This window comes from Erinaceus europaeus, chromosome X (assembly GCF_950295315.1).
Source record: "Erinaceus europaeus chromosome X, mEriEur2.1, whole genome shotgun sequence".
Classification (NCBI taxonomy): domain Eukaryota; kingdom Metazoa; phylum Chordata; class Mammalia; order Eulipotyphla; family Erinaceidae; genus Erinaceus; species Erinaceus europaeus.
This window is the reverse complement of record NC_080185.1, coordinates 63,607,654-63,751,832: the sequence shown is the minus strand read 5'-3', so window position 1 is coordinate 63,751,832 and position 144,179 is coordinate 63,607,654. Positions and strand designations below refer to the sequence as shown.

General features: G+C 41.3%; 2 protein-coding genes across 4 annotated transcripts; one reads left to right on the top strand and one right to left on the bottom strand.

Moving 5' to 3' along the window:
• The first annotated feature begins 12,616 nt into the window (after nucleotides 1-12,616).
• ARL13A (ADP ribosylation factor like GTPase 13A) lies at nucleotides 12,617-24,493 on the top strand. Of its 3 annotated transcripts, none has more exons than XM_060183313.1 (10): nucleotides 12,617-12,722; nucleotides 14,585-14,849; nucleotides 15,251-15,321; nucleotides 19,105-19,354; nucleotides 20,598-20,703; nucleotides 21,210-21,397; nucleotides 22,227-22,317; nucleotides 22,413-22,593; nucleotides 23,818-23,904; nucleotides 24,299-24,493. In XM_060183313.1, exons 2-10 carry the CDS (start codon nucleotides 14,794-14,796, stop codon nucleotides 24,307-24,309), a joined length of 1,041 nt encoding a protein of 346 aa, XP_060039296.1. In that variant the 5' UTR covers nucleotides 12,617-12,722; nucleotides 14,585-14,793; the 3' UTR covers nucleotides 24,310-24,493. The 3 variants fall into 3 exon arrangements, with proteins under 3 accessions (XP_060039296.1, XP_060039298.1, XP_060039297.1); XM_060183315.1 differs by having other exon boundaries at nucleotides 24,097-24,493; XM_060183314.1 differs by lacking the exon at nucleotides 12,617-12,722 and having other exon boundaries at nucleotides 13,957-14,849.
• Nucleotides 24,494-59,394: 34,901 nt separating this feature from the next.
• TRMT2B (tRNA methyltransferase 2 homolog B) lies at nucleotides 59,395-117,476 on the bottom strand. Its single transcript, XM_060182661.1, is given in 13 exon segments — nucleotides 59,395-59,530; nucleotides 66,787-66,886; nucleotides 66,967-67,022; nucleotides 67,158-67,248; nucleotides 70,968-71,055; nucleotides 72,530-72,553; nucleotides 72,555-72,674; nucleotides 97,499-97,564; nucleotides 101,306-101,313; nucleotides 106,514-106,612; nucleotides 116,335-116,387; nucleotides 117,371-117,392; nucleotides 117,395-117,476. Coding segments are annotated over 13 exon segments (945 nt in total).
• Between the last annotated feature and the right edge of the window lie 26,703 nt (nucleotides 117,477-144,179).

Here is a 144,179-nt window from a genome sequence, read left to right as displayed (position 1 = left end):
TAAATGTCAATGGCCTGAATTCACCTATTAAAAGACACAGAGTAGGAAGATGTATCATAAAACACAACCCAACAATATGTTGTCTACAGGAAACTCACCTAACTCAACAAGACAAACACAGACTTAAAGTGAAAGGATGGAAAACTATCATTCAAGCCAATGGCCCAAAAAAAAGGGCAGGAACAGCTATTCTCATATCTGACATGATAGACTTTAAAATAGATAAGATTTAAAAAGATAGGAATGGACACTACTTAATGCTCAGAGGATCAGTCAATCAAGAGGACTCAACAATTATTAATATCTATGCATCCAATGAGAAGCCATCCAAATACATCAAACTTCTACTGAAAGAGCTACAGCAATTTATTAACAGTAACACAATCATAGTAGGGGACTTCAACACCCCACTATCTCAACTTGACAGATCATCCAGGAAGAAAATCAGTAAAGACATAAGGGAGTTAAATGAAGAGATAGATAAACTAGAACTATTGGACATTTTCAGAGTCATTCATCCCAAGAAACTGGAATACACATTTTACTCAAATCCACATGGATCATTCTCAAGGATAGACCATATGTTAGGCCACAAAGACAGCATCAGCCAATTCAAGAGCACTGAAATCATCCCAAGCATCTTCTCAGACCACAGTGGAATTAAACTAACACTTAACAATCAACAAAAGATTAGTAACAGTGCCAAAATGTGGAAGCTCAACAGTACACTTCTTAACAACTTCTGGGTCAAAGAGGAAATCAAAATGTTTCGAGAGTTCAATGAAAATGAAGACACAAGCTATCAAAATATTTGGGACACAGCTAAAGCAGTCCTAAGAGGGAAGTTCATAGCTATACAAGCACACATTAGGAAACAAGAAAAGGCACAAATAAACAGCCTGATTGCACATCTTTAAGACCTAGAAGAAGAACAACAAAGGAATCCTAAAGCAACCAGAAGGACAGAAATCACTAAAGTTAGGGCAGAAATAAATAACATTGAGAATAGGAAAACCATACAAAAGATCAATGAAAGTAAATGTTGGTTCTTCGAAAGAGTAAACAAAATCGACAAAACTTTAGCCAGACTCACAAAACAAAAAAGGGAGAAGACCCAAATAAAACGGATAGTAAATGAAAGAGGAGATATCACAACAGACACTGCAGAAATTCAACATATCATGCGAGGCTTCTATGAACAACTATATGCCACCAAGCTAGAGAACCTGGAAGAAATGAATGATTTCCTAGATACCTACCAACTTCGAAAACTAAGTAAAGAGGAAGTGGATAACATGAACAGGCCCATCACAGTTAGTGAAATTGAACAGTTATCAAAAATCTTCCCAAAAATAAAAGTACTGGACCAGATGGTTTTACAAATGAATTCTACAAAACTTTCAAAGAAGAACTAATACCTCTACTTTTAAAAGTCTTACAGAAGATTGAAGACACTGGAATACTCCCTGCCAGCTTCTATGAAGCCAACATCACCCTGATACCAAAAGCAGACAGAGACACAACCAAAAAAGAAAACTACAGACCAATATCTCTAATGAACATAGATGTGAAAATATTGAACAAAATTCTAGCCAACCGGATACAACAGTATATCAAAAATATTGTTCATCATGACCAAGTGGGGTTTATCCCAGACATGCAAGGTTGATTTAATATACGTAAATCAATCAATGTGATCCACCACATCAACAAAAGCAAGACCAAAAACCACATGGTCATATCAATAGATGCAGAGAAAGCCTTTGACAAAATACAACATCCCTTTATGATCAAAACACTACAAAAAATGGGAATAGATGGAAAATTCCTGAAGATAGTGGAGTCTATATATAGCAAACCTACAGCCAACATCATACTCAATGGTGAAAAACTGGAAGCATTTCCCCTCAGATCAGGTACTAGACATGGCTGCCCACTATCACCATTACTATTCAACATAGTGTAGTGTTGGAAGTTCTTGCCATAGCAATCAGGCAGGAGCAAGGAATTAAAGGCATACAGATTGGAAGAGAAGAAGTCAAACTCTCCTTATTTGCAGATGACATGATAGTATACATGGAAAAACCTAAGGAATCCAGCAAGAAGCTTTTGGAAATCATCAGGTAATACAGTAATGTGTCAGGCTATAAAATTAACATTCAAAAGTCAGTGGCATTCCTCTATGCAAACACTAAGTTAGAAGAAATTGAAATCCAGAAATCAGTTCCTTTTTCTATAGCAACAAAAACAATAAAATATCTAGGAGTAAACCTAACCAAAGAAGTGAAAGACTTGTATACTGAAAATTATGAGTCACTACTCAAAGAAATTGAAAAAGACACAAAGAAGTGGAAAGATATTCCATGTTCATGGGTTGGAAGAATTAACATCATCAAAATGAATATATTACCCAGAGCCATCTACAAATTTAATGCTATCCCCATCAAGATCCCAAGCACATTTTTTAGGAGAATAGAAAAAATGCTACAAATGTTTATCTGGAACCAGAAAAGACCTAGAATTGCCAAAACAATCTTGAGAAAAAAGAACAGAACCGGAGGCATCACACTCCCAGATCTCAAACTGTATTATAGGGCCTTTGTCATCAAAACTGCTTATTACTGGAACATGAACAGACACACTGAACAGTGGAATAGAACTGAGAGCCCAGAAATGAGGCCCCACAAGTATGGACATCTAATCTTTGACAAAGGGGCCCAGACTATTACATGGGGAAAGCAGAGTCTCTTCAACAAATGGTGTTGGAAACAACGGATTGAAACATGCAGAAGAATGAAACTGAATCACTGTATTTCACCAAATACAAAAGTAAATTCCAAGTGGATCAAGGACTTGGATGTCAGACCACAAACTATCAGATACTTAGAGGAAAATATTGGCAGAACTTTTTTCCGCATTAATTTCAAAGACATTTTCAATGAAACAAATCCAATTACAAAGAAGACTAAGGCAAGTATAAACCTATGGGACTACATCAAATTAAAAAGCTTCTTCACAGCAAAAGAAACCACTACCCAAACCAAGAGACCGCTCACAGAATGGGAGAAGATCTTTACATGCCATACATCAGATAAGAGTTTAATAACCAATATATATAAAGAGCTTGCCAGACTCAACAACAAGACAATAAATAACCCCATCCAAAAATGGGGGGAGAACTTGGACAGAATATTCACCACAGAAGAGATCCAAAAGGCCGAGAAACACATGAAAAAATGCTCCAAGTCTCTGATTGTCAGAGAAATGCAAATCAAGACAACAATGAGATATCACTTCACTCCTGTGAGAATGTCATACATCAGAAAAGGTAACAGCAGCAAATGCTGGAGAGGCTGTGGGGTCAAAGGAACCCTCCTGCACTGCTGGTGGGAATGTCAATTGGTCCAACGTCTGTGGAGAACAGTCTGGAGAACTCTCAGAAGGCTAGAAATGGACCTACCCTATGACCCTGCAATTCCCCTCCTGGGGATATATCCTAAGGAACCCAACATATCCATCCAAAAAGATCTGTGTACACATATGTTCTTGGCAGCACAATTTGTAATAGCCAAAACCTGGAAGCAACCCAGGTGTCCAACAACAGATGAGTGGCTGAGCAAGTTGTGGTATATATACACAATGGAATACTACTCACCTGTAAAAAATGGTGACTTCACCGTTTTCAGCCGATCTTGGATGGACCTTGAAAAAATCATGTTGAGTGAAATAAGTCAGAAACAGAAGGATGAATATGGGATGATCTCACTCTCAGGCCGAAGTTGAAAAACAAGATTAGAAAAGAAAACACAAGTCGAACCTGAAATGGAATTGGAGTATTACACCAAAGTAAAAGACTCTGGGGTGGGTGGGTGGGTGGGGAGAATACAGGTCCATGAAAGATGATGAATGACATAGTGGGGGTTGTATTGTTAAATGGGAATCTGGGGAATGTTATGCATGTACAAACTATTGTATTTACTGTTGAATGTAAAACATTAATTCGCCAATAAAGAAATAAATTATTTTTAAAAAAAAGAAGAAAGAAGCGCGAACCAGCGATGACTAAACCAAATGTCCCAGAGGCAGGGGTGGGTTGGGGGGGAGACCAAACCAATATCCCGGAGGCAGGGGGGTGCCCAGCCAATAGTGGACATGAAAACAGAACACATAGCAAGCAACACAAGCGAACCCAATGTGATGATAAAACAGAAGGTTTCACAAGCAGAATCCAGAAGTATACCAACACCCTCCCCTTCATTGGAAAATTTCCTACTCTTTATCCATCTGGGAGTATGAACCAAAGATCTTTATGGGGCACAGAATGTGGGAGGTCTGGCTTCTGTAATTGCTTCTCTGCTAGACATGAACATTGGCAGTTTTATCCACACTCCCAGCCTGTTTCTATTTTTCCCTAGTGGGGTAAGGCTCTAGAAAGGTGGGATTCCAGCACTTATAGGTGAGTTCAACTGCCAGGGAAGTCAAGTTGGCATCATGGTAGCATCTGCAACTTGGTGGCTGAAAAAGCATTAAGATATAAAGCAGAACAGACTGTTTAGTAATCAGGAAACTAAAGGTAATTATATAGCAGATGATATTTGGGATCTTCATGTTGAAAGAAGCTAGGAAGTCTATTTTAGGTATATTCTAAGGGGCCCTTGACTTTGCTAATTTATGTCTGAGCCCAATAACTAACATACAGGTGGACTGAAAGTATTGTCTGAGGAGATGGTGTCAGAGTTGAGGATAGGACTAGAAAGCTGATGGCTGAAAACATCCCAAAGATTTAAATGCCAATGTTAATAGACTGTGAAATGTTCTGTATGTTCAACCTAATAATCAGGAGACTTCCAGAGGCATTACTATGGAGTAAGAGCAGAGTCGCTATGCTCTTTCCAGTCAGCTAGGAAACGTAATGAAAATCACCTGAGAACTCAACAAACTACTACCAGGATTCCTTCAGAAACTCACCAAGCACAGGTGTGGCTTGTGGAAAGAAAGGGGGGTGAGGGAGCCATTCCCAGGACCAATAGGATTACTCAGAGACTACTGGCAACAAATTGGGATATTGACAGCTGAGGCACACCAATTCCTGGACAGAGTTTAAACAACAACAAAAACTTTTTTAAAAGAACACTTAAAACTCACTAGTTTACAACTGTGACTTCTTGAGTTTCTGATACTAGTGCCCCATATAGCATGGAGCAGCAGCAGGGAGACCCTATGTTAACATCAAAGTCACTGAACCAGCCAGGTGACTCAGGATAAAATCCATCCTCCCCTACCAAGATATATTAAAAAGGAAATTAAACACCTTATCCACAGTGACTCCTGCTGGCAAAATAAAAAAACAAAATGCAGAAACTTAGAAATACACAGACAACAATGACAGAAACCCCAAATGACCAAACAGATTATGATCTAGAAAAAATGACAGAGATATAGTTCAAAAATCTCACTATTAAATAAATTCAAGAAACCAAATTTAAGATTCAAGAACTCAGTGATAATTTCCCCAAAGAATTACAAAGTACAGAAAAAAATTCAAAGAGAACTGCAGGGCTTAAAGGGCACATTAAATGCAGTTCAGGTTGAGGTAAGAGGCCTCAGAAGTAAACTTAATCAGGTGGAAAAGAAAACATCAACACTAGAAGACACATCCACTATACAAATTTAAAACTTTTTTATTGATTTTCTTTTTTTTAAGATTTTATTTACTTATTAGTGAGAAGTATAGGAGGAGAGAGAGAAAGAACCAGACATCACTCTGGTACATGTGCTGCTGGGGATGAACTCAAGACCTCATGCTTGAGAATCCAATGCTTTATCCGCTACACCACCTCCCGAACCACACGAATTTAAAACTTTTGTAGAGGAAAGGTTTAGGAAAAATGAAGCACTTCTCCATGAAATATCAGACTTAATCAGAAAGACAAATATCTAAATTATTGTATCCCTGAGGAAGAAGAGCGAGAGGGGGGAGAGAGAGAGATAGGGAGGGAGGGAGGGAAGGAGGGAGAGGGAGAGGGAGATGGAGAAGGAGAGGAGAGAGGGAAAGGGAGAGGAAGAGGGAAAGGAGAGAGGGAGTGGGAGAGGGAGAGGAGAGAGAGGGAGAGGGGAGAGAGAAAGAGAGAGAGAGAGAGAGAGAACACATTCAAAGAAATTTTAACAGAGAATTTTCCATACCTGAGCAATGTTCAAAATATATAAATCCAAGAAGGAGGGAGTCAGGCGCTGGTGCAGTGGGTTAAGCGCACGTGGCGCAAAGCTCAAGGAATAGCTTAAGGATCCCGGTTCAAGCCCCCTGGCTCCCCACCTGCAGGGGAGTCGCTTCACAAGCGGTGAAGCAGGTCTGCAGGTGTCTATCTTTCTCTTTCCTCTCTGTTTTCCCCTCCTCTCTCCATTTCTCTCTGTCCTATCCAACAACAATGACATCAATAACCACAACAATGTTAAACAACAAGGGCAACAAAAGGGTAAATAAATAAATAAAGTGTAAAAAAAAAGAAATCCAAGAAGGTGAACACATACCTAAATTTTTGAATCTAAAACAACACACACCAAGACACATTATTGTAAAAACTATCCAAAACCAGAGGCAAGGTAAAAATACTGCAGGCTGCCAGGAAAAGGAAGAAAATCACATATAAAGGTAGAATCACAAGGCTTTCATTAGATTTCTCATCACAAACTCTAGAGACAAGGAGGGAGTGGAATGGCACATTAAAAGTATTAAAAGGTAAGAATTGCCATTCACAAATTCTGTATCATGCTAAATTATCCTTCAAATGTGAGTGAGAAATAACACTCTTTTCAAATATTTAGAAATTGAAGGAATTTGCCACTACCAACCTTCCCCTATAAGCATTTCTGAGAGGAGTCCAACATGACAAGAAGGGGCAAATGAAACCCAACTTTATTGAGATGATCAGTATTAGAGTTGAACCAGGAATACAACAACAACAGGGAAAACCAGACACAGGAAAGGGAAGAGCAGAATAGAGCCATATAGTTCAATGTTGACGAACCAAAGCCAACTTCAGACTTCCCTTGGCAGATGATCTAACCACTGTGTCCTAGAACCTCACCTTCCCAGAACTCTATCCTACTAGGGAAAGACAGAGACAGGCTAGGGGTATGGATTGACCCACCAATGTCCATGTTCACCAGAGAAGTAAATACAGAAGTCAGACCTCCCACCTTCTGCACCCCATGAGGAATTTTGGTCCATACTCCCAGAGAGGTAAAAAAAAATTGGGAGCTTCCTACGGAAGGGATGGGATACAGAACTGTTGGTGAGAATTGTGTTGAATCATCACCCTGTTATCCTACAATCATTTTAGTTCACTAATAAAAAATTTTAAACAAAAAAAGAAAAGGAAAAGACTCTTGTAGATAGATCTACAAAAGAAGCAATAGTAACCCAATAAAAAATTGTGTCACTATTCCAGCCTTTAGGTTCATAATTAGTCAACAATTTGTTTGGCTTTATATGTTAACTCTTCTTTCAGCCACCAGGTTCCATATGCTACCGTGATGCCAACCGGACTTCCCTGGGTAGACGACCCCACCAATGTGTCCTGGAGCCCCGCTTCCCCAGAGCCCTGCCCCACCAAAGAAAGAGAGACAGTTTGGGAGTATGGATTGACCCGTCAATGCCCATGTTCAGCAGGGAAACAATTACAGAAGCCAAACCTTCCACCTTCTGCACCCCATAATGTCCCTTGGTCCATGCTCCCAGAGGGATAAAGAATGGGAAAACTATCAGGGGAGGGCATGGGATACAGAGTTCTTGTGGTGGGAATTGTGTGGAGTTGTACCCCTATTATCCTATGGTTTTTGTCAGTGGTTCCTTTTTATCAATTTTTTTTTTTTTAAAGTGGGCCAAAGAACTAAGCAGATAGTTTTCTAAAGAGATACACATGGGCCACAGACACATGAAGAAATGCTCCACTTCACTTATCATCAGAGAAATGCAAATTAGAACTATGCTGAGATATCATCTCATACCTGAGAGAAGGGCTTATATCAACAAACCAGGAAAGGATAGGTGTGGAGAAAAGGCAACTCTGTTTCACTGCTGGTAGAAATACAAATTGGTACAGTCCCTTTGGAAAACTGCATGGATTGTCATTAAACAAATAAAAATGGAATTACCTTATGACCCAGCAATACCACTTAGACATTTATCCGGTGGACACTCAAGCATTAATTCTAAGGGAAATATGCACCTTTATGTTCATAGCTATATTATTCACAATATCCAAAGAGTCAAAGCAGCCTAAATGTCCATCAACAGATGAAGGGCTAAAGAAGTTATGGGATATATATTACGTGGAATACTATTCTGCAATCTAATAAGAATAATGTGTCCTTTGGGACAAAATGGATGGATCTGGAGGTGGTTAAGCTTAGCAAAATAAGTAAAGATATGAAAGACAACTACCAGATGGTGTTACTAATGTGGAATCTAGAGATCAGATTTACATGAACTTGCCAAAAAAAAAAATTCCAAAACAGAAGCAAGCAAACTGTTTGTAAAACAAATGAGAACTATTGTGGTTATCTTTGGGAGGTTGGAGTGTAGGGATATTGAACTTTGGCGGTGGGTGTAGTGTGGAACTATACACTGTAATCTGATAATCTTATAATAAACCATTAATACAAAATAAAAAATGCATTTAAGAAGAGAGACACAGAGGCAGTTCTTTGCCCTGCAACTTTTTCTTTAATTTTAAAATAAACTTTATTTATTTATTTACTTATTTATTTATTTATTTATTTCCAGAGCACTGCTCAGCTCTGGCTTATGATAATGCTAAGAACTAAACCTGGGAGTCTCATGCATCTTTTTGCATAACACTGGGACCAAATACTTTGCTCATTCATTCCATCAAGAACTGTTTTTTTTACCAGAACTTTACTGTTGGTCCTCCACATTACACTTAACTTGCTTTTTATTGCATTTCCTCTCTTGAAAGCTCAGTGGTTCTCACTGTGATAGACTAATAGAGGGTTAACTTTAATTTTTATTTATAAAATGGAAATATTGATAAGACTATAGGATAAGAAGGGTACAATTCCACACAATGCCCACCCCAGAGCTCCATATCCAATATCTTCCCTTGATAGATTTCCTATTCCTTATCCTTCTGGGAGTATGTACCCAGGATCATTGTGGGGTGCAGAAGGTGGAAGGTCTGGCTTCTGTAATTGCTTCTCTGCTGAACATGGACATTGACAGGTCCATCCATACTCCCAGTCTGTCTCTCTCTTTCCCTAGTGGGGCAGAGATTTGGGGAGATGAGGCTCCAATACAGATTGGTGGTGTCTTCTGCCCAGGAAAGTGAGGCTGGCATCATGGTAGCATCTGGAACCTGGTGGCTGAAAAATAGTTAAGATATAAAGTAGAATAAAGTGTTGATTAATAATGAACCTAAAGCCAAGAATATTGCAGATGAAGATTTGGGGTCTCTGTTTTGGAAAAATCTAGTAGGTCTATTTTAGGTATATTCTAAGGGGCCCATGACCCATCCAGTTTTTGCCTGTGCCTGACATCTAATATGCAGGTGACCTAAGTTATTGTCTGGGGGAATAGGGTCATAATTGGAAAAGGGGCTATAAAGGTACATCAGGGAAGAGAGTAGCTCGCAAATATGGGGAAAGTATGTATTGTTAAGTGTAAACCCCACCGGTTTGATCTGGGGCCCATATTCAACACAGGAGCCTATGTAATATCTGCATCCATGTAGGTCTGAGCTCACATTCTGTGGTCATGGCTAGGAACAATCCAGGCTACACTAATGTCAGGACCCATCTTCCTTGGGTAGTAGATAGAGTGTGTTGTCCAACTTTCCTTCAGAGAATGGAACATTCCCTGCCATTGTTGATCCGCATTGAGGGCAAGGTCTATAGGGGCCCACAAAGGGGTCCATTATGTTGTTCCTGATGGAGATGACCAGTGGCAGTAGCGAGAGGGAACTGTTAGAGGTCTAGGCCCATTATGTCTGCGTGGAAATCCCAGGACTCCCTGACTAGGGACCCAGGTGATGGGATGGTCTGGTAGTGTCTAAAGAGTCATCATTAAAGTATGCCAGTCTCTTGCCCTTACTCAGCGTTTGTAGTCCTTACTTTGACAAGGTTAGCGTTGGAATAATTGAAGGACATGTAATAGGAGGTAGGTGAGGAGAGTATCTAGGTCTTAGTAGAAACTATTTCGTTAGGTACTTTATGGTGTCTTTTTAGGTCTTTCTACGTGCTTCATTTATTGACCCAAAGAAAATTACTGTGAAAATTTACTTAAAGTAAATTACTTTTACTTTAAGGTATATATTTTCCCCCTAGCTTATGGATATGTGGACATATGCCCTATCTCATGGGCCCTGGTCTATATCTAGGTTTTGAGGTTTTGTGAAGTGCACCACCTGAAATAGAGTTAAGGAGTTCTATGAGCTAGGAAAGGTCTCACCAGAGTTTTAATTTAAAATTCCACCTAGTGGCTCCACATTGACAACAGAGTTAGCCTGTCCTTTATAAAGTTGTGCCCTGGCAATGCCTTCTCTTGAGTGATGTAGGTTGTCAGGCATTTTATTCTAAAATAAACCAGTCTTGTTGCAAGTGAAGAATAAAACTTTCAGAGTACACATAGTCCTTAAACACAACAAGTGTTGGAGGCTTCATTGTTGCCACAGGCTGCCTCTTCACCCATTATAAATGCCAGTTCTGTCTTTAAGTTTATCAAACCATCCATAACTAGTTTTAAACACTTCATTGCTCTGACTACTTCCAGAACAATCTTTTAAAAATATTTATTTATTTATTTATTTATTATTTATTCCCTTTTGTTGCCCTTGTTTTATTGTAGTTATTATCGATGCCGTTGTTGGATAGGACAGAGAGAAATGGAGAGAAGAGGGGAAGACAGAGAAGGGGAGAGAAAGACACATGCAGACCTGCTTCATCACTTGTGAAAGGACTCCCCTGCCAGTGGGGAGCCAGTGGTTCAAACTGAGATCCTTACCTGGTCCTTGCATTTTGCGCCACCTGTGCTTAACCCACTGGGCTACTGCCCAACTCCCAAGAACAATCTTTTAATAAACTGGCATACAATTGTGTAGCTTTCTCACAACTATTACCTCAGAATTACTATCACATAGTGATGTCTCTTCATTAATACCCATTAATACTTCATTAGTACAATTTCTCCACTTTTTCCAATGTCTATGATCTTCACTTAGTTACAGACTTCACATCTCCAGCAACAGTGGCCCTTTTAATAGCCTCCTTAATTTTCACCAGCATAGAGAAGGTTATTCTGGGCATATTTTACTTAGCAGCTAGACTAGATAGCTACCATGCTCATACTTAGCTATTATCTCTTTTTGTCTAACCCACTGTGGTTTCTGCTGAGTAACACCACTAGACTTCTTCAAACTCAAGATGATTATAAGACATAAAGAAAAAACTTGAAATAAAAAAGAAATAGCATCATATGTGGGGTTCTACTTTGAGTGTGAGCTACTGTGAGACTAATACATTGGTCTTTGTTTCATCTGGAGAGACAGGATGTGAGGCTGCATCTTGACTCAAAGGCTTTAGCAAGTAGAAGAGCCAAGCAAATGTCAAGTACTGAGACATTTTTTTCTCATCAAAATGCCCTGAAACCAAATTCAACGATTTTCAAAGTCAAGGAGTGCCAAGGTGTGACTGTATAAATTGGAGTTAATAGTAATATATTAGTAATAGATCTGTAACTGTAACAAATGTACCATAATAGCATAAGATTCTAGTAACAGTGGGGAAATTGAGTACAATTTGTATGGGAATTCTCTGTTCTATCCTCTCATATATCTATATATGTATAGATAGATACGAAAATAAAATTCAAAAATTCAAAATAAAGTTTATTTTTAAAAGTTCACTACAAAATGATAATTACCATATACATTTTGATGAGAAGAGATGGAAAGACCCAGAGCAGAGACTGTTTCTTTGGTACCTAAGGTCATCTTACATGCACACCCTGTGGGACCCTCAATCTAATAAAGACCCAGAAAGCAGACTATTCAGATTTGAAGTCTGGCTTTACCATTTACTAGCTGGATATTTTTTAGCAGGTTGCATAACCTTTTTTTTTAACCTTATCTCTTAAAAGTCATGATAATCCCTGATATTTGTCATGTTACAAGAATAATTAAATGAATTTATATGTATAATTAAATATGTAGTCCAGAAGATGGTGCAGTGGATAAAGCATTGGACTCTCAAGCATGAAGTCCTGAGTTCAATACCCAGCAGTATATATACCAGAGTGATGTCTGGTTCTTTCTCCCTCTCTTACCATCTTTCTCATTAATAAAATATTTTAAAAATAAATTTAAAAATAATTAAATCAGTACTGGCACAAAGTAAAATTCATATTAATACACTGTAAATTTTTACAAGGTCATTTTAAGTAAAAGTTCATTTGATAAGTAGATATACTGGTACAAGGTAGGGTAGTGTTAAGTAATTATGAACTAAGCATTTGTTGCCATGGATATATGAGAACCTCAGCTACCATTGTTAGGACATTGCCATACCCGCTGATGAGAAGGCAGCTGAGCTGTATTAACCTGGAAAGAAAGCCAGAGAGCTCAGTACAACTTCCTATAACTCTACAGAACACATATCTTTCACTTGAAAAGAATCGTATTCTAATCAGATGAGTAATTAGCCACCTCATGGTAAGTCAAAATATATCATTATCTCTACTCTACAAACAAGAAATCTGAAAATAGTAGGCTTAATTTGGTTTCTTTCATTGAAGTAATCAGTAGAGGCACTGGAAATTAAATAGAAAATAATCTCTAGTTTATTTGCCTCACCAGTTATTTATCCTTTCTTATGAGAAGTTCTTATTTGAGAATGTGATGCCAGTTTGACCGTTTCTATTTATTTATTTATTTATTTATTTTTTAAATACAGAGTCTGAGATCAAGCTAAATAACAACAACAAAAAAAAAACCCTTCTATCTATTAACAAATAGATGACTGCACCAAAGTAAAAGACTCTGGAGTCAGGGAGGGGGGTTCAGGTCCTGGAACATGATGGCAATGGAGGGCCTACTGGGGGTAGTATTGTTATTTGGAAATGTTATACATGTACAAACTATTGTATTTTACTGTTGACTCTAAACTATTAATCCCCCAATGAAGAAATAATAATAAAAAAAGAAATAGACATAAAGCTGCTATAGGTCTTGTCTCAAAAGGAGATAACTATTAAGAAGTCAGGAGAATTAGGCTTTTGTGTTTTATGCTCCAGGTCTTACCAGTTTTGAGCAAAGCTGGAATAAGGCTGTCTATCACAGGCCATAAACAAGGTTTCCCTTTTGTCTGGCATAATCCAGAGTCATTCTTCAGAAGGTCCTTCTGAGAAACTGAATTGTTTCATAGGAAATGAGCTTTGCCCTAAGAAAATCTATGAAATCTGAGGCTCTGTGTGGAAATGGGAATGGCAATGAGTCTGCAGAACCCTGCTAAATTATCCACTGGTATACTGGCTTATGTACTGTGCTAGTCAGATTACTAAGCAAAAGCAAAGCCTAGTGGAGTCTCACTCAAAGACCATTGTAACCTAACCAGACACACACACCCCAGATCTGGGCTTTAGTCATTAGGAAAATAAATTAAAACCATAGTTAGATAACATTTTGTACCGACAAAGAGGACTAAAAACAAAAGGAAAGGTGTTGAAAATGTGGAGAAATTGAAACCCTTCAGCACCATGTAGAAAGTAAAATATTGTAGCCACTTTGGAAGACAGTCTGACATGTCCTCAAAATTGAAATATCTCATGACCCAACAATTACATTTCTTGGTCTTTATATATTCAAGATAATTGAAAACATGTTCCCACAGAAACCTAAAAAATACACACAAATATTTATGGCAGCATTACTAATAACCAAAAGTCTATAATAATCTAAATGTTCATAATCTAATGAGTAGGAACAAAATGTCATATATCCCCACAATAGAATATTATTCAGCCATGAAAAATAAACAATTGATACATATCACAACATGGATCAATCTTTAAGTGTTTGTATACCTTACTATTTTTATTTAGGCAATCACTTTCAAATATGGTTGAACATTTGATATTACCTGAGAAACTTATGCAGTATCCTGGAGATATTTAAGAGTGGAGCATCTATTATAATAAGCTCTAGTTTCCTTCCCAGATCTAGGAATTACATGTAATCTCTATTAGCATCTCACCAACACTCACATTTATGAAGTAGAAGCAGTAAAAAAAATCAATCCTATTTAGTACATATTACTTACAACAAGTGTTACAATCAGTCTTTCTTACAGTCTAAACTGGCTCTTCTCCAATTCAGCACCCTTTCCCCAAAGTTGAATATACACATATGTTGATTTTTAATGATGCACACCTGAAACTTCAATAATGTTATAGTGCAATGTTACATAAATAGAAGCAAATGCCCATGTAGGTATTCTCATGGAGAACTGTGGCTGTAGCAGTAGATCACATCTGATGCTAAGTAGGCTGTTTCTAATAAATCCTACTATTTTTCAGGAATCGGCTTCTGGATTTGAGAATAATCAATCCTTCCTTCTGTGCCTTTCATAGACAAGTTTGAATAGAACGAACTAACGAACTTCTGACAATTCCACAATTTCTCTTTATCTGCACTGTTTTACTCACAAGCTGACTGAGTATCAGTATTAATAATGGGGCTGGTTTCTGATTTACTTGCTTCCCTAAATATTTAAGTATGCTAAATCATGTTCCGACTACTCAGCTCCTGCTGGTCTCGGCTAAAAACAGCAGAGACACGAAGGTAAGATTGCAGTTATTTCTGTAGAATCTAGTCTACATTTTTCTCCAACATATCAGTCTGTAGTTCCATGTGTGTGTGTGTGTGTGTGTGTGTGTGTGTGTGTGTGTGTGTGTGTGTGTGTGTGTGTGTGTAGTTAAATATTACTTGCAACAGTAGGGACAAGATTGGGGAAAGGTAAATGATTCTACAAGGCAAACAAATCTGGGAGGAAAGCATTCCTGGAGGATTTGGGAAAAGGTTACTATACCACCTGCTATCACCTCAGCACTAACTTTTTGGATACATGCATTGAAACTTCTTCAGGTAGAGCCCCAAACATTAATGCAAAATAGAACTCTTTTTTTAGTCTAAGAATTAACAGTACTTACAAGGCTTTGATTCATTTATATTTTCCATTTCAGAAATGTGACCATCATTATTATCGGCTTGGACAACTCTGGCAAAACTGTTCTTGTAGAGGCTTTTCAAAGATGTAAGGAACTGAGCATTAGTCATTGGTTTAGGTTTTCCAGGGGCCCTAGGGACTAATGAACCAACAGTGTTAGAATTTCTACCTAGTTTTACATGGTGACCCTCAGTTTTCCTCTTACGAAGATAAACACTTCTCAACACACACACACACGTACACACACACGCGCGCACACACACACACACCCTCTCCTTAGGTGTTACCAGTCTATTTATATAATATCTGTCACCTCCCTTTATGTGTGCCTAATTGGAGGTTTTCTCACAATGTCAGCATGAATGAACTTAAACTATGCAAAGCACTGCAGTCAATTATGAAGGACAGCATTTTTGGAATACTGTGTAGTTGCAGAACACAATTACAGTGGAATTTGGTCTAGAAAAGAGAAACTAGTGTGTGATTATGATGTTTAATAACATAAAACTCCTTTCAGAAGTTAATATAGAAGCTAAAAGCTTGAGAATTGCTGTCAGTTTAGAGACTCGTCAGTTTAACACCAGATCTCTAGAATAATAATACCATTAACTGCTTGACATTTCAAGAAGCAGTTACACTGCATTTTAGTCAGATATTATTCTTATTGTGAAGACCCAGTTAACTGCTAGCCAAAGATTTCAGCACAGTGACTGGCATAGGATGCCTTCCATCAATGTTTATTAAGTCAAAGAAGGGGTATGATAATGTGACCGAGTTTTATATAATCTGGCACCCCCAGAAAGGTATAGCAAGAAGGTTGTCTGACTGCTCTCCCAATAACCTACATGACACTCAAATATATTATCTTGAATCACACAAACAATCTGATGGCTGTTTTAGTCATCTCTGGATTTCTGCTCCCCACCTATCTAGTCCACACAATTGATGGAAGGACTCCATGGAAAAGTTTTATCGTGCTACTTCCCTGTTCAAACCCATGCCCAAATTCATGCATATTGCCCCAAGGGCCAAACTAGATAATTTGTCAGTCATCTGTCATCATACCTCTCTAGTTCACATGCACACATTTTTTTGGTAGTTGCTATTCTACTACCTAGCACTTCACCCCCTCCATTATCTGCATGCCGAGCCAAATACATTGAGTGGCACCCTAAGCCTGACTTTAGGAAAGCTTTTTCTTTTTTTTTTTTTTTAATTTTTTATTTAAGAAAGGATTAGTGAACAAAAGCATAAGGTAGGAGGGGTACAACTCCACACAATTCCCACCACCCAATCCCCATAACCCACCCCCTCCCCTGATAGCTTTCCCATTCTCTATCCCTCTGGGAGCATGGACCCAGGGTCGTTGAGGGATGCAGAAGGTAGAAGGTCTGGCTTCTGTAATTGCTTCCCCGCTGAACATGGGCGTTGACTGGTCGGTCCATACCCCCAGTCTGCCTCTCTCTTTCCCTAGTAGGGTGTGACTCTGGGGAAACTGAGCTCCAGGACACATTGGTGGGGTCTTCAATCCAGGGAAGCCTAGCCAGCATCCTGGTGGCATCTGGAACCTGGTGATTGAAAAGAGAGTTAACATATGAAGCCAAACAATTTGTTGAGCAATCATGGATCCCAAGCTTGGAATAGTGGAGAGGAAGTGTTAGGGAGGTACTCACTGCAAACTCTAGTGTAGTCCTGCTTTCAGGTATATATTTTGCAGTAGTTTATGGATACGTGTGCACATAAGCTCTCTCTCACAGAAACTGGTGTATATCTAGGTTAGGAAAGCTTTTTCTAATGGTCAGTGTACCTCCTTCCTCAGCTCCCCCCTCTATTCTGTGCCTCCCTCCATCATTCACCTACCACAATATCATTGCAAGTCCATTCCCTAAACTGTAAACCCCTTGAGAATGAATGGATCAATTCATCTTTGTATCTTTAGTATGTGTACTTTGAGTACTTTCAAGGAGGTACTCAAAAATAGTTGTGGAATAAAGTCGCCCTTCTACCATTCTCAGGCTACATATTGCCTCATTACAACATCTCTCTTCTCACCTTCAAGGGTTGCAACTACAAGTACCATATTCTAGCTAGTGATTCAGCCCAATTTCCCACTTTAAATTAATGGCAGCAAACTTGATGCTTTACCTCTTCTATTTTTTAATATTTTAGTGTGAGAGAGAAAGATACAGAAAGACCAGAACACTGCACAGCTCTAACTTATGGTGGTGCTAGGAACTGAACCTGAGACATTGGAGCCTGGGGCATGAAAATCTTTTGCATAAACATGCTATCTCCCCGACCCTTTCCTAACTCTTGCTAGGTGAAGTAGTAGACAAGTAGACATCAGGCAAATCAAGGAACTAGAACAAATCTCAAGATTACTGGTCACAGTGGGAATAGTTTTCAGAGCCCCAACTCAGCCCCACCCTTGGAGTCCCATGGAGTCTGGGTATAGCCTGGGAATCTATATTTGAAGAAACCACTGATATTTCTGATGACCAGCCAACTTTGGGAAGTACTCACCTATAATTAGCCATATGTTATTTTGTCTGTGAGAAAATAGTGTCTGACTTCCATTATAATTTCTAGAGGATAGAGCCTGATTTGTTATTGCATAACTTTCCTTGTGCTTGGCGAATAATATAGGCGTGATTCATAAACTGGTGAGGTTATTATTGTGACTTCATTCAGAGAGACGTTTTAATGTCTAGGAAGCAAAGTGTCACTAATATTTCATTCTGAATAATATTTCAGGCCATCTCTGTTCATGCTGGACCTCCAAATCTAGTAGAGTTCTCTGCACCCAAAATGAAATAGCTCACCTCCTGCTCCTACAAACATGTATAACTGTCAAGAACAGATACTTCTCTAGGAATGAATTCCAATCTACAAATAGTAACTTGTGTGGACATCTGTAAATACTAGTTATAAATATTTTAGGAGAGGTCATTGTTATCGATAACATTGTTCATTATTGTTACTGTTTTGCCTGGATTAGTTACTTAGGGAAGGAAATTCAAGCATGAGCAGAGGCAAATTCCCTAAAGGAGGATCCTCAGAACAGTACCTCTCAAATCCATCTATGCATTACAATTGCCTTGAAAATTTTTGGAAACACATTCCAGATCTATGGGATTAAACCCTCAAAAAATGAGGGCTATTGTAATAGGTTGAAAAACCTCCACAAGTAATCTTGAGTAGAGCGAGGACTAAGAGCCAAAATCAGAATAAACTGGGAATATTTTTCATCTATTTCCACAGGGTTTAAAGCTCATATATTTTGATCTGGAGAGGGCCTGAAAAATAGAGATGTTAAGAAACCCACTAGGTAAATATCCCCAGCTTATTCTGATTTTGGCTCTCAGTCCACACCCATGTAGCTCTGAAACACATGATTTCCAGACAGTTCTGTATGACACATGCCACTGGGAATACAGAAATGAGTTAGACACTGCACCTGTCCTCAGGTAATTTATAGGTTATTAGGGGAAATTATAGAAATGTAAACTGTTAGATAACAACTCCTCATGACTTCTAGGGTTCACCAACAATATACTGCACTATTGAAGGAATTAGTCAGGGTTCAGGTAACAAGAAAAAAGTTAAGCAAGATGTTATGCTCTAACTTTGAAAATAATATAAAGCTTTCACATAGACCAACCCATTTCCTGCAGTCTACTTGAGCAGCAACCCATGGCAGCATAGGCTTTAGTCAATACTGGACGATGAATATGTGAATGTAAGAAGGGCAGAATGTTTTAGGATTCCTCAGAGCTCTAGTTAAGGTTAAGATTACTGCTGAAAAAAATATTAGCTCTAACTATATTCCCCTGCTTTGTGGTTGCTTCTTCTTTCTTCCCATGTGCGTAGTACTACCCAGTAGGCTGAACAATTGCATGAGATCTGGACTGACTACACTCCTGCTAGACAAATATGAAGTTTCTATCTATGACCTGAATGGAGACCAGAAGGGCCGAGAAAGCTGGCCAAATTATTATGCACAGACACATGGGCTTATTTTTGTCCTGGACTCCTGCGACTTAGGACGCATGCGGGAAGCAAAGACTACATTAACACATCTGCTGTCTGATAAAAGAATAACAGGGAAACCCATCTTACTGTAAGACTCTGCCTTTGTGCCAATTTTCCCCTTTCCATTTTGTACTTTCAGAAGTGAAGTAGAGGAAGGACTAGGTGATCCCTTTGTCAAATCCTGCTAGAGAAGTGGGAGTACCCCCAATCCTCTAGGGCCCGTTCTTAAGAGCCATTTTCTACTACATACTGTCATGTTGGCATATGTCTAACTGTAGCAAAGGTAATTTTGAAAGTATGCATCAAAAGGAAATGGAGAATAATATCTGTATCTCCCATTCTCATCCCTCAACTCTTCTTAAAGACTGCCTCAATGAATTTTCTTCTCTAGTCTGGCTTCAGTCTCTGACCCTGAGGCAATGACAGAAAATGATCCTAATTTAATATAATCAATGCCAATGTCTCCTTCCATGGAAGATTCAAGAGCTTTGTAATTAGTATTTATTCCAGGGTGGTTGATTCTGAAGTTCTGGAAATCCTTACCCCTCCCATACTCCCTATCTTGCTCATTAATACCTCCAACTCAAGCATGACTGCAGTTTGGGAGGGAACATCCAAAGCTGTTCATATCACAGTAAGCAATTTAAGTTCGATGGTGTACAGTGGATAAAGTGATAATAGGGCCTGAAAATTATCTAACTCTTAAATTATTTGTGCTTTCCTTTCCTCCATTCAGAGATGAATAGAAGTTTCTCATCTCATTGGGTATATCTGACTATGAAATAGTTGGTCAGAATTTTTAGAAAATATTTATTTATTTATTCCCTTTTGTTGCCCTTGTCGTAGTTATAATTGTTGTTATTGAAGCCATTGTTGTTGGATAGGACAGAAAGAAATGGAGAGAGGAGGGGAGGACAGAGAGAGTAAGCGAAAGATAGACACCTGCAGACCTGCTTCACCACTTGTGAAGCAACTCCCCTGCAGGTGGGGAACCGGGGGCTCGAACTGGGATCCTTACACCAGTCCTTGCGCTTTGTGGCATGTGCGCTTAACCCAGTGCACTACCGCCCAACTCCTGAAAATTGTTTTTTTCTCTTTCTCTCTCTTGCCTTTGGCCTTTTGATGTTTTATTCCTTCTCTTCTCTTCTCTTCCCTCCACTTCTCTTCTCTTCTCTTCTCTTCTCTTCTCTTCTCTTCTCTTCTCTTCTCTTCTCTTCTCTCCTCTTCTTTTCTCTTCTCCTCTCCTCTTCTCTTCTCTCTCTCTATCTCTCTCCCTCTCTCTCCCTCTCTCCCTCTCTCTCATTTTCTTTCTCACTTATTCCCTTCTCTAGCCTGGCAAACAAGCAAGATAAAAAAGGTGCCCTCTTGCCCTGTAATATTATTGAATATCTACACCTGGAAAGGCTAGTGAACGAGAACAAGTTACTATGTCGAGTGGTAAGTATCACTTCTTCTTTCCCCTTTAGGGTCCACAGCCTTTAGTCTGTTCCATAAGTCAGTTCCATAGTTTGGGTCTGGGGGAGAGTTTCTCCCCATCAAACAACATCTACAGCATTGATAGGTGACTCAGTGGTGATATTCAATACATAATCTTCTAGCAATTTCATATCTTTATTAAGTCTTCAAATTCACTATAATATTGTGAGTTTAATATTCTGACTTTGTGAATAAGAAAACTTAAGTTCAGGAATTTACAGTTACACATCTAAGGTATTACACCACCTCCGTTTATTAAAGGACTTTAGCTTTTGCATCATTCACCTACCTTCTCAGGAGTGAAAGCTGAGAATCTCCTAGTATGTCTCAAGGCCCTGTAGGCATAGCAGAGCTTATATGTATCTCTGTTCCTTGGGTGAAAATGAGTAAAACTATAGATCTCAAGGGTCCTAGGTTCCTGGAATGAAGTTACTCTTCTCTATTTTTTTTTTTTTTTTTGGTCTCAGGAACCCTGTTCAGCCATCACAAACCTTCAAAGGAGAAGCCAGCAGACCATAATTGAAGGTCTGCGTTGGCTTTTAATTGCAATTGGGAATAAATATGAAGATCTTTGTACCCGACAACAGTCATTCACCTCGAGCATCTCACTCTCCAAAAGAATCAGACGATATGGGGAAAGATGCTCATCAGACAGGTACTAAGCTGATAAGAACAAATGCAGAAACCCATTGCTAACATAAGCAAGGAATTCTGGGAAATGCTTGAATTCTATGCAGTGTTAAGCAAATTTCTCAAGACTAGTTGGCCCAAACAGAATTTAGGAAATGGCCATGAACATTGTTAAGTACATTCCTTCCCTCAACACAACAAAAGTAGTCATGTTAATAAGATGAGCTGCATAGTTAAATTGACCTATTGACATTAAAGTTTCTCCAAAATAGAAGTTGTACATGCTGGTTTGCCACATGGAGGGGAAAATGAGGGCATGAGGTCCTTAAAGAACTTATTGGCAATATTCTCAGGATAAATATTCTATAAATATTCATATTTTCTGCCTCCAGTTTCTGATGCTTTAAATAGTAAGAAAAGATGGAATAAAACAGGAAATGAAAAGAAGTGAGTAAGACTTGAAGATGTAAAAGACCCAAATCAGGGCCAAGTGGTGGCACACTTGGTTAAGTGCACAAGTTACAATACACAAGGACCCGGGTTCCAGCCCCTGGTCCCCACCTGCTCAGGGAAAATTTCACAAGTGGTGAAGCAGAGCTGCCAGTGTCTCTCTGTCTCTCTTCCTCTCTATCTCCCCTGCCCCTCTTGATTTCTGGCTGTCTCTACCCAACAAATAAATAAAGATAATAAAAACTTAAAAAAAAATCAAATAAAAGACCTAATGTCCTCTCTCTCTGTTATCCTTTTCATTGTCCAAAGATATTTGACAGTGATGGGGGTAATAGCTGCATTCTATTGGAGAATTTAAAGTATGTTTATTTTTACAATTACCTTGTTCCTTTTGTCTTCCCCAGCTTCTGCACCAGATTTGGAATGTCCAAGGATAAAAGACAGCATCTAGGACAATGTCCAGTGGAAGCTAGACCCCTAAAGTCAATCCTACAGGTAAAAAGCTATTGTTGGTAAATCTTATTGTACAGGGACAAGTCCCTGTAATTGGCTACCAACTAACTTTTATTCTCCATCTTCTTTCTATACAGAAAGAAGGTGTACGATTAAGACCTAAAAAGAAAATGTCAGTAACGTTTGCTTTAGATGAGCCCATGGAGGAAGGTGAATGTTCTGGGCGCCGACAAACTCATAATACCAATGAGGTTCACCACGGTCGGAGTAATATCTTGCAGACCCCAGCCCCACATGCCGTTAGTCATCTTTTTGAAGGTAATTCTAGATAAGTTGGTTATTCACAGAAAGAAAGGTAAACAAGCTTTCCCTCTCACAGCCTCACAGCATTCCTATTTGGAGCCTGAAATCTCTCTCAGATGTGACTGATGGTGAAAAATGTAAAGGGAGACAGTGCTTAGTGACCAGTTCCTGGTATCCCAGTATGATGAGTCAGCACTAGCTAACACAAGATCATTGGATGACTATAGGACATGATCTTAAAGGTTATAGTTTCTAATGATGAGTATACAAACTGCTACAGTCTTTACTCTAAGTATATTAGTTGTCTTGAATATATACATGTTCAAAAAATTATAATTATGTAAACCCTTGGAGCCAATGAAGCCATTACTCCAAGTGGATCCAAATATAACTATACAACTACTGAAAAAGGATGTTCATGATTGTTCAATCATAGCACTGTGTGAACACCTGAAATTTAAAAACAACCCAAATACTCAACAGTGAAGGATGACTAAATAAGAATGTATCCACACAGCCACATTGAAGGAAGCTTTGGTGTTGTGGAGTCTCTCTCTCTCGTGCTCTCACTCTCTCTGTCTCTCTCACTCTCTTTCTCTCTATCTCTTTCTCTCTCTCCCACTCCATCTCTATCTAGAGAGAAAGTTTTTCACAACTGTGTGATATATGATTTTTTAGAGAAAATAGCCAATCATAATATAACATGTACAATTTATTGGTATACATAAAACATCCAGAAGAAAATCATCAAAATATTAGTAGTGGCTTCCTCAAGGGGATGAGGAACTAGGTGATTTTAAGAAGGAAACTGTCCTGTGATCTTCCTTGAATTTTTATTTTACTGGAAATTTTCTTTTATATATATAAAACCATCTTTCCAATATAAGTTATTGAAAGGGGGGAAGCTGTGGAAACTTGAAGGTCCCTTGTTGTTAATAGTCCATCTCAGTGTTCCTTAGGGCCTCAACTACCAAGATTCTTGGATGTCAATATTATAATGTCCCCTATTATAATGTCGGCTTTAAGGGGTCTGACTGTTCAAGCCACCCTGGAGAGGTCTGAACTTGACCATGGCCACAGAGGAGGAGACAGTGTTCTGGGGATAAAAGGTTAGGGTGAAAGTTAAGTAGAATGATCTGCCTTGTATGTATGGAGGAGAGGTTTTTTTTCTAGATGGCAGAACTTACCCCTAAGTCTCTTTTGAACGTTGAAATCAACCTTTCATTTCTATAATCTCAGAATCTGAGTTGAGAAGGAGAATGGATACCTGGGAAACTGAAGAGCTGGCACAAGAAAATCCATGTGAAGAAATCTTTGGACCCTGTGGTTAGTAGTCCTTAATTAAAGAGTGAGAGCAAGTATGGGGTCAGGGCAGAGGGTGGGGACCTCTATGGGATGAAGTTTACAACCCACTGGAAAGCAGCCAACACCTTCCTAACCTGAGGTGGCCTGGGAAGGAGAGAAAACCTGGCATTTAGATTTGCTTGCAGTGACTGGCTACTTTCTTTCTCTAATTAGGCCTTTAGCAGGTTGCTAAAGAGACACCTGGAGGAAAATCAAAATAACATCTAATAATCCTCCATAAGTGGGTCCATCTCCACAACTAGCCAGACTACTCGATTTCTTTTTATTTGCTAATATCTATAGTTCCCCACAATGCCACCCACTCTTACATCACACCTCCCAAAACTCCCATTGTTTCTATACATCTACATTCTAGCCATCACATGAATCTTACACCCACCAAGAGGCTCAAGAAAAGTTAGGTTGCATCCATTTGAGAATGAAGACAACCTTGGAAAAGAAGAAAAGACTTTCGTTACCCTTGATACATCTGATGATGCCTGTGAACATACCATGGAGCAACCAACTGAGATTGAGCCTTAAAAATAAAGGTCCAGTTTGGAATAACATTTTTCAAGTCTTCTTTTGTTCCCTATTTTTTAAAGTTTTACTTGACAGGACAGAGAGGAAATTGAGTGGGAGGGGGCGATGGAGAGACAGACACCTGCAAACCTGCTTCACCACTCACAAATCATCCGCCCTGCAGGTAGGGAGTAGGGACTCGAACCTGAAGCATGGTGCATGGTGACATATGCACTTACTTGAGTGCACCACCTCCCATCCACCTAGAATGACAATTTTCCCACAGGGCTCCTGAGTGTGAGGGGATTGATGAAGAAATAACTGGAACTTTTCTACTGAGACTTATGCTTGCCTGAAACTTTTTCAGCCACACCTCCAAAAACAATTCAGGTTTAGATTCCCACTCATTCCCTATGAAGCCTGGCAACAATTGTTTTGCTGTCCCTTCAAGAATGGCAAGTATTCCCACCTGCAGGGAGAAAGCTTCACAAATGGTGAAGTAGAGCTGCAGGTGTCTTTCTGTCTCTCTCCCTACCTCCACCTCCTCTCTCAATTTCTCTCTGTCTCTATCTGATAAAATTTTAAAAAAAGGCAAGTACTTCCTCTCCTAATACTTTGGTTGCACACACAAAGACTGTAGGAGTTTGAATGTACTTAATATTCCCCCACTCCCAAATGGCAGTAGTAGCAGTTATTCACTGTTACTATGACTGTGACTTTCACCATCTGTAAAACAGCCATCTTTTATTGAATATCTCCTGATGTCAAATATAGCACTAAGTTCTTCACACTTATTACCATATTCACAACAGCCCTTGGAGATAGCCACTTTCTGTACTGACTGTAGTACACAGATGAGGAGATCAAGGGTCTGAGAAGTGAAAGAACTTGCCCAAAATCCCACAGCTCATAAGAAGCAGAATGGGAAATTCACCTGACTCTAGAGCTACTTTAGGTCAGAAAAATTTGCTTATATTTTTCTCAAACTCCATCCAAAAACAGAAACCTATATTTAGTGGGGGAAATTCTGGCACTTAGTCGTGCCCATGTCAAAAGAATTATGTTGATAGCAGTAAACACATCAGTAGTAGTTATAGATACAGAAGAATGAGCTTTTTGCCAGTGACTAGGGTAAATACATTACTCTCTTTCATCTTAACAATGGTATAAAGTCGGTTTTATTATCACCATTTTACAGATGCAGAAACTGATATTCAGAGAGGGTAAACCACTTGTTACACTAGGAAGTGGAAAAACTGGTTTTCAAACTAAGCCACAGCTTCATAATTAATGCCCTAAATTCCTACCCAATGTAGTATCATTGGCAGTGTAAAACAACTGGCACATAATTCTGAGTGATGATAATCTTACAGGAAAAGATCAGCCTCACAAACCCCATCTGGAATGTCTGGCACTATCTAAAGTCACATCATTTGCTATTAAATATTGCATATGATCTTATCTCCAGGGAACCACCCCATGCACTGTGTGGAGCTTCGACAGGATTCTGAGGTTCATAGTATTAGTCATTGAGCTGAGAAGAAAATTATAGCCTTAGTTTTAGCACTTGCTGTTAGACAAATGAGAATCTTGGCGTATGGGGAGGTTAAGTAATTTGCTCAAGACTGCGCTGTTGATGACATACAGGATGCTGGTAAAAAACCAAGACCTTCTGCATGTCTCTGGCAGTACTCTTTTCTTTCTTGTCCAAAAATACTAAATTGGGGATAGGTGATGGTGCACCTGGTTAAGTGCACACATTACAATGTGCAAGGACCCAGGTTCAAGCCCCTCGTCGTCCCCTACTGGGGGAAAGCTTCATGAGTGATTAGGCAGGGCTGCAGGTGTCTCTCTGTTTCTCTCCCTCTCTATATCCCCCTCCCCTTTCAGTTTCTCTGAAACAATAATAATAAAACAAAAATTAAAACAAATAATAATAAAATAAAATTTAATAATATAAAAATAATAAATAATAAATAAATAATAACAATAACCGTCTAGGTGAGCTATTTTGCTGGTCCTGAAGAAGTTTTTTATCAAACAAGAGACATAGTTCAAAAAGCGAGGTCCCTTAGTTTAAAAAGGAGTGCAGTGCCTGCCAAAAGGGACTAGGAAGTATATTTAAAATAAGTGGCAGTTTTGTTAACTATGAATGTGGGCAGGGTGGTGAAGTCACGTTAAAACAACCTATAACAAAACTGAGTTTTGGGGCAGGGGTAGATAGCATAATGGTGATGCAAAGAGACTCTCACACCTGATGCTCCAAAGTCCCAGGTTCAATCCCCCGCACCACCATAAGCCAGAGCTGAACAGTGCTCTGGTAAAAAATAAAATTATAGGCAAAACTGAATCTCTATATATTGTCACAACTTTCTCTGTATAATGAGTATGTTCCTGGGCATCAACATATTTTCCTACATAGGATCTATCAATTACAAAAAACTAGAGATTATTCCCCAAACACAACTAGCATACCTTTATTTAAAGAAAATTTCTCTTTAAAAGTGACTCTTAATTTTGTTGTTGTGAGTAGTTACTATGCTTTTCAAAACTCTCAGCAAACTAAGTAAACTGACAATTTCCTCCAGTGAAGATAGAAAACAAAGTATCTACAGGCTTTGGGGAAGGATCAAAGGAGACAATCCACATAAAAATGCTGAGCATAGTAACTAAAGCACAATAAGTAGCTCATTAAATGCTAGCTACTACTACTATTATTATTAGAAGAAGAAGAACTTAGGTCATTAGACAACTACAGTCCCCTTCTGAGAGGTATAACTTTTTTAAAGAATACCTGAAAGAAAGATGTCTTAATTCTAAAGATCAAAAAGTAAAGACAATCTAGGGGAACTGTAATCCTATCAATCACTGCTCTTCAAACCCCTATCTTCTTTCTTTGAGAATCCTAAGTACATCAAGGAGTTCTTACAAATAAATGTCCTACTGAGGCAACCCAGCCACCAAGGAAGATTAAATATAGTTCTGAGTAATATAAGCCACTACTGACCTGTGAGCTGGACCCTGTTCTTAGAATGTGTGTTCTAAGGATCCTGGTTCCAGCCCCTGGCTCCCCACCTGCAGGGGAATCGCTTCATAAGCGGTGAAGCAGGTCTGCAGGTGTCTATCTTTCTCTTCCCCTCTCTGTCCTCCCCTCTCCATTTCTCTCTGTCTGATCCAATAACAACGACATAAAAAATGACTACAGCAATAAAACAGCAAGGGCAACAAATGGGAATAAATATTTTTTAAATAGTTTTTCTTTTTTGTTGTTTTTTTATATTTATTTATTTTCCATTTTTGTTGCCCTTGTTTTTCATTGTTGTTGTAGTCATTATTGTTATTGTTGATGTTGTTGTGGTTAGATAGGACAGAGAGAAATGGAGAGAGAAGGGGAAGACAGAGAGGGGGAGAGAAATATAGACATCTGCAGACCTGCTTCACCGCCTGTAAAGAGACTCCCCTGCAAGTGGAGAGCCAGGGGCTCGAACTGGGATCCTTACACCAGTCCTTTTGCTTTGTGCCATGTGTGCTTAACCCGCTGCACTACCGCTGGACTCCCATAAATAAATATTTTAACAAACAAACAAAAAACAATGTGTGTTCTATTGCCTTCCCTGCTCCCAGAAGCTATACAAGGACATATACCTCAGATAATACATGATTTGCTGAGTTTATCTAGATGCTGTACACACTTAAATATAGTAATGACATTCAAATAAACTTTTAAGATTTGCAAAATAAGGGCAAAAAACCCTTACTCTTGCGGCCAATCAAAATAAAAAACCACAAGTAAGTACCCTTGCTTCCAAAATCTGCCAACTAAGAATATGAATTGGTTTGCCTTTAGCCTTTATCTTCAGTCTGTCCTGGCCCTATGTGTATAGGGGAGAGTTTCAGATTGCACCTGGAACACATTTTTTTCTTTATTGGGGGCACTAATGGTTTTAAGTCAATAGTAAAATACAATACTTTGTACATGTGTAACATTTCCCAGTTTTACACATAACAATTTAACCCCCTCTAGGTCCTCCTCTGCCATCATGTTCCAGGACCTGAAACCTCCCCCCACCCCAGAGTCTTTTACTTTGGTGCAATACACCAAGCTCAGTCCAGGTTCTGCTTTGTGTTTTCTTATTTTTTAGTCTCTCTCTCTCTCTCTCTCTCTCTCTCTCTCTCGTTGTTAAAATTCGGAGGCTCCAGCTGGCCGGGCTAGCTTCACGGGCAGGTAACAGAGATGACCGGAGACATACGGCTGGGTAGGGAAGCTGTATTTCTTTATTCAGGAACAACGATTTATAAACTAAACCAAACTAATCACCAAACAGAACTCTGCTGCCTCTTTCCCCCACAGCAGCACCAAGCACTCTCGAACTCTGCAACTCTAGAACTCTCTCGGGGTTCCTTGGGGTGGGGACAAGTGGGCCCACGAAACTAGCAGGACTGAACCAATTTTCTTGGCAGGGGGAGAGCTAGAACAACCCAATGTAAAGCATATAACAATTCCCCCTTTTCTTTTTAACTAAATGACTACAGTATCAAGGGTGTGGGGTGAACAGAAACCTATATCGTACAGGCATTTTTAAAAAAAGAAACTGGCACAAACATGGAGAAGCATGTAAGCAAGTAACAAGAACCAGTGTGCTGCCAAGGGAAGGCCTGAGGGGGCCATCTTTTTGCCTCTGTGGGCAAAACTTTATCAGCTTAAAAAAAACATTTTTTGCCTTTGGGGGGTGTACTTGCCTCGACAGGCATTTGCATGGGGTTGGGGACCGGCCTAGAGTCCCAAAGGCAGCTGGCTGCAATTTACTTACTATGAAACAAAACTTGTTATTAGCATAACCACAGCACAATCTAAAATTTCTAATAGAGAAGGAATTTGAGACTTTTACATATCAACAACGTCTTTTTAACCTTTTGTTACACTCATTCAAGATGGAGACACACCCTAGGTGTGCGCAGGAAAGGAAACCTCAGGCATGAGAATAATTAGCATAGCCACTGTGCAATCTACCATTTTTAATAGAAAAGGTAATCGAGAGTTTTACATATCAACAAGTCTATTTAACCTTTTGTTATATCCATTCAAGATGGAGACACACCCTAGGTGTGCGCAGGTCTTTAGACCAACTTAGTTAAAATATATTGATTGTTAACTAATTTTTACCTCAGACTTTAAATGTAAGTTAATTTTATCTTTATGAGAATTACGTTGAAAACCTTTTTCATTTAACTTTGTCTAGTAAGAATTTAGCCTTAAAGTTACTGTTTACCAAACTTTAAACATACACATAAACATGGTCATTAATGCACAAGGAGAGAAACCTTTGTTACGAAGACATGTCATTTTAAACACGAATTTAGATGTGTACTGTCTTAGTTGTTGGGGGGGTGCGTTGTCCAGTGGTGGTCTCTTGGGCAGCTTCACTTCTAGGAATTGCAGGTTGCGATCTCTGTACAAATCTCTGTGTACTCCAGCTTGTCTGCCTTCAGACCGGAGCTGAGGATCTCTGCCAGGATGTCCAGTTTCGGCAGGGAGCCCGGGAGGTTCGGGATCTGTCCAGAATTCATAGCACAAGGACGGGCGGGCCAGCCTTGTAGAAGGCGCGGGCCGAGGTGCCCAGGGGTGGCAGCCATGATAGGCTGCCGCGGCCCTGCCCCATGGCCCTGCCATGTCTGCTGCCCTGTTCCATTGCCCTGTCATATCTGCTGCCCTGTTCCATGGCACTGTCATATCTGCTGCCCTGTTCGCAGTGGCCGAGCAGCATGGAGAGATCCCGCGTCCAGTGCCCTGCACCACGCGGTGGAGAGCTGGCTCCTGTGGGCTGGCCTCGGGCTCCTGTGTGTTGGCATCAGGCTCCTGTATGTTGGCATCAGGCTCTAGTGTGTTGGCATCAGGCTCCTGCATGCTGGCGTCAGCCTCCTGCGGGCTGCGGGGCTGCAGGCGCGGTGCGTGGGGTTGTCTGGGTGCAGCCGGCTGGCTGGCTGTTCCACCAGGTGGAAAAGGCAGCTCTGCGCCTTGCCTCTTGCCCGCTGACTCTTCCTGACTCCTCTGGCTGTTCTGAGTGCGCCCAAGCACATGGAAACCACATAGTGGTCCAGAGATAAATGTTCCAGAAACAGCAAAACAGTCTCGTGAAGAAAGAGCAGAGGCCTTTGGAGATCTCTTCACAAGCAGAAGAGAAGGCCATAGTACATAGGTAGCCAAATTGTCTTCACTTATCTGAGAGATGGGCAGGTCAGGTCCACGTGGGCGCCATTTGTTGTTAAAATTCGGTGGCTCTAGCTGGCCGGGCTAGCTTCACGGGCAGGTAACAGAGACTCAAGGACACACGGCTGGGCCGGGAAGCTGTATTTCTTTATTCAGGAACAACGATTCATAAACTAACCCAAACTAATCACCAAACAGAACTCTGTTGCCTCTTTCCCCCGCGGCGGCACCAAGCACTCTCAAACTCTCCAACTCTGGCACTCTGGAACTCTCTTAGGGTTCCTTGGGGCGGGGACAAGCGGGCCCACGATACTAGAAGGACTGAACCAATTTTCTTGGCAGGGGGAGAGCTAGAACAACCCAATGTAAAGCATACAACACACTCTCTGTTTCTCTGATTTAATACTGATAGACAAGATTGTGGGATAAGAGGGACACAATTCAAATTCAAACAGCTCCCACCACCAGTATGCCATATCCCATCCCCTCCACTGGAAGATTCCTGGGATACTCTTGAAGTTGCCATCCAACATCAGGCAAATTTTACTTCAGCTTGGGTTTCTTTCATTGTCAAGGTATTTGCCTTCCTCCTTTAGGACACTTAGAACTCATCTTCTATCAGATACGCTTCAAGCTTATGAACCTGGCCCACCGTTCAACAGATCTTATGTGGTACTGGGCACTTGTCCATTTTGTTTTGCAAATTTGGAGAATTCAATATGCATAGATGAAGGAATTTATCTACTCTAAATGGTTTCCAACTATTGAAATCTGGTCACTACTCTTTCTTGTATGTTGTTTCTGTCTACCAGCAGTACACTACCAGTAGGGTTTAGAAGAAGTAGGGTTTATATCCAGTATGATCTGTAGAATATGGGTCATAGAGTTAGTACACAGTAAATGTTAAAGAAAACCAGTAATCATTTAGTTTTGAAACACATAAACCAGCAGTCACTGACATAGTTATAAATTCCTGGAGGTCTGAGGGTATTATGCCAGTAATGTTTTCTTTTATATCTATATTTTAGAGATTTGCTTATTTGTTTTGAGAGAGACAAGCGCCACACTCTCATATGTTATGCCAGGGACTGAACTCTGAGCTTCATACATGCAGGGTTCACACTCTACCTGCTGAGCCATCCCCATAGACACCCAGTTGTGTTCTGAATATTACCCTTCATTCCTAGTAACCTATTAATATCATTAATTTTTTATCATTTTATTTGGGTGTTAATGGTTTACAGTACATTTATTTTCACATAGGCACAACTGTTCATCTTCCTGTGACAGGTGTCTCCAAAACACTCTCACCCCCAACTTAGGTCTTTTTCTATCATCATTCACCAGGATCCAATACCCTCTCTACTCCTTCCTCTCTTTGCCCAGAGTCTTTGGATTTGGTGCAATGAACCTCACCCAGTCCACATTTCACTTTGTGCTTTCTTTTTCTATCCTTTCTTAAGTTCCACCTATAAGTGAGATCATCCAATATTTGTCCTTCTTTTATTCATCGATCTCACTTAACATGATGCTTTCAAGTTCTGTTCAAGATAAGGAAAAGTAGATGACTTAATTTTTGACAATTGAGTAGCATATCATCATATATATCACAAATTTCTCAGCCACTCTTCTGTTGTTGGGCATCTAGGTTGTGTCCAACTTTGGGTTATTAGAAATTGTGCTGCTGTGAATATAATCTTTTTGGATAGATGTTTTTGTTTCCTTTGGATAAAACCCTCATTTTTAAGGCAGCTGCTACTGTCAAGACTTAATCAAGTACACAGATCAAAATGCCACTCTTCTCAGAAGAATACTATGAACTAGCATTCCTAATTATGAAATGGTATTGGCCATGAGTGGGGTGGGAGTCATGCTTAGACTGCTTTGTCACTCACCCCTGTAAACCCTCAAACCCTCTATTGAATGGACAAAACTTGGATTTCTGACAGAAAAGGGTGGAGAGGAGAACTATTGCTCAGGTTTCCAGAACTGTAAACCATGCCCATACTCCCACTTCATTTTTTAAATTTTTTATTTGTAAAAAGGAAACACTTACAAAACCATAGGATAAGAGGGGTACAACTCCACACAGTTCCCACCACCAGAACTCCATATCCCATCCCCTCCCACAATAGCTTTCCTATTCTTTAACCCTCTGGGAGTATCCCAAGGTCATTGTGGGATGCAAAAGGTGGAAGGTCTGACTTCTGTAATTGCTTCCCTGCTAAACATGGGCATTGACAGGTTGATCCATACTCCCATCCTGTCTCTCTCTTTCCCTAGTGGGGCAGGGCTCTAGGGAAGTGGGGCTCCAGGACACATTAGTGGGTAACTTTGATCTACCTGCATATCAGATTTCAGGCTCGAGGAAAAAAAAACTAGTATTGCCACAGGCTTTTTGGAATATAACTAAAATATTCCTACTAGGTATTTACAAAATGGAGACCTCCCCCCACAAATGCTTCATCTGCACTATTCTAGCCTTTAGGTTCATGGTTAGTCAACAATTTGTTTGGCTTTATATGTTAACTGTCTTTTCAGCCACCAGGTTCCAGATGCTACCATGATGCTAACTAGACTTCCCATTTCATTTTTTACAGATATTCCTGAAAGATCTATAGCCATAGCACCTCTGAATTATGACTTAGACCTTTAGCAGAATCACATACCCTCCCACTCCCTTTGCCTTTTCTTTTAAAAATAATGTTTCTGTTGTTATCCTGCCCCAAAGAGAGAGACAGAGACACACACACACAGAGAGTCAGGATCCTCCTAAAATTGGCAGGGAGACAGTCAAAACTGAGAGTGGTGGCTGTCAGGAGGTTCATACTTCCACCTCTATATGCCCATGAAGTGCCTCTTCCAGGTCCATGAAGCCTGGGTTGCTCTCTCTGGAGTGGTGGGCAGAGTCATGTTAAAAAAACACTCAAACTGTGTGATGATGACTCAGGAATCCCACACAATCCCACGTTCGAGCTAATCACCACTTCCAGAAACTAAAATAGACCTTTGGTGCTAAGAGACAGCAAGCAGGTCTTTTATATCTGCTCAGAAGAATGAGCCCAGTCCTAAGACCTGTCATCTGCTTGATACAATGGAATGTTATACAACTATTAATGATGGCAATTATGTGCATTGTGCAGATGGGACCAGAATGTAAAATAATGTTAAGTGAAAATAAAATATAATCCACGCTCCCATGTAGCATTATAGTAAGTTTAGTTAAGTTTTTTAACCTGTTCCTAAAACAACTTTCCTTGTAAAAGGTCAAAGATGTAGATGTTCTAGGCAGTAGATGTTCTAGGCAGTTTATTACCTTGACCTAATCTACTAAGAAGGGAACTCCATCACTTCTGTATCAAAGCTCTTAATTTATGAAGCCTCAGCATGGTTATTTTTAGAGAACATAACTTAAGAAATTAGCATTTCTTACAGTAGTACAAAGGAATTTGACAAATGGGTAATTTTAGAAATAAAATTTTCAGGGTGTCAGAATGAGAGGGATAGCCTTCCTTATCTGCTTTCTATGCTTCAGTTTTCTATGAGCTGCATTTAAACATTTTGCAAGAAGCTATAATATTTGGATATAACATAAATGCTGACAAACACCCACACCTGTCAGGCTGCGCCGCGGAGAAGAGAGAAAGGAGATCCGGAGTGAAGAGGGAACACAAATCTTTATTTGTGCTGGCACCTCAGAGTTGGGTGAGAGAGGAACAGGTTGGGCCACGTGGAGGTAGCAAAAATGTCCGCCTCACGCAGTAACCTTTCCTGTGTCTAAACACCGAAGTGAAGAAGCCAGCAAGAGAGCGAGGTGCAGAAGAAGAAGGGCTTTTATGGGAATAGCTCTCGTGAGAATGGGAAGGGGGAGGAGTAACCATAGCCCTCCAGGGTAGGATAATAACTCTCGTTAGAATGGGAATGGGGAGGAGTAACCAAAGCACTTCAACTATGGCGGGGAAATAGACAGTGCCCTGAGGACACAACATGGTGGAACAGGTGCTCCGAGACTGTCCCAACTCTCACGGGAACTAGCAATAGACTGAGGGGTCAACATGGCAGATGTGACTGCATCTGCACAATTTCCCAGCATCTCCTTTCCTTTTATCTAATGGCCACAGTATAGGAAATTTAGAGTGGAGCAGGTTCGTAATGAGGGGGCATTTCCTGCCTCAAAGTGCAGGACCTGTAGGCAGGAGGGCATGGCCCGCCAAGCAGAGGGGCCATTTGGCATTGTATAGTCCTCAAGGCAACAGTCTGTAAAGTCTATGAACTACTCAGGGTCAGTCTATGAAAAACCAGCAACGTGAAGGGAAGGAAGCTGTTGTAAAATTGTCTACAGTGTCCAAAGGGTATACCAGCAAGTCCAATAGAAGTCTTAGTCCAAAGTAGACGACTAGGGGGAGAAATGGCAGAGGGTGAAACACTGCATGAGGAAGGTCAGCCGCTGGGATTCTGCTTCTCTGTAGACAGTGAGCTGGAACTGCCAAAACGTGACAGGCAAAGCAGAAGTAGAAAGGGCAGACAGGCAGTAAAAAAGTTCTGTCCTTGGAATCTGTGAATCAAGTTCTTCAGATCACGTCAGGTGACATCTAGGGTTTTGGGGGTGTGCCACCGTAGTTGTGCCATCTAGTTGGTGATGTCAGAGTGTGCAGGGGTCCAGATGTTTTTGGGGTTTTTTTTGGGATTCCTGTGAAAGAAACACAATCTGCTTCTCGTGGTTAGCAGGGCATCTGATTTGAATTTTTTATAGAAAAAGAGGTCTGGTGACTTAGCCAACTGAGTATTGGGGGATGTATCTTTCCTATTTGTTAATTATTATTATTATTTTATTTGTCATGGTAATCAGCCGTTATCTGGAAGGTCCTTGGTGATTCATGGGGAAAAAGAACTTATCTTTTAACAAAGACTCTAAGGTGTAGGGAAGCAGGAACTTATCTTTAACAAAGACTCTATGGCCATGCCAATAGCAACCTTCAGATCACATCAGGTGACATCTAGGGTTTCAGGGGTGTGCCACTGTAGTTGCGCCATCTAGTTGGTGATGTCAGAGTGTGCAGGGGTCCAGATGGAGGGCACATATGACTCCCCACATGCCCCCTTCCTTATACATATATAAGGGTGCATGTTTTGATGTTTGGCAGAACTTATTTTGTGGCAGGGTAGACTGTGCCTGTCTTAGGTTGGGGATCAGCCTTCTGTCTTACCCGTCATTGGAACACCTGGTCATTTTTTGCCCAGTAGTACCAGGTGCCTTGTCTTAGCTTGACTGGATAACGCTAGTTTCCCCTTACCCATCATTGGATAGCCAGCCCTCTACATGGTGGACGTTCTGATGGAGGGGGGCAAATCCTCTGCAGCAACTCCATATTCTGCCATGTCCAGCCTATGATAGTGAGCTTGTATAGGTTGCATCTTTATGGCATCAATCTGTTGCTGCAAAAAGGCCATGAGCTTGTTAAGAATTACAGGACCTACTGTGAGCAGAAGTAGTAAAACAAGCAAGGGTACCACAACTGAGGGTAGCCAGGTAAGGAAGGGGGGATTTATCCATTGGTATGAAGAGGTGGGATCATATCTCAAGTCTAAGGGAAGCAGTCAGTGGATGTGATGTCCAGGGGAACAGCTATTTGTCTTTGGGGGTAGTAAAGGATGTTTGTGGCATGGGTAATGTTATAAAGGGAAACATCTTTAAATTGTTGGCTGACAAAGACAGGCCTATGGTGGCAAGACAAGATACACCAGTTAAGTGTACAAGAATATGAGAATGTTGTTAATTCACATAGGTTGTATATGGAGGAACTTCTTATAGTTTTATACCTTACCATATGAGCAGATGCTTCTTCATGTGAAGGCTCTGACATAGTTGTAGTCAATTACTTATGAAAAAAAAGCTTTTAACAAGTTAGAAGTTTACTATAATTGATGATTCAATTATAATTGGTTTAAGTATCTTTATAATTTTGTTAAAAGGTCATCTAATGTGAGCTCCTGTAGCAGTCTCTACAGCAGGATCTTTAGACCAATTATAGTTAAAATATATATTGATTTTTAACCATTTTTACTTTGGACTATAAACAGACTCAGGTTACTTAGAGAGTTAACGCATGTTAGTGACAATGGTTTTAACATTTACAGTGCCAGATTGATGCCAGATCTGTTGTGGATTAATTTCCACAAGATAGTTTACAGGGCACTTTTGGGGGCCCTCCAAAAGCGCCCTGTATGGAGAATTTGCATTTTAGTTTTGGGGATATATTGTCACTTTAAATATTTAGACTTTACCTTAAATAGTTAGTTACTTTTAGCAAATTAATTTTACCTTGCCTGGTAGTAATGTAGCTTCAAGGTTACACTTTTAACCGTTAAGTTAATGTTTCCCAAACTTGAAACATACCTATAAACATTTAGTTATAACGCACAGGAGGAGAAACTTTTGTTATAAAAACATATCATTTTAAAAACAAATTTATATCCGTCTTTACTCACACAGTTTAAGACTAAGCACTTTACATATATACCAAGACATATATAAAAATCAAAAGAGAGAAAAAAATGTTTTGGAATGTTTCTGGACGTCTCCAAAAACTTTGGCTGGGTCCAGCATTTTTATATAAAGTCAATTACCTTTTAGAGTACTCTGAGCAGATGGGTCATACAAAAATTTTTGGTCATTCAACATACTCACTCACAAATCACAACTGGCCAGTCATAACATAAGACATCCAGAGAAGGGGTAAGAGAGAGGGCTCTGTGAGCCAGATTATCCAGATTCCGCCGTGTCGTATTATGGATCCTGGGATGTATCCTGCATCTAGTGCTCTTGTAGTATTTCTTGTTTTTCAGGGATAGCAGTGCCATCATGTGGATATTGTCTGACATGGCAGGCAGGAACCCAGACAGATAATTCTGTGGGAAAATGCATGCAAAACCCCTTGCCATGGTCAATAGAGGGTCAAGCCCTTTCCAAATTTTATCGAGTGGGTCTTTCCATTTGACCTTAATAGCTGGAAGAGTAGATGGTGTTTGCCAGTGAAGAATAATAGGAGGTAAGTCTGAGTTATTGTAAATATTAAAGAAATTTAATGTAGTTAAGGCTTTTGCTAGCTGGATATTGGGGGGTACATTCCTCCTTTATCTTTATTTAATTGAGCCTTAAGGGTTTGATGGGCCCTCTCGACAATGCCTTGTCCCTGTGGATTATAGGGAATGCCTGTGGTATGAGTAATGTTCCAGAGGGAACAAAAATCTTTAAATTGTTTGCTGGTAAACGCATGTCCATTGTCAGTTTTCACTTGAATAGGTAAGCCCATCACAGAAAAACAGGAGAGCATATGGCTTATAAGATTTTTAGAGCTTTCTCCCGGCTGAGCTGTTGCCCACATAAATTTAGAAAAGGTATCAATTGAGACAAACACATATTTTTGTTTACCAAAGTGTGGTTTGTGGGAGACATCGATTTGCCAAAGAGCATTGGCTTTTAAGCCTCGGGGGTTAACCCCAAGAGTTTGAATAGCAGTTGTTTTTATGAGACTTGCACAGGAAGAACATGTAGCAAGACTATGTTTCAACTGTGGTAAAGGAACATCAGGAAATTGAGCTCGAACACCTTTAAGATTAACATGGGTTAGGGAATGAAAGTCAGCAGGATCAGAGACAGAGACTAGGAGAGTTCCTGTGGAGGCAAGGCGGTCAGCTGCAACATTCCCTTCATACAGGGAACCAGGAAGATGGCTGTGGGAACGAAGGTGTTGAATATACAGTGGTTGGGTTCGAGAACAGAGCATAGAGGTGATTTGAATCGAGAGGGGAAAGTGGGTTGTCATCAATTTTCACATAAGAACGAGCAAGCCATGGAAGTAAGTTAACAGTATACACACTGTCAGAAAAAAGGTTGAAGGATTCTGGTACAGCTTTTAATGCAAGGAAAACAGCATAACGTTCTTTGTACTGAGGGGAATTCTCAGGAAGCTCAGTAAAGAGAGGTTTAGGGGATTGTTTGTCTGGGTAATATATAAGGGCAGCAGCTCCCTTTTTTCCACCATCAGTGAAGACTGTAGGAGCAGAAGGGATGGGATCTTGAGAGAAAAGTTTAGGTGCTAGTAGGGGCAAAAGAGGTAAAGAAGCTATCAATTTATTAGAAGGAAAATGGTTATCTATTTATCCTGGAAACCCTACGAAGCTTATGGCAAAACGGGAATGATGGCGTATGAGCCACTCTGTATCTGTGAGAGAAAAGGGAAGAATAATGAAATCCAGTTCTTTCCCTAAGACCTGCACAGACCTATTTCTTCCTTGGCAAATCACTAATGCTAATGCATCTATCTCAGTGAGGAGTGTTGGAGCGCCGCCTACTGGCGTGTGAAGCCACTCGAGAACCCCATGGTTATGCCAAAATGCCCCCACTACTGTGGGGGTAGAGTTAAAGATTAGAAGGTTTACTGAAGAGGAGGGGGAGAATCGAACAAGTTGCATATCCTGGAGGGCCTGGTTAACCCTTTCCAGTACCAAGGAGGCCTCGGGAGTAAACCTACATTTTGAGGAGGGCTGTTTGTTTCCTTTAATAGGTCAAACAGTGGTTGGAGGCAGCTAGTAGGCAGATAAAGATACTGCCTAAGCCAATTTAAATTTCCAAGAAAACTTTGTAAAGAAGCAAGAGTGAAGTTAGAAGGAAAAGTAATGCTAGGTTTTAAGGGACAGATTTGAGTTAGAGAAATCTCTGAACCTAAGAAAGATATTGGAGGAATTAGCTGTATCTTCTCAGGAGCTACATTAAGGTGCTTTTCTTTAAGGCAGGAATGAGAAAATCACATAGGGCACAGAGATCTGTATCTAATTCTTCCCATATTAAGATGTCATCCATGTAGTGAAAAACATTAAGGCCCTTATGAATATATGGGAAAAGGGCAGATTTAACAGCCTCTTGACAAATTGTAGGACTATTGGCCATGCCCTGGGGCAGCACCACCCATTCAAATCTATTGGCAGGACTAGCATTATTAATAGAAGGAACAGAGAAGGCAAAATGTTTACAATCTTGCGGATGCAAGGGAATAGAGAAAAAACAATCTTGTATATCAATGGCTATGATTGGAATTCCCATGGGAATTGCAGAAGCAAGAGGCAAACCCCTTTGGGGGGAGCCCCAGACCTGCATGGTTTTATTTACCGCACGGAGATCTTGGAGAAGGCGCCATTTTCCTGAGCACTTTTTAATCACAAAGACAGGAGTATTCCAGGGGCTTCGAGAATGACGAATGTGTCCCAAGGACGACTGCTCTCGGATGAGCTCTTTTAAAATTTCTAGCTTATCCCTGGGCAAAGGCCACTGTTCCACCCAGACAGGCTCATTAGAAAGCCAGTTTAAACAGGGAGTTTGGTTACGAACAGTGGCAGTTAGTATTGGGGGTGCTGATTAGATCTAGTCTTGCAGGAGTAGGTGTTACACTCTGCAGAGGCATCTGTGGATATCCTAACATCAAGACATTCCAGAAGATCCCTGCCCAGTAGGTTGGTGCTAATATCAGCTACCAAAGGGCGGAAGTATCTGGTAGTCCCTTCAGGGTCTTCCCACATGAGCGAATCTCTTGTGAGAAAGGCTTGGGTCATCCCTCCAACTCCATGTATACGGGGTCCTGGGAGGAGTTACCAATTTGGGGGAACCTCTGCTTGCCTTAAAATCATCTTTTCTGCCCCTGTGTCAATCAAAAATTTAAAAGGAATATTGCCAATCCGTACTGTCATAGTAGGGTGACCTCATTCTAAAACAGGAGTGGTCCACAAAATTTCAGGCCCCGAATTTGTACCATTGAGAGGCGTGCCATCTTTATGAAATTTGGACCAACAATCTCTCTTCCAATGAAAACCTTTCTGACATCTAGGACAAGGTGTTCCTGGCCTCTGGCTCCCTGACTGGAGTCGTGGTTGCCCTAACTGGAGGCATGGTTGCCCTGACTGGAGGCGTGGTTGCCCTGACTGGAGGCGTGGTTGCCCTGGCTGGAGGCATGGTAGCAGCTTATCTGGACATTGGTTATGCCAATGCCCTTGGCGACCACACTGAAAGCAGGCCCCGTTTTGATTACGTGGGGTAACTGTATAAGCCTGTGTCATAATGGGTGCCTCATAAGAGCCTGATCTAAGTTCCTGTGTTGCCAATTATCTGGGTGTTGGTGTTTAAGACTAAGGCATGCCTGACGGAATTCAGGAATCATGCCATCCCAGACAATGGAATGCAGGAGGAGAGAATGGACTTCAGGATTATAAATCTTTCTAAGGTTGACCACACCTTGGAAATGAAGTCCGTTAAGGATTCATCAGTTTTTTGGTGAAAGGAGTTAATGGGGATTGAGGCCTCTCCTGTGGATGGGGTTAACCTTTCCCATGCTCGTGTTGCGCAGATGCGTACCTGTTCAAAATAACCAGTTGGAAAATTGGCTTCTGCCTGCTGAGTTCCAGTTTCAAACTCTCCCACTCCAAACAATGCATCAAAATTCCATTCTAACTGTTTGTTACTATTTTCCTGCGATTGTCTAGAGCATTCATCATGAAAGCATGCCTCCCATTGCAGGTAGAGGGGCTCTGGGAGCACAGCACGAGTTAAGTCTTTCCAGTCTTGGGGGGTATTAAGGTGCTGGAAAAAGTTTCGTAAAATGGACTTGGTCCATGGGGCATGAGTTCTTTGGAGGAGTATGGATGCCACACCTGAGGGTTTTGTCTATTGGGGGCCACATTTACCGGGAAGGTGTGGACTTGGTTTGATGACGTGGGGGAAGGAGTCACGGAAGTGGGAGCTGCTAGGGTAGCAGCTCTTGGAGCTGCTGGAAGAGAACTCTTGGGGCAAACTGTAGATGAATTATGGTGGTTAAGCACTGAGAACATCTCTTTTAACTTTTGTATCTCAGCCTCAAGGTCTCTTAATGATGAGGTATCAGTGGGGGGAGGAATCATGGAAGTGGAAGCTGCCGCAGGAGAAACTGAACACGTGTCTGCTGGAGCAGAACTCTCGGGGCAGACTGCAGAAGGCTTAGGGTGTTTAAGCACCGAGAACATATCCTTTAACTCTTGTATCTCAGCCTCAAGGTCTCTTAATGATGAGGTATCAGTGGGGGGAGGAGTCACGGAAGTGGAAGCTGCAGAAGATTTAGAGGGATTAAGCACCGAGAACATATCCTTTAACTCTTGTATCTCAGCCTCAACGTCTATTAACCTTTTGGCAGGATTCCTTGTACATATCCTGAAAGTTGCAAATATAGCCAAGAGAACCCATGGTGTAGCTCCAATTAAAGCATCTCTGAGATCGAGAGCCTGTCCCATGAGAGAAGGATATAATGTCTGGGACATCTCCTCGTAAAGCAGAAAAAAATCCCATGGTGGAGGGAAACGCGGGGCTGCAGGGTCAGGCGGCTGCCACTTACCTGTGTCTGGGCGACTTTTCTGGACCTCAGTCCGGGCCACCCAGCGGGGCGTGAGTGCGGGACACACTGGGCACCAGGTGTCAGGCTGCGCCGCGGAGAAGAGATAGAGGAGATCCAGAGCGAAGAGGGAACACAAATGTTTATTTGCGCTGGCACCTCAGAGTTGAGAGAGAAGCAGGTTGGGCCGCGTGGAGGTAGCAAAAATGGCTGCCTCACGCAGTAACCTTTCCTGCATCTAAACACCGAAGTGAAGAAGCCGGCAAGAGAGTGAGGTGCAGAAGAAGAAGGGCTTTTATGGGAATAGCTCTCATGAGAATGGGAAGGGGGAGGAGTAACCATAGCACTCCAGGGTAGGATAATAACTCTCGTGAGAATGGGAATGGGGAGGAGTAACCAAAGCACTTCAACTATGGTGGGGAAATAGACAATGCCCTGAGGGCACAACATGGTGGAACAGGTGCTCCGAGACTGTCCCAACTCTCGCGGGAACTAGCAATAGACTGAGGGGTCAACATGGCAGATGTGACTGCATCTGCACAATTTCCCAGCACACACCAACAGGAAATAAACCCTTTTTGATGTGTATTAGGTCATATTTGCCTGAAATTAGCTATTAAGAACTTACAGAACACAAATTGATAAAACTATTTTGCTAATCTCAAGAGCAGGTAGTGGAAATAGGCTATGATATTCATTTGTTCTGTCAATGAATAATCAGACTTTTATTAATAACTTTAACTAGGAAGTAGAAGCAGCTCACTTAGATATTGTGCTTCTTTTTAATATTTTTATTAGTGATTTAATAATGATTAACAAGATTTTAAGATGACAGGGGTACAATTCCACAAGGTTCCCACCACCAGAGTGATACGGTACTTCTTTGCCCTATTTGTGACCCATGTTCAAGCCTGGTCCCTATAGCACTGAAGGAAACTTTAGTGATGTTATCTCTGTCTCTATCTTTCTCTCTGACTCTATCTCTAAAAAATAAAATAATGTTCACTTAACCATGGTATGTATATTCCAGGTAAAGTGATTTATTTATTTGTTTATTTATTTATTTGCCCCCTGTGTTATTGCTGGGACTCAGTGCCTGCACTATGAATCCACTGCTCCTGTGGCCATTGTTTGGATTTTTTAATAAGACAGAGAGAAATTGAAAGGAGAGGGGAAGATAGAGAGGGGAGAGAGAAAGAGAGACATCTGCAAACCTGCTTCATTGCTTGTGAAGTGACCCCCTTGTAGGTGGGTAGCTGGGGGCTTACACTTCCTACTATGTGCACTTAACCCAGTGTGCCACCACCTGGACCCCTGCAAAGTGTTTTACATATAATGTTTCCTTGAATTGATTACAGCACAATATGGTAGATACTGGCATTAGCCTACTTATATACACACACACAGAGTGATGGGGAGGGGAGAGGGAGAGAGAGAGAGAGAGAGAGAGAAAAGAAAGAGAGAAGAGAGAGAGAGAAGAGAAGAGAAAGGAAGAGAAGAGAAGAGAAGAGAAGGGGAGGGGAGGGGAGGGGAGGGGAGGGGAGGGGAGGGGAGGGGAGGGGAGGGGAGGGGAGGGGAGGGGAGGGGAGGGGAGGGAAGGGAAGGGAAGGGAAGGGAAGTGAAGGAAGAGGAGAGGAGAGGAGAGGAGAGGAGAGGAGAGGAGAGGAGAGGAGAGGAGAGGAGAGGAGAGGAGGGGTTTGGCTTGGCTAAATGTTAGGTTAAGTACTTAGCCAGGTCACAGAGCATGTAAGTGATGGAACCAAGATTAAAGACCAAATCACCTTAATTCCAAAGCTAGTTCTCTTGGCCACTATATGATATCGCTTCTCTAACTAACTGCTATACTGAAGACACTGAGCTAGACACTAGACAGAGTGAGTGTATGGCCCTTATGTCCTCAAATTTTATAGTCTGCTAATAGCCCTCTCTTCTCAGGTATTTTTTTTAACTACTGTCAAGTAAAGATGATCAGTAAATTCTATTTAAAAGCCATTTTAAATATGTAAATTGCTTTTTAGATCTTCAAAGCAAGGGTCTTTTCCCTCAATGTACCTTGATGATCCCTAAGAATCAGGAATGGAATTGACATTTTCCTCCACAGTGGAACTTTGTGGGTGGATGTTGGCACTGCCACCCACTAGTCTCTTTTGAGTAGAAAAAAATATAATGTGGAAATACATATTATGATAGAATTGAATCAGCTGCTGGAAGAATTTTAAATGATACATTGGATATATCCAATATTTAAATATATTAGAATTGTATTATAACACAACTTTCCTTTTGCATTGATTAATGAACTTTAAGGGAATATCAGTTGGTTCACAATTCACTTTATGGGCATGCAATTCTGAAATACAAATGGCAATGAGACCCTACATATTTTTTTTAATAAAAGCACTGCTAAATTCGGGCTTATAGAAGAGCTGGGGATTAAGCCTGGGTCTTAAGAGTCTCTGGCCTGGAAGTCTTTTATATAACCATCATGCCATCTCTCTGCCCTATTGACCCTAAAAATTTACAAATTGGCAATATAATATTGAAGGTAAGTGGTTGGAAGACTTAAATTCCAGCAAACTGCTATCTATTCTATTCTCCTTTTCTGCTCACAAATCATAAAATACTGTAATGCTATGGTTCTTAATATTTGTTGCACACTAGGATCAATGAAAAATACTTCAAAATATAGTAAGGTGTCAGGATACAAAATTAACATACAAAAATCAATGATTCCTCTATGCAAACACTAAGTTACCAGAAGAAGAAATCCAAAAATTAATCCCTTTTACTATAGCAACAAAAATAATAAAATATCTAGGAATAAACCTAACCAAAGAAATGAAAGACTTGTATACTGAAAATTATGAGTCATTACTCAAAGAAATAGAAAAACATACAAAGACGTGGGAAGATATTCCATATTCATGGGTTGGAAAAATTAACATCATTAAAATGAACATACTACCCAGAGCTATATACAAAATTAATGCAATCCCCATCAAGGCCCCAACCACATTTTTAGGAGAATAGAACAAATGCTACAAATGTTTATCTGGAACCAGAAAAGATCTAGAATTGCCAAAACAATCTTGAGAAGAAAGAACAGAATTGGAGGCATCCCAGATCTCAAATTGTATCATAGGGCCATTGTAATCAAAACTGTTTGGTACTGGAATATGAATAGACACACTGACCAGTGGAATAGAATGACAGCCCAGAAGTAAGCCCCCATACTTAAGGATATATAATCTTTGACAAAGGTGCCCAGACTATTAAATGGGAAAAGATGAATCTCTTCAACAAATGGTGTTGAAAAAAAATGGGTTGAAACCTTCATAAGAATAAAACTGAACCAGTATATTTCACCAAACACAAAAGTTAATTCCAAGTGGATCAAAGACTTGGATATTTGGATGTTAGACTGTAGGACTATGTGAAATCTTGGTAGAGTTTAGGGAAGCTCTCCCATCCTCGGAGGGAGGTCTGGAAAGATACCCCACTTGTTAGCCTCTCTCTGCATGGAGATGAGCCAAGAGGAAAAGTCTCCCAGGCTCAGTTTCTCCTTGTTAGCATCTCAAGCTCACAGAAATCCTACAGGCCTCTCACTCTTAGTTTCTCCCTGCTAGCAGGCCACATGGCTGCCTGCTTTAAGGTTCACTCACAGTTCACATAGTCACTCAAAGTTCACACATCCACTTCACCTTTTGATCACAAAGGAGAACACACTCTGTCATACACCTCAAACACCAGACAGAGAAACCCCAAAACTCCTATTTCCTTATGTCCTTTGATATCTATGATTTACATGAAGCCTTGCTTTTCTTCTCTGTATCTCACCTTACTGGTTTAACCCCTATGCTTCTCTCAAATGCCTGTGGATAATTAACTTGCCTGCATCATGGAGAATAATTGTCTTGACCTTTATGTATCGCATCAATTCTTGTCATACGAGCCCCCTACCATAGGGGCAAGCTGACCTTTAAGAAACCTGTAATTTCTGACATATTTGAAAAATGTTCTTTGTTTAAATCTCTATATAAACCCAAGCCCACCACCAAATAAAACAAGTGTTTGTACCAGAATGCTCCCCGAGTCTTCCTTTCTGAATCACTGAGCCCTTGAGCTAGTGAGGGAAGATCGGTGACTTGCCTCCTGGCTGGAACCACGCTACATGAGCCCCAGCATTAGACCAAAAACTATGAGATACTTAAAGGAAAATATTGGCAGAACTCTTTTCCACATAAATTTTAAGGACATTGTCAATGAAAGGAATCCAACTACAAAGAAGACTAAGGCAAGAATAAACCAATGGGACTACATAAAATTAAAAGGCTTCTGCACAGCAAAAGAAACCAATACCCAAACCACAAGACCCCTCATAGAATGGGAGAAGATCATTACATGCCATACATCAGACCAGAGGTTAATAACCAAAATATATAAAGAGCTTGCCAAACTCAACAACAAGAAAACAAATAACCCCATCCAAAAATGGGGAGAGGACATGGACAGAATATTTACCACAGAAGCAGTCCAAAAGGTCAAGAAACATATGAAAAAATTTCTCCAAGTCATTGACTGTCAGAGAAATGCAAATAAAGACAACAATAAGATATCACTTCACTCCTGTGAGAATGGCATACATCAGAAAAAGTAGCAGCAACAAATGCTGGAGAGGTTGTGGGGACAAAGGAACCCTCCTGCACTGTTGGTGGGAATGTAAATTGGTCCAACCCCTGTAGAGAGTAGTTTGAAGAACTCTCAGAAAGCTAGAAATGGACCTACCCTGTGACCCTACAATTCTTCTCCTGGGAATCTATCCTAAGGAACCCAATACACCTACCCAAAAAGATTTGTGTAAACCTATTTTCATAGCAGCACAATTTGTAATAGCCAAAACCTGGAAGCAACCCAGGTGTCCAACAACAGATGAGTGGCTGAGCAAGTATGTTATATATACACAATGGAGTACTACTCTACTATTAAAAATCGTGACTTCACTGTTTTCAGCCCATCTTAGATGCAGCTTAAAGAAATCATGTTAAGTAAAATAAGTCAGAAACAGAAAAAAATTTTAAAAAAAAGAAATTAAACCCATGTACCAAGAAACCAGTAATCCCCCAATAAACTAATATAAAAAAAGAAAAAAAGTCAGAAACATAAGGATGAATATGGGATGATCTCACAGGCAGAAGCTGAAAAATAAGATCAGAAGAGAAAACACTAAGCATAACCTGGACTGAGTTGGTGTATTACACCAAAGGAAGAGACTTTAGTGTGGCTTGCCCAGACTGAAGCAGAAAACTGGCAGATTCCATAGTACAGACTAAAACAAGGCAGAAAGAACCTATTCTGTCTAAGCCTACCCAAGTTAATATGAAAGACTCCTTACCCACATCACGACATATAAAAAATATAGGCACAGTTTCGCATGCTGATGGAACAGCAGAAATCCTGCTTAGCCAAATCACTGGGGAAGGGGAATCAACTCTTGAAGCTCACAAAGATTTGGAAAAAATGTATGAGTTTGAATTCAGAAAGGTTTTTTTTATGAAGACAATTCAAGACTATAGCCATCATATACAGACACAAATTCAAAATCTTAGAAGTGATATTCCAAAGAGCTACAAAACACACACAAACACACACACACACACACACACACACACACACACACACACACACACACACTCAAAACAGAGTTAAATGATGTTAAGGACACTTTGGATGGAGCTGAGTCTTACATAAGAGGCCTAATAAGCCTTGGCTTTGGTGGTCAGGCAGTAGCTCAGTGGGTTAAGCATAGCACAAGGACCAGTATAAGAATCCGAGAAGAGGGGGAGCTTGAGGTCATAGGTTGAAGGTGAGAGTATTTTGTAAACACCTGGCACATGGAGCTGGAAAATTGTGCCCATATATAGACGACTAGGCTGTAACCTATTAGTCTTTCAATAAAATGGGAAAAAGAATACTTGCAGTCCTTGCAGAGTTCATAGCTGCATTATTCACAATCGCCAAAATATAAAATGAACCTAAATGCCCATTAATATATACATTTGGTAAAGAAGTTGTAGCGGATGTGGTTTATGGAGTAGCTGCAATCAGATCTTCACTCTCCCCGATACACCAGAGAAATACACATTAAAACCACATTGAGATACCACCTCACACCTGTGAGAATGGCCTTCATCAACAAAACAGGAGAAGATAAGTGTTGGAAAATTCTACTCAGCAATAAAAACAGATGATTTTACATCCTTTGGGATAAAATGAATGAAACTTGAGAACACTATACTTAGTGTAATAAGCAAGGAGATAAAGGAAAACTATAGAATGGTCTCACTCATATGTGGAATTTAGAGAACTGAATACACATACATAAACAATCAGACACAACACAATCCATATTTAAAATTGGAAAACTATAGTGGCTACCTGGGGGGTGGGGCACAGACTTTCAGTGGTGGGGAAGATGTGAAACTCTAGTCCTATCATTATTTAGTCCTATCAATAGCAATATGACATGTGGGAGGGGTGGATAGATTTAATTTCTCAAGTTCCCCAACTGCCTAGACCATAGCCCTAAGCACAAATACTAGCTCTTACTAATATGTATCTTATATTTTCAAAATAATCAAACTCTGATAAAGGAATTAATTGTTTATGGATCTTTAAAAATGTATCTGAAAATAAAGCTTTGCAAACATCTAAATCAACTATAGCTTTAGGCCAGATTGGTCAAGACCTTTGGCCTTGTAAGTATTTAAAATAAAAAGAGGTTCAGATGCCACTAAAAGCATTCAAATCATAGTGAAGTCAAGTATACTAATACAGATACTAAACCCCTCAACTAACATGGCTAAAATAATTAATTATTGGTATTTTAACTCTAAGACTATAAGAAACCCCTTGCATACTCTTTAAGACCTGCTTTTCTCCTAGTCCTGGTATCTCTAGGATATGCCCATACTTCTTGAAATTCCTTTTCTATGATTCCTTACTGCCATACCATCCCAGTCAACTTCAACCAAGTCACTACTGGTGCTTCCACCCTGAATTATGCTGCTATTGAAATCTTACTGTAGACTGTAACCTGAGATACTAGCCTGAGAAGTCAGCATCAGAACTCTTCAAATCGAGTGAGACCTTTTCTAACACATGGGACTACCTACATCCAAGTTAGATGGAACGTCATTTAACTAAGTAACAGATTCCAGATTAGGCTAGGGTTTAGGGTACTGGATATAGGTGTACACATATCCATAAACAAGGGGCAATCATATAACTCAAAGTCAAAGTGCTTAATAATGATTGAAGTGCTTAAAGAAAGCATCATAAATTCTGTAATTGATTGGATTTAGACCAAATTAGCAGGACAGCCTAGCAGAAAGGCCCAAAGAAGACATATCCCCAAAACCTAACTCTGGTTGGGCTCAACAAATGATACTCAACACCTAAACAACTGACAGAAAATCTAAGATTATCAGACAAAGAAAGGACTACAAAAGTTGGATAAGGGCAAGAGAATGGTCCACTTAATAATGGCCTGTTTGGCCAACATCACACCATCTGATCATCTGGAGTCCTAGCTAGGAAATCCTTGGATTCCCATAAACATATGATGGACCTTGACCTCTAAAGGGTCCCTCTATCCACTACCACTGGTCACTTCCATAAGGAATAGCGTCTTGTGGGCCCACTCATGGACCTTGACTCTACCATAAAGCAATGACGGTAGGGATAGACCCAGTTTCTGTAGGGAGGCTGGGGGTATCCTGCTCTGCCACCTGAAAAAGACTGGCCCTGAAATGAGTGCAACCTGCAATGCTCCACAGATGTGACCATGAGCTATAAGCTCAGACCAATAGGGACTTAGAGGTTACATAGGATCTGGCACTAAATATAAATATGCATTTACATATGGGCCCTGGAGCAGAAGGATGGATATAGTAGTTTTAGCCACAATTTTTTTAAAAAAAGAATGGGAGCCACTCCCTTCCCCAATCCAACTTTCTTTTTTTTTTAAATATTTATTTTATTTATTTATTCCCTTTTGTTGCCCTTGTTGTTTTATTGTTGTAGTTATTACTGTTGTTGTCGTTGTTGGATAGGACAGAGAGAAATGGAGAGAGGAGGGGAAGACAGAGAGGAGGAGAGAAAGATAGACACCTGCAGACCTGCTTCACTGCCTGTGAAGCGACTCCCCTGCAGGTGGGGAGCCGGGGTTTGAACCGGGACCCTTATGCCTGTCCTTGTGCTTTGCGCCACCTGCGCTTAACCCGCTGCGTTACAACCCGACTCCCCCAGTCCAACTTTCTAACCCTTTTCTCCACTCTGACAACATTCTCTCAGACAATATTCTCATCCAACCTCAGGCTAGCTACCAAACTAAAGCAAAACTATAGTTGTATGCCCCCAGGAACATTCCTAAAATGGTTTCCCTAGCTTTCTTCTACCCTAAAATCCCTAATTTCATCTGCTCTGAGCCTGCTTTCTGGTTTCTGTTCACTAAATATCTTGTCTCAACTTAGGTCATGCCACCTTCCAGACACACCAGGCTGCAGATGCTACCATGACTGCACCCCAACTTTTCTGGGCAGATGACCACCAATGTGTCCTGGACCCTCGTATCACCAGTGCCCTGGTCCACTAGGGAAAGATAGAAACAGGCTGGGGGTATGAATCGACCTGTTGATGCCCATGCTCAGCGGAGAAGCAGCTACAGAAGCCAGAACTCCTACCTTCTGCTCCCCATAAACAACCTTGATCCATACTCCCAGCGGGGGAGAAGTTATAGGATGAAGATAAGAGGGCTCTGAACTCCAGCTCCATCAGCACCCAGAGAGAGAGAAGGAAAAGGAGAGAGATATATGGAGGTAGTTATGATGTCATGAGTGGTTTAGAGGGAAAGAGAAGATTGAATCAGGAAAAGAAGGGGCATCTTTGTATAAATGTGGACAGATAGTTGTAGAGAACATGGTTGGCCCATGTCTAAAACTTTAGGGGAACTGTGGTGGATTGCAGTAGGGAGAGTGAAGATTCAGAACTCTGGTGGTGGGAATGGTGTGGATTCAAAGCCCTGTGGACATGTAATTCTGTAATATAAAAATATAAAAAATTAAAATTAAAAAAAGTTGTAGGATATACATGAAATGGAATACTATTCTGCAATTAAAAAAAAAGATAACACGTGTCATTAAGGGAAAAACTAGATGGAACTGGAGGCAATCATGCTAAATGAATAAAGCAAAAGACATATTAGTATATTTTAATGGAAACTGGCTTTCCTTATATAAACATGGTTTTGCTAACTATACTCTGTTTAATGAAATATATTAGCATTGTTTTTAGTGTATACATTCAGTTACTTCATATTTTTCCATTGTAAATAAATCTAAGTACGAAAGCATATAATAATGGTCACGCTATTCTCTTCTTAACAAATAGACCAAGAAGGTAACAGTATAACATCAGTTTTGCTTATTAAAAAGAAATGATTTGACTGGGTTTGGTGTGCTGCACCAAAGTAAAAGACTGGGGAGTGGGGTATTTTCAGGTCCTGGTGCATGATGGTGGAGGGGGACCTAGGATGGGGGTGAGAGTGTTTTGCAGAAAACTGAGAAATTGTACACAAGTATCAACTGTATACTATAAACCAATAACCCTCTCAATAAAATTAATAATAATAAAACCAAAAATTTTTAAACGAAGAACTAATTCCATAAAAAATGAAGCATTTCTCTCAGACTTGAATGTTTATAAAAAGTGCAGAATAAATATGCATATGAGAAAAGTGCTATACTAAGGTGATATCTTTGAAAGACAGTTCTTTTTAAAAATTTTTTATTTATAAAAAGGAAACACTGACAAAACCATAGGATAAGAGGAGTACAGCTTCTCACAATTCCCACCACCAGACCTCCGTATAGCAACCCCTCCCCTGATAGCTATCCTACTCTTTAACCCTCTGGGAGTATGGACCCAAGGTCATTGTGGGATGCAGAAGGTTGAAGGTCTGGCTTCTGTAGTTGCTTCTCCGCTGAACATGGGCGCTGACAGGTGGATCGGTACTCCCATCCTGTCTCTCTCTTTCCCTAGTGGGTAAGGGCTCTGGGGAATCGGAGCTCCAAGACACATTGGTGGGGTTGTCTGTCCAGGGAAGTCTGGTCGCATCCTGTTAGCAACTGAAACCTGGTGGCTGAGAAGAGTTAATATACAAAGCCAAACAAACTGTTGGACAATTATGTACCTAAAGGCTGGAATAGTGCAGGTGAAGCATTGGGGGGTAGGGGGGTTCCTCCATTTTGTAGATAGATAGTAGGCATATTTTAGTTATATGAAAGACAGTTCTTTAGATTCATTGAAAAGGTCAAGAAAATCTAAGTGCTTACCTTCTTCTGGTTGCCTACATCCTAAAGTATAAGAAAAGACTGGGAGCCGGGCGGGCGTGAAACCGGTTAAGCTCACATGGCGCGAAGTGCAAGGGCCAGCATAAGGATCCCGGTTCCAGCTCCTGGCTTCCCACCTGCAGAGGGTTCGCTTCACAGGCAGTGAAGCATGTCTGCAAGTGTCTATCTTTCTTTACCCCTCTCTGTCTTCCCCTCCTCTCTGTATTTCTCTCTGTCCTATTCAACAACGACGACAGCAGTAACAACAACAATAATAACAACAACGATGATAAACAACAAGGGCAACAAAAGGGGGAAAAAGAAAAAAGAAAAGACCAATAACCTTCTCTAAAAGAAAATTATCAAAGATACTGCAGTATGTATATACATTCCTATATTCTGTACCAAAGAACTCTCTTTTGGATGATCTTGGAGTTATGCTTTTAAAAAGTAAAAGAGGTAAAATAAAATAAAAAGTAAAAGAGGGGGCTAGCAGGTGGCTCATACAATAGAGCACACACATTTGCCAGTTGTCTCTCACTCTCAGAAGAAAGAAAAAAAAGTAGGAGATAAAAAACGTGCAAAAAGGAAAAGATAACTACCAAATGGTTTCATTTAGATGTGAAATATACATAATTAAAATAAATGAACTTGAGTGAGTAGGGCGGTAGCACAGCAGGTTAAGCGCACATGGCACAAAGCGCAAGGACCTGCAGTTCCAGCCCCAGCTCCCCAACTCCAGGGTAGTCGCTTCACAGGCAGTGAAGTAGGTCTGCAGGTGTCTCTCTTTCTCTCCCCCTCTCTGTCTTCGCCTCCTCTCTCCATTTCTCTCTGTCCTATCTAAGAATGATGACATCAATAACAATAACAACTACAACAATTAAACAACAAGGGCAACAAAAGGGAATAAATAAGTAAATAATACATAAAAACGTTTAAAAAAATAAATGAACTTGAAAAAAAAACTATGGTGGTTATTAAAGGGAATGAAGGTGGGGAGGTTGGTAAGTGGAAGGTTCTCTTTGGTGTAACAGAACTTTGGTGGTGCATACAGTGAGTTGTATACTTATTTTTAAATGCTGCAAAACAATATTAAAATCAATAAAAAACTGAAAGATACAGCCAACAATATTTATACACTTTTCCCATATTTGAGAGCTACTCCATTCCCTGACCCAGCTTTCTGGTCCTTTTTCCAGCCATGACATCATTACCCAGATAATAACTAGGATATACCTGCATATCAGATTTCAGGCTGGGGGGGGGGAACTACTATGGCCACATGCCCTTTAGAATATAACTAAAATATGCCTACTAGCTATCTAAAAAATGGAAACACACATACCCCCAACTCTTCATCTGTACTACTCCAGCCTTTAGGTTTATGATTAGTCAACAACTTGTTTGGCTTTATATGTTAACTCTCTTTTCAGCCACCAGGTTCCAGATGCTAGCATGATGCCAACCAGACTTCCCTGGACAGACAACCCCACCAATGTGTCCTAGAGCTCCAATTCCCCAGAACCCAGCCCCTCTAGGGAAAGAGAAAGGCAGACTGGAAGTATGGATCGACCTGTCAATTCCTATGTTCAGCGGGGAAGCAATTACAGAAGCCAGACCTTCCATCTTCTGCATCCCACAGTGACCTTGGGTCCATACTCCCAGAAGGTTAAAGAATAAGACAGCTATAAAGGGAGGGGATGGGATACGGAGTTCTGGTGGTGGGAATTGTGCGAAGCTGTACTCCTCTTATCCTATGGTTTTGTCAGTGTTTCCTTTTTATAAATAAATTAATTAAAAATTGAAAGAAATTACTAATTATCCTATGATTTTATAGCTACGTTTGCTTCTAGTGCTCTCCATATCACTACTCTGATTTCAGTTATTCTTCCTAAATTTCACTATGTACTAATGTGACTGATTTATGATGACCAATTTCTTTTTTTTATTTATTTATTTAAGAAAGGAGACATTAACAAAACCATAGAATAAGAGAGGCACAATTCCACACAATTCCCATAACCCGGTCTCCACATCCCACCCCCTCCCCTGATAGCCTCCCCATTCTCTATCTCTCTGGGAGTATGGATCCAGGGTCATTGTGGGTTGCAGAAGGTGGAAGGTCTGGCTTCTGTAATTGCTTCCCCACTGAACATGGGCATTGACTGGTCGATCCATACTCCCAGTCTGTCTCTCTCTTTCCCTAGTAGGGTGGGGCTCTGAGGAAGTGGCGCTCCAGTACACATTGATGGGGTCGTCTGTCCAGGGCAGTCTGGCCAGCATCCGGAACCTGGTGGCTGAAAAGAGAGTTAACATGCAAAGCAAACAAATTGTTGAACAATCATGGACCCAAAGACTGTAATAGCGCAGATGAAGTGTTGGGGGTATTCTCTGCATGCTCCTGTGTACTTCTGCTTTCAGGTATATATTTTTCCCCTAGTTTATGGGCACAGGTGAACCTATGCTCTATCTCAGAGGACCTGGACTATATCTAGGTTTGGGGACTTTATTGGGGAGTGGAACACCTGGAATGGAATTAGAGAATACTATGAAAGGAAAGGTCTCATCCGAGTGATGAAGCTGAAGGGTTGTCATTCCACACCTGAAGTCCCTGGGATGACCAATTTCTTTTGGGGGCTTGCCTAGGATGCTCCAGGCTTTTTTCCCTCCAGGTTTAAGTACTAAACATTCTAGGTTCAGAGTAAATGAGGACAACTGGTTACTATACTTGAATATCAGATTTGTTTCTAGCATTCAGCTTCCAGATACTGGTTCTGAATGCCATTTGCCATTAAATGGAGCCATGGCTCCTTACAAATGGCTGGTTCTAGGACAGGTTACAGAGAAATGTATGGTGGATCTAGGAATTGTGCCAGAATCAAAGGGAGTGATGAAAGGTGGTTTACAGGAAATTCACAAGCAAGAATGATGAGCTGAACTTTACCTAAGGAAACAAACCATACTGGTTTGCCCAGGACTTAAAGATATCCAGGATACAGGATAAATGCTAGAACTATATAAGATAGCCCCAAGCAAACCAAGACTTTGGTCCATCAGAACGATTCACTCTGTGGGGTAAGCCTTGTCTCTAAAGTCCATGGTCCATACCACACAAAAACTATCAGGAAGACTATTCAATAATAAAAGAAACACTGAGGCACAATAACCAAATGTAGCATGTGAACTAGCCATAAACTATACTTAGGGGAGAGCTGGGCAAATTCAAATACAGAGCAGTGTTACTTAGCCAAGCTCATTAAGTGCAAATGAACTTTGTGACTAAGCACTGTTTAATTTGGCTGACGTTTTGGTTGTACTGACAAACATGCTGGTGCAAGCACTCTATCTCCCTGTGATCCAGCAGACAATATACAAGCCACACTTCAAAAAGCACTGGACTAGATGATATTAGTGAGCGTTAGTGAGACACCATTAATACCATTACTTTTCTTAACAGGACTTACAGTATTATGACTATGCAGAAAAAGATCCATATGCTTAGAAAATATGTGCTAAATTATTTAAAATGTGAAGTGTCATAATGTCTGCAACTTACTTTCACATGGATCACCAAAGAAATTTACACACAGATAAAGCAAATATGAAAAAAATATATTAGTGTTTCTTGAATCCTGGTGTTGTCTATACTTATTGTCATTGTATAGTAAACCCCTTATACATGGGGTGGTGTTCATCTCAATACCTCCAGTAGCTACTTGAAATCACAGATAGTACTGTTTTTCCCTCTGTATATGTACTCACAATAAAGTGCATTAGATCAGTAAGAGATTAACAGGAAGTAGTAAAACCATTAAGCAATATACTTCAATAAGAGTTATGTGAATGTGGTCCTCTAATTCCTCTCTCCCTCTCCTTTTCAGAATATTTATCTTTTCTTTTTTTACAAATTTGACTTGAGTTCATGTCTGCAAAAATTTATTGAATTTCCATTAATCATTACATAGGGAGGTAAGCTCTAGGAATTTGAGGATTGAGTAATACTTTCAGGCTGTAGTTCACCACAGGTAAGTGAAACGATGGAAAGCAAAACTGGATAGATGGGAGAGACTAATATACTATTGTTTTGATTTTCTTGTATGTTTGGGGGGTTTTATAATAAAAATGGCAGAAACACTAATCATCTTCCTTAAAGAATATAACAATAATTGATTATCCACAGTCAATACTATATTTATACATTAGATATTCTTAGAATATCTAAGTTAAAAGTAGAAAGAGGAGCAGAACTAAGCAGGAGAGAAAAAATGATGTGTTTACTAAGATCGGGAACATGGAGGGGGGCTAGGTGGTGGCACATCTGGTTAAGTGTGTATGTTACCATACACAAGGACTGGGCTTCAATCTCCTGGTCCCCACCTGAGGGGGGAAAGCTTCATGAGTGGAGAAGCAGTGCTTCAGGTCTCTCTCTCTCTCTCTCTCTCTCTCTCTCTCTCCCCTCCATTTCCTTTCCCTCTCAATTTCTCTCTTCCTTATCAAATAAAATAAAGTTTAAAAAAATATTTGGAATATAGAAAGAATAGCCTTTAAGAAAGAATGTCTAATGAGTTCAACATTAAATATATTGAATTTGGACTACCCAGAAGATACCCAGGTGTAATCTACATTACAGGAAGTTGAATATAGGCGTAAGAAAGATAACTCTTATTTTCTACTTAGATAAGCATAGTTGGGACTGCCATTTCCAGGTACAGGGAACAAAAAAAGAAAGGAAAAAGTCATTTTTAAAAATACATGCTTTTGGGAGTCGGGCTGTAGCGCAGCGGGTTAAGCGCAGGTGGTGCAAAGCACAAGGACCGGCATACGGATCCCGGTTCAAACCCCGGCTCCCCACCTGCAGGGGAGTCGCTTCACAGGCAGTGAAGCAGGTCTGCAGGTGTCTATCTTTCTCTCCTCCTCTCTGTCTTCCCCTCCTCTCTCCATTTCTCTCTGTCCTATCCAACAACGACAACAACAATAATAACTACAACAATAAAACAACAAGGGCAACAAAAGGGAATAAATAAATAAAATAAATATTTAAAAAATACATGCTTTTATTTTTCATGGAGAAACGTCTTTTTACCAGAAGGTTATCTTAGCAGTAAGATTCCACATCTTTCCAAAATACATACCAGCACACTTCACTGACCATATCCAAGCACCACCTCCCTCCACCATATGGCATTGGGCCCTCATAACCCCACTACATAAAATAAATAAGAAATTGATATAAAACTTATCTCACTATCATAAATAAATAGAATTATAATTTTAAATTATTTTTTGTAGTTTTTTTAAAATAATATTTATATGGTAGTCTTAAGAGCCATATTTTAGGGGCCAGGTGGTGGCACACATGGTTACTTGTGCATGTTACCATATGCAAGGACCCAGGTTCAAGCTCCCAGTGCCACATGTAGGGGGAGGCTTCACAAGCAGTGATGCAGTGTTACAGATCTCTCCCCCCACCCCCGCTTCACTCGCAATTTTTCTCTGTCTTATACATTTTTCTAAGAGGTTTCTCTGACAGAATTTACAACTCATAATTAAACACACTAGTTGACCTGATCCCTTTTGTAAATTATACAATCCTTGTCAAATTTTAAGTCCTCCAGCTGTTAAAAGATCAAAACAATCTTAATTATTGGCCAAGTATACAAGAACAACTCCAGAGTTGAAGACATCATAGACTAGAGAATACCAGTTCCAATTTTCAGTTTCTTACAGAGTATGTGGAGTCATTATAGGATTCTGAAGATTACACACCCCACAACACAACTATAGCTATTCGGTGTCTTTGCATATCCCCATAGGGTCTCACCTATTATAAATGCTCTTTCCTCAGTTGAGAACTCATTGTTGCTATTGCTCATAGGTTTGACAACACTTCAAAGTGTATTCCAGAAACCTCAAAGTCCTGAAAACCTGAAGGAATAAAGCTCTTTTGAGATCACATTTAAACTGCAACCACTTCAGCTTCCTCTGTTTTTTTAATGATAAAATTTAATATGGTGATTTAATAATGTTTGAAAAAAATCATTGTACTGGAGGAGATAGGCCAAGATTGTTCCCCACAGGGTTGTAGATTCATCATACATAAACTTAACAAAGAATTGAGAAGAAAAGTAGGGTTTTCAGGAATTTTAAGCTTTATTCAAGAAAACTGAGAATACATAGACACTATGAGAAGGGTGGGGGGAGAATAATAGAGAGAGGTTTGCTTACATGTTGAAATTCCTAGGTAAGCAGAGAAAGTGACCACACCCGTAACATCAACTTTCATAAACTTTTTTAAAAAATTAATTTATAGAATAAAAATAGAAAATATCAACAAAACCATAGGATAAGAGGGGTAAAATTTGACACATTTCCCACCACTAGAGTTCTGTATTCCATCCCCTCCACTGTAGGCTTTCCTATTCTTTATCTCTCTGGGAGCACGGACCCAAGATCATTATGGGATGCAGAAGGTGGAAGGTCTAGCTTCTGTAATTGTTTGCTTTTTTTTTTTTTTTTAAAGATAGATTTGTTTCTAGTTCCTTGGCTACATCATCAGCCAAAAACAAATCAAGTAAAACTTCTGGGCAATACAGTGACCCCAATCAACATGAAATTACTGTAAGCTGTTGAGAAATGCTCTATCAGACAGAGGAAACAAAACTATAAAATAAGAACAAAGATAACACTGCAGACTAACATATAAAGGAAGGAACAGTCTAGATTAGGAACAAGGAGCAGTCAAAACCAGGAAATATACATCAGATTGAGGAAAACCATAAACATAAATTATATATCTGCCTCAGATAGATCTAACATGTTATTTAAGTTCTATGACCCAAAGATTAGTTTCTTTGGTAATGCTCTCTGGGTCTGCAAAGTAGCAATATGTCAAACCTGGAAGTTTCTGATACCTCACCTCAAACTCTGTTAAGAGACCCTGTATTCATGTAGGAGTTGTTGATTGATTGAAGATAAGCACAAGCTCACAGTGTGGAATATAGTGAAACAGATCCACAGCTTGTCTTGGCATGAAAAACTTACCCAGGAGGTTCTTAGCTGAGTCTGGAGGACAGTACAGCCTATAGAAACATAATAACAGTTCTTAGAAATAAGGGTAGCACAGTTTCTTAGCCTTGCATGTGTTTCCACATTCCCATATATTTCTCCCCTATAATGATATCTATCACAATTAATAGAACTGCCTGGTTTCTAACCATCTTCCTCATAGGAAGAAAGAAATTGAGTGAAAACTGCTTAGTACTCATTTCTGTGTGCCATGGAGTAGGAATGCAATGATGGATAAATCGAGGAACCTAAGCCATACACTTTTCTGTATGATTTGCACACCAAAGTAGCTAGTAAATAATATTCAATGAAATTTATTCTAAGGGGAGGCGGAGCTACGAGCAGCAGATCGCTTTCTCTCCTCTCCTCTCCTCTCCCGGATCAACTAGGAATACCAAAGGAGACCACCCGGACCGAAACAAGACAGGACTAGAATGACCACAGAAACCCAGTAAATCACCCGTGAGTACAAACACGCGTGGCTGGTGACAGAGAGGAGAGAGGGGCCTAAGGAGAGATTAAGTGACTGCTAACAGTTCAACAGTTTGTCAGTGGAGACACCACCTCCAGTCTGCTCCACCAACAAGGGGACAGCTGAAGGGAGGAAAGGACTCCCCAGAGACTCACCAAGTGCAACTCTGAGTCTCCATTGCTACTACCCTCAGAATCTGGGGCAGCAACAGGGAGGGACACCAGGGTACAGAGATCTAACCGGGAAACTCAGGAGAAGACCTATACCTCGGTGGCATAGCTGAGGGGCTGTGAAAGTCTCTTTGCATAACCACTGGATTATCTCTGCCACACCCTGCTTTATCTCTTGGTCAGGAGTCAGTGATTAAGCTAAGAAGCCTATTGATAGTTTAAAAGCCCTCAGGCTCCCATAGCCTACAGGGGAAAAAAAAAGGCTTTGACACCACTGAACTCCAACTCAGGGATTGAAAAAACTGTTAACTTATATAAAATGGTTAAAACAACAAGAAAAAATATTGGAGACTCGAACCAGGACAAGAATCCAGCTAAAAGTCCTCCAGAGGGTGAAGCACAAAACAACGAGTTCAACATCCAAACATTAGCCAAGGAAATAATAACAGGAGTGAGTAAAGAATTTGAAAAAATTGTAATCAGAAATGCAGGAACAACAAATGAGAATATGGAAGAAAATTATAATAATCTCATGGTTATTAGAGAGCTGAAAGCTGAAATCGCTGAGCTAAGAAGGCAACTAGCTGAACAAGCTAAAACAGTAGCAGAGCAGGGCAACAAAATAGATGAACTCCAGAAAGCAGTAGAGGGCAGAGAGAATAGAATCAATGAGGCTGAAGACAGAATTAGCAAGATTGAGGATGAATTAGAGACAACTAAAAAAGAAGTAAGAGATCTCAAAAAGAGATTAAGAGATGCTGAAAACAACAACAGAGTCCTATGGGATGACTTCAAAAGAAACAATATACGCATTATTGGCATACCAGAGGAAGAAAGAGAAGGGGAGGAAGAAAGCATTCTCCAGGCCATAATAGCTGAAAATTTCTCTAGTCTAGACAACACCAAAGACATAAAGATTCAAGAAGCCCAGAGGGTCCCAAACAGAATTAACCCAGACCTAAAGACACCAAGACATGTCATACTTAGATTGGAAAGGAATAAGGATAAAGAAAGGATCCTCAAGGCTGCAAGAGAAAAACAAAGAGTCACCTACAAAGGAAAACCCATAAGATTAGCAGCAGACTTCTCCATACAAACACTACAGGCCAGAAGAGAATGGCAAGATATCTATTGAGTGCTCAATGAGAAAGGCTTTCAGCGAAGAATACTATATCCTGCTAAATTGTAATTCAGACTAGATGGAAGCATCAAAACCTCAGACAAGCAACAGTTGAAGGAAGCAACCATCACCAAGCCTGCCCTGAAATAAGTTCTGAAAGGTCTCCTATAAATAGTCAGACCACCACAAATAGGACATATATCAAAACACTCTAAAACTCTACAAGAATGGCGTTAAAATATCTTCAATCTTTGATATCAATAAATGTCAATGGCCTGAATTCACCTATTAAAAGACACAGAGTAGGAAGATGGATCAGAAAACACAACCCAACAATATGTTGTCTACAGGAAACTCACCTAACGCAACAAGACAAACACAGACTTAAAGTGAAAGGATGGAAAACTATCATTCAAGCCAATGGCCCAAAAAAAAGGGCAGGAACAGCTATTCTCATATCTGACATGATAGACTTATAATAGATAAGATTAAAAAAGATAGGAATGGACACTACTTAATGCTCAGAGGATCAGTCAATCAAGAGGACTTAACAATTATTAATATCTATGCACCCATTGAGAAGCCATCTAAATACATCAAACTTCTACTGAAAGAGCTACAGCAATATATTAACAGTAACACAATCATAGTAGGGGACTTCAACACCCCACTATCTCAACTTGACAGATCATCCAGGAAGAAAATCAGTAAAGACATAAGGGAGCTAAATGAAGAGATAGATAAACTAGAACTATTGGACATTTTCAGAGTCATTCATCCAAAAAAACTGGAATACACATTTTACTCAAATCCACATGGATCATTCTCAAGGATAGACCATTTGTTAGGCCACAAAGACAGCATCAGCCTATTCAAGAGCACTGAAATCATCCCAAGCATCTTCTCAGACCACAGTGGAATTAAACTAACACTTAACAATAAACAAAAGATTAGTAACAGTGCCAAAATGTGGAAGCTCAACAGTACACTTCTTAACAACTTCTGGGTCAAAGAGGAAATCAAGGAAGAAATCAAAATGTTTCGAGAGTTCAATGAAAATGAAGACACAAGCTATCAAAATATTTGGGACACAGCTAAAGCAGTCCTAAGAGGGAAGTTCATAGCTATTCAAGCACACATTAGGAAACAAGAAAAGGCACAAATAAACAGCCTGATTGCACATCTTAAAGACCTAGAAGAAGAACAACAAAGGAATCCTACAGCAACCAGAAGGACAGAAATTACTAAAGTTAGGGCAGAAATAAATAACATTGAGAATAGGAAAACCATACAAAAGATCAATGAAAGTAAATGTTGGTTCTTCGAAAGAGTAAATAAAATCGACAAACCTTTAGCCAGACTCACAAAACAAAAAAGGGAGAAGACCCAAATAAATCAGATAGTAAATGAAAGAGGAGAAATCACAACAGACACTGCAGAAATTCAACATATCATGCGAGGCTTCTATGAAAAACTATATGCCACCAAGCTAGAGAATCTGGAAGAAATGAATGATTTCCTAGATACCTACCAACTTCCAAAACTAAGTAAAGAGGAAGTGGATAACATGAACAGGCCCATCACAGCTAATGAAATTGAAACAGTTATCAAAAATCTTCCCAAAAATAAAAGTCTTGGACCAGATGGTTTTACAAATGAATTCTACAAAACTTTCAAAGAAGAACTAATACCTCTACTTTTAAAAGTCTTCCAGAAGATTGAAGACACTGGAATACTCCCTGCCAGCTTCTATGAAGCCAACATCACCCTGATACCAAAAGCAGACAGGGACACAACCAAAAAAGAAAACTACAGACCAATATCTCTGATGAACATAGATGCGAAAATATTGAACAAAATTCTAGCCAACCGGATACAGCAGTATATCAAAAAAAATGTTCATCATGACCAAGTGGGATTTATCCCAGGCATGCAAGGTTGGTTTAATATACGTAAATCAATCAATGTGATCCACCACATCAACAAAAGCAAGACCAAAAACCACATGGTCATATCAATAGATGCAGAGAAAGCCTCTGACAAAATACAACATCCCTTTATGATCAAAACACTACAAAAAATGGGAATAGATGGAAAATTCCTGAAGATAGTGGAGTCTATATATAGCAAACCTATAGCCAACATCATACTCAATGGTGAAAAACTGGAAGCATTTCCCCTCAGATCAGGTACTAGACAGGGCTGCCCACTATCACCATTACTATTCAACATAGTGTTGGAAGTTATTGCCATAGCAATCAGGCAGGAGCAAGGAATTAAAGGCATACAGATTGGAAGAGAAGAAGTCAAACTCTCCTTATTTGCAGATGACATGATAGTATACATGGAAAAACCTAAGGAATCCAGCAAGAAGCTTTTGGAAATCATCAGGCAATACAGTAATGTGTCAGGCTATAAAATTAACATTCAAAAGTCAGTGGCATTCCTCTATGCAAACACTAAGTTAGAAGAAATTGAAATCCAGAAATCAGTTCCTTTTTCTATAGCAACAAAAACTATAAAATATCTAGGAGTAAACCTAACCAAAGAAGTGAAAGACTTGTATACTGAAAATTATGAGTCACTACTCAAAGAAATTGAAAAAGACACAAAGAAGTGGAAAGAGATTCCATGTTCATGGGTTGGAAGAATTAACATCATCAAAATGAATCTATTACCCAGAGCCATCTACAGATTTAATGCTATCCCCATCAAGATCCCAAGCACATTTTTTAGGAGAATAGAACAAATGCTACAAATGTTTATCTGGAACCAGAAAAGACCTAGAATTGCCAAAACAATCTTGAGAAAAAAGAACAGAACCGGAGGCATCACACTGCCAGATCTCAAATTGTATTATAGGGCCATTGTCATCAAAACCGCTTGGTACTGGAACATGAACAGACACACTGACCAGTGGAATAGAATTGAGAGCCCAGAAATGAGGCCCCACACGTATGGACATCTAATCTTTGACAAAGGGGCTCAGACTATTACATGGGGAAAGCAGAGTCTCTTCAACAAATGGTGTTGGAAACAATGGGTTGAAACATGCAGAAGAATGAAACTGAATCACTGTATTTCACCAAATACAAAAGTAAATTCCAAGTGGATCAAGGACTTGGATGTTAGACCAGAAACTATCAGATACTTAGAGGAAAATATTGGCAGAACTTTTTTCCACATAAATTTTAAAGACATTTTCAATGAAACGAATCCAATTACAACGAAGACTAAGGCAAGTATAAACCTATGGGACTACATCAAATTAAAAAGCTTCTTCACAGCAAAAGAAACCACTACCCAAATCAAGAGACCCCTCACAGAATGGGAGAAGATCTTTACATGCCATACATCAGATAAGAGTTTAATAACCAACATATATAAAGAGCTTGCCAGACTCAACAACAAGACAACAAATAACCCCATCCAAAAATGGGGGAAGGACTTGGACAGAATATTCACCACAGAAGAGATCCAAAAGGCCGAGAAACACATGAAAAAATGCTCCAAGTCTCTGAATGTCAGAGAAATGCAAATCAAGACAACAATGAGATATCACTTCACTCCTGTGAGAATGTCATACATCAGAAAAGGTAACAGCAGCAAATGCTGGAGAGGCTGTGGGGTCAAAGGAACCCTCCTGCACTGCTGGTGGGAATGTCAATTGGTCCAACCTCTGTGGAGAACAGTCTGGAGAACTCTCAGAAGGCTAGAAATGGACCTACCCTATGACCCTGCAATTCCCCTCCTGGGGATATATCCTAAGGAACCCAACATATCCATCCAAAAAGATCTGTGTACACATATGTTCTTGGCAGCACAATTTGTAATAGCCAAAACCTGGAAGCAACCCAGGTGTCCAACAACAGATGAGTGGCTGAGCAAGTTGTGGTATATATACACAATGGAATACTACTCACCTGTAAAAAATGGTGACTTCACCGTTTTCAGCCAATCTTGGATGGACCTTGAAAAAATCATGTTGAGTGAAATAAGTCAGAAACAGAAGGATGAATACGGGATGATCTCACTCTCAGGCCGAAGTTGAAAAACAAGATTAGAAAAGAAAACACAAGTCGAACCTGAAATGGAATTGGAGTATTACACCAAAGTAAAAGACTCTGGGGTGGGTGGGTGGGTGGGTAGAATACAGGTCCATGAAAGATGATGAATGACATAGTGGGGGTTGTATTGTTAAATGGGAATCTGGGGAATGTTATGCATGTAAAAAAAAAAAAAAGAAGTAGAAACGCAAAGCAGAAATTGACTGAGTTTGGAGTATGGCACCAAAGTAAGAAAGCAGAAGTACACTAGAGTTTGCAGTGAGTACCTCCCTAATACTTCCTCTCCACTTTTCCAAGCTTTGGGTCCAGGATTGCTCAACAATTTGTTTGGCTTTGTATGTTAACTCTCTTTTCAGTCACCAGGTTCCAGATGCCATCAGGATGCCAGCCAGACTTCCCTGGATTGAAGACCCCACCAATGTGTCCTGGAGCTCCGCTTCCCCAGAGCCCCACCCTACTAGGGAAAGAGAGAGGCAGACTGGGAGTATGGACCGACCAGTCAACGCCCATGTTCAGCGGGGAAGCAATTACAGAAGCCAGACCTTCCACCTTCTGCAACCCTCAATGACCCTGGGTCCATGCTCCCAGAGGGAGAAAAAAAAAAAAAAAAGAAATTTATTCTAAGGGCCGAGTGGTGGTACAAATTAATTAATTTAAGGGGGTATAAAAAAACCCAGTAATCAAGACAAAAAGTATTCTGATTCAAACTTTTATGAAAATTTGTTGGAAAAATTATGACCTGAATTCTGGATTTAGGCTTTTATGAAGTTTTATTGAAGCCAGGGTAGGATCAGGGTGTGTTTAACAGGTATGAGTATATCTACATTTTTAAGTTCCTTTTCTGTGTGTGGCATGAGGGCCTCATACAATTACACAGACATAATGCCAACTTTCTCATTCTTTTTCTTTCAGATAGAAACTGAGACAGAAAAGGGGAGGGAGAAACACCACAGCACCTGATCTACACGCAGTACATTGGGGCTGAGAGCCAAACTCACACTCCATACATGGCAAGGCATGAACTCTATAGAATGAGCATTCTCCAGTCCCTAAAAAATGTTAATATGTTGAACACCTGGATTTTCAAATCATTTTATTGGGGGTTTATGGCTTATAGTACAGTACAGTTACTGGCACATGTTCTGCACAACAACTAATTACTTTTCTAATGAGAGAGAAATATTTTACAAAGAAGTCAGTGATCAGAAAGATAGCTCACCAGGTAGGACAAGGGTCTTGCCATGTTCACAGCTCAGACTCAAATCCTGGCACCACATGGGAAGTGCTATGACATTAGAGGAAGCTGTAGTGTTTCTCTCTCTCTCTCTCTCTCTCTCCCCCTATGTCTTTCTCTCTCTCAATGAAAAAGTTACCCAGAGTAATGATATAATGCATGTATAAGGTCCAAACTCTGTCAAATTAATAAATGTTCAAGACTCACGCAATGATGTTTCTTATGGTTTCACCATGGGGCTCGCAGGAAACAAAAACTGTTGTGCAGACAGTGCTGCAGTTGCTAATGGCCTGAACCATCTGATGATCTGAAAAACAAAATATATCGCTACTAATATCATTAAACTATCACAGAATGAGTTATTACAGACTCCCAACTTGAAAGTACCGAGCACTAGATGGGAATAGTGGAGAAGTGAGCTCAGAATCAGCCCATTGGGAGCACTTTAATGTAGTGTGAGAATGAAGGACAAAAGCTAATTGAACATCAAGATTAATACCCAACTAATTCTGTAGTAGGAAAACTGTTTATCCTGATACAATCCAGCCCCCAGCTGGGTTCAAAGACAACAACTTGACTATAATAGCTGTGGCAAAATCTCTGTTCATCCAGAGTGGAATTCACAGTTGGTGATTCCTGCAGGAGAGAACCACATGACATAATGCAAACCTATCAGTAGGGGGCAGGGTCTTTCAACTTTCTAGACATGGTCGGAATCCAGGCTATGCTGAAAAACAGTAAAAGAAATGCCTTGGATTTGCTTCAATTTTTCTAATGTACTTTCTCACTAATCCTTTTAGTTTGAAAGGCTAGATAGTGCTATTTTACAGCTTAGTGACTCACAAATCACGTAAGTACATATACGAAGAAAAGAAAATTGGCAATTACCCAAGTACTCCTTCTACTATATCAGAGATTTTCCAATAGAGGGCTAGAAATTTTCTGAACATGAGGTACAGGGGACAAAAGGATCTGTTCTCTAGATCATAGTTTTGTATAAAGTTTTAATCAAATAAAGCATTCTATGGCAAAAGAAATAACTATTGCTGAGTTTGGAGTATGGCACCAAAGTAAAAATCTCTGGGGGGAGGGGAAAGGTAGATGTTCAGCTTCACTGGGGGGGAGGACACAGACCTTTAGTGATGGGAATGGTGTTATATACACTCCTATTAGCTTATAATCTCATAAATCACTAGTTAATATGAGAGGGACAAAATGGATTGAATGTCTCAATCTTTTGATGCATAGACCATAGCTCTGAGTATATGTTCCTTCAGTCTAAGCACTTAAAACTTCAAATTGGTGAGCCAGACCCATCCAGTCTGATTTGCACTCACTGTGTTCAGCACACTACTTACTAGGATCCAGACCCAGGACTCTACCGGACTCATTCACGAGAAGGAGATTCTAATTTTGGATTCCTTGGTGGGAGAAAACAAAATATACTGATCTTGTGAGTGCACTTAACCCTTTGTGCCACCACCCACTCTGTATACGCTGGTCCTGTTTCCAAGAATGCAAGTGTGATTGCTTCGGTCTTCATGAGCTCCAGAGGTCACAGTACCACGGACTCTCATAGCCCCCCAGATGATTGCTGAGGGAGACATAGGAGGTATTGCTCAAATCAGTTCCTTTCTCTTTCTGGGCAGAGGCAGTGTGGCCTCCAACTGGCACCTACTCCAGGATCTGGGCATCATTTGCATTTTTAATGCTACTATTGAGAGTTCCAATTTCAACAGGCCCGAATTTGAATATGTAAAAGTGTCTCTGACTGGTGCTTCTTGATCCCATTGGATTTTAATTTGACACTATGGCTGACAAGATCCACAGCATGAGTAGGAAGCATGAGGTCACCTTGGTGCACTAGGCTGCAGGCATGAGTCACTTGGCCACTCTCTGCATTGCTTACCTGATGAAGTTGCACAGAGTGTGCCTACTGGAGGTGTGAAAGCCCAGAGGCCTTGCATCAGGCCCAGCTTTCTGGAGGCAGCTGATAGACTATGAGTACCAGCTCTTTGGGAAGTCAACAATTAAAATGGTATAGACACCTTACAGATGTGGTTCTAGATGTTTATGAGAAAGAATCCTGACACCTGATGCCTTACTGGGGGACTTAATGCCAATACAGCCTGTATCAGCAGCCCCTCAAGCAGTACCAGCATCTGCTACACAACTTTGTGTTTTTTTTTCTCTCCCTTTCTTTTCAAATGGTTGACTTTTGATTTTCCCCTGAAGTGTTTTTTTTTTTTACACTGGGTATGTAATTTTAAGAAAAGGGGAGGGAGGAACATAAGGTGATAGCATACATTGCTAGAAACATTGATTAAATTTAGCATTTTGTAATAGTGTTTATTAAAACCCCTAACTGGATTTTAATCATTTTTAACAATTTGAACAGTTTAATAAACTATTTGGTTCTGAATTCCCTGCCTTTTAGCAGCAATGGTAAGTGCAGGATGAGCCCAGTGCAAAAATCATCTAGGACCCTGATTAACCCTTTTCTATTATTCCCTCTCTATTATTTAGCGACTCCATTTAAGTTTAAAGACAATTATTTTAGCTGTTAAGTAATCATAATGAAATCTGTTGCAAAGACTCTCCTGGGGTCAATGTGCTCCAGGACTATTCTAACATTATTTTTAATAAATATGTCTGCTTAACATATTAGGATTTTTAATGAAAAGAATCTTCAAATTGGTAATCAGATTGAATTTTAACAGTAGGCTCAAATTGTTAATACATTTCTTTTTTTTTTACTTTTTTTTATATTTATTTTTTCCCTTTTGTTGCCCTTGTTTTATTGTTGTAGTTATTGTTGTTGTTGTTGTTGTTGGATAGGACAGAGAGAAATGGAGAGAGGGAGGGGAAGACAGAGAGGAGGAGAGAAAGATAGACACCTGCAGACCTGCTTCACCGCCTGTGAAGCGACTCCCCTGCAGGTGGGGAGCCGGGGTTCGAACCGGGATCCTTATGCCGGTCTTTGTGCTTTGCGCCACCTGCGCTTAGCCCGCTGTACTACAGCCCGACTCCCTGCTAATACATTTCTAATAATGACTTGTTCTTTGAAATATTTAATCTCATAAAAGCTTAGACTAGGGAGAACAGAAGTAACTGGTGGCGTTACTTTATAAGATACAGCTATATGTAAATCGCATAAAAGGACATAAATTATGGTGAGGTCAAAAGCTGAATAAGGGCAAGAAACTGGCAAACTGTAATGATGACTCTTTAGTCACTACCAAGCCATCCCATCACCTGGGTCCCTAGTTAGAGAGCTCTGGGATTCCCACGCAGATATAATGGGCTTAGACCTCTAACAGATCCTTCTCACCATTGTCACTGGTCATCTCCATCAGGAACAACATAATGAACCCCTTTGTGGGCCCCTATAGACCCTGTCCTCAATGTGAATCAACAATGGTAGGGAATGTTCCATTCTCTGCAGGGAAGTTGGACAACACACTCTAACTACTACCCGAGGAAGATGGGCCCTGAAACTAGTGCAGCCTAGAATGTTCCTAGCAGGTACTACAGAACGCAAGCTCAGGCCTACAGGGATGCAGAGGTTACATAGGCTCCTGTGCTGACTATGGGCTGCAGATCAAACTGATGTGATTTACAGTTAACAATATTTATATACTTTCCCCATATTTGGGAACTACTCTCTTCCCTCATACAGCTTTCTAGTCCTTTTTCCAAATATGAAACCATCTTTCCCAGACAGTAACCTGGGTCCACCTTCATATTAGCTGTCATGCTCAGGCAAAAACTAGTTAAGTCATGGGCCCCTTGGAATATACCTAAAATAGACCTACTAGCTTTTTCCAAAATGGAGACCCCAAATCTTCATCTGCAATATTTTTGCCTTTAGGTTCACGATTAATCAACAATTTGTTCTGCTTTAAATCTTAATGCTTTTTAACCACCAGGTTCCAGATGTTACCATGATGCCAACCTGACTTCCCTGGGCAGACAACCCCACCAATATGTCCTGGAGCCTTGCTTCCCCAGAGCCCTGGCCCACTAGGGAAAGAGAGAGGCAGACTGGGAGTATGGATCGAACTGTCAATGCCCATGTTCAGTGGGGAAGCAATTACAGAAGCCAGACCTTTCACTTTCTGCATCCCATAATGATGCTGGATCCATGTTCCCAGAGGGATAAAGAACAGGAAAGCTATCAAGGGAGGTTATTGGATATGGAGTTCTGGTGGTGGGCATTGTGTGGAAATGTACCCCTCTTATCCTATAGTATTGTCAATATTTCCATTTTATAAATAAAAATTAAAAAAGGGAAGCAAAACCATAGATTAGATGGGACTACTGTATAGGAAGCCATTAACTTCTTACTTGCTGTCTTCCTGTCTTGCTGTCCTGGGTTTACCTCTTCTAGAAGTACACTGAAGTCAAATCACAGACTGCTCCTAACCCTTTTGTGAAAAACTCCTTTAGAGTTTCCTTCTGAACATCAAGCTTCTCCTGCCCAAATCACAAATTAGGAGTCAAGAAAAGACATCTCTGACAAAATTTCCCTCCCAGCTCTACAGTAATCAGACCCACAGTAGTCAGACAAGAAAACAGTTCTCAAATCCTATTATAATTAACACTTAACATCAAGCAATGTTCTGTAGGAACAAAAGAAGCTATTTTCACAACTCAGTAGACTTTTGCAATGTTTATTGGCTTTTGACAAATTCTGCACAATAGACACAATGTCTCCACTTGGAGCCTCTTTAATAGTTCTCAAAAGAAAGTGAGATTTATTCATGTTGAAAGAAGATAAAGTAAATTTTTGTCCCAGTACAAAGAAGCCCTTTAAGTCCTGTTAATATTTTTCCCCCTCAAACAAACCAGCCACAATCCACCCAAATACCGTATGAGAAGACATGAATTCTAGAAGGAAAGAGAGGGCATGGAAGAAAATGAATTTGGTAACTCAATTCTTAAGAGTTCAGAACGTTTTTTAAAACCCTAAATCACATCAGAGAGCCTGACTATTGGCTAAACAGAAGGATATATCAGAAGAAGCTACATTCTAGTTATAAAGTTAAAACTGTTATGTTAGGAATCAATGCCCTATATGTAAATTCTGTCTTAGTTATCTTATGGTTTTTTAACGTGGGTACTCCTAAGCTTCCATTTACCTCACTAATTAGCTGAGATGATTACATAAGCATAGAAATGTTCTCAGACTGGAGGAGATAGCATAATGGTTACACAGAGACTCTCATGCCTGAAGCTCCAAAGAACTAGGTTCAATCTCCTCTACCATTATAAGCTAGAGCTGAGCAGTGCTCTGGTAAGAGAAAGAGATAGATAGATAAGGAGAGAGAGAGATATGTTCTCACATAGGAAAGTTTGAAAGCTCTAAGTGCATCACAAATGTAAACTATTATTTGGTTATAATATCCTGACTATACTCTAGATTCTATTAAACTAGTACTTGAATTCAGCAGACTGCATACAGATTTACACAGGCAGTTCCTGTGAAGGTACTTAAGAGTTCTGACAGGGGCCAGGCGGTAGCATACCTGGTTAACCGCATACATTACAGTGCACACGGACCTAGGTTTGAGTCCCTGGTTCCCACCTGCAGGCGGGAAAGCCTCATGAGTGGTAAAGGAGGGCTGCAGGTGTTTCTCTGGCTCGTCCCCTCTCTATCTCTCCCTCCCCTCTCAATTCTCTCTATCTATCCATTAATTAATTAATTAATTAATAATATTTTTAAAGAGTTCTGACACAATAATTAATGTGGTAGCCTAGCCTCAGACTGTGGATTGATTATGCCAGCAGCATGGCTAAAGAGTTTTCTGGCCATCTTCTCCATCTTCCTCATCTAGACAAATAACATGTGAATATAATTCCTGCAGTCTACCTTGAAACTTCCAAGAGCCAACTTCACCACGATAATAGTAGGTTTACCACAGAAGTCTTATCATCCTGTGAGTCTCACCTTTCTTAAGTTCTGGGGATGGAAAAATGACTATGGTGACTGTGGGTCCTTGATTATTGGTACGGACTGTGAGCTCATGCCAGTGCCCACCTTCATAAAACTGAAGACAGGGTTCCATGAGGGACTGTCGAAGGAATACTTCATAGTACAAGAAAGAAAACAGTTATTTTACACAAGTAAAACTATCAAGTTTTGTAGGTGAACTTTACCCCTCCCCAAATTTACATGGAAACCTTGAGTCCCAGTATTACAGAATGTGATTGTATTTAGAGATAAGGTCTTGAAATAAATGAATAAGTTAAAGTGAAAGTGAAGTCCATCAGGTGGGTCTAAATAAAACTTGACTGATGTCACTACAAGAGAAATTTGAACACACAGAGAGACACTGGAGATGTACACAGTGGAAAGACACCATGTGAGCACAAGTTGAGAAGATGGCCATTTACAATCCAAGAAGAGGGACTTCAAAAGAAACCAGTTTTGCCAATATATTGATCGTGGCTTCAGAATTGCAAATATATATATATGGTTTGGTTACAAGAATTAGAGTGATGCTATAACAGATACTTCAAAATGTGAAATTGGAACTGGGTAGAGGTTGAGAGAGTTTGAGATGCATATTGGGAAAAGCCTAGATTGATTTGAAGAGGCTGTAAATAGGGATAAGAATTTAAGAATGTTTCTGGCAAGAACTCAGAAAAATAATGAGAAACATGTTACTGAAAACTGAAAGAAACTCTATCCTTGTGAAAAAAATGGCATATAACTTGGATAAACTGTATCCTCATGTTTGATGAAAACTAGAAATTTCAAATTATGAAACTGAACATTTACTTGAAAAGATTTATAAGCATAGCACTGAAACTGCAGCCTACTTTCTCCTTGCCATTTACAGTAAAAAAAAAAAAAAAAAAAAAAGAAAAAAAAGAAAGAAATAGGGAGTCGGGCTGTAGCGCAGCGGGTTAAGCACAGGTGGCGCAAAGCACAAGGACCGGCATAAGGATCCCGGTTCAAACCCCGGCTCCCCACCTGCAGGGGAGTCGCTTCACAGGCGGTGAAGCAGGTCTGCAGGTGTCTATCTTTCTCTCCTCCTCTCTGTCTTCCCTTTCTCTCTCCATTTCTCTCTGTCCTATCCAACAACGACAACAACAATAATAACTACAACAATAAAACAACAAGGGCAACAAAAGGGAATAAATAAATAAAATAAATATTTTAAAAAAATTTAAAAAAGAAAAAAAAGAAATAGAAAGAAAGAAAGAAAAGAAAGAAGGAAAAGAAAGAAAGATTCATTAAAGAAGAAATTATTAAGCAAAAAGGAACCAGAACTTGAAGATTTGGAAAAATCCTAAGCCTATCCTCCATATAATAAAATATGTGAACATGTTCAAGAGAAAACACAAAGAATGTGGCTAGACGATCATTTAGTAGCTATTACAATTATGACTCATGTATTAGATCACTTATCTCAGAAGTTGGAAACAGATATAGGATTATACTAGCAAAAATACTGCCAGCTTGAATTAAAGGAGAGCTACAGGATAAAATGAAGAAAACAATCAGGCTCTCAGGATAATAAGACTCTCAGGACAATATTGCCATCTGACTCTGAATGAGCATTATCCTTCAAGAAAAAGGACAAATGACAGAAAATGTGCTTCAGATATGAGAAAGGCCCAAAGTGTGCATGTCCAAGAAACAAAGCTGATTTCCTTGTTTCGGTGAGCCATGCTGCTGGTGTCTAGGCCCTCAGGAATACATACTTGTCTAGAGATTTAAAAATCAAATGGAGGTTGACTGGGGCAGAGCCAAGATGATGACTTTCAAGCAGCGGCTGTTGTGAGCTCTAATAAGCAGAAGCTTGTGACCGGGGATTCTCTGGATAGGGTAGGATACTGGGCTGTAAGCAGGAGGGTGAATAAAGGGTCCTAAGGGTGAGACCATTCTTGGGTTAGAAAATGGAGGCCAGGGGGTAAAAGAAAGGAAATCTATTGATTATTTCTGAAGCTCACCCTTCCACCCCCACCCCAGAACCAGCCACCTGAGGCTGAAGAGCTGCTCCTAGCAGGCTCCCTGCTGAGGTATTTTCTTTACCAAGATTCCTGGCTCACCAGGGGTGTCATTCCAAACCTTTTCCCTTTTTGTTTTCCTTCTCTTTTTTTTAAGTGGCTGTAGCTCTATTTGAGTGGCAAAATACCTGACCAATCAGAGCCTCACCCCTGCCTGGGAGACTACCTGGAGGTTATATTTTTTCTTTTCTAGGATACTTCTTGCAATTGGCTGCTTAGGCTGCCTGATCCAGAGTGGCCCAAGCTGCAGACTGACTGCTAGAGTTTTTTACTCTATTCTATTTTGTTATTACTATTATTATATACATGTGTCCCTTTTACCCCCTCCTTCTTTAGGTTGACCAAAATTAACTGTTGTTTTCTCCATTGCTAGGTGACTGGGTGTCCTATCCAGTGTGAAAGGAACTTGTTTCTCTCTACCTCTTCCTTCCAATCTCCTATCTCCCTCCTCCTAGCTAATTAAAAAAAAAAAAAAAAACCTCTTTCCTTTCACTGCTCTTTTTTCCTTTACTTTTTCTTGTTCTTGTCTTCTTCCTTTTTCTTTTGCTTTCTGAATTCACTGATACTTGTTTGTGAATTATTTGGGGAAAGAAATCTGACTCAGAGTGGACTGTGTGTGTGTGTGTGTGTGTGTGTGTGTGTGTGTGTGTCTTCTCTAGTTCCCTTTCTCCTCTTGCTATCTCGAGAATTTACAGTGGACAGTAGATTTATATAATTGTCTATTCTTGCTTTCACTTTTTTCCTTTCTCTTTCTTTTTCCTTTGGATTTGGTTGCTATATTTTCTTGGACTGGAGGTGTTGTTTGGCTAACTGGTATTTGTCGAACTGCATCAATCCTTATATAAGTTACTATTGTTGTAATTTCTGAGATTGGGTGACTACATTTGTCATAAGAGTATTTAACATAGCATGGCTTGTACACAAAACACAACAATTGAAGAGCGACAGAACAAAAAAATTAAAAAACACATCAATAAAAAGAAAATGGTTAAATCAAGAGCAAATAAAACTGCTACCACAATGAATCAGGACAGGAGCCCAGAAGAAAATCCAAGTCATTCAGAAGTAACCATAGATAAGAAAAGTATGCAAGCAACAATAAACCTAATAATCACAGAAAGACGACTATAGAGGAAAGGGTTATCAGAATTAGGGAAGCAACAGATGAGACCCTCAAGGAAAACACAAGCTACCTCGAGGTAATTAGAGAACTAAAAGCTGGAGTAGCTGAACTAAAGATATCAGAGGTCAGAGAGAAACTCAAGCAACAAATTCAAATGTTCATGGAAACAAATGAAAATGAAGACACAAGCTATCAAAATATTTGGGACACAGCTAAAGCAGTACTGAGAGGGAAACTTATAGCCATACAATCACATATTAGAGAACAACAACAAAAAAAAACTCAAATAAACAACCTTACTGCATACCTTAAGGACTTAGAGGAAGAGTAACAAAGGAACCCTAAAGCAACCAGAAGGATGGAAATCACTAAAATTAGAGTAGAAAGAAACAACGTCAAAAATTAAGAGAACCATACAAAAGGCCAAAGAAGCCAAATGCTGCTTCTTTGAAAAATTAAACAACATTGACAAACCCCTAGCCAGACTCACTAAAAAAAAGGGGGAGAACACTCAAATTAATAGAATTCTAAACGATAGAGGAGATGTCACAAATGACACCACAGAAATGCAGAAAATCATGTGAAACTTCTATGAAGAACTATACAACACCAAGTTAGAGAATCTGGAAGAAATGGAGGAATTTCTAGAAATATATACCCTCCCAATACTGAATCAAGAAGAACTACAAAAGCTAAATGCACCAGGCACAGACAAAGAAATAAAAACAGTCATTAAGAATCTCCCCAACAACAAAGTCCTGGAAAAGATGGCTTCACAAACTAATTTTATAAAACCTTCAGAAAACAGTTAATACTTATACTTATAAAGCTTTTCCACAAGATCAAAGAAACAGGAACACTCCCTTCCACCTTCTATGAAGCGAACATTACCGTGATACCAAAATCAGATACGGACACAACAAAAAAGGAAAACTACAGACCAATATCTCTGACGAACATAGATGCCAAAATATTAAACAAGATCTTGGCCAACCGGATACAGCAACACATCAAAAAGATTGTTCATCATGACCAAGTGGGATTCATCCCAGGAATGCAAGGCTGGTTCAACATGCGTAAGTCAATCAATGTCATTCACCACATCAATAAAAGCAAAGCCAAAAACCACATGATTATCTCAATAAATGCAGAGAAAGCCTTTGACAAAATCCAACACCCGTTCATGCTCAAAACTCTACAAAAAATGGGAATAGATGGGAAATTCCTCAAGATAGTGGAGTCTATATATAGCAAACCTACAGCCAACATCATACTCAATGGACAGAAGCTGAAAGCATTCCCCCTCAGATTGGGGACTAGACAGAGCTGTCCACTGTCACCATTACTCTTCAACATAGTATTGGAAGTTCTTGCCATAGCAATCAGGCAAGAGAAAGAAATCAAAGGAATACAGATTGGAAGGGAAGAAGTCAAGCTCTCACTATTTGCAGATGATATGATAGTATACATAGAAAGACCTAAAGAATCCAGTAGAAAATTACTGGAAGTTATTAGGCAATATAGCAAGGTATCAGGCTACAAAATCAATGTACAAAAATCAGTCGCATTTCTTTATGCAAACACTAAATCTGAAGAAGAAGAAGACATCCAGAAATCACTCCCATTTACTGTTTCAGCAAAATCAATCAAATACCTAGGAATAAAGTTGATCAAAGAAGTGAAAGACTTGTATACTGAAAACTATGAGTTGCTACTCAAGGAGATAGAAACTGATACCAAGAAATGGAAAGATATCCCATGCTCATGGATTGGAAGAATAAATATCATCAAAATGAATATTCTCCCCAGAGCCATATACAAATTTAATGCAATACCCATCAAAGTTCCACCAGGCTTCTTTAAGAGAATAGAACAAACACTACAATCATTTATCTGGAACCTGAAAACACCTAGAATTGCCAAAACCATCTTAAGGAAAAGAAACAGAAATGGAGGCATCACACTCCCAGACCTTAAACTATATTATAAAACCATCATCATCAAAACAGCATGGTACTGGAACAAAAATAGGCATACAGACCAGTGGAACAGAATTGAAAGCCCAGAAGTAAATCCCAACACCTATGGGCATCTAATCTTTGATAAGGGGGCCCAAAGGATTAAATGGAAAAAGGAGGATCTCTTCAATAAATGGTGCTGGGAAAACTGGGTTGAAACATGCAGAAGAAAGAAATTGAACCACTTGATCTCACCAGAAACAAAAATCAACTCCAAATGGATCAAAGACCTAGATGTCAGACCAGAAACAATCAAATACTTAGAGGAAAACATTGGTAAAACACTTTCCCACATACACCTCAAGGACATCTTTGATGAATCAAACCCAATTGCAAGGAAGACCAAAGCAGAAACAAACCAACGGGACTACATCAAATTGAAAAGCTTCTGCACATCCAAAGAAACTATTAAACAAACAGAGAGACCCCTCACAGAATGGGAGAAGATCTTCACATGCCAGACATCAGACAAGAAACTAATCACCAAAATATATAAAGAGCTCAGCAAACTTAGCCGCAAAAAAGCAAATGACTCCATCCAAAAATGGGCAGAGGAAATGGACAAAACATTCACCACAGAGGAGATCCAAAAGGCTAACAAACATATGAAAAACTGCTCTAGGTCACTGATTATCAGAGAAATGCAAATCAAGACAACACTAAGATACCACCTCACTCCTGTAAGAATGGCATACATCAAAAAGGACAGCAGCAACAAATGCTAGAGAGGATGTGGGGACAGAGGAACCCTTTTACATTGCTGGTGGGAATGTAAATTGGTACAGCCTCTGTGGAGAGCAGTCTGGAAAACTCTCAGAAGGCTAGACATGGACCTTCCATATGACCCAATAATTCCTCTCCTGGGGTTATACCCCAAGGACTCCATAACACCCAACCAAAAAGAGGTGTGTACTCCTATGTTCATAGCAGCACAATTCATAATAGCTAAAACCTGGAAGCAACCCAGGTGCCCAACAACAGATGAGTGACTGAGAAAGCTGTGGTATATATACACAATGGAATACTATGCAGCTATCAAGAACAATGAACCCACCTTCTCTGACCCATCTTGGACAGAGTTAGAAGGAATTATGTTAAGTGAACTAAGTCAGAAAGATAAAGATGAGTATGGGATGATCCCACTCATCAACAGAAGCTGACTAAGAAGATCTGAAAGGGAAACTAAAAGCAGGACCTGATCAAATTGTAAGTAGGGCACCAAAGTAAAAACCCAGTGGTGAGGGGTAGGCATGTAGCTTCCTGGGCCAGTGGGGGGTGGGAGTGGGCGGGAGGGATGGGTCACAGTCCTTTGTTGGTGGGAATGGTGTTTATGTACACTCCTAGCAAAATGTAGACATATAAATCAGTAGCTAATTAATATGAGAGGGGGAAATCAATTGTATGTCTCAAAGTTTCTCAAAAGACAAACTGAATCTTTTTAATATATAGGCTATGTATTTGATATGTGGACTCTCTCAAAAGCCTAGACCAAGTAGATTAGAAGCCTCCAATAGCACAGCTATATACAAGATACTGGGTACTGTCCAGCAAACCATAACAAAGGGACTTTTCAAAGTTAACCCAATTAACAAATAATGTGATGATAATATTAACTATTGTCTTTTTGAACCCTAAGACAGCAGGAACCTCACATCTTCACTATAGAGCCCCTACTTCCCCCAGTCCTGGAACCCTTGGATAGGGCCCACTTTCCCGTATGCATCTCCCAATCCAAACCAAATAACATTGCATCTGCCGTTCACAACCTAACCAAAGCAACGATTGCTACCTCAACATGCTTCACCTCAGAATGTATCCAGAGACTTCACGTGTGGAATGACAACCCTTCAGCTTCATTACTCGGGTGAGACCTTTCCTTTAATAGTACACTCTAATTTCATCTCAGGTAGTTCACTTTCTAACAAAGTCCCATAACCTAGATATACACCAGTTTCTGTGAGAGAGAGCTTATGTGCACACGTATCCATAAACTACTGCAAAATATATACCTGAAAGCAGGACTACACTAGAGTTTACAGTGAGTACCTCCCTAACACTTCCTCTCCACTATTCCAAGCTTGGGATCCATGATTGCTCAACAAATTGTTTGGCTTCATATGTTAACTCTCTTTTCAATCACCAGGTTCCAGATGCCACCAGGATGCTGGCTAGGCTTCCCTGGATTGAAGACCCCACCAATGTGTCCTGGAGCTCAGCTTCCCCAGAGTCACACCCTACTAGGGAAAGAGAGAGGCAGACTCGGGGTATGGACCGACCAGTCAACGCCCATGTTCAGCGGGGAAGCAATTACAGAAGCCAGACCTTCTACCTTCTGCAACCCTCAACGACCCTGGGCCCATGCTCCCAGAGGGATAGAGAATGGGAAAGCTATCAGGGGAAGGGGTGGGTTATGGGGATTGGGTGTTGGGAATTGTGTGGAGTTGTACCCCTCCTACCTTATGCTTTTGTTCACTAATCCTTTCTTAAATAAAAAATTAAAAAAAAAAAAAAGATTGTTCATCATGACCAAGTGGGATTCATCCCTGGAATGCAAGGCTGGTTCAACATGCGTAAGTCAATCAATGTCATTCACCACATCAATAAAAGCAAAGCCAAAAACCACATGATTATCTCAATAAATGCAGAGAAAGCCTTTGACAAAATCCAACACCCGTTCATGCTCAAAACTCTACAAAAAATGGGAATAGATGGGAAATTCCTCAAGATAGTGGAGTCTATATATAGCAAACCTACAGCCAACATCATACTCAATGGACAGAAGCTGAAAGCATTCCCCCTCAGATTGGGGACTAGACAGAGCTGTCCACTGTAACCATTACTCTTCAACATAGTATTGGAAGTTCTTGCCATAGCAATCAGGCAAGAGAAAGAAATCAAAGGAATACAGATTGGAAGGGAAGAAGTCAAGCTCTCACTATTTGCAGATGATATGATAGTATACATAGAAAGACCTAAAGAATCCAGTAGAAAATTACTGGAAGTTATTAGGCAATATAGCAAGGTATCAGGCTACAAAATCAATGTACAAAAATCAGTCACATTTCTTTATGCAAACACTAAATCTGAAGAAGAAGACATCCAGAAATCACTCCCATTTACTGTTTCAGCAAAATCAATCAAATACCTAGGAATAAAGTTGACCAAAGAAGTGAAAGACTTGTATGCTGAAAACTATGAGTCGCTACTCAAGGAAACAGAAACTGATACCAAGAAATGGAAAGATATCCCATGCTCATGGATTGGAAGAATAAATATCATCAAAATGAATATTCTCCCCAGAGCCATATACAAATTTAATGCAATATCCATCAAAATTCCACCAACCTTCTTTAAGAGAATAGAACAAACACTACAATCATTTATCTGGAACCAGAAAACACCTAGAATTGCCAAAACCATCTTGAGGAAAAGAAACAGGAATGGAGGCATCACACTCCCAGACCTTAAACTATATTATAAAGCCATCATCAACAAAACAGCATGGTACTGGAACAAAAATAGACATACAGACCAGTGGAACAGAATTGAAAGCCCAGAAGTAAATCCCAACACCTATGGGCATCTAATCTTTGATAAGGGGGCCCAAAGGATTAAATGGAAAAAGGAGGCTCTCTTCAATAAATGGTGCTGGGAAAACTGGGTTGAAACATGCAGAAGAATGAAGTTGAACCACTTTATCTCACCAGAAACAAAAATCAACTCCAAATGGATCAAAAACCTAGATATCAGACCAGATACAATCAAATACTTAGAGGAAAACATTGGTAAAACACTTTCCCACCTACACCTCAAGGACATCTTTGATGAATCAAACCCAATTGCAAGGAAGACTAAAGCAGAAACAAATGGGACTACATCAAATTGAAAAGCTTCTGTACATCCAAAGAAACTATTAAACAAACAGAGAGACCCCTCACAGAATGGGAGATCTTCACATGCCAGACATCAGACAAGAAACTAATCACCAAAATATATAAAGAGCTCAGCAAAAAAGCAAATGACCCCATCCAAAAATGGGCAGAGGATATGAACAAAACATTCACCTCAGAGGATATCCAAAAGGCTAACAAACATATGAAAAATTGCTCTAGCTGCATAATATTCCATTGTGTATATGTACCACAGCTTTCTCATCCACTCATCTGCTGTTGAGCACCTGGGTTCCCTTCCAGGTTTTAGCTATTATGAATTGTGCTGCTGTGAACATAGGAGTACACACCTCTTTTTGGTTGGGTGTTATGGAGTCCTTGGGGTATAACTCAAGGAGAGGAATTACTGGATCATATGGAAGGTCCATGTCTAGCCTTCTGAGAGTTTTCCAGACTGCTCTCCACAGAGGCTATACCAATTTACATTCCCACCAGCAATGTAAAAGGGTTCCTCTGTCCCCAAGCCTCTCCAGCATTTGTTGCTGCTGTCCTTTTTGATGTATGCCATTCTTACAGGAGTGAGGTGGTATCTTAGTGTTGTCTTAATTTGCATTTCTCTGACAATCAGTGACCTAGAGCAGTTTTTCATATGTTTGTTAGCTTTTTGGATCTCCTATGAGGTGAATGTTTTTTCATATACTCTGCCCAATATTGGATGGGGTCATTTGCTTTTTTGGTGCTACGTTTGCTGAGCTCTTTATATATTTTGGTGATTAGTTTCTTGTCTGATGTCTGGCATGTGAAGATCTTCTCCCATTCTGTGAGGGGTCTCTTTGTTTGTTAATAGTTTCTTTGGATGTGCAAAAGCTTTTCAATTTGATGTAGTCCCATTGGTTTGTTTCTGCTTTAGTCTTTCTTACAATTGGGTTTATTTCATCAAAGATGTCCTTTAGGTGTAGGTGGGAAAGTGTTTCACCAATATTTCCTGTAAGTATTGCCTAATAACTTCCAGTAGTTTTCTGCTGGATTCTTTAGGTTTTTCTATGTATACTATCATATCATCTGCAAATAGTGAGAGCTTGACTTCTTCCCTTCCAATCTGTATTCCTCTGATTTCTTTCTCTTGCCTGATTACTATTCCCATTTTTTGTGGTTTTGAGCTAAATGGGTGTTGATTTTGTCAAAGGCTTTCTCTGCTTCTATTGAGATAATCATGTGGTTTTTGGCTTTGCTTTTATTGTTGTGGTAAATGGCATTGATTGACTTATGGATTTTGAACCAGCCTTGCATTCCTGGGATGAATCCCACTTGGTCATGATGAACAATCTTTTTGATATGCTGCTGTATCTGGTTGGCCAAGATCTTGTTTAATATTTTGGCATCTATGTTCATCAGAGATACTGGTCTGTAGTTTTCCTTTTTTTCTGTCCCTATCAGCTTTTGGTATCAGGATAATGTTGGCTTCATAGAAGGTGGAAGGGAGTATTCCTGTTTCTTCAGTCTTATGGAAAAACTTAAGAAGTATGGGTACTAACTGTTTCCTGAAAGTTTTCTAGAATTCATTTGTGAAGCCATCTGGTCCAGGACTTTTATTGTTGGGGAGATTCTTAATAACGGTTTCAATTTCTTTGCCCGTGATTGGTGCATTTAAGTTTTCTAGTTCTTCTTGGTTCAGTTTTGGAAGGGTATATGTTTCTAGGAATTGTTGCATTTCTTCCAGATTCTCTAGCTTGGTGGCGTATAGTTCTTCATAGAAGTTTCGCATGATTCTCTGGATTTCTGTGGTGTCAGTTGTGATATCTCCTCCATCGTTTACAATTCTATTAATTTGAGTCTTCTCTCTTTTTTGTTTGGTGAGTCTGGCTAGGGGTTTGTCAATGTTGTTTAATCTTTCAAAGAAGCAACATTTGGCTTCATTGATCTTTTGTATGGTTCTCTTATTTTCGATGTTGTTTATTTCTGCTCTAATTTTAGTGATTTCTGTCCTTCTGGTTGCTTTAGGGTTCCTTTGTTCCTCTTCTTCTAAGTCCTTGAGGTGTGTAGAAGGTCATTCGTTTGACCTTTTTCTTGTTGTTTAATATGTGATTGTATGGCTATAAGTTTCCCTCTCAGTACTGCTTTAGCTGAGTCCCAAATATTTTGATAGGTTGTGTCTTCATTTTTATTTGTTTCCAGGAACATTTGAATTTCCTGCTTGAGTGACTCTCTGACCCAGTGGTTCTTAAGGAGTATGTTGTTTAGTTTCCAAATTCTGTGACTTTTAATAATTTTCTGTTTGTTGTTATGTATTAGCTTTACTGCACTGTGGTCTGAGAAGATACTTGGGATGATTTCGATGCTCTTGAATTTATTGATGATGTCTTTGTGGCCTAACATGTGGTCTTTCCTTGAGTATGTGTTATGTGGATTTGAAAAGAAGGTGTATTCCAGTTTTTTGGGGTGAAGGACTCTGAAAATGTCCAAGAGGTCTACTCTGTCAATCTCTTCATTCAATTCTCTTGTATCTTTGTTGATTCTCTGCTTTGTTGATCTGTCTAAGTGTAAGAGTGGGATATTGAAGTCTCCCACTATTATTGTATTACTATTGATGTATTTTTTAAATTCTTTCAGTAAGTGTTTGATGTATTTAGATGGTCCCTCATTGGGTGCATAGATGTTAATATTTGTTAAGTCTTCTTGGCTGATTGATCCTCTAATAATTATGTAATGTCCTTCCCTAACTATTATTACTTTATTTAATTTAAAATCTATTGTGTCTGAGATGAGAATGGCTGTTCCTGCCCTTTTTTGTGGTCCATTAGCCTGTATGATAGTTTTCCATCCTTTTATTTTAAGTCTGTGTTTATCTTGTTGTGACAGATGTGATTCTTGCAAGCAGCATATGGTTGGGTTATGTTTTCTGATCCATCCCCCCACTCTGTGCATTTTGATGGGTGAGTTTAAGCCATTGACATTTATTGATATTATCAATTTAATGTATTGTAGTGCCATTGTTAAAAAAAATTTGTTTGCTCTGATATATTGCAAGTATTATAGTGATGTTATTGTTTATAAGAGGTCTTTCAGAACCTCTTTCAGGGCCGGTTTGGTGATGGTTGCCTCCTTTAACTGTTGTTTGTCTAAGAAGGTTTTGTTCCCTCCATCTAGTTTGAATGAAAGTCTAGCAGGATATATTATCCTTGGTTGAAACCCTTTTTCATTCAGGGCTCGATAGATATCTTGCCATTCTCTTCTGGCTTTTAGTGTTTGAGTGGAGAAGTCTGCAGATAATCTTATGGGTTTCCCACTGTTATGTGACTTTTTGTTTCTCTCTTGCAGCCTTTAGGATCCTTTCTTTATCCTTACTCCTTCTCATTGTGACTATGATGTGTCTTGGTGTCTTCAGGTCTGGGTTGATTCTGTTTGGAACTCTCTGGGCCTCTTGAATCTTGATGTTCTTTCTGTTATTCAGGTCTGGGAAGTTTTCTCCTATTTCCTCTAGAATGTTTTCTTCCCCTTCCTCTCTTTCTTCCTCTGGCAAGCCAATTATATAAATGTTACTTCTTTTGAGATCATCCCAATATGTCTCTGTTGTTGTTTTCAGTGTCTCTCAATCTCTTTTTGAGCTCTTTCACCTCTTTCTTAGTTTTCTCTAACTCATTCTCTGTCTGACTAATTCTGTTTTCTGCTTCTGTTAGTCTGCTTTCCCTTCCTTCAGCTTCTTTCTTCAGTTCAGCTATTTCAGCTTTCAGTTCTCTAATTGCCTCAAGATAATCAGTATTTTCCTTGGGGGTCTCAACTGTTGTTTCCCTAATACTGCCATTCCTTTCTTCCAATGTTGTTTTCATTTCTGTGATTAATAAGTTTATTATTGCTTGCATACTTTTCTTTTTTTTCTTTTCTTTTCCTTTTTTATTTAAGAATGGATAAATTAGCAAAACCATAGGGTAGGAGGGGCACAACTCCACAGAATTCCCACCACCCAATATCCATATCCCACCCCCTCCCCTGATAGCTTTCCCATTCTCTATCCCTCTGGGAGCATGGACCCAGGGTCATTGTGGGTTGCAGAAGGTGGAAGGTCTGGCTTCTGTAATTGCTTCCCCGCTGAACATGGGCATTGACTGGTCGATCCATACTCCCAGTCTGCCTCTCTCTTTCCCTATTAGGGTGGGTCTTCTATGGTTACTTATGGCTGATTTGTAGTTTATTCTGGGCTCTTGTCTTCATTCATTGGAGTAGCAGTTTTATTTGTTTTTCATCTACCCATTTTTTTGATTTATGTGTTTCTTATTTTTATGATCTGTTGTTCCTCAGTTGTTGTGTCTTGAGTACAAGCCAACACTGTACTAAATACCTTTATGACAAATGCAATCACCAACCTCAGGAATTACAATAGCAACTGAAGCAAGTATTGAAGCAGTTTAATCAGTACCAGTTAGCCAAACAATGTCTCCAGTCTGTGAAAAAATAGCAACCAAGTCCAAGTGAAGAAGCAAGAGAAAGGAAAGAAGGGATAGCAAGAATAGACAGTTAAGCAAATCTACTATACCTGGGGTTTGAGCATGGGTTGTGCACATGGCAAAGCAGAGTCCTCCTACTTGCACTATCTCATCTATTCCTTTATTTTCCCCATACCAACTCCCATAAGACAGCACCAGCTTTGCTCAACAATTTGTTTGGCTTTGTATGTTAACTCTCTTTTCAGTCACCAGGTTCCAGGTGTCATCAGGATGCCGGCCAGACTTCCCTGGATTGAAGACACCACCAATGTGTCCTGGAGCTCAGCTTCCCCAGAGACCCATCCTACTAGGGAAAGAGAGAGGCAGACTGGGAGTATGGACCGACCAGTCAACGCCCATGTTCAGCGAGGAAGCAATTACAGAAGCCAGACCTTCTACCTTCTGCAACCCTCAATGACCCTGGGTCCATGCTCCCAGAGGGATAGAGAATGGGAAAGCTATCGGGGGAGGGGGTGGGATATGGAGATTGGGCGGTGGGAATTGTGTGGAGTTGTACCCCTCCTACCCTATGGTTTTGTTAATTAATCCTTTCTTTAATAAAAAAAAAAAGACAGCACCAGCTTACATTCCCAGGAATACTGCACCAATGTTCCCTTTTTTCCACATCCTCACCAGCACTTGTTTCCAAAAAATTTTTTAATTTTATTTATAAAAAGGAAACACTGACAGAAGCCATAGGATAAGAGGGGTAAATGTCATACAATTCCCACCACCAGAACTCCATATTCCATCCCCTCCCCTGATAGCTTTCCTATTCTTTATCCCTCTGGGAGTATGGAACCAGGGTCATTATGGGGTGCAGAAAGTGGAAGGTCTGTCTTATTTAATTGATTCCCTGCTGAACATGGGCATTGACAGGTCCTCCCAGCCTGTCTCTCTCTTCCCCTAGTGGGGCAGAGCTCTAGGGAAGCAGGGCTCCAGGACACATCGGTGGGGTAGTCTGCCCAGATAGGTCAGGTTGTCATCATGGTAGCATATGGAACCTGGTAGCTGAAAAAAGAGTTAACATATAAAATTAAACAAACTGTTAACTAATCATGAACCTAAAGGCAAGAATATTGCAGATGAATATTTGGGGGTCTTCCCAAAAATGAAGATAGCTAGTAGGTCTATTTTATTTATATTCCAAAGGGCCCGTGACTACTCTATTTTTTCTTTTTTTTTCCAAGCCTGACATCTGATATGCAGGTGGATCTAATTTATTGTCTGGGGGACAGTCAAATATATATATATATATGTGTGTGTGTGTGTGTGTGTGTGTGTGTGTGTATACCTGTCATATATTTAGGAGCTACTCTCTTCCCTGATACAGCTTCCTAGCCCTTTTTCCAAAAAAAAATTTTAATGGAAGCAGACTTCTCCACACAAACACTACAGGCCAGAAGAGAATGGCAAGATAACTATCAAGTGCTCAATGAGAAAGGATTTCGACCAAAACCACTGTATCCTGCTAGATTGTCATTCAGACTACATGGAGGCATAAAAACCTTCTCAGACAATCAACAGTTGAAGGAATCAACTATCACAAAACCTGCTCTGAAAGAAGTTCTGAAAGGTCTCCTATAAACAATCAGATCACCATAAACATGCCATATATCAGAACACTCTAAAAACTATAATAATGGCATTAAAATATCTTCAATCTATAATATCAATAAATGTCAATGGCCTGAATTCACCTATTAAAAGGCACAGAGTAAGAAGATGGATCAGAAAACACAATACAACCATATGTTGTCTGTAGAAATCCCACCAAACTCAACAAGACAAACACAGATTCAAAGTAAAGGATAGAAAACTACCATACAAGCCAATGGACCACAGAAAAGGGGCAGGAATAGCTATGCTCATATCTGACATGATAGACTTTAAAATAAATAAAATTTAAAAAGATATGGATAGACATTATTTAATTCTCAGAGGATTAATCAATCAAGAGGACTTAATGGTTATCAACATCTATGCACCCAAAGAGAGGCCATCTAAATACATCAAACATCTACTGAAAGAGCTAAAGCAATATATTAACAGCAACACAGTAATAGTAGGGGACTTCAACACCCCACTCTCTCAGCTTGGCAGATCATCCAGGCAGAAAAATCAATAAAGAAATGAAGGAGTTAAATGAAGAAATAAATTAACTAGAATTATTGGACATTTTCAGAGTAAAAATTGTGATTTACCCGTTCTCAGCCCATCTTGGATGGAGCTTGAAGAAATTATGTTAAGTGAAATAAGTCAGAAACAGAAGGATGAATATGGGATGATCTCACTCTCAGTCAGAAGTTAAAAAACAAGATCAGAAGAGAAAAAACAAGTAGAACCTGAACTGAAGTTGGTGTATTTTACCAAAGTAAAAGACTCTGGGGTGGGTGGAGGGGAGAGTACAGGTCCAAAAAGGATGACAGAGGACCTAGTGGGGGGTGTATTGTTATATAAAAAACTGAGAAATGTTATGCATATACAAACTATTGTATTTACTGTCGAATGTAAAACATTAGTCCCCCAATAAAGAAATTTTTAAAAAAAGACTCTGGGGTGGGTGGGGGTGGGGTAGTTCAGTCCTGGAACAGGATGGCAGAAGACCTAGTGGGGGTTGTACTGCTGTGTGGAAAAATGAGAAATGTTATGCATGTATAAACTCTTGTATTTACTATTGACTGTAAACCATTAATCCCCCAATAAAGAAATTTTTAAATTTTTAAAAAAATAATAAAGATAATCTTCACTGCTGTGACATGGTATCTCATTACATATCTCTAATGTTAAGATCCTTGAGTATATCACCTATTTTTTCTTCTATGTACTTTATTGTGTACAGTCTAATATCAAAGATTTTAGTCCATTCTGAGTTACTTTTGTGTGGGACTTTAAATAATGAACCAGCTTCATTTTTCTGCATGTGGCTCTCCAATTTTTCTAACAGCATTTGATGAAGAGATTTTCATTTCCTCCACTGTACAGATTTGTTCATTTGTCATAAACTAGGTGTCTCTACATATGTGGGTTTATTTCTGAGCTCAGTTTAGATACTGGAATAGGTTGAAGCATTGAGATTGGAAGCCCAGGAGGTGGTACAGTGAATAATGTTGAACTCACAAGCTTGAGGTCTGTAATTTGATATCCCCCCCACCCAGTACCATATGTTCCAGAGTGATGCTCTGGTTCTCTCTCTCTCTCTCTCTCTCTCTCTCTCTCTCTCTCTCTCTCTCTCTCTCTTCTCTCTCTTCTCTCTCTCCCTCCTCTTTCTCTCTCTCTTTCTTTCTCTCCCCTTTCACTTGTTAATGAGTCAATAAATACAATTTTACAGAAGGCATTGGACCTGTTAGACTGGGGAATATGAGAAGATAAACACTGAGGATGTAGAGGGAAGTGTTATGAGTGAACTGCATTACCATGAAACTCATTTGTTGAAGCTCTCATCTCAAAATGTGACTGCACTTAGAAATAGGGTGCTTTAAGCAAGCAATCAACTTAAAATCAGGCTATCATAGTGGGCCCTAAAAACAATCTGACTGGTGGACTTATAAGAAGAGGAAATTTGGACACAGAGAGATACCAAGAACATGTGGCACAAAGGAACCACACAAAGTGTGAGCACACAGCGAGAAGGTGGCCACCTGCAAACCAAGGTGAAAGGCGTCATAAGAAATTAAATTTACTCACACCCCACTTTGGGACAGATTCTAGCCTTTAGATTATGAAGAAATAATATATCTGTTGTTTAAGATATCCAGTTAATCTGTGGTAGTTTATAATGGCAGCCCTGACAAATTTACACAGTGATACAAGAAACAGTCCCAGTCCTAATACCTTACTGAGCCGTACTATCTACTTTATTTCAAAATGTATGCTCCATGAAGCTTAGAGTTGTATACCCAGTTAGGCACACAATTATGTGTGTTCAATAATCATTATTAAAGAAAGTGTAGGGTTAGGAGGGAGTGCACCTGGTAGAGCACACACTTTACCATCCATGAGGACTCACAAGGGATCTCTGGCACCAAAGAGAGTAAGTACCACACACAACAGTTTCATGCATGGTGGAGTGGTGTTGTGGGGTCTCTCTTGTCTTTCCTTGAACTCTCTCCTTCTGTCTCTCTTCCCTTATCTGTCTCTACCTGAAATTAAAAAGAGGGGGAAAAAGAGTTTGCCAGGAGGAGCTGGGTGGTAGCATACCCAGTATAGCACATGTTACAATATGCAAGGACCTGGATTCAAGCCCCAGGTCCCCAAGTGCAGAGGGAGAACTTCAAAAGTGATGAAGTAGTGCTATAGGTGTCTCTCTTTCTCTCTCCCTCTCTCTCCATTCCCTTTCAGTTTTTGTCTCTACCCAATAATTAATTACTTAAAATATTTTTTAAAAGACTTTGCCCAAAGCAGTAGGTTTCTAAACTGGACAAGTACAAAGCCTCAACAGTGACTCCTGCAAAAAAAAAAAATTACCAGTGAATGTATTCATATGTAGAATCTTGGTTTATTGTACACACAGAATAGAATACAATAATCTTCCAGTTCTGTGAATTTCTCCTAGAAGAAATTATAATGTACTCTTAAGCTGTTATTGTTGTTTTAACCGTGCTGGCTTCACGGGCGGGTAACAGAGATGACTAGAGACACACGGCTGGACAGTGAAGCTGTATTTCTTTATTCATGAACTACGATTCATAAAACTAACCCAAACCAATCGCCACACAGATCTGTCCTGCCTTCTTCTCTTCTGACAGCTGTGGCCAGAACTCAGGAACTACATAGCATAGGGGGCGGGGAGAAAGAGAGGCACTAAACTAGCAAGGGCCAAACCAATTCTCCTGGCGAGGGGGATGAGACCAAACCAATGTGAAGCATAGCAACATGTTATGATTCTATGACTTACTTATGACTTCCTGATGTAAGCATATCATTTCTTTATTTCTTGAAATAGCAAGACAACAATACACCATAGCTCAGTCAGATTCTTCATTTTCATCTGGTGCTTATTAGACAAATGCAATCCTGATTTAGTTGTTGGCATACCAGAAATTCTCAAAGCTAAACTCTCTTCCCCAGAAAACGTGGCCATGCACATGTACAATCTTGCCAATCCCAGTTGAACATCTTTTTCATTTTTTGGATTGCCACCAGAATTATTGCTGGGGCTTGGTGCAGGCACTATGAATCCACCACCACTCCTAGAGGCCATTTTTACTATTTTTTCTATCTTGTTTGATTGGACAGAAAGAAATTGAAAGTGGTGGGGAGAAGAAGAAAGATAGACACACCTGCAGACAAGCTTCACCGCTGGTGAGGTATCCTCTGCCTCACTGGATGGGGAGTGGGGGCTTGAACCTGGGCTCTTGCACATGGTAATATATGTGCTTAACTGAGTGCACCAACATCCAGCCCCTTTATTCTTTCTACTTCTGATAAAAAAGGACACACAGAGAGAAAGAGACACCACAGCACTGGGGCCACTCTCAGGGTCATGGCACTCCCATGTGGCAGCTGGCTCAAACCCAGGCTGCAAGCATAGAGAATCTCCTGTCCTACTTCAGCACTCAAAGCTAAAATTTTCAAATGTAAGCCACTTACTACTCCTACAGGGAATTATTTCTGATTTATAAAATAATTTTGTTTTCATAATGCATGTGTTCCCAGTCACTGTATTTTCAAACAAACCAAAAATTATGCATTGGATGAGAAAGTATAACAAAGCGTCAGTGTTGACTAAGAGAACAAAATCATTATGGATGTATTCGATCAATTTTCTCATAATTTCATATAAATGAATTTTAAGATGTGCTTAGTTATACTAACCATATTTTTCAATTTTTGATGTTGGTGGTTTTAAAAAAGATTTGGTTCAACTTTTATCTACTGAATAACTAGAAAGGAATACATTTTTGGAAACAAGATTAAAATGTCACTGAGGTTCTGGAATGATAGTGATTAAAAAACTGAGTCTGGGGAGTTGGGTGGTAGCACAGCGGGTTAAGTGCACGTGGCGCAAAGCACAAGGACTGATGGAAGGAGAAAAACATTGGTATCTATAGCAAGAAAACTACACAAAAGAGACCAAGAATGCAGAGGTAAAAATGGGAGAGAAATGAATAGCAGACTATAGCATCAATAATAAGAGTTAGAGAAGAACAGGAAGTATGAACGAGGTATATAAAAAATCAGGGGGGAAAGGCAACTGAAAAAATAACAGTAAAACAATTTCAAGTCTGAAAGTGCTAGTTACCTGTGACAAGACCTAAAAAGTGTCTCATCACATTGAATGAAAAAAACCTACATGATCATGAAGTTTCAGAGAGAGAGTTTCTAAAAGCCTCTAAAAAGAAAAAGGGAATCGACTTTGACTTACACAGTGCTGCCAGCCAGATGAGAATGAAACCATGTTCTCAAATGTATAAAGGCAGATGATTTCAACTCCAGAATTGAAATCAAGAAAATTCTTACTCATACATCAAGAAAGAGAGCTTTATAGACATCCAACACCTCTTAAACTCTGTATCCCTGTAGTCTTCCCCAAAAAAGTTAATAATGAAAATTCACCGTCTTCACCTCATCTTGGATGAAGCTTGAAGGAATCATATTAAGTGAAAGCATCCAGAAAGAGATGGATAAATATGGGATGATCCCACCCATAGACAAAAGTTTAAAAATAAAAACAGAAGGGAAAATAGAAAACAGAACTTGGACTATAGTTGGTATACTGCACCAAAGCAAAGGACTCTTGAGGGGAGGGAGTATTCAGGTCCTGGAACATGATGGCAGAAGACGACCTGTGTGTGTGTGGGAGGGGGGGTGTTACATTGCTATGTGGAAAACTGAGAAATGTTACATATATACAAACTACTGTATTTTACTGTTGACTGTAAACCATTAATCCCCCCCAATAAAGAAAAAAAAATTAAAAAAGAAACCCTGAACACTGTGATAGTCTATGATTAAAAAGAAAGAAAGCTGAAAGAAAGGAAAGAAGGGAGAAAAAAAGAAAGAGAAGACAGGATGATTAAAAATGGGGGAAATATACATGCATATATAATCAGCCCATATCTATGACCTAGGGAGAACTACTGCAGTTTCCAGTGGAGGGGATGGGGACACAGAACTGCGGTGGTGGAAACTGTATGGAATTATAAATCAGGGCCAGGCGGTGGCACACCTGGATAAGTGCACACATTACAGTGCACAGGGACCCAGTTTCAAGCCCCTGGTCCCCACCTGCAGGGGGAAAGCTTCATGAGTGGTGAAACAGGGATGCAGGTGTCTGTATCTTCCCCTCTCTATCTCCTGCTCCCCTCTCAATTTCTCTCTCTGTGTCCAATAATAAATAATAAATACAATTTAAAAATTTGTAAATCAATATTAAAATACTAATAAAAATAAATTTTAAAAAAGAGAAATTGTACTCTAGCCCAAAGAGAGTGCAACCGGGGTGGGGGGAGGCTGAGAGCTGAGAAACAGAGAATGCAAGAGACCAGAGAGCAGCTAAAGGAATTACAAGATAGAACCCATGCAAAAGGCCTCAGAAACCTAGAGTGAAGAATCCACAATTCAAAAAGCCTTCAGGAAAAAAAAAAAACTGAACTCGTTTTTAACGTTTTTAATCATATAGAGAAAACTGATGAATGTTTGATCAAAATCTTAGAGAGTGTTGGTGGGTGTAGTGTGAAACTACACCATACAATCTTGTAATCTTGTGAAGCCTAATTTTTAAAATGGCTTAAAATCAACAACAAAAAAAATGAAATGTCCTTTGTTCTCTATAAAAGTGTTTGAGGGAAATTTAACATAGAGAAACACATGCACAATTTTACCACTCATGGGTAAACTTTTTCATTCAGACAGTGAGACAAAGAAATAGTTACACCACACTATTGGTGCTTCTTCCAATGCCATGGTACTCCCATTTACTGCTGAGACTCAAACCTGGGATGCAATGTGGTATATCTCACTCTCTGTTTCCCTGAAATAAAAATAATGGAAAAATCAGCCAGAGAGTAATGAAAACCCACATGCATATGTGGGTTTTATAACAATGAAATTAGTGAAAGCCCAACACTGCCCAATAATAATAATGCAATAAATAAATTCAACTCAGATGAGTCGCTATAAACTTGTATTTCCTCTTTAGTAAATATTTCCCAAGTCACTGAGCCACTGCTCAGGACTCAGCAGCCTCCCCCTTGACCCCCCTAGCTTCCCAAAGCTCAGTCCCCCATGACAGCCTTCTCCTGCCACCACCTTCCATAGGCCATTTCCACCAGGAAAAGGAATCACATGGTATGTCTTCTATCCAGAACCTCCACTCGTACGACCCCTTTACTAATGCAAGTAAGGGTGATGACCTGCTTCCTGCTGGCACTGAGGATTATATCCATATAAGAATTCAACAAAGAAACAGCAGGAAGACCCTTATTACTGTCCAAGGGGTTGTTGATGATTACGATAAAAAGAAACTAGTGAAGGCGTTGAAGAAGAAATTTGCCTGCAATGGTACTGTAATTGAGCATCCAGAATATAGAGAAGTAATTTCAGCTACCAGCACAAGAACATATGCCAGTTCCTTATCGAGAAGGGAAAAAAAAAGTAGGAAAAATATTTCCCATTGCCTTCTTAATTTGCATCTCTCTACTGATAAGTGGTATAGAACTTTTTTTTTCATATGCCTGTGGGACATCTTGGTGTCTTCTTTAGAGAATAGTCTGCTTAGATCTTTCATCCATTTTATCATTGGGTTATTTGTTGTTCTGGCATTGAGTGTTTGGTTTCTTGGTCCCAGAGCCCTACCTCATTTGGGAAAAACAGAAACAGGCTGGGGGTATGGATCACCTTGCCAACACCCAAGTCCATAGAAGATGCAGTTACAGAAGCCAGAACTCCCACCTTCTGCATCCCAAAAAGAATTTTTGTCCATACTTCCAGAGGGGGAGAAATGTTAGGGGAAGATGACTAGAAGACTCTGAACTTCAATTATATCAGTACCCTGAAAGAAAAGGGACACTCAGAAGTGGTAACAGGTGTAGGTGTGACTTAGAAAGAAAGAGAAGGCAGGTCCATAGAAAAAATAGGCATGTGGTATTTATAGAAATAATAGTCAATCCATATCTGTGATCTTGGAAGAATTACTGCAGTTTTCAGTGCAATGGGGATGCAGAAAGAACTCTGGTGGTGGGAAAGGTGTGGAATTAAACCCCTGTTGTCTTATAATTTTGTAAATCAAGATTACATCATCAATAAAAATTATTTCCTGGGGCCAAGTGGTGGTGCATCTGGCTGAGTGCACATGCCACAATGCACAAAGACCTGGGTTCAAGCTCCTTGTCCCCACCTGCAGGAGGAAAGCTTTGCAAGTGGTGAAGCAGGGCTGTGTCTCGCTGTCTCTCTCCCTCTCTATCTTCTCCTTCCCTCTCAATTTCTGGCTGTCTCTAGCCAATAAAAAATAATAATAATAAGGAAGGGAAAAAAGTAGGAAAATATTTCCCATTGTGTTCTTAGTTTGCTTCTCTTTACTGATAAGTGATGTAGAACTTTTTTTCATATGCCTGTGGGACATCTTGGTATCTTCTTTAAAGAATAGTCTGGGGAGTCGGGCGGTAGCGCAGTGGGTTAAGCGCAGGTGGCACAAAGCGCAAGGACCGGCGTAAGGATCCGGGTTCCAGCCTCCCGCTCCCCACCTGCAGGGGAGTCGCTTCACAGGCGGTGAAGCAGGTCTGTAGGTGTCTATCTTTCTCTTCCCCTCTTTGTCTTCCCCTCCTCTCTCCATTTCTCTCTGTCCTATCCAACAACAATGATAGCAACAACAATAATAACTACAACAACAATAAAAAAAGACAACAAGGGCAACAAAAGGGAAAATAAATAAATAAAATTTAAAAATAAATAAATAAATAAAAATAAAGAATAGTCTGCTCAGATCTTTCACCCATTTTATCATTGGGTTATTTGTTGTTCTGATGGGTGTTTGGTTTCTTTGTAAAATTCCAATGTGACTCCACCTCACACATGTGAGAATGGTCTACTTTAACAAAATATAAAATTACAATTGCTGGTAAGGATGTGGAAAAGAGAAACTTTGTTGCACTATTTCTGGGGAGGCATACTGGTAAAACCCTATAGAAAACAGTTTGAAGAATATTTTAAACATGGAAGTATCCTGCAATCCAGCAATACCACTCCTAGGTATGTACTCAAAGGATATGGAAGCATAAATTCAAAGGATTTATGCACCCCTATGTTTATAGCTGTATTTACTATAGCTAAAGTATGAAAACAACCTAAATGCCCAACAACAGACAACTGGATAAAGAAGTTGTAACACACACACTGGAATATTAATCTGTAATAAAAAAAGAATGAGATTGCATCATCTGAACAAAATGGATAGATCTGGAGGTGATTATGCTAAGTGAAATAAGAGGTGAAGGACAACTACCAGGTGGTTTTGCTCATATATACAATATAGCAAGTGGACAGAAGAGAATTTAACCAGAGTATCTCTTGTACAAATGAAAATTACTACTTTGGTTGAAAGTATGGTTTACATGCAAGTGTGGGTATAAAAACACTGCTGTATCTGATAAATTTGTAAAACAATCTTAAATCACTAATTAAAACATAAAAATAAATAAGAGGGTCCAGGCGGTGGTACACCTGTTTAAATGCATACATTACAGTGCACAAAGACGCAAGTTCAAGACCCTGGTTCTCACCTGCAGGGAGAAAGCTTCATCAGTGGTGAAGCAGTGCAGTTGTCTATCTGTCTCTCTCCCTCTCTATCTCCCTTGCCCCTCTGAATGTCTTTCACTTTTTAAAATTTTTATTATCTTTATTTACTGGATAGAAACATCCAGAAATTGAAAGGGAAGAGAAAGAGAGGGAGAGACAGAGAGACACCTGCAGCTCTGCTTCACCACTTGCAAAGTTTCCCCCCTGCAGGTGGGGACTGGAGGCTCAAACCTGGGTCATTGAACACTGTCTCTATCCAATAATAAATTAAAATATTCAGGGGAGCCAGATGGTAGTGCACCTCATTGAGCATACATAGTACTATGTGCAAGGACCCACCAAGGATCTAGGTTTGAATGCCCACTCCTCACCTGCAGGGGGACGCTTTACAAGCAGTGAAGCAGGTCTTCAGGTGTCTATTCTAATACTTCCTACTATTAAGTTTCTTGGATGATCAAGATATTCAGTAACAGATGTAGTTCTCCCTCTTCTTCTCCACCTGGGTTCTCTCCACATTCCAGGATAAGATTTCCAAATGGAGCCCCTCCTCCCCTTTGATACTAGAAGCAACTCAATAATTAACATGTCAGAGATCATTGTGTTATAGACATCAATGCCTTGGTCATCTTCAACCAAACTCTAGCTCCTTATTACTTGTGCCACTTGACTATGTTTCTCAGGAATATTTTTCAGATAATTAGATCATACACAATGTTCCTGTCTGGGAGGGGTGTTGGAGGAGCAGGTCCTTGAGAGGCAAAGCCCCCTGGGTCTGTGAGCAGAAGGCTGTCAAAGCAGGCTTTCTGTGCGCCCCTGACCTTTCTCCTATGATGACTGGAGAAATTGAGAAAATGATAAAGACTCTGCAGACTCTCTGGGAGAATGATGTGTCTAAGCACATGGACTTTTGCCTCAACTGTATCTTGCTCATGTTTTGAGAAACTGTACTTTGCTTATGCACCTGGATCATGTTTTGAGAAACCTTATGCAAAGTCAGCCTAATTAAACTTCTTGCTGTGTGTGTTATAAAAGACTGTAAGTAAAATAAGTTGGGCGCTGAGTTAATGAACTGGGGCCCTCCCGATCGCATTGCACTGTATTCTGTATTCTTTCTTTTCTCAGTCCTAGCGCCCTCTCTAGGTACTACTGTTCCTGGTCAGCAGGCTCCAACCAGAAAGTGGTGCCCGAACAGGGACCTGGAACGAGGGAAAATGGCGAAGGATCCCACAGAGGAGCTCTGGAGAATAAGAATAAAAGAATAGTTGCGGGGAAATTCAAGGTACAGTCGGGAGTAATAAATAATGGGGCAGCTTACTAGTAGAACTCTCTTTGCTCAAGTCTTAAAAGGCATGCTTAAAAGTAGAGGATCTAAAGTAGGAAAGCCTCAAATTATTAAGTTCTTACAATTTGTAGAGGAAGTTTGTCCTTGGTTCCTGAAAGAAGGGACTATAAATTACAAAACTTGGTTACAATTAGGAGAGGAGTTGCAGCGGTATTATAATGTTCATGGACCTAAAAGGTCCCTGTAGAAACTTTTGCTATTTGGAGTCTTATCAAAGACTGCTTAGATCCAAAAATAGAAAAAGATAGATGGGATAAGGCAGAAGTAAAACTGCCCACAAATTCTTGTGAGGGAGAAAAAGAAATGTTGGAGGGCAAGGGGCTACAGCTCTCTGCTCCACCCCATTCAGAGCCTCAGTGGCCCCCTCCCTATCACCCTCAAGATAAATAAACTTTGGACAAGGAGGAGGAATTAGAGGATGAGGCTGTATCTTGTCACGGAGCGGGGAGATATTTTTAGCTTAAACGAGAGGAGAAGAAACTTAAACTAAAGAACAGAAAAAGCAAGGAGATGATCATATGGAAAACCTCAGGCTTGTATTTGAAGTTTATGTAAATGTGCCAAAGCCAATGTGTTAGAGCTTATGAGCCTCTTGCTCACAAGCCTCAGAGTGTCTCCCACACTCCTCCCATACAACAAATTAATGTGGGTCTGACCTCTGAACCGCGTACTCTTGCTGTACCTGAAGCCTCCCTCTGAGAAATTTTATTAAAACCTTCAGCTGAATCACCATTACAAGCTGCCCTGTGAGGTGCTGTTGACAGGGGCGAGGACATTCAGGGCTTTAAACTGGCTTTTCCAGTACTTGAACAAATTGATGCTCAAGGAAACATGATTCATACTCCAATTCCTTTCAAAACTTTAAAAGACATTAAAACTGCTACTGCTCAATATGGCCCTACTGCTCCATTTACTATGGCTTTATTAGATGCTTTTTCTACTGATGCACTTCCTCCAAATGATTGGAAAGCCTTGACTAAGGTCTGTCTTAGTGGTGGAGATTACTTGATTTGGAAATCTGATTTTTTTGCGTTTTGTGCTGATACTGCAGCTATTAATTGGGGTTAAATTTGCCAGTAACTTATGAAATGTTAGCTGGAGAAGGAAATTATGCAGGCACAGACATGCAGCTTCAATATGCTCAGAGGACTTATGTGCAGATCAATACTGCTGCCCTTAGAGCATGGCAAAGCCTGCCTCAAAATTCTAGAAAGACTGAAGATTTGTCAAAAATCAGACAAGGACCTGATGAGCCATATGCTGATTTTGTGGATAGGCTAGTGCAAGCTGCAGGAAGATTGATTGGTGACACAGAATCAGGAATGGTTTTGGTTAAACAGTTGGCTTATGAAAATGCAAACTCTGCTTGTCACACAGCTTTTAGGCCTTATAGAAGAAAAGGAGATCTTTCATATTACATTAGCCTATGTACTGACATAGGTCCTGCTTATATGCAAGGGGTAGCAATGGCTGCTGCCTTAAAGGGAATATCTGTGAAAGATGTTTTATACAATCAAGAAAATAGAGGCAGGAATAAAGAAAAATATTTCTCCATTTGTTATGAGCGCGGGAAACCAGGCCATCTTATACGAGACTGTCTTCAAAGAAAAGGAAAGAGAGGTGGTGCCCATACCCCAACTTTATGCCCAAGATGCCACAGGGGAAATCATTGGGTCAGTAACTGTAAATCTAGAAGAGATAATGAGGGCAACCCTCTTGCTTCACTGGTGGGAAACGGCCAGCAGAGCCCCCCAGGGCACCACAGAAATATCTGGGGGCAGCTCTTCAAGCAGGAGAGAATGAACAATACAAATCCATTCAGGACTTATTCAGAGCCACCCCAGGCAGCGCAGGACTGGACCTGTGTGCCTCCACCTACACAGTACTAACCCCAGAAATGGGGGTGCAAGCTTTGCCTACTGGAGTTGTAGGTCCCTTACCTGAAGGCACCATAGGGCTAATATTAGGAAGGAGCAGTCTTACAGTTAAAGGGATTCATGTAGCTCCAGGAGTAATAGATTTTGACTATACTGGAGAAATAAAAGTTATGACATATGTGCCTCTGGGAATCAAGCCAATTCCTGCAGGCACTCAGATTGCACAGTTAGTTATTGTTCCTGTGCATTTAGAGGGAAAGACAAAAAGTGAACAACCTCGCAGATTGCGGGGCTTTGGGTCCTCAGATGCTTATTGGAATCAGCAGATAAATAAAGATAGGCCTGAATTTACTTTATGGGTTGAAGGCAAGGAAATGAAAGGTTTGCTAGACACTAGAGCCGATGCATCTGTGATTTCTGAGGCCTATTGGCCCTCAGCATGGCCAAAAAAGGAAGCCATGGGACAGTTACAAGGAATAGGACAGGCAGAGGGTCCACAACAATCTAGTAATTATTTAAGGTGGAAAGATTCAGGAGGATATACTGGACTATTTAAACCATATATTGTTCCCCGGCTTCCTGTCAATCTCTGGGGAAGAGATGTACTCCAATCCATTGGAGCTTACTTGCTCAGCCCTAATGCTGTAGTGTCTAATATAATGATGGATCAAGGATGCCTTCCTAACCAAGGATTGGGAAAAAATAGACAAGGAATAAGGGAACCTTTAATACCTCAAGCTCAACCTTATTGGGCAGGATTAAGATATTTTTAGGGGGGACCATTGATTGTCCTGTTACTCATACTGACCCAAGTGTATGGAAGTCAGACGAGCCAGTATGGGTAGATCAGTGGCCCCTAAAAACAGAAAAAATACAAGCAGCCAGATTTTTGGTACAGGAACAACTGTCGTTAGGCCATACAGAGCCCTCTAATTATCCCTTGAATTCTCCTATTTTTGTGATTAAGAAGAAATCCGGAAAATGGAGATTGTTACAAGATTTAAGAAAAGTAAATAACACCATGGAACTCATGGGATCTTTACAACCTGGGCTCCCATCTCTGGTAGCCATCCCCAAAGGAACATTCAAAATTATCTTAGATTTAAAAGACTGTTTTTATACAATTCCTTTGGCCCCCCCCAAGATTGTAAAAGATTTGCTTTTAGCCTCTCCTCTACTAACTTTAAAGAACCTATGCAGTGGTATGACTGGACGGTTCTCCCTCAGGGCATGGCTAACAGCCCCATCTTGTGTCAAAAATTTGTAGCTGCAGTAGTAAGTTATACTAGAATTAAGTATCCAGAAGTATATAAAATTCACTATATGGATGATATACTTTTAGCTTATAAAGATGAGGGTGTTCTTCTTTCTGATTATGCACATTTGGAGACAGGATTGCCAAGACAGGGTTTGGTGATAACTCCGGACAAAGTCCAATGAAAGGAGCCTTTCACTTACCTGGGAAGAACTTTATTTAGAGACCATATTAGACCACAAAAGATTTCTTTAAGACAAGATAGCCTAAAGACTTTAAATGATTTTCAAAAATTTGGGGGAGATGTTAATTGGCTTAGACCTAACTACGGCTCACCAATAATCAGTTAAAGCCTCTCTTTGATATATTATGGGGTGATCCAGATCCTTCATCCCCCCGAGTAATTACCAAAGAAGGAAGGGAGGCCTTGAAACTTTTAGAGACAAGTATTTCAGAGCGACAACAATTATATTTTGAATATGGACAACCTTGGGTGGTATATATTTTGCCTGCAGTTCATACTCCTACTGCTGTCTTGTGGCAACAGGGACCCTTAGAATGGCTGCACCTTCCAGTATCACCATCCAGAATTCTTGTCCCACACCATGCTGCTTTAGCATCTTTAACTCAGAAAATTAGAGAAAGGGCAATAGAGTTATTTGGACAAGAACCCCCACTTATTGGAATTCCATATAATAAGGAACAAATTGATTGGTTACTTCAACAAGATGACTCTTGGGGAATTGCCCTTGTGGGTTTTTCAGGACAACTAGATAATCATTATCCCAATCATAAATTGTTATAATTTGCAACTCATCATCCATTTCTTTTTCCAAAGACAGTAAAATCTCAGCTGATTCTGGCAGCCTTAGTAGTCTTTACTGACGGGTCCTCTAATGGACAGGCAGCTTACACTATACAAAATGAAACTCAAGTTTTTGCTACAGGTTTCACTTCTGCTCAGCAGGTAGAACTTGCAGCAGTAATTTTTTCAATTATTTTTTCAAAAAGTTTTTCAATTATTACCAACAGTAAGCTTTCACTTGTATAGTGACAGTAAGTATGTTACTTGTGCTCTTGCTTCCTTGGAAACTGTTTCTCTCACCTATCACTCCACTTCTCAGGTTTTCTTGCTATTTGTTCAACTACAGTGGCTTATTAGGCAAAGAATACATCCTGTGTTTGTTAGACATTTACGAGCCCACAGTGGCCTCGCCAGGCCTCTTACAGAAGGTAACTCGGTTACTGACTTAGCTACCAGGACAGTTATTTTTACCATCCAGGAAGCTGCTGCTTCTCACGCTATTCATCATCAAAATTCTTACAGTCTTAGTCGGCAGTTTCATATTCCTAGAGAAGCTGCTAGACAAAGTGAAAGAATGCCATAAGTGCCCCATGTATTTGCCAGTTCCACATTATGGGGTGAACCCCAGGGGATTATTACCCGATCAAATATGGCAAATGGATGTGACACATATACCATCCTTTGGAAAATTGAAATATATTCATACAGTAGTAGACACATTTTTCTGGATTTATTCTTGCCTTACCCAGAAGTGGTGAAGCTTCTAAAGATTGTATTGCACATTGTTTGTATTGTTTTATCATCCTAGGCATCCCAAAAGTTATTAAAACAGATAATGGATCAGGATATACAGGGAAGAAATTCCAAACTTTCTGTCTACAATTTAGCATCGAACACAAAACTGGCATTCCTTATAATCCCAAGGACAAGGCATAGTAGAAAGAGTTTATCTTACACTTAAAAATCAAATTAATAAATTAAAAAGGGGGAGTTTTATCTATATGCCTATAAATCTCTTGCATCACACTCTGTCATAAATTTTTTAAATTTGGATGCACATGGTCAGTCAGCAACAGATAGGTTCTGGGGAGCTACAACTCAAGCTCTTATACAACTATATTTTGGAAAGAGCCATTAACTGGGCAATGGAATGGACCTGATCCAGTATTGATTTGGGGAAGAGGGCATGTGTATGTGTTTTCTCAAACAGGTAATGGACCCCGGGGGTTGCCCAAGAGATTGGTCTGAAATGCAGATGGATGGGTTGAGTCCAGAGGAGGACCCAGAGGGGCTCATCCCACCAATGAAAAGGATGAAGATCCGGAGTAAACTGAGAAAGAGAACACCAGTAAAAGCTACAAAAGGAGTGAAACCACTCACTTGGGGACAGTTGAAATGGCTGACAAATGATGCGGAGCAAGTGGTGAAAATGTCTGGTCAGACAAAAACTCCATCTACTCTTTTCCTGGCCATTCTGGCCATAGTTTCCTGCCAAGTACAGACTTCTCATACAGCAGAGACATTCTGGACTTATCTTCCTGATTCGCCCAATATCATCCTATGACTTGGCACAGCCTTTCAGTGCAGGTGTATGCTGAACCTACTGAATGGCTAGGACATCCTTAATTGAAAGGATTTAGTTTGGACATTGCACAGAACTTTCCCTTTTCCGGTTTGACTCATAAAGCTCCTATATGTTTTTCTTCTCAGAATCATACTGGTTGTTTAACACTGGTAAAGAATTTGTGGGACATTAGAGATCCACCTATGGAAAAGTCAGAAGGGCCTTCCATAAGGTGGACAATTAGCATGACTGGGCTAGATTCTCATAAAGGTGAGCTAGGTGAGCTTTAAAATATGACCCCTCCACAGGATACTCCTCCTTGTAAGGAGCACTCTGACAAAATTTTAAAAAATATGATAACTTGGGTATGGTGCCACGGAAGCCAGGTGGTACAGTATCAAATATATGAGACTAATGATAGTGTCCTAGACTGGTCTCAGTAAGTCTTACCTGAGAAGCTTTGGGTATTATGAGAGCACTATTAAGAAGACTAGGGCCTGTGTCCAAGACCCGATGGCCTTCTTGACGGGAAAGATACAGATAAGAGTTGAGGAATGCTTGTATAATATTAGTTGTGATAACTGTAATCTTACTAACTGTGTAGCAGGCATTCCTGATGGGGACCAGGTATTGTTAGTGAAGAGGCCTGCCTTTGTCATGATTCCGGTAAGCTTAGAAAAAGAATGGTACCTAGATATAGGAATATTAGTTTTGAACAAGATAGAACAGGCATTAGATAGGTAAAAGAGGTTTGTGGGATTGTTGATAGTGGGAACTGTGACAACCATTTCAGTGATTGAAAGTATCACAACTGCAGCTGTGGCACTCTCTACTTCTGTACAAATGGCCTCTTTTGTGAACAACTTATCTAGTAATGTCACCAAAGCTCTAAGGACACAGGAGAACATAGATGATAAAATGGGAGCTAGATTAGAAGCACTGATGGAGTATGTTCAGTTTTGGGGAGAAAAAGTTGAGGGTTTAGAGGAAATATGGAGACTCAGATATCATGCTAGATATGCTGATATATGTGTAACTCCTTATAAACATGAGACAAATACCCCATGGGAAAGGGTCCGAGCACACCTTTTAGGTATGTGGTACTATACAAATTATTCCCTGGATTTGCAATTGTTGCATGAAGGAATATAAGCTTTGACAAATGGTAAACCTGTAGATAACCCTGGCACAAAAAACTGAGGAAGTGATTGAAAGATTAATTTCTGAACTACCATCACTGGAAGATTTTAAGAAAATTACTTTTGTGCCTGCTTTAACCTGTTTATTGCCAATAACTACCAGGAGTCCGATTAAGTCAATCCATATTATTCAAGTAGAACTACATCAAACCCCATTACACAAATTCTTTAAATATAATTTAAATGGGGGGAATTGTCAGAGGCAGCATGTCCTTGAGAGGCAAAGCCCCCTGAGCCTGAGCAGAACGCTGGCAAAGCAGGCTTTCTGTGCGCCCCTGACCTTTCTCCTATGATGATTGGAGAAAGCTGAGAAAATGATACTTTGCACTCTCTGGGAGAATAACCGTCCAAGTACATGAACTTTTGCCTCAACTGTATCTTGCTCATATTTTGAGAAACTGTACTTTGCTTATGCACCTAGATTATGTTTTGAGAAACCTTATGCAGAGCCAGCCTAATTAAACGTCTTGCTGTGTGTGTTATAAAAGACTAAGTAAAATAAATCGGGGTGCTCAGTTAATGAACTGGGGCCCTCCCGATCCCATTGCACTGTCTTCTTTCTTTTCTCAATCCTAGCGCCCTCTCCAGGTACTACTGTTCCTGGTCGGCTGGCTCCAACCAGAGAGGGTTTGATTTAAATAGTTTTCTTCCTAAAGTATTGTTCTTCCTAAACTATTGCTTAGAAAATAGCTAGCCATTCAAATGCCTTTCTTCAAAAAGGTATGCAGGTATGAATAAACAAAGCACATAATTCAAGCTCAAGGTCATTTTGGGTAGAAAATTTGTTTCCTGGCCAAGCCATTATGAAGTTTATTCTTAATGGAGCCACTCCTCAATATTCTCTCTCATTCCAGAAATTGACAATATAAGAATAATGGCTTTCTGTTCAGTTTAAGGGAAATAAAATGCAATGGGTTTTGATTTTCTGTGACTAAATAATAGAACACTGACATCATATACTCATTCAATTTAGCACACAAGGGAGGGGGCAGTGCCTGCCCTGATGAAGCGGAGTTTAAGGCACATGGATATTAAGCAGTATGACTAATTTAAAATGATGGTTGACTAATATAAAGTGAAGGTGCTTCAAGTGAATTTACTGGAAATGGGCAAATGGTAAGTTCAGGAACAGTCTCTGGGAATAGATAATGAAATTAAATCTCAGAAATAAGCCACTAGGATTTCACTCATTAGTACTTACTTCACCTGCCATTTCTTTTAGGATATATTTTAAGGTATATTTATCACACAGAACTTCCAGTTCCCAGGGACATGAAACAGACTAAGTAACTCCAAGAGATTGCTCCCAGAACAGAATGAAGCATAAGATAATAACAGTGATGACACCAATGACGATGTTGAAAAAGCAGCAGCAACAACTCAGCATTTACTAACTTCTTGCTAGGTCTCACATATGTGGCTTTTAGAAGAACATAATGAGGGCTGTGATTCTTAGCATTTTATTACAATGACCAGTCACCTAAAAGTAACTGAAAAAACTGTGACCGTGTTCTACAAAGACTTCCGGTCCAACCTTCTTCTTTAAGGCCACATTGTATTTTCCTTTCTATTCCAATTACCATTGTTTTCTGTACCCTTCTATTAGGCATGGCCTTCAAATGACCTTTCCAAGTTCCTAGATAGTATCCCACAGTCTTTGGATTGCCATTAGGACCTCCTTCAGGGAAGGTGGATTTATTTCGGTAACCATTGACGACAGGCTGGAAAAGGAAGATAGAAGAGGGCCAACAGGTCAAATGAAACCCAGGAGGAAAACATTATAAGGAAATTAAGAATACTCCCTAAATGAAGACAATAAATTTTGCTTGCTTCAAAGGTATAATGTATATGAAAGTCTATGACTGAGAAGATTAAGGCTCTTCATAGACATTCCATAACAGGAGATACAATTTTTTCTTGACAGTGAGTCACCACAGATTTTTCTTTTTTAAGTTGCCCAAGAAGTTTTCAGAAATGGTGCAGAAGCAGTAAAAGGAAGAAGATATCAAACAAGGTAAACTCTAGTGCAAGTAACTTAAAGCAGATTTCATAAAATAACCGGGAGTTCTGACTTTTTCCCAATAGAAGCAAAAGATTTAGGTTTCCATAACTTTTTTCTTTCTTTCTTTTTTAATTGATTTAAGAATGATCAACAAGACCATAGGATAAGAGGCCCTGTCAGGACCCCGTTAGACTCCTGTCAGGCCCCGCCTGGCCCTGGTCAGGCCCCGTTAGGCCCCCCATCAGGCCCCGTGAGGCCTGGATCAGGCCAGAGCCCCGTTAGGCCTCGATCAGACCCCCTCCAGACCCTGTCAGGCCTAATCAGGGCCCAGTCTGGCTCCCGTAGGCCAGATCAGAAGCTGGTCAAATCCCGTTCAGGCCCCATAAGGACCGAGCCCCGTCAGTCCTTGGTCAAGCCTCCATTAAGTCCCCGTTAGGCCCCAATCAGGTGCTGGTCAGGCCCCGGTCAGGCGCTCACTGGAGCCCCATCAGGCGGGCGTTCCGTCAAAGGCCCAGTCAGGTCTCCGTTAGGCCCCAGTCAGGCCCTGTTAGGGCCCGGTCAGGCCCCGATCAGGCCCCGTTAAGCCCCGATCAGGCCCCGTCAGGTCCCTGTCTGGCCTCCATCAGGCCAGGTCAGAATCTGGTCAGGCCCCATAAGGCCCCTGTCAGGTCCCTGATAGGCTCTGGTCAAGCCCCTGTCAGGCCGGAGGACTGTCAGGGCCCGTCAGGTCCCCATTAGGTCCCAGTCAAGCGCCTTCAGGCCCTCATCAGTCCAGAGCCCCGTCAGGCCAGGTCAGAACCCGGTCAGACCCCATTCAGGCCCCATAAGTCCCCCCATCAGGGCCCATCAGGTCCCCATTAGGTCCCAATCAGACTCGGTCAAGTGCCCGGCAGGTCCTAGTCCGGCTCCCATCAGGGCTGGTCATGCCCTGGTCAGACCCCCATCAGAGTTTGGTCAGGCCTCCATGAGGCTCGTGTTAGGCTGCAGTCTGGCCCCCATTAGGCTGGAGTGCCATCAGGACCCTCGGTCAGGCCCCCCCCTAAGCCCCGATCAGGCATCCGACAGGCGAGAACAGCATCAGGGCTAGTCAGGTCCCCTTTAGGCCCCAGTCAATTCTGGTCAGGCGCCTTCAGGCCCCCATCAGGCTCCCACCAGGCCCTGATCAGTCAGTCAGCCACTCGCTGGAGCCCCACCAGGCCCCCGTTAGGCTCTGTCTGGTCTCCATCAGGCGAGGTCAGAACTCGGTTAGGCTCCTGTTAGGCCACGGTCAGGCCAGACCCCGTCAGGCCCCAATAGGTCCCCGTTAGGGCCCGGTCAGGTGCTTGTCAGACCGGAGACCCATCAGGCCCAGTCAGGTCTCTGTCAGGCCCCCATTAGGCCCCAGACAGGCCAAGTCAGGCGACCGTCAGGACCCATCAGGCCTGGTCAGGCCCCGGAAAGGCCGCCTTAGGCCCTGATCAGGCATCTCTCAGGCCCTGTCAGACCCCAGAGAGGCCAAGTCAGGCGCCTGTCAGGCCCTTATCAGGCCGGTGTACCATCAGGTCTGGTAAGGCCCATGTCAGGCCGCGGTCAGCTGCTCGCCAGAACCCCATCAGGCTGGAGACCTCTTGATGCTGAGGAATTATTCTGATACAGTCTTGTCAGGCCCCTATTAGGACCCCATCAGGCCGGAGCGCTATCAGGTCCCCATTAGGCCCCCGTCAGACTCCAGACAGGCCAAGTCAGGCACCCGTCAGGCCCTTATCAGGCCGGTGTACCATCAGGTTTGGTCAGGCCCCCACCAAGCCCTGTTCAGGCCCCGGGCAGGCCTCCGTATGGCCCATGTCAGGCCGCGGTCAATCCCCCACATCAGGCTGAAGCCCCATCAGGCCACCTTAGGCCCCATCAGGAACCTCTCAGGCCCCTGTAACCGTCAGGTCCTCGTTAGGGCCCAGACAAGCCAAGTCAGGCGCCTGTCAGGCCCCTATCAGGGCGATGTATAGTCAGTGCTGGTCAGGCCCCAGACAGGCCTCTGTAAGGCTCATGTCAGTCCCCTATCAGGCTGGAGCCCCGTTAGGACCCCCGGTCAGTCCCCCAGACAAGCCAAGTCAGGCGCCTTCAGGCCCCCATCAGGCCCCGGTCTAGCCATTCGCTGGGGCCGCGTCATTTCCCCCATCAGGCCCTGGTGAGGCACCCGTCAGGCTGGAGCCTCATCAGACCTAGTTAGGCCTCAGTCTGGCCTCTGTTAGGTGCTGTCAGGCCTCAGTGAGGCCCATATCAGGCAGCGGTCAGGCCCCCATCAGGCTGGAGCAGTCAAGCCCTGTCAGATCCCCTTTAGGCCCTTATCATGCCCAGGTTTGGCCCCAGACAGGCCTCCATGAAGCCCATGTCAGGCTCCGGTCAGTCCCCTGTCAGGCCGTCTTAGGCTCCAATCAGGCACCTCTCAGGCCCCCGTCAGGTTCTTGTTAGGCCCCATACAGGCCAAGTCAGGCACCCATCAAGCCCCTAGCAGGCCGATGTACTGTCAGGCCATGGTTAGTTTCTGGTCAGGCCCCGGTCAACTGCTCGCGGGAGCCCCATCAAGTCGGAGCCCCGTCAGTCCCCCATCAGGCTCCACCAGGCCCCGGGAAGGCGCCTGTCAGGCCGGAGCCTCATCAGACCTAGTCAGGCTCCGGTCTGGCCCCTGTTGGGCTCAGTCAAGCTCCGTTCAGGCCCCAGACAGGCCAAGTCAGGTGCCCGTCAGGCCCTTATCAGGCCGGTGTACCATCATGCCCTGGTCAGGCCCCAGACAGGCCTCCGTGAGGCACATATCAGGCTGCAGTCAGTCCCCTGTCAGGCTGTCTTGGGCCCTAATCAGGCCCCCGTCAGGTTCTTGTTAGGCCCCAGACAGGCCAAGTCAGGCCTCCATGAGGTCCACGTCAGGCTCCGTTAAGGCCCCCGTAAGGCCCCCGACAAGCTAAGTCAGGTCTCCGTGAAGCCTATGTCAGGAACCCCGGTCAGGCCCCCATCAGGCACTAAAGCCGGCTCTTCCTCCCCCTCCCTCCCCCCCCCCCCCCCCCCGTCAGGCTGTAGTGCCATCAGTCTCCATCAGGTCCCCAGACAGGCCAAGTCAGGCGCCTTCAGGGCTCCATCAGGCTGGAGCCCTGTTAGACCCCCGGTCAGGCACCTCGTTAGGCCCCAGTAAGGCCCCATCAGTCCTCCGTGAGGCCCACGTCAGGGCGCCTTAGGCACCTCTCAGGCCCCCCGTCAGACTGGAGCGCAGTTAGGCCCCGTCAGGTCCCCGTTAAGCCCCAATTAGGCCCAGTCAGGTGCCCATCAGGCTGAAGCCCCATCAGGCCCTGATCAGACCCAGTCAGGCCTCCGTGAGGCCCATGTCAGGCCACAGTCAGACCCCCATCAGGTCGGAGCCCCGTTAGGACCCCCGGTCAGGCCCCATCCGGCACCACTCAGGTCCCCGTCAAGCTGGAGCGCCGTCAGGTCCCCAGACAGGCCAAGTGGTCAGCCGCTCGCTGGAGCTGCGTCAGTCCCTCATTAGGCCCTAGTCAGGCGCCCATCAGGCCAGAGTCTCATCAGACCTAGTCAGGCCTCGGTCTGGTCCCTGTTAGGCCCAGGTCAGACCAAGGTCAGGCCCCCACTAAGCCTGGTCAGGCCTCCATGGGGCCCATGTCAGGCCACGGTCAGGCCCTCATCAGGTGGGAGCTCCCTCAGGACCCCCGGTCAGGCCCCCATCAGGCACCGCTCAGGCTCCCGTCAAGCTGGAGCGCTGTCACACCCTATCAGCTCTCCGTTAGGCCCCAGACAGGCCAAGTCAGGCACCCGTCAGGCCTCCATCAGGCCTGGGTTAGGGAAGCATCAAACCCCGGTCAGGTCGGAGTCCCGTCAGGCCCCCATTAGGTCCTGATCAGGCAGCTGTTAGTTCCCAGTCAGGCTGGAGTGCCGTCAGGCCAGGTCAGAACCAGGTCAGGTCTCATTCAGGCCCCATCAGGCTCCCGTCGGGATGGAGCACCGTCAGGTTCCTGTTAGGCCCGTCAGGTGCATTCAGGCCCCCATCAGATGGGAGCTCCGCCAGGTCCCGGTCAGGTCCCCGTCAGCCACTCGCCAGAGCCTCATCAAGCCTAGTCCAGCCCCAGTCTTACCCCCATCAGGCCCCGACCAGGTCCCCATCAGGCCACAGTCAGGAACCCATCAAGTTCGGTCAGGACCTCCAGCCAGACCCCCCCCATTAGGCCCCAACCAGGCACCTGTCAGGCCCCCATCAGGCACTGTTCAGTCGCTCACCGGAACCCTGTCAGACCTGGTCAGGTCCCTGTTAGGTCCCAATTAGATCCGATCAGCCTCCAATCAGGCCAGAGCCTGGTCAGGCTCCGATCAGACCTGGTCAGGCCTCCGTGAGGCCCATGTCAGGCTGCGGTCATCAGGTTGGAGACCCACTAGGAACCCCAGTCAGGCCCCAATCGGGCACCACTCAGGCCCCCCAGTCATGCTGGAGCGTCATCAGGCCCCGTCAGGTCCCCGTTAGGCCCCAGTAAGGCCCGGTCAGGCGCCCATCAGGCCTATGTCAGGCCGCGGTCAGGTCCCCATCATGCCAGAGCCCCATCAGAACCCCGGTCAGCCCCCCATTAGGCCCCGATCAGGCACCTGTCAGGCCAGAGTGCTGTCAGGCCCCATCAGGTCCCAGTTAGGCCCCAGTCAGGCCGGAGCCCCGCCTGGCCCCAGTCAGGTTCTGGTCAGGCCTCGATCAGCCGCTCGCTGGAGACCCATCAGGCTGGAGCACCGTTAGGCCCTCATCAGGCTCCGGTCAGGCGCCCGTCAGGCCGGAGCCTCATCAGGCCGCGTCAGGAAACCATCAAGCCCTGGTCAGGCCGGAGCCCCGTCAGGACCCCCTGGTCAGGCCCTGTTAGGCCCCCATCTGGCTGGTGCTCCCTCAGGTCCCTGTTTAGGCCCCAGTGAGGCCCATGTCAGCCCCCATCAGGCCGGAGTCTAGTCGGCCCCCATTAAGACCAGGTCAGGCCGGAGCCCTGTCAGGCCTAATAAGGTCCCAGTCTGGCCCCCGTTAGGTCCCTCCAGGCCCTGGTCAGGCCAGGTCAGAACCCGGTCAGATCCCATTCAGGCTCCGTAAGTCTGGAGCCCTGTCAGTCCACGGTCAGGCCCTGGTCGGGCATCCGTCAGGCCAGAACCTCGTCAGGCCTAGTCAGACCCCAGTCTGGCCCTGTCAGGCCAAGTCAGAACCTGGTCAAGCCCAGTTCAGACCCCCGTTAGGCCCCGATCAGGCACCCGTCAAGCCCCAATGAGGACAGGTCAGAATCCAGTCAGGACCCATCAGGGTGGAGCCCTGTTAGGCCCAGTCAAGCCCCTATCTAGGTTCCCAAAAGGCCCAGTCCGGCCCTGGTCTGGCCTCCATTAGATCCCAGTCAGGCCTCATCAGGCTGCGGTCAGACCTTGATCAGGCCCTGTCAGGCGCTTGTCAGACTCCCATCAGTCTGGAGCCTCATTGGGCTCCCCATAAGGCCCAGGTCAGGCAGATCCCTGTTAGGCCCCGGTTAAGCCCAGTCTAGGCCCCCGTCAGGGAAGCCACATCAGGCCCCAGTCAGGCACCCGTCAGGCCTGGTTAGGTCCTGGTCAGGCACCCCTCAGACCCGTTCAGGGCCCCATCAGGCTTCCCTTAGGCCCTGCTCAGGCGCTCATCAGACCTCTATCAGGGCGGAGCCCTGTTAGGCCCCGGTCAAGCCCAGTCAGGCCCCCATCAGGCCAGCTGTTAGGATCAGTCAGGTTCCATCAAGCCAGGCCGGAACAGCTATCTGTCCCCCTTGGGACCCAGTCTGGCACCCTTCAGGCCGTGATCATGAAAATGTGTCAGTGTGATATTCTATGTAATATAGCAGTCATTGGCCGCATGTGATTAATGAGAACTTGAAACATGGTTCCTGGGTCAGGTGGTAGCACAGCACAGTGTACACTTTACCGTGTACAAGGGCCCAGGTTCAAGTCCACAGTCCCCACCTGAGTGGTGTAGCAGTCCTGCAGGTTTACTTACTTCTCTCTAATTTTTTAATCTTGATTTTTTTTTTTACTTTTTTATTCTCTCTCATCTCTGTCTCACCCACTATCAAAAGAACAAAAAAGTGGCTGCCAGAAATAGTGAAGTCATCTTGTAGGCTATGTGCCCCAGCAGTAACTATTATTAAGTACTAATTTTTTATTTTATTTTTTAAATTTTATTTGTTTTCCCTTTTGTTGCCCTTGTTTTTTATTGTTGTATTTATTATTGTTATTGATGTCGTTGTTGGATAGGTCAGAGAGGAGGGGAAAACAGGGGGAGAGAATGATAGACACCTGCAGAACTACTTCACTGCTTCACTGCTTGTGAAGTGACTCCCCTACAGGTGGGGAGCCAGGGGCTCGAACCGGGATCCTTACGCAGGTCCTTGCTCTTTGCGCCACATGCACTTAGCCTGCTGCGCCACCGCCCAACCCCTGCTAATTTTTTATGTTTTATGTCTGTGTTGTCTGCAGTAGGAAAATAATGGAGTTAAGAGCTATAAAATAGACTCTAGAACTTCATATAATTATTTATACTAAATTGAAATAAACTTACTTTATAATGCTAATTATGAATTTTTTACATAGAAAATAAGATTCATTATCCCGGATGTGTTTAAATTTCATAAATTCCAATTTGGAAAGACAAAAAATAAAGCACATTTAGGGCTTTATATTCCTTTTTTTTTTTTATTTAAAAAATTAGGTTACAAAGCTGTAGGACTGCAGGGTATAGTTTCACACCACACCACCACCAAAGTTCTGTATCTTCACTTTCCCACCTCTCAAAGATAACCACCATAGTTTTCAAAAGTCTCAACATGTTTACTTGCTTTTTTTGTTTTTTGCAAATTCATATGTATTAGTTCTCTAGACTCCACATGAGTGAAACTATCCAGTAGTTGTTCATCTCTGTTTATTTCATTAAGTATAATCATCTCCAGTTCCATCCATTTTGTACCAAAGAACACAATATCATCCTGACTGCTGAGTAATATTCAATGGAATATATGTCCCATAACTTATTTAGCCAGTCACCTGCCAATGGGTACTTAAGCTGCTTCCACACTTTGGTCACTGTGAATAATGATGCTGTATGTCCTTCTGATAAGTGTTTGTGTGTCCACATACTAATTAAAAAAATAAAGAAAGAAGCTTCAAAAAATTAGAAATATGGTACCTGTCACTGAGGAACTGGATTTTCAATCAGTTAAATGGGAGATGATGCCGTGGTAGAGCTTTCAGCTTGCAACCATGAGAGCCTAAGCTTGTATTTCATATACAAGAGTCCTCCTCTTCCTCCTCCTCCTCCTCCTTCTTCTTCTTCTTCTCTCTCTCTCTCAATAAGTAACTTTGAAAAATTGATTATACCATTCATTTGACTTTCAATAAACTTAGACCATCAACTCTGCTGATGTGACATATATATTCCTAAACCACACTAAGCAAATTTAACAAAACCACAATGGTCAAGGGCCTTGGCGGTGGTAAAGTGCACACATTCCAGTGCTCTAGTACCTGTCCTGCTCCTTACCTGCAAGGGGGAAGCTTCACAAGTGGCAAAACAGTGCTACAGGTGTCTCTTTCTCTCCCTCTCTGAATCCCTCCAAAATAATAAAATAAATATTATTTTGAATAAGCCATAGTATTCGTGGGGGATATGGGGTTGGACACTCACATTTCAAAACTATAGTAAGGTTTGATCCTGACTTCCCTGAAAAGACAACCTCATCAATGCGTCCTGGAACCTCCCATCTCCAGAGCCTTATCCCACTAGGGAAAAAATAGAAACAGGCTGGGGGTATGGATCAACTTGCCAATGTCCATGCCCAGCAGAGAAGCAATTACAGAAGCCAGACCTTCCACCTTCTCCACCCCATGGAAAATTTTGGTCCATACTGCCAGAATAAGAATAAGGAACCTTCCAATGGAGGGGACTGGATACAGAACTCTGGTGGTGGGAATTGTATGGAATTGTACCCCTCTTATCCTACAGTCTTGTTAATCATTATTATATCACTAATAAAAAATAATTTTAGGAAAAGTTGGCACTACATTCTGACAAAGCCAGAAATTTAACTGTGGAAGTGATTATCCACTTGTGAGTTATTATAAAGTGATATGAGAATAGTTTTTTTGAGTGAAATGGAACCTTCTAACAGCAGGCATAAAGGGCTGTGGTTAATAACATGCAGTGAATCAAAGGAGTCAATAAACGTGTGAGATATGTGCATCTATGTATTTGGTTTTGTTTGTTTGTTTTTTGGAGGGGTGGTGGTTGTTACCAAAGCACTGCTCAGCTATGGTGGTGCTGGGAATTAAACATAGGACCTTGAGAGGTTTTTTTTGGTGTTTTTTTTTTTTTACATAACCATTATGTTATCTCCCCAGCCCTATTTCTGTATTCCTATGCATTTCAGTTCTGCTGGGTGCAGTTTCCTTCTTTCATCTGGCATTTAGTGAACAAAATCACTCCTATGCAAATGGATATTTATATTATGTTTTTTAATATTTATTTATTCCCTTTTGTTGCCCTTGTTTTATTGTTGTAGTTATTGTTGTTGTTATTGATGCCATCATTGTTGGATAGGACAGAGAGAAATGGAGAGAGGAGGGGAAAACAGAGAGGGGGAGAGAAAGATAGACACCTGCAGACCTGCCTCATCACTTGTGAAGGGACTCCCCTGCAGGTGGGGAGCCAGGGGCTCGAACTGGGATCCTTACGCCAGTTCTTGCGCTTTGTGCCACCTGTGCTTAACCCGCTGTGCTACTGCCTGATTCCCTACATTATGTTTAAATTGGTACTTAGTATATCAATTTGTTGAAACAAATTTCCATGTTCAAAATGAACATCATAGTGGAAATGAATGTATTTAAACTTGTCACACATATCTAGAGAGTACAGTTTTACATGATGCAGCAAGAAGACTTGCTATTCACACACAGAACAATGAGAAAAACATAAAAAGAGACTGGGGAGGTGGGTCAGTGGTGAAGCACATGCATGCCTTGGATGTGTGATGCTCTGTGTTCCAATTCCTGGCACCACATAAAAACAAGAAAGATAAAAAAATATGTCATAAATGACAAAGTGACATTCTGTGCGTTCTCTCTCTCTCTCTCTCTCTCTCTCTCTCACACACACACACACACACACACATACACACACACCAAAGAATACTTTTAAACAGAATAACAACAACAAAAAGAAAAAAGAAAAAGAAAGGGAAAAGGTGTCTGGGTATATGGCTCCAGAGTTCTGGAAGACATAACTAATCTAAATTTAAAATCTCAAGAGCTGTTAACATACTGAGTTCAAGGAACTGTTGAAGCATCTAGTTATAGCCATCCAATCAAGCTCCCACCAATCCTAGCACTATTCATCTGATTAAATAGAGGGGTAGACTTAAACTGGCTACCCAGATTAAGCTGTTCTTCATATCTCACCCTCCAGAGTGGGGTCACAACATCAGCCAGCCTTGAATAAAATAATTCAGGCACTTCATTATATAAATACATTGGGTGCACCTAATATGCATAAATACTTCTTGCCACCATTTTCTCTGACATTTTATTTATCATTCAGAAGACCTAACTCTCATACCCCTGGGAGACAGAGTCTGGGAGAAGAGCCCATTTTTGGTACTGTCTACTTAACAAAGTAGAACAGATGGGCAAGGCTAATATAAAGAAAATCCAGATTTACTGGAGGTAATTAATCATACTACAAAAGGCTTCACTGTTGGGTTCCTTTAAATAGCTCACCTCACTAAGCTTCTAAGGTGTAATTTGACTTAGAAAATATACTTGTAGCATAAAATGCGGTATATTTGTGTTTGCAAGCCTACAATGAGATTATTCATTTTAAATGCATCCAGTTTCTCTCTGAAGCCCTGGTTTTCAGTGTATCAGTGTACCTGCAGCAGATATTTTTATTCTTATTTTTTATCTTTATTTATTTATTGGATAGACACAGCCAGAAATTGAGAGGGAAAGGAGAGAGCGAGAGAGAGAGAGAGAGAGAGAGAGAGAGAGAGAAGGAGAGGGAGAGAGAGACACTGAGACCTGCTTCACCACTTGTGAAGCTTTCCCCCTGTAGGTGGGGATCAAGGACTCGAACCTGGGTCCTTACGCACTGTAACATATGTGTTCAACCAGGTGTGCCGCCACCTAGCCCCCCTGTAACAGATCTTTATAGAGACAAGGCCCTGGCTTACTGTCTCCTTTCTGCCAAAAACATACTTAGAGGCAAGAAGATTTTCTAACATCCCAAAACATTTCCAAAAACATTCCTCAGAGGTATTGTTTGCCTGAAGTATTCCACTTTATATGCCCCTCTTTCTCTTTCATTTCCATCCAGCAGCAGCAGTAGCAGCAGCAGCAGCATCAAGAATGCAGAATTTAAGCAGGTCCGGAGATTTAGACTTGCTAATGGGAAAAGGGCATCCACTTAAACCTCACCTATCCTGCCAGAAACCAGTTGTGGCTCAAGATGGTTTGACTACTCCTGACTTTTCTGTTGTCTTTGACAATTCTTGGCTATCAAATGAGTGAAATTTCCCGACATGCTGAGTTCAAAACAGAGCTATGATCAGCCTGGAGGTTTCCTGGTACACCATGACAGCAGTGTTTGTTTGAAGAAGAGTGCCATCCTAAAGAAGAATAATCTCAAGCTATGCAGTAGGTCTCTTCTCACAATACCTGGGAGGCATAGAAATACTAAAATTCATCTGCATGAAAGGTGGATAAATATTAAGTTGGGAAACAGGCATAACTCTCAATCTTCTTCATTCATTCATAAGGCCTTATGGATACTTAGCACAGCACCTGGCACAGAGATATTTGACAAAACCAGCCCTAATGCACAGAAGTGACAAACTGCATGCTAGGCACTATTTTAAGATCCCAAAATAAAAAGATGAAGTCAATATAGTGTCTGTCCTCCAGAAAGGAGCCCACCTCTATTCATAGTCTTCCTTCCCACCTAATATCCAAATAATCAATTCATATTTGGTAAGAGCTTAGTATGTGCAAAGTACTACATCACAGTAGGAACTAGAGGGGTTACAAAGGTTAGACTCAAAGTAAGGAGGTCAAGTGTAGACGTAGGGAAAGATGACAGTAGGGAACATGACATGATGGGCTCTTGGGCATGCAGGAAAGTCTTCCTAAAGCAGGTAGGTCATTCACCAGGTCTTAAAAGATGACAGGGAGGTATACAAAATGCTTGGAACATAGTGGATAGATTAGACAGGCTAAACAACGATTTGTCTAGGGAGCAGATAAAATAAAACTGAAAAATCCGATCAAAATGAGTACTTTAAGCACCTGAATAAAATCTGGACTTTACTCTGAAGCCAACAGCAAGTTAATGAAGGCCTTATGCAGAGAAGTAAAGGTAAAATTGGGTGGTTAGCAACAAGTAAATTCATATTTGAGGAATGTTTGAAATGACAGGGAAATATTCAAGTGGAAATATCTAACAAGTAGAGAAGCAATACTATAAATCAGGTGATAAGTCAGGGCTACAGTGTGAGCCTAGAAGTATAATCTATAAGATCAAGAAAGTTTTAAGTAAGAAGGAGAGCAAAAGTCAAATGACTGCAGCCGAGAAAAAGCAGTATCTAGAAAGCAAGAAGAGATGTTCTTGACTCTGAAAGACTAAGAGAATGAAGATCTTGGAGGACAAGGATGTTGGGTTTAGGGAAGACACTGGAACACTCACTAAGGCTGAGGCTAAAGAAAGAAGGAAAATAAGGCAATGGGAAACAGCAGGCAGTAGTAGAAAAATGAAGATTAGACCTTTGGAATGAAGACCCCAGTCAAACAGATTGAGATGCGCTCCCATGCTCTATTTCTTAATAGCTAGGTAATTTTGGCAAGGTAATAATTTCTTCCAACCTTCCCTTTTTAACCTGTAAAATGGAGATGATAATATAGTACCCATACCATATCACGGTTATGAGAATTAAATGGGTATAAATACAGTGGAACACTACTCAGCTGCTAACAATGATAAAGTCATTTCCTTTGCCTTGACTTGGATGGGACTTGAAGGAACCATGCTAAAGTGAGATAAACCAAAGAGAGAAGGAAAAATACCAGAAGATCTCCCTTATAGGTGGAGTTTAAGAAAGAAGGTCAGTAAGGAAAAACACAAAGTGAAACTTGGATTAGGTATAGTATACTGAAGTAAAACAAGAGACTCTGGGGGGATGGATAAAGTATTAGGTCCTGGCACACGATGGTGGAAATGGACATAAGTTAGGTGTTAAGAACATTCTATAGGGTCCTGTCATGCAGAAATGAGAAATGATACTCATGTGCCAATAGTTGTACTATAAACTATAAGTCCTCAAATGATGAAGAACAAATTAACTAAATAAAATTTAAAAAGAATCAAGTGGAGATTGGGCGATAGTTTACCTGGTAGAGTAGACACTATAATATTCACAAAGACCTGTCTTCAAGCCTCTGGATACCACATGGGAGCATCATACAAACAGGAAGCTTCATAACTACCAAGGCAGTTCTGTGGTATCTCTTTCTCCTTCTTTGTCTTTCAGCTTCTATCTAGAAAATGGGGCGGGGAGGGGGGCAGGAGCTATGGGATCACACAGGCATGAAGATCCAGTAAAGCCTTGGAGATTTAAAACTTAAATAGTAAATAATACCAGCAGAATACTAAACAATGTTTGTAAAGCTTTCAGAACAACTGCCAGTACCTGGCAAAAATCTCAGGAGAAGGGCCTATTCCCTTGAGCTGGAAGGAAGCAGGAAAGACAAAAGAAGCAAAAGGCCCATTTAAGGACAGAAAGAAGAAAGACAAGAGAGATGAGGAATGGAAAAATAGCTCTCCCTACCCTAGAACAGTTAGGATGTTTTTTGAAGGTATGGGTTCTCAGGTGACTGCAAACTGTGGTCCACTTACCCCATGCCAGACAGAAGGGCCCTTATCCACTTGGGTTTAATATCTCCAAAGCATTTGACATGGTCCAAAATAGGACCCTACTATTTTAGGGTGGCTATCTCTTCTGGTAAAGAACCTTCCATCATATTTAGTAATTCCTTCAGTGAGATCTGTTCTTCAAAGCAGTACAGTAATACCAAAGTGTAGTTAGTTGTGTTTCTATATTGCTTGATGTCAGTGGGGGGAAACTTATGAATTCCATATTAGTTTTTCTTGTTTAAAATAAACCTCTGGCTAGGAGTATGAGAGGCACAGAAAGAGAGGAACATAGAAGCACTGCTCAGATCTAGTTTATGGAGGTGCTAGAGATTGAACCTGGGACCTCAGAGACTTAGGTATGAAAATATTTTTGCTGGGGGTCGGGAGGTGGCGCAGTGGGTTAAGCGCATGTGGCGCAAAGCGCAGGAACCGGCATAAGGATCCCGGTTCGAGCCCCCGGCTCCCCACCTGCAGGGGAGTCGCTTCACAGGCGGTGAAGCAGGTCTGCAGGTGTCTATCTTTCTCTCCTCCTCTCTGTCTTCCCCTCCTCTCTCCATTTCTCTCTGTCCTATCCAACAACGAATTGCATCAACAAGGGCAATAATAATAACCACAACGAAGCTACAACAAGGTCAACAAAAGGGGGGAAAAAAATGGCCTCCAGGAGCGGTGGATTCATGGTGCAGGCACCGAGCCCAACAATAACCCTGGGGGGGGAAAAAAAGAAAAAAAAAAAAAAGAAAATATTTTTGCTTAATCATGCTATCTCCCTATGTCCCCAGCACTTACACCTGGTTTCTTAAGTGGATTCCACATTGGGGGTACTGAATTTTAAAACCTCAGAGGAAAAAAAAAAACTTTTTTCCCCTAACTACTTAGATCTGAAAGAGCTAGTTCAGTTATCAGCTCTTACTATACATTTACTGACTACTTTATCAGACTGCTCAAGAGCATAGTCAGATGTGTAAGAAAATGTTTAAAGATGCACACACATATTATAAAAATCTTGTTGCTTTAATAGACTAAATGTTAAAGCAAAGTGAATCTGCATTTAATTACATCTGTTTTTATGCTTAATAGTAATTGGTTCCAGGACCTTAGTCAAGGAATCCTGGGATTCCCATACAGACATGATGGACCTAGATCTCTAACAGATCCCTCTCACCATCACTGGTCATCTCCATCAGGAACAACATAGTGGACCCTCTTGTGGGCCTCTACATAACCTTGCCCTCAATGTGGAACGACATGGTAGGGACTGCCTCACTCTCTGAATAGAGAATGGGTCAGCATATTCTGCCACTCCAGAAAGACAGGTCCTGCAATGAATGCAGCCTGGAATGTTCCTAGCTATGACCACAGAATGAGAGCTCAGACCTACAGGGATGCAGAGGGTACACAGGCTCCTGTGCTGAATATGGTCCCCAGATCAAATCGATGGGATTTACAGTTAACAATATCTTTATACTTTCCCCATATTTGGGAGCTACTCTGCCCTGAACCAGCTTTCTAGTCCTATTTCCAACTCTGACACCATCTCCCCAGACAATACCTTTAGCCCACCTGCATGTTAGCTGCCGGGCTCAGGCAAAAATTAGTGAAGTCTTGGGCCCCGTAGAACAGTTTCTGCCTCACTGTCCATAGGCTACTTTGTGGAATACTTTATTAGCTCTTTATAATTATTAACAAGTTGATAGGTAAAATCATATCATCTAAGTGATATACTGTGCATGGTTTGTTATTAATGGTGATGTAAAACAAATAAAACCCTTTTTGGTTAAATTTCTTTTCCTATGAATTTTTTCTCAGTGCCTTTGCCAAGGTCTCTCTTTGGGTCATTGTATATTTCTTATTACTTTATATAAGTTCTTTATATAGTAAAACTAATAAGTTCCTATATAGTGATTTAGTCTGTTAGGCATACAATTGGCATATGGAATTACTAAGGTTTACATAGTAAACATATTATAGGGTGCTTTATTTCTGTTGCTTTTCATGTTAGCAAGTTATTCTATATCCAAATTTCAGATGCATGGCCATCTATGTTTTATTCTGGGATTTATAACTTGATGCTTTGACCTTCAATAAATACATCTGGAATTTCAGATGATATGTATAGTGGAGTTCTTTTTTTTTTCCAAATCATTTTATGGGAGAGAGGTTTGTTGTATGCTTTACATTGGGTTCTAGTTCTCCCCCGCCAAGAGAATTAGATCAGTCCAGTTAATTTCGCGGGCCCGCTTGCCCCCCCCCCAGGGGCCCCGCCAGAGTTGGAGAGTTCCTGAGTTCCTGAGTTCCAGAGTGACAGAGTAAGAGAGGGTCCCTGATTTCGAGAGTTCGAGAGTAAGAGAGAGTGCTTGCGCCGCCGCCGCCGCAAAGAGACAGCAGAGTTCTGTTTGGTGATTAGTTTGTCTTAGTTTATGAATCGTTGTTCCTGAATAAAGAAATACAGCTTCCCTGCCCAGCCGTTGTCTCCGCGTCTCTGTTACCTGCCCGTGAAGCTAGCCCGCCCGGCAAGAGCCTACGAATTTTAACAACAAATGGCGCCCACGTGGACCTGACCTGCGCATCTCTCAGATAAGTAAAGACAATTTGGCTACCTATGTACTATGGCCTTCTCTTCTGCTTGTGAAGAGATCTCCAAAGGCCTCTGCTCTTTCTTCACGAGACTGTTTTGCTGTTTCTGGAACATTTATCTCTGGACCACTCTGTGGTTTCCACTCGCTGGGGCAAACTCAGAACAGCCAGCGGTAAGAGCCAGCAGGCAGGAGGCGAGGCACGGAGCTGCTGTTTCCACCTGGTTAAACAGCCAGCCAGCCAGCTGCTCCCAGACAACCCCGCGCACCGCGCCCGCAGCCCCGCAGCCTGCAAGAGCCCGACGCCAGCACGCAAGAGGCTGACGCCAGCACGCTAGAGCCCGATGCCAACACGCTGGAGCCCGATGCCAACACGCTGGAGCCCGATGCCAACACGCAAGAGCCCGAGGCCAGCCCACAGGAGCCGGCTCTCCACTGCATGGCGCAGGGCACTGGATGCGTGATCCCCCCACGCTACTCGGCCACTGCGAGCAGGGCAGCAGACGTGGCAGGGCCATGGGGCAGGGCCGCGGCGGCCTATCATGGCTGCCACCCCTGGGCACCTAGGCCCATGCCTTCTACAAAACTGGCCTGCCTGCCCTCTTTCTATAAATTCTGGAACCATCCCGGGCCTCCCGGACCCCCGGGCTCCCTGCCGAAACTGGGCACACGAGATCTCCAGCCGCCGGTCCGGTCTGAAGGCAGACAAGCTAGAGTACACAGAGATTCGTGCAGAGATCGCAACCTGCAATTCCTAGAAGTGAAGCTGTGCGGGAAGCCACCTCCGGATGGTGAACCCCCCCCCCCCAACAACTAAGACAGTACAGATTTAAATTCGTGTTTAAAATGACATATCTTCGTAACAAAGGTTTCTCTCCCCGTGTATTAATGACCATGTTTATGTGTATGTTTAAAGTTTGGTAAACAGTAGCTTTAAGGCTAAATTCTTACTAGTCAAAGTTAAATTAAAAAGGTTTTCAACGTAATTCTCATAAAGATAAAAATTAACTTACATTTAAAGTCTGAGGTAAAAATTAGTTAACAATCAATATATTTTAACTAAGTTGGTCTAAACAAAAGGTTAAATAGACTTGTTGATGTGTAAAACTCTCCATTACCTTCTCTATTAGAAATGGTAGATCGCACAATGGCTATGCTAATTATTCTCATGCCTGAGGTTTCCTCTCCAGCCCACACCTAGGGTGTGTCTCCATCTTGAATGGGTGTAACAAAAGGTTAAAAGACGTTGTTGATATGTAAAAGTCTCAAATTCCTTCTCTATTAGAAACGTTGGATCATGCAGTAGATACGCTAATAACAAGTTTTGTTTCATAGTAAGTAAATTGCAGCCAGCTGCCTTTGGGACTCTAGGCCGTTCCCCGCCCCCATGCAAATGCCCGTCGAAGAAAGTACGCCCCCCAGAGGCAAGAAATGTTTTTTTTAAGCTGATAAAGTTTAGCCCACAGAGGCAGATATGGCCCCCTCAGGCCTTCCCTTGGCAACACGCTGGTTCTTGTTATTTGCTTGCATGTTTCTCCATGTTTGTGCCAGTTTCTTTTTTAAAAATGCCTGTATGATATATGTTTCTGTTCACCCCACACCCTTGATACTGTAGCCATTTAGTTAAAAGAAAAGGGGGAATTGTTGTATGCTTTACATTGGGTTCTAGTTCTCCCCCGCCAAGAGAATTAGATCAGTCCAGTTAATTTCACGGGCCCGCTTGGCCCTGCCCCTAGGGACCCTGCCAGAGTTCCAGAGAGACAGAGTTGCAGAGTTTGAGAGTAAGAGAGGGTTCCAGAGTTACAGAGTAAGAGAGAGTGCTTGCGCTACCACAAAGAGACAGCAGAGTTCTGTTTGGTGATTAGTTTGTCTTAGTTTATGAATCGTTGTTCCTGAATAAAGAAATACAGCTTCCGTGCCCAGCCGTTGTCTCCGCGTCTCTGTTACCTGCCCGTGAAGCTAGCCCGCCCGGCAAGAGCCTACGAATTTTAACAACAGAGGTTAATGATTTACAGTAAAGTTGTTGAAGCTTGGCACTGCACCAGACTTGCATGCCTGAGACCCAAGAGGTTCCATGTTCAATCCCCAACACCACCCATAGCCAGGGACAAGAAGTACTTTGGTGTTTGTTTATTTGTTTGTTTTGATGAGAAATACTTTGATATTCCTCCTTTCTCTCTCAAAATAAATACATCTTTTTTGAGGGGGGTGGAAGAATGATGGGATGGCCTGATATTGACCAAAAAGGCCATCATTAAAGTATGCCAGCCTCTTGCCCTTATCCATCTTTTGCAGTCCTTTATCTGACCAGGTTAGACTTAAAATGATTGAAAGGAGTGAAATAGGGGGTAAGAGAGGAGGGTTTCTAGGCCTAAATAGTAAGTATTTGATTAGGTACTTCATAGTATCTTCTTTAGGTCTTTCTACTGCTTGCTGAACTTACTGAGTCTAAGTCTACTCACAGTAGACTACTGAGCACTTTTACTTTGATGTATATAGTTGAGTTCTACACCTCTGTGATAGATATTTTTTCTTATATGTATGTTATACTTCAATAAAAGTTTAACTTAATGATCAGAGAAGAAATTACAGAAGCCAGACCTTCAACCTTCTGCATCCCACAATGATCTTGGGTCCATACTCCCAGAGGGTTAAAGAATAGGAAAGCTATCAGGGGAGGGGATGGTACACAGAGATCTGGTGGCAGAAATTGTGCAAAGCTGTGCCCATCTTATCCTATGGTTTTGTCAATGTTTCCTTTTAATAAATAATAATAATAATAATAATAATAATCACTGCTTTATACTTCCCCTCTAAAAAACTGAACTTAAAAAGTATCTTTGAGCTGTTTGTAAAGATGTGGAAATATATGTAGAAGGCAACCTTAAGTGAAAGGGTGGACCTGAGGATGCTTCAAGTAGAAAATATAGGAAATAATTGTGCATTCAGTAGAATCTTAAATATGTAGAGGATGGTGGTGGTGCACCTAGTAAAGTGCACAAGGACCTGAGTTCAAGGCTCCAGTCCCCACCTGCAGGGGAGACTCCATGAATGGTAATGCATAATGGTGCAATATCTCTCTATATATTTCTCTGTGTCTATAAGAAAAAAAATCACCAGGGGTGGTGCAGTCGTGCAATCACCAAGCCCTAGTGATAAACCTGGTGGCAAAAAGAAAGGTGCATTGGAAGCCAGGAGGTAGCTCATACTATAGAACACACATTTACCATGTGTTAAAACTGATTTGAACTTCTGGCCACCACATGGGAATACCTGCACTGGAGAGGCTTCACAAATGGTGGGTCAATGTTATGGTATCTCACCTCTCTCTCTCTCTCATATATATATATATATATATATATATATATATATATATATATATATCTTTCTCTCTCCCCTCTCTGTCTCTCATCCTCTATCCAAGAAAACAAAACATGGGGGGCAGATGGTGGCTCACCTGGTTAAGGTCACACACCACAGTGCATAAGGACCCTGGTTCAAGCCCCTGGTCCCCACCTGCAGGGGGCAAGTTTCATGAATGGTGAAACAGGGCTTTAGGTTTCCCTGAATTTCTCCCTCTCTATCTCCACCTCCCCTCTCAATTTCTATCTCTCTAACCATTAATAAATATGATTAAAAATTTTTAAAAAAAAGAAAAGAAATGTGTTCACTGAGAGTGGTGGAGCTGTACCCTGAGAGGTTCCAGTGATAGCCTAGTGACAAAAAAAAAAGTGTATTGGCATTCTGGGACAGTAGCTAGAGTGCTAGACTTGTAGGTATGTGTTGGTATGCTTCTAAAAACCTTCTGTTTCATTTGGTTTAAATCCCTCCTGCTTAACACTATTCTATTTACATAACCACTTCATTCTATTTACATAACCGCTGTTAACAAGCACCACCCTCCCTCCAGGGCATTGGTGGTTCAGTGATAGAATTCTTGCCTGCTCCGCCCCCTCTCTTTGTCATACCCTGATTTTCACCAGTCACTTTTCTCTCCACCCTCTCTGCGTCACATCCTGTTCCCACCCTACAGGGCTAGTATATTTATAAGGACAAGATTGTTTGTAGTTTTTAGTTTAGCTTAGCTCAGCTGAGATTGTGCTGAGTCCTGCATGAATAAAGAGATACTGCCTACAACCCAGCCATGAGTCCCGGGTCGTCTGTTATCCACCCGTGAAGCCAGCCCGTCGAAAACAACAGGTATGAAGTCCTCAGTTTGATATTAAGTATCACATATGTCAGAGTGATGTTCTGGATATCTCTCTCTCTTTAATTAACCTTAATTTTAGGGGGAAAGGGTATGTTAGGTGGTCACTCACCCAGTAAAGTGACACATTACCATGTACAAGGGCCTAGATTCATGTAGTGCTGCAAGTGTCTTTCTCCTTTCTAACTCTCTCACCCTCTCTCTCTGTTTCTCAATCTCATAAAAAAGTCATAAAAAGTCTTATTTTAAAAAGTCATGATTAGTCAACAATTTCTTTGGCTTTAGATGTTAAACTCTTTTTTCAGCCACTAGGTTCCAGATGCTACCATGATGCCAACCAGACTTCCTTGGGCAGACAGCCCCACCAATATGTCCTGGAGCACCATTTCCCCAGAGCCCTGTCCCACTACAGAAAAAGGAGACAGGCTGGGAGTATGAATCAAACTGCCAATGCCCATGTTCAGTGAGGAAGCAATTACAGAAGCCAGACCTTCCACCTTCTGCACCCCATAATGACCCTGGGTCCATACTCCCGGATGGATAGAGAATAGGGAAGCTATCAGGGGAGGGGAGGGGATATGGAGTTCTGGTGGTGGGAACTGTGTAGAGTTGCACCCCTCTTATCCTGTGGTTTTGTCAATGTTTCCTTTTTATAAATAAACATTAAAATAAATAAATAAACAAATAAAATCACGAGGAATGGTGTAGTTGAGCAGACATGAAGTCCTAGCAATAAGCTTGATGGGAGAAAAAAAAGAAAAAGGTTCATTGGTAGGAAATAAGGTTTTTACAGTGGTCGTATATTGATAGTGGACTTGGAGGTAATTCATTTGTTCCTTTCCCATGTTTGTACTTTCTAATTTTTCCACAATATACTTGCATTGCAGTCATAATAATGAAAAAAAATGAGTCAGTGAGGCTCGTTGAAACCTCTATAGTTCAGACTTGGAAATAAAGCTGGCTTTAATCAGTTCCTGTGAAACACTATTAAGAGCTAGCTTTCACAAAACACATTTATAGGGCACTGGTTTACAGGCCAAAAGCGAGTAAAGTATATCAATTCAATGACTACAGTGTTTTTTCAGATAGAGACAGAGGGAGAGAAGGAGGCAGGGAGGAAGAGAGAAAGACACTACAGCACCAAAGCTTTCTTAAATGCTATAGGGACTGGACTCAAACCTGCTTTGGGCATATGATAAAGTAGCAGACTATCCAGGTGAACTATTTCACTGACCTGGCTGTAGTATTTTTGTTTTCTTTTTCTTTCTATTTAAAATTTTTTTTTAATTATCTTTATTTATTGGATAGAGACAGTCATAAATTGAGAGGGAAGGAGTTGACAGAGAAGGGAGAGAGACAGAGAGACACCTGCAGCACTGCTTCACCACTCAAAAAGCTTTCCTCCTGTAGGTGGGAGCAGGTGGGGGCCAGGGGCTCGAACCTGGGTCCTTGCACATTATAACATGTGCGCCCAACAAGGTGCACCACCACCCAGCCCCAATTCTTATTTTCTATTCAGGGCCCTACCTACTAGATATCAGTGTACCTGAGGAACCAGACTAGTAATCACAAGATCACTTTTAATTTAACATATGGACCTGAATTATTTTGAAGGACCTTTTAGGTTAGGTTATTTGTATCATATCTACTATATCAATGTTCCTCTTATTTCAACAGTGTTAGATAAACACTGACTCTCCAATACTTTTTCCCCATTACCTCTAACTAGCTACCAGAATCTTCTGTCATTACATTACCACCTCCGAACCTCATTACATGTCACAGTTTCCAAGGTAACAACTCATCTTACATGAATTACATTCTGGCTTGGTAGCTCCCAAGTGAAACATCAGGAAGCACCTTAATCTCATCTGCAGTATATCCACAAATTATGTTTACAAGAAGTCACTTCTGGGAAGAGCCACAGATGGCTAGTTTCATCCACTGTGAGCCTTTTTAAAATATTTTTTAATGTTTTCAATTGAAGAGTCTATAATTTATGATTTATGCATCTATTTCTTTTTAACTAAATCTCTTATATTTAGAGATAGACATTTTTCAGGGTCCTTCAGTTGTCAGATAAACATCAAAGATCTTTAACAATGGTACTTAGAAAATGGCACTGGCACTTTCAAAATTAAGAAAGCCAGAAAGGAATTCTTTTTTTTTTTTGCCTCCAGGGTTATTGCTGGGGCTTGGTGCCTGCACTAAGAATCCACTGCTCCTGGAGGCTATTTTTCCCCTTTTAGTGCCCTTGTTGTTTATCATTATTATTGTTATTATTGTTGTTGCTGCTGCTGTCATTGTTGGATAGGACAGAGAGAAATCGAGAGAGGACAAGAAGACGGGGGAGAGAAAGATAGATACCTGCAGACCTGCTTCAATGCTTGTGAAGCAACCCCCTTGCAATTGGGGAACCAGAGTCTCCAACCAGGTTCCTTATGCCAATCCTTGCAATTTGTGCCATGTGCATTTAACTCACTGCACTACCTCCCCACCCCAAAAGGGAATTCTGTGAGAGGAAGGTGATAGTGGAATATTGAGTGAAGGCCCAGTGGGCATGGAGAGAAAGAGTTAACATAATAGGAACTTTTTTTTTCTGTTGTTCTATGTGGGTGGAATTGCCCTAGAAACTATTACCAAACTACCTTTCTATCTTTATGTTCTGGTTTCTAGGGTAACAAAGATATTTACTCCCTCCAATTTACATGACTGTTGCTGATGTTCATTTTTTCACTTAATAATAAAGTTACAACCCTCTTCTTTATAGTGCCAAAATTTTCAATTCAATGACAATAACATTCCAGCACTGGCAGAATGTCATCCAGCAGAGGTAGACAAAGAAAAAACAAATAATGCCCAAACATCCATTCCATGTCTGGCTCCACATTGGGACTCAGGATCAGGACACAAATTCTACACCTTTGTAGAAGCTATAATGTTAATTCCCTCCAAATCCCTGTCCTCAGCCAAGTCTTAATATTAGAGACACTCATTTTTACTTTCTTTCCTGATGCCATGTACTTGAATTTCTTTCTTTCTTTTAAGATAAAAACAGAGGAGAGAGAAAGAAAGAGACCCAGAAGCAGCATAACTTCCTTCAGTGCAGTGGGAACTGGACTCGAACCTGGGTCATACACATAGTAAAACAACACACTATCCAAGTGAATTATTTAACTGGCTCAATGTACCTGAATTTCTTTTAAGAATCTTTATTAGATTGTATGGAATGATAGGGTTATAATGTTTTTAATGTGATCACACATACTTTTATGTTCTCTGATTCTATTAATAAACTGGCAGATGAAATACCCTTCTGCCCAATCCCTAATGAATTAAGATATACGATTTGGTTTGTAATCATATAATTAGGACCTTTTCAAAAATGAAATAAATCTCACTGGAAATGAAAGTAGTTATCCAGAACAATCCTTATAATAATAATAATAATGAGAATCTGATTTTGATATTTACTGAATTCTTTTTTACTGATTTAATATTGATTTACAAAATTACAAGATAACAGGGATACAACTTCACACTGTTCTTACCATCAGAGTCTGAATCCCCAGTCCCTCCATTGTAAAGCTACATCAGCTCTCTTAAGGATGTAGACATGGGTTAACTATTATTTCTACACCTATCTGTCTATATTTTCATATAATCACCCATTTTTTCCTATGATCCCATCTTGCCTTCCTTTCCAAGTCACACCTACACCTATTACTACATCCAAATGCCCCCCTTTTTTTCTCTTCTCTCTCTGATTGCTGATGGAGTTTAAGTTCAGAGCCCTCTGTCATCCTCCCCTTATCATTTCTCCCTCACTGAGAGTATGGATCAAAATTATTTTTGGGGTGCAGAAGGTGGTTCTGGCTTCTATAATTGCTTCTCCACTGGTCATGGGTGTTGGCAGGTCAATCCATATCCCTAGCATGTTTCTATCTTTCCCTAGTCGGGCAGGGTTCTGAGAGGTGAGGTCCCAGGACACAGTAGAGAGGTTGTCTGCCCAGCTAAGTCTAATTACTGAATTCTTTATGACTTTACTCAGTGCTCTAAGTGCATTATCCCATAGAGCTACATATTCCACAGATAAGAAAATTGGTGGATTTGCTTTACAGGTGATGAAGCAGGTCTGCAGGTGTCTATCTTTCTCTCCCCCTCTCTGTCTTCCCTTCGTCTTTCCATTTATCTCTGTCCTACCCAACAACGAAGACATCAATAACTACAACAACAATAACTACAAGAATAAAAAACAACAAAGGCAACAAAAAGGGAATAAATATTTAAAAAAAAAGAAAAGAAAATTGGTGGACATATTTTACACATAAGCTCACTGAAACTCACAGAGGGATCAACGACTTTTCCAACGTCACAAAGTAAGTGGTTGAAGACTTAGCACTTGAAATAAGTTAGTTGATGCTCATCTTTCAACTTGTAATCTGTTTAACTTTTACCCTGTGGTTTACCCAGCTTGGGTTGCATTAAAGTTCTCTGGAAGGCTCAATAAAACACAAATTTCAGAGCAGCATCTCCAGAGTTTCTGAGTCAGCAGGTCTGGGGCAGGCCTAAAAATTGGCATCTTGAATGATTTGTCAGGGCAAGACTCAAGCTAAGTGTCAGGCCATGTACCAGGCATCACTGGCTGAAGAGAGGTTCAGGGTGGTGAGGCCCTTACCATGTGGAAGAAAAGCACACAGAGCCAGGGAGAGAGGGAGAGACTGAAGCTGCCAGGCCCATAGGCCCCTGTTTTGGCCCGTTTATTGTTCTCTTTATTGTTGAGGGAGGGAAAAGACTGCCAGGCCCAGGCTGTCAGGCCCCCATTCTGCCCCCCTCCCCAGGCTAACCTCTCTTTTATCTGTCCTGCTTTCTGTCTGTGTCTCTCTGTCTCCTCCAGTTTGTCTGTCTGTCTGTGTCTGCTTCTCCTGCTCCAAACAGACTTTAGACCTTCGACTTATTTCAGGTGCTTCACATCATTTACTTCAGGTGCATAAGGTGCCATGTGCTCAGTACAGGCTTTGAGCTAGCAGAACATAAGCTCTGAGCCAAAGCTACCACGGGAGACCCTAGGGACATTCCAACCCACAGGTGTCAGTAACTGCCTCTACTTCTCCAGGAAGACTGGATAACTGGCTAGAGACATCATCGTGTGTGTGTGTGTGTGTGTGTGTGTGTGTGTGTGTGTGTGTGTGTGTGTGTGTAAGAGAGAGAGAGAGAACTGGACATTGTCTGTGCTTTAGGCTCAGTTGCTAACAGCACTGACAGCTACAGAAAGCTGATGCATGTACAATGTGATCTTGGCTCCCTTCTGGAAGTGACTGAAACAGTTAAAACTGAAGAGTGGTATTTGCAGGCCAGAGCTACCTGTCAGTTGGAAATTGGATATAACTGACACATTTGGTCCACTGCTGTGGAGGCTCTCCATTAACACTGCCTGTGAAGCTGAGGAAAGGGCCATTACCATGTCAGCTCTCCTCAGGGCTTGTTGTTCACACCTACCCTTATAAAGAACATCTGCTAACTTCAGTGGACAGAGAGGCACAGGTGGAATATAACACTCATCCTGCCATAACCCTGTTTCTCTTTTCACTTTTCATTCATTTTCCACTGTGTGCCTTGGATTTCTCTGAGAAGCTGTTGGAGTTGCTGAATTTTTGCTGCAACAAAGTTGAATCCCCCCATTATCAACATCTGCCTTTCAGTCTCTGTCTGAAATATATATATATATATATATATATATATATATATAAAATATTCCACCAGAAGTGATGAAATAATGCAGGCAAGAATCTCCAGTAAAACCCTAGTGGCAAGAAAAATAAATAAATTAGGGGCCAGACAGTGGCACACCTGGTTAAGTACACACATTACAGTGCAAGGAACCAGGTTCAAACCCCTGGTCCCCACCTGCAAGGGGGAAGCCTCACGAGTTGGTGAAGCAGGGCTAAAGGTGTCTCTCTGTCACTTTCTACCTCTTTCTCCTCAGTCTCCTCTTGGTCTCTATCCAATAATAAATATAAAATTTTAAAAATTTGAAAATTAATGAATTAAGACCAGTGAACTTATTCCACATGTTGAGGATCAAACAAACTGCTACATATAATGCACTGTAAATATGCAACACTTAGCATAGACTGATTGCTAGCTAGATGATAGCTAGTGATAAAAATAAGGAATCTCATTTCACCCTACTGAACAAGTCAGAGGTTGTAACCTTACAGAAAGTGTAAGTGTTGTACACACTCTGCTGTGGATGGCATGACCTCCCTACTGGGGCCACTTTGACATGGAAAACAGCTCTGGAGAACATTTTTATAGCACATGTTAATAGCAAAACTCTCCCATAACAAATGAGAGACCTGATATACTTTTGGACAAGACACCAAGGAAAAACAAATCAGAAATAATGCAATGTTGGGGGGGGTAGGTTGGAGAGGATACAGAACCTTGGTGGGGGTTATAGTGACTTGCATGCAACAAGTGTGAATATAAAAATACTTGTGGAATCTGATAAATTTATAAAACAATTCACTAATAGAAAAAAGACAAATTACAAAGACAGAATAATTCCTAGTCTTTATGGTATATTTTGCAAAACATCTTAATACTAATACATTAATATATTAATCTTAATATAATACTTAATACTTAATACATTGCTAAAATGTTTTACTAGAGTCTCAAAACTATTTTTATTAAACATTTCTTTTTCAAAGATTTTATTTATTTGTGAGAAAGATAGGAGGAGAGAGAAAAAACCAGACATCACTCTGGCACATGTGCTGCCGGGGATCGAACTCGGGACCTCATACATGAGAATCCAAAGCTTTATCACTGCGCCACCTCTCAGACCACTAAACATTTCTTTTTAAAAAATTCATTTATTTTAGTTATATTCCAAAGGGCCTGTGGCTATACTAGTGTTTTTTTTTTTTTTTGCCTGAGCCTGAAATCTGATATGCTTATAGATCTGATATTATTATCTAATAATTAGGAGGATCCTAATTATTGTCTGGGGAGCTGATGTCATGGCTGGTAGAAGGACCAGAAAGCTGGATCAGGGAAGAGAGCAGCTCCCAAATATGGGAAAGATGTATAAATAGTGTTGACTGTAAACCCCATCAATTTGATGTGATCTTGGGCCCATATTCAGCTTAGGAGCCTATGTGACCTCTGCATCCCCGTAGATCTGAGCTCACATTCTGTGGTCATAAGTAGGAACGTTCCAAACTGCACCAATATCAGGACCCATCTTCCTCAGGTGTAGCATAGAATATATTGCCCAGCCTCCCTTCAGAGGATGGAACATTCTCTACCATTGTTGATCCAAGTTGAGGGCAAGGTCCTGTGGGGGCCCACAAAGGGGTCTATTGTGTTGTTCCTGATAGGAATTACTGGTAACAAGGAGAGAGGGATTTAGTCGAGGTCTAGGCCCATCATGTCTGTTTGGGAATCTCATGACACCCTGACTAGGGCCCCAGCTGATGGGGTGGCCTGATACTGACAGGCCCCCCAAGTCTTCATCTGCACTATTCTAGCCTTTAGGTCCATGATTGGTCAACAATTTGTTTGGCTTTGTATGTTAACTCTCTTTTCAACTACCAGGTTCCAGATGCTACCATGATGCCAACCAGACTTCCCTGGACAGACAACCCCACCAATGTGTCATGCAGCTCTGTTTCCCCGGAGCCCTTCTCCACTAGGGAAAGAGAAAAACAGGGCTGGGAGTATGGATGGACCTGTCAACGCCCATGTTCAGTGGGGAAGCAATTACAAAAGCCAGACCTCCAACCTTCTGCACCCAACAATGACCTTGGCTCCATACTCCCAGAGGTTTAAAGAATAGAAAAGCTATCAGGGGAGGCGATGGGATACAGAGTTCTGGTGGTGGGAATCGTGTGAAGTTGTGCCCCTCTTATCCTATGGTTTAGTCAATGTTTCCTTTTTATAAATAAAAAAATTAAAATTTTTTATTTATTTTATTTTATTTGATAGAACATAGAGAAATTGAGAGGGAGAGAAGATAGGGAGAGAGAGACAGACACCTGCAGCCCTGCTCCACCACTTGTGAATCTTCCCCCCCTGCAGGAGGGGGGGTGCTTGAACATGGGTCCTTGTGCATAGTAATACATGCACTTAACCAGGTGTGCCACCACCTGGCCCCATTCTCAAAACTATTTTGATATATAAATTATATTGTTATATTACAAGTCTCAAAATAAAACATATGACTTCAAATTGAAAAGAAAGAATGCAATACCAATACACTAAGAGACCAACCCACAAAGCACCCAAGAAAATCATAGGCCACTAGGGGTCCTTAGATCACACTTCAAGAACCAGTGAAAAAATGCATGATGGCTTGCAGAATAACTGGTAACATCATTAGCAGTCCAGAATTTCAGGAGTATTCAGGGGTCATAATTTAAAAACAAGCCTGGGGAGACAGCATAATGGTTATGCAAAAGACTTTCATGCCTGAAGCTCTGAGGTCCCAGGTTCAATCCCCAGCACTACCTGAAGCCAGAGCTGAGCAGTGCTCTGGTCTCAGAGTCTCTCTCTCTCCCTCCCCCATCTATCTTTCCTTAAAATAAAGTAAATAAAAAATGCAACAAAACCCTTAATATCCATTGCTTCATATCTCATAAATGCATACCTGAGTAATAACTCTTCATGTTCTGTAGGCATTTGAGTCTATAACCCTTGGTACTGTCACCACTTACAGATATCTATACAGTCCAAACAAAAATCAACATATACACGAATGGTAGGATATAAGGAAAAAAATGGATCAAAGAGCAGAATTTCTTAGGCCCTAAGAGATAGCAAATACCTCTTTGTAGAAACCAGGTATTGGATCTTCAGGTTCAAGCACAAGTTTAAAATTCCAGTAATGTATTTCCCCTTCAGAGTCAAATAAAATTTTTTAAAAGAATATATCTCAAACCAAACTGTCACTGTGAGTATATAACATTCTAAGGGAGATGTTTTTCACCTTAGACTATTGAAAGAGCCTTTTAAAATATGTATAATCTGGGAGATGGTGTAGTGGATAAAAAAATTACGTGTAATTCAGTATTCCAGCCAAGAATTACATAAGTTGTTACATGTAATCGAGGTTGTCTCCAGACCTCTTCCCCAAAATACAGCTATATCAGCTGAGATATGGACACACATTGGACATTATTTATTTTAAAACATTGGTGTAGTCAGAGAAAAACAGCTTGAAACCTATAATCTCTGATTCTCTACTCAAAAGCAATTGCAGGTTTCTTAAGAGCTTGTTCAGAAGTTCTAGCAGGGAAGCACAGCTACTTGTATACCCTTGGCCAAAGACCAGTCCATCTCTATTTGGGGAAGGCCGTCCTCTTAGACTGAGTGTGTCACTTCAGGAGGGATGCACATGGAGTGGTGAGGGAGGAAGGGGATACCCGCCTCGCCAGCCAGATCAGCTGAGTCAGCCTTGGTGATCAATGGGGTGACAGATGTCACAGCCAGATCGCCCTCACATTCCAATTGCAGGCTTCTTCACAAAACTATTCCCAAGCTGGGGTATAGCATAATGGTTATGCAAAGAGACTCTCATGCCTGAGGCTCCAAAGTCCCAGGTTCAGGAAGTCGGGCGGTAGTGCAGTGGGCTAAGTGCAGGTGGTACAAAGCGCAAGGACTGACATAAGGATCCTGGTTCGAGTCCCCGGCTCCCCACCTGCAGAAGTCACTTCATAAGCAGTGAAGCAGGTCTTCAGGTGTCTTTCTCTCCCCCTCTCTGTCTTCCCCTCCTCTCCCCATTTCTTTCTGTCCTATTCAACAATGACAACATCAGTAACAACAATAGTAACTACAATAAAAACAACAAGGGCAACAAAAAGGGGATAAATAAAAAAAATATTTTTTAAAAAAGTCCCAGGTTCAGTCCCCAACACCACCATAAGCCAGAGATGAGCAGTGCACTGGTAAAATAAATAAATAAATAAATAAATGTATTCTCTGAGTCCTCCTTCTTCTATTTCAAAATACACCTTGCCTTCCTCTTCCACTTCACAGAAACAAACTGTTTCTGGTGTGCCTGAAACCTGATCATTCTCACAGTTTTTCGCTGGGCCAAAGCAAGCCCCTTTGCCTATATCTGTCTTGCAAACTTGTCCATGCCTGGCTATCCAGCTTTAGCAAATAATGGAGTGAAAATGGCATGGCACCATTTATAATTTATATAAATCCTTTCTCTAGCCCTGCATCCCTTCCTTCCTCCTCTCCTTGCCCCTTCCCTTCCTCCACTGCTCCACCTCTTCATTTTACATCAGATTCCTTACCACAACCTCTTCCTACTGTGCTGTGCCACATGATTCACTTAACTGATTTCTAATTCCTCCTCCTTCAGTCACAGATTTTTCTGCTACTAGTGATAAAAACAGAAATAGACCTTTCAAAAATGCTATAGAGAGATGCTTTGAGGAAAGACTTAAGAAAAAAGGTTTTTCTGAACTTAATACTTTTCCCATGCTCATACATAGAGAGGAAGGGACTGAGATGAAAAATGAAGCCTTCGCTTCCCCAGAGACCCATCCTACTAGGGAAAGAGAGAGGCAGACTGGGAGTATGGACTGACCAGTCAACGCCCATGTTCAGCGGGGAAGCAATTACAGAAGCCAGACCTTCTACCTTCTGCAACCCACAATGACCCTGGGTCCATGCTCCCAGAGGGATAGAGAATGGGAAAGCTATCAGGGGAGGGGGTGGGATATGGAGATTGGGTGGTGGGAATTATGTGGAGTTGTACCCCTCCTACCCTATGGTTTTGTTAATTAATCCTTTCTTAAATAAAAAAGAAAAATGAAGCCTTGCCCTATTAGGTTTATAAAGATCCTAGATAGTCAATTAAGCACAGTGGTTTACAGGCTCCTTTTACTAGGGGCCGTCACATATATTGCAGACTGTTAACTGTCTTCTCCCATTATGATTGGAAACAACTGGTAAAAGCTATAATGCCAAGGTTTCATGAATACAAAGAGTTTGCTAGGGCTCTAGCTATAGAGAACAAAATTCCCCCAATCAATTAGTAGGTGAAGGTAATTTTGCCTCTTCCAGTGAACAGATGAATCTTGGGTGAAAAGGAATGTGGCTCACTGCCTAGGCAGCAGTCAGAGATCGGAATAAGGAACCTCACATCTCCACTATAGAACCTCTACTTCCTCCAGTCCTAGAACCCTTGGATAGGGCCCACTTTCCTGTATGCCTCTCCCAATCCATATCAAATAATATTGCATCTGCCGATCACAACCTAACTAACACAACGATTGCCACCTCAAAATGCTTCACTTCAGACTGTGTCCAGAGGCTTCACTTGTGGAATGACAACCCTTCAGCTTCATTACTCGGGTGAGACCTTTCCTTTCATAGTATACTCTAATTTCATCTCAGGTGGTTCACTTTCTAACAAAGTCCCAAAACCTAGATATACACCAGTTTCTGTGAGAGAGAGCATATGTTCACACGTACCCATAAACTACTGCAAAATATATACCTGAAAGCAGAAGTACACTAGAGTTTGCAATGAGTACCTCCCTAACACTTCCTCTCCACTATTTCAAGCTTTGGGTCCATGATTGCTCAACAATTTGTTTGGTTTCGTATGTTCACTCTCTTTTCAGTCACCAGGTTCCAGATCATCAGGATGCCGGCCAGGCTTCCCTGGACTGAAGACCCCACCAATGTGTCCTGGAGCTCCGCTTCCCCAGAGACCCATCCTACTAGGGAAAGAGAGAGGCAGACTGGGAGTATGGACCGACCAGTCAACGCCCATGTTCAGCGGGGAAGCAATTACAGAAGCCAGACCTTCTACTTTCTGCAACCCACAATGACCCTGGGTCCATGCTCCCAGAGGGATAGAGAATGGGAAAGCTATCAGGGGAGGGGGTGGGATATGGAGATTGGGTGGTGGGAATTGTGTGGAGTTGTACCCCTCCTACCCTATGGTTTTGTTAATTAATCCTTTCTTAAATAAAAAAAAGAAAGAAAAATTGTCATTTGCCCCATGGCATTTGAACTGCATAGTTAATTCCTATACTCTATTTCTATTCTCGTTCCTGTTTTCACCAAGGTGCTAAGCTCTAGTTAAATGATTTGATATTTCTCTGGTATACGCATGAGCTATTGTTCTTTAATGCCTAGATTGGCATGACTCCTCCTCCTTTATGGGTGTTTTACTCAGAAGACTTTTTAGCATTGATTCTGACAAATGGTTGTTTTACACACCCCGCATTTTGCTAAGTTGAAATTTGTTTCTATCTCTGTGGACACTGTTAAAGGCTTTATACATGCCACCTGTTACACAGAAGGCAATCCATGTTTGTGTACACCTCTTCCTTTGCTGCTAAGGGTATTCCTTATAATATTAGACTGACAAGGCCCTGAATATATTTCTAGATTATGGCTTATTTCTTCTAACATGTAATTGTCATGCCTCACTACCCAACTAGATGAGTAATTGTGGAATGCTATAACACACCCTTAGAGGACTAATTGTCAGTCATGAATAGGAGTATACAGAGAGTTTTATATATTTTAAATTTTTATACTGTATAATTCTAATTAAACAGCTGCAAAATGTTACTTTTCTCCACAGAGCTTCTATTCCTTTTCCAGCAGATGCTTCATTATTTGTCTAGTCTTTGTTATTGAAGTCAATAAAATTACTAACTTAAGGCATAGGGTATGTTTGTTCTAGTTTATCATTCACGGGTCTTGTTTGGACACAAGCTGAGCAGTTAAGCCTTTCATTTGCAAACTCCTCATAAGAAATCAATAAGTTGAAGTCTAGATTGCAACAGTCCAACACTCTAGATATGCCATGGTCACCACCCAAGAAACATTTGAATTCAGGGTCACCTTTGTTAAGTCTCTGTTCTGAGTTTCCTTAAGTGATCAACCATCTCTGGGTTAGACATAGATACCAGACCACAGGTCTCCAGGCCAATAGGACCTTATCTGATACCCAGTTATTGTGACCACACTTTTGGAAACAAAGTCAAGGCTTCACAGGAAACTCTAGAAACACTGCAGTTTCGCTTGTTCTCCAGTACTCATACACACTCCAAGCATCTTGTCCATCTTTATACTAAAAAGTGGGGAGGGGCTGAGCAGTGGCATACCTAGTTGAGCACACACATTACAGTGCACAAGGGCCTGGGTTTGGGGCCCCAGTCCCCACCTGCAGGGGGAAAGCTTAGCAAATAGTGAAGCAGTGTTGCAGGTGTCTCTCCATCTCTCTCCCTTTCTATCACCCCCTTCCCTCTTTATTTCTGGCTGTCTCTATCCAATAAATAAATGAAGATAATAAAAAAAATTTAAAAAAAGAAGTGGGGAATTGTTGTGATGCAGTAGACTGACAGACCATAGGAAGTAGGACACAGCACACAGCTAATGTCAGCCTGATGACCAAGCATACTACAATCTGTGTAAATGCGGCGTAAGGATCCCTGTTGGAGCCCCCAGCTCCCCGCCTGCAGGGAAGTCGCTTCACAAGCAGTGAAGCAGCTCTGCAGATGTCTATCTTTCTCTCCCCCTCTCTGTCTTCCCCTCCTTTCTCCATTTCTCTCTGTCCTATCCAACAATGATGACAACAATAATAACCATAACAATAAAACTACTAGGGCAACAACAAGTGTGGGGAAAGGGCCCACTGTCTAGGAAGTGCAGGCCATTATTTCCATGAAAGTCTGAGTGGGCTGACCCTGAGTCCCCCCCTTTCTGGGGAAGGCAGTAGGTTGGTCCTCCTGACCCCATGAGCTTATGGTGGATGTGCTTTTCCAGATGAGGTACCTTCATGTGCATGCACCCCCATTCCCTTTGAACTAGACCATAAATTACTTTGTATGGCCAACCTGTAACCCACTCCAAATATCCTGGCTTTGTTTAACGGCCCCCTTCCCCCGCCCCCTGTTGGGAGTTGCCTGTAATCCACCCTTAGAGAAAAGGGCCTACCTAGGCATTGTGAGCTCATGACTGGGTCCCATATGGTAACTTCCCAGCTAAGATCAAATACCTGACAGGTCAAGATTTAACTCTGCTTTGTGTGTGTGACTTAATGATTACCTCAACCTTCTCTCTGAACCTTGGGTATGTCTATCTGCTTGTGTCCCCTAATAAACGAGTTGTCCATGAGGCTTCTCCTGGGGCTAGTTGTGTGCTTCCTTCCTCTCCATGCAAGTCACCCTAGTCACCAGAGCCTCCCTCCCTAGGACACTTAGAGGCCACCCCTGTCTCTGCACCAAGTGGCTGGGGAGGCGGAGGCCCCAGGACGACCGGCAAAAGGGGAATAAATGAATATTTTAAAAAATCTGCATAAATGCACAATGGATTACAGGTGGACCAAACTGACTTAAAAGCACAGGTTAAGCTCTTTGGCCTCACTTGGATAGTGTGCTACTTTGCCATGTGTGAAACCCAGGTGTTAGCCCAGAAGGAAGTTTCTGTGCTGTGGTCTCTTTCACTCCTTCTGAATTTCTGTCTCTATCTAAAAATGAGTTTAGCAGTGTACTTAATACTCAGCACCATACCTGAGTAAGAGGGGTTTCCTCCTGGGGATAAATGGTTTTAGAGGATCCTTCACATTGCACATGATAGAAAAAAGTACCAGAATGAGACCCATAAGAAGAGAGAGAAATAAAGAGACACATGCCTCAGAGAGCCAAAGCAAATTTACTGAGATTAAACTTGAGAGAAACTATTGGTGCGTGGGTGGGGGGAGAGTAACTGACTGTAACCATCCAGCACTTCACTCTTGTGGGGGTTCATCACAGAACTCCTTGAAAAAAATTACAAGATAGACTCTGTGAAGAGTATATGCCAGGAGCCATTTCTCTGCTTTATAGATAATAAGCTTTGAGACAACGGAACCCCTCAAGACAAATGTTAATTACCCCCTGGGCAGGCCATTTCCCCTTAGGTAAACCATTTATCAGTAATCAAGTGAGTCAACACAAGTGAGTCAACACATAGTTTGGTTCCTGCCATTTGTTGCAAGGAACATTCCTCTTTGAAGTTTGCTTCCCCCTTCCCCTCCTCCAGCATTCCCTCTCCTTCCCCAAAGCCTTATAATGTCTGTGCACACAATAAAATTTAGAGCTTGATCAGAAACTTGACTTGCTCTCGTTCTTCGCGTCTCTTGTCCCTATCATTTCAGGTTTCATTGAGTTCTTAGCCCCTGTTCACCGCCCTGCTGGTCGGGGCATTCTGGCGCCCGGAACGTGGGGCGAAGAAGCCTTCTGGACCTAGAAACTCCGCTGATAGAGAGGGTAGGCCTACCCGAATTCACAGAGTCACCGCGGCCGAGGGGGTAACGCAAAGACTCGCAGAGATCGCCACGGAAATACCCGCCCGTGAGTCGCATCTGGGGAAGAGTGTCACAGCGGCTGAGGTAAGCAAAACCATGGGACATGAATTTAGCAAACAAGATTTATTCATTAAAGGACTCAAGGAGTCACTCAAGACATGAGGAACTAGGGTTAAAAAGAAAGAATTAAAGAAGTTTTTAGATTATATTGGAAATATTTGCCCCTGGTTCCCCCAGGAAGGCACTATAGATGAGAAGCGTTGGAGGAGAATTGTTGATTGTCTTAATGATCACTATCAGTCTTTTGGTCCTGAACGTGTACCTGTTTCTGCCTTTTGTTACTGGAATTTAATTAATGATATCTTAAAAATCTATAATAATCACCCTGATATTAAAAACCTTATTACAGAGGGTGAAAAGGTCCTCCGGCAACTTTCTCGTCTGCCGTCCAGGACAAAGACCCCATCCCCATGCCCTTCTGTGATTATTGATCTTGATCCCCCAGTACCCAGTCAAAATAAAATCCTCCCAGCACCTGATGAAAGTAAATGCCCTGTTCCCCTCCCTACAGGTCCCACTGCACTTACTAAAGTTCCCTTCATTGACCCTCCTATTGCTAATTCACATGAGAATGAAACCCAGCATTCCTTCCCCCCCCCCCCCGCCCGCCTCTATCCAGTTTTACAAAACCTCCCACAAAACCCTCCCTCTCCTGAAGCACTTCCCACAGAGAATGAGGCTTTGCTAGAAAAAGAGGCTGCCAGATACTACAATCCCGATTGGTATCCTCCTCCCTTTAATTCCCCTCCCTATATCCATGCTCCCACTCTCCAGCCTGACCCTCTCCTTGATAACCCCTCCGTCAGGAGGGCACGCTCAGGAGCCCTTACAGGAATTTCCACTCTCCGCAAGGTCCTTGCTGACCAGAGAGAGCAGCTTCAATTAATGAAAGAAATAGCTGCAGTTACAGAAGAACTTACATTTTTAGCCTCACCAAAAAACCCAATCCTTAAAACTAAAACTAAAACTAAACCATCCAAATCTAAACCGGTTTTGGCTTTCCCTGTTACTCGGAGCCAGGCTCAAACTGGCTAGCCCTAACCCCTACGCTCTTCCTTGTCCAGACTGCCTCCCTACACCACCGCCCCTCCGTTTTGTGCTCCGGTCCTTGACTTGGCCAATAATACTGATTAGACCACTTTCTTTAAAACTGTAAAATGTACCTTAGCCCAGAAAAAGAATTCCAAAGATTTTTCTCTGCGCGGCGGCAGTAAACTAAGCCCGCCTGTTCCGCCCTCGCAGCCAATCATGGCACAGAGCCCCTGCTCCACAGATTGGCAGACTGCAGTCAGTCAATCATTCCCCTAAGCCACAAAGGCCCCTCCTTGTGGGGGGGGGGAGTAGCGAGTCTGTGAGTTAGGAATCCAAAAACCAAAAGCGGTTTTTCAAAGGGAAAATTTTCCTTTCACCAAGAATGTATGTTTTAAGTCTGTGCTAACCTTGTTTTCATTAATGTGTGTAAACCCCTAAGTAAAGTTTGTTTTAAGTTTTAAATAAGATTTAGTTAAGCTAAATGTGGTTTTAAAGATCCAGACTCATAGAGTTGGCACACCTTTACCAGAGTAAAATATAGGACAGTTTCGTCCTTCTGATAGCTAATATCAGCATCAATTCATTAGTTAAAAAGATTTTCTGAGATATCTATGCATGGTAAAATGCCTCTGTAGTCTCTCTCACTCTTGTGAAAATTGTAGATATTACCAGCACCTCAATATCAACTGCCACTGTTTGTTAATTTAATTCCATCCTTGAACTGACTTTCTAATAACCCAGTCAGTGTAGAGCAGTGGCCTTGCCAGGAAAAAAAAAGGGTTAAACGTGCTATTCCTGGCCTGATAAAAAAAATTTTTTATTCAACAGATGTGATTCAACAAAATTATTTAGTGTAAAATGGTCATCTAAAAGAAATGTTAACAGTAAAAATTTATTTTAACATTTCAGCTATGAGGTTTATCTTAGCTTTTTAAGTTACCTATCTAAATCAAAGTGAAAGATCAATTAAGTTGTGTACCCACCCTTGTTCATAGCTGCCGTAAGGGTGTGATAGCTTTGTGATAAACAAAGGTCCTTAACAAACAAAGTTTAACATTTTACTTAAAATTGTTTAAGTGATTTCAAAAAAAAAAAACTTTTAAAATACTTTCTCA

Coding starts and splice junctions, on each gene's coding strand:
- ARL13A (XM_060183313.1), top strand. CDS start 14,794: ATGTTCCGACTACTCAGCTCCTGCTGGTCTCGGCTAAAAACAGCAGAG. Junction 19,355..20,597: donor ACAGGGAAACCCATCTTACT/GTAAGACTCTGC, acceptor TCCCTTCTCTAG/CCTGGCAAACAAGCAAGATA. Junction 20,704..21,209: donor ACAAGTTACTATGTCGAGTG/GTAAGTATCACT, acceptor TTTTGGTCTCAG/GAACCCTGTTCAGCCATCAC.